The 144,179-nt window shown below is 40.5% G+C and overlaps 7 protein-coding genes across 9 annotated transcripts in view; 5 read left to right on the top strand and 2 right to left on the bottom strand.

Annotated features, from left to right (window-relative positions):
• The window catches only part of ntn1a (netrin 1a), a 56,759-nt gene extending 16,207 nt beyond the window's left edge, over positions 1-40,552 (bottom strand). Inside the window, exons 1-4 of the mRNA XM_058641285.1 lie at positions 40,344-40,552; positions 39,120-40,156; positions 9,996-10,184; positions 1,429-1,578 (exon numbers count right to left, since the gene is read on the bottom strand). Coding sequence (XP_058497268.1) covers positions 1,429-1,578; positions 9,996-10,184; positions 39,120-40,143 — 1,363 coding nt within the window. The 5' untranslated portion in view covers positions 40,144-40,156; positions 40,344-40,552. The remainder of the gene's footprint in view (positions 1-1,428; positions 1,579-9,995; positions 10,185-39,119; positions 40,157-40,343) is intronic.
• Positions 40,553-44,899: 4,347 nt separating this feature from the next.
• On the top strand, positions 44,900-65,406 carry pik3r5 (phosphoinositide-3-kinase, regulatory subunit 5). Its single transcript, XM_058639640.1, has 18 exons — positions 44,900-45,119; positions 54,635-54,750; positions 56,635-56,750; positions 56,842-56,910; positions 57,519-57,657; positions 58,700-58,769; positions 59,703-59,877; positions 60,816-60,984; positions 61,130-61,198; positions 61,325-62,217; positions 62,406-62,522; positions 62,648-62,779; positions 62,881-62,974; positions 63,301-63,377; positions 63,735-63,828; positions 64,062-64,144; positions 64,929-65,044; positions 65,142-65,406. The coding sequence occupies exons 2-18, from the start codon at positions 54,651-54,653 to the stop codon at positions 65,290-65,292; spliced, it is 2,664 nt and encodes an 887-aa protein (XP_058495623.1). The 5' UTR covers positions 44,900-45,119; positions 54,635-54,650; the 3' UTR covers positions 65,293-65,406.
• A 1,911-nt stretch (positions 65,407-67,317) lies between these two features.
• LOC131467388 (phosphoinositide 3-kinase regulatory subunit 6) lies at positions 67,318-85,637 on the top strand. Its single transcript, XM_058641255.1, has 21 exons — positions 67,318-67,418; positions 75,751-75,832; positions 76,003-76,107; positions 76,377-76,468; positions 76,588-76,656; positions 76,994-77,126; positions 77,350-77,419; positions 77,644-77,836; positions 78,545-78,692; positions 79,405-79,491; positions 80,467-80,710; positions 81,152-81,433; positions 81,906-82,005; positions 82,460-82,594; positions 83,620-83,727; positions 83,826-83,928; positions 84,147-84,208; positions 84,372-84,462; positions 84,589-84,641; positions 84,786-84,892; positions 85,267-85,637. Exons 2-21 carry the CDS (start codon positions 75,781-75,783, stop codon positions 85,421-85,423), a joined length of 2,391 nt encoding a protein of 796 aa, XP_058497238.1. The 5' UTR covers positions 67,318-67,418; positions 75,751-75,780; the 3' UTR covers positions 85,424-85,637.
• LOC131467389 (bMERB domain-containing protein 1-like) lies at positions 85,633-99,603 on the top strand. 2 transcript variants are annotated; one of them, XM_058641257.1, is made up of 7 exons: positions 85,633-85,781; positions 88,007-88,141; positions 91,706-91,826; positions 93,318-93,391; positions 94,518-94,632; positions 95,879-95,949; positions 96,525-99,603. In XM_058641257.1, the coding sequence occupies exons 2-7, from the start codon at positions 88,063-88,065 to the stop codon at positions 96,635-96,637; spliced, it is 573 nt and encodes a 190-aa protein (XP_058497240.1). In that variant the 5' UTR covers positions 85,633-85,781; positions 88,007-88,062; the 3' UTR covers positions 96,638-99,603. The 2 variants fall into 2 exon arrangements, with proteins under 2 accessions (XP_058497240.1, XP_058497239.1); XM_058641256.1 differs by lacking the exon at positions 85,633-85,781 and having other exon boundaries at positions 86,725-88,141.
• A 1,783-nt stretch (positions 99,604-101,386) lies between these two features.
• Positions 101,387-106,049, top strand: si:dkey-45d16.4 (trichohyalin). Its single transcript, XM_058641052.1, has 7 exons — positions 101,387-101,513; positions 102,289-102,411; positions 102,968-103,109; positions 103,211-103,319; positions 104,218-104,308; positions 104,463-104,648; positions 104,898-106,049. The coding sequence occupies exons 1-7, from the start codon at positions 101,477-101,479 to the stop codon at positions 105,023-105,025; spliced, it is 816 nt and encodes a 271-aa protein (XP_058497035.1). The 5' UTR covers positions 101,387-101,476; the 3' UTR covers positions 105,026-106,049.
• A 1,324-nt stretch (positions 106,050-107,373) lies between these two features.
• Positions 107,374-115,991, top strand: LOC131467484 (phosphoribosyl pyrophosphate synthase-associated protein 1-like). 2 transcript variants are annotated; one of them, XM_058641433.1, is made up of 11 exons: positions 107,374-107,978; positions 109,185-109,237; positions 109,562-109,628; positions 110,816-110,988; positions 111,599-111,714; positions 111,894-111,949; positions 112,134-112,279; positions 112,449-112,493; positions 114,003-114,073; positions 114,618-114,764; positions 115,533-115,991. In XM_058641433.1, the coding sequence occupies exons 1-11, from the start codon at positions 107,821-107,823 to the stop codon at positions 115,689-115,691; spliced, it is 1,191 nt and encodes a 396-aa protein (XP_058497416.1). In that variant the 5' UTR covers positions 107,374-107,820; the 3' UTR covers positions 115,692-115,991. The 2 variants fall into 2 exon arrangements, with proteins under 2 accessions (XP_058497416.1, XP_058497417.1); XM_058641434.1 differs by lacking the exon at positions 112,449-112,493 and having other exon boundaries at positions 107,376-107,978.
• A 2,521-nt stretch (positions 115,992-118,512) lies between these two features.
• LOC131467162 (GTP-binding protein Rhes-like) lies at positions 118,513-120,113 on the bottom strand. The gene has a single exon (XM_058640905.1). The coding sequence runs from the start codon at positions 119,881-119,883 to the stop codon at positions 119,257-119,259; it is 627 nt and encodes a 208-aa protein (XP_058496888.1). The 5' UTR covers positions 119,884-120,113; the 3' UTR covers positions 118,513-119,256.
• Positions 120,114-144,179: the final 24,066 nt, after the last annotated feature.

Raw genomic sequence — 144,179 nt, 5'->3', positions numbered from 1 at the left:
GCCATGACGAATTGGTCTATTTAATGATAAGAAAATCGAACCGCTGCCAAAACAATGGTGCCTGAGGCCCAGAGATCCCCTGCTGATACCACTGTTCATCAGCGATCTTCCATCTGTGTTCAGTCACCACACGTGCCAGTTTAAATAATGAGTCTGGTTCCCGTAAGCGACTCCTTTAGATTTATGTCGGAGAGCTCTGGAGGGTCTACATGCAGCCGCAGACGTAATATGACTGTCTACTGAAATCAAACTAGGCGCACGCAGTCGATGAATCTAACAGGAGACAGTCGCAGATTAAACTACAGGAATCGCCGCATGTTTGACATTCCCAGGGATTAAGAATATCTCGTAGGTTGATTTACTCTCCGTGTATATGTTTGATTAAAGTAAACATTAAATTCCTTTTAACTCGTCAAAATAGTCCCAATTCAAACACTGATGCCCACGAATGGCTGCTACTTTAGGGCAATGCTATGGATACATTTGAAATATCTGGGGTCAACAATCCAAAGCTATGGACAGTGCACGAGAGAGGTGAAGAAGAGAGTACATGCAGGGTGGAGACGAGTGCCGCAAGACCGTCTACAAGACGGTAGAGAGACCTGCTATGGTGTATGGTGTATGGTTTGCGGTGGTGACAGTGGTGCTGTTTAAAACACAGGAGGCAGAGCTGAAGATGCTGAGATGTGACCAGGATGGACAGGTTTAGAAATGAGCACATTTCAACAGAAGGAACAGCTCAGGTTCAGATGGTTTGGAAATAAAGTGAGAGAGGTTGAGATGGTTTGGTCACGTGCAGAGCAGGGGTAGTGATTATATCGGACAAAGGATGTTGAAGAGGAAGGTTCATGGATGTTGTGAAGGAGGACATGAGCTGGTGTTAACAGAAGAGGTCACAAGAGATGAGGGGAAAGGTGGAGGCAGATGATCCGCCGTGGCGACACTTAAAGGGAGAAGCTGAAAGAAGAAGAAGAAGAAGAAGTCTACGTGTATATTTTGGTTTACAGATAACAACACTGACTTCACGAGTCCACTCCAATCTTTCACTTTGGTCTCAGACACTGCAGAGCTTCAAGAGTTAACGGCCCAAAGGTTTTCCCCAAATTTATGGAGACAGTGGTTCTCTGCTGCCGTAACCCTGAGGTCCAGTTTAATGGTGTGTTTATTTAAGAAAGCAGATTTACTGGTCAGAAAACCAAAAGTCGGACACTAAGCACTTGTCTGAAGAAAAGGATTCAAGCATTGTGGGGTTTCTTTGTTGTGCGTTCATTTATCTGTGTGTGTGATTTGAATATGCACGTGTGTTTATCATTACAGGTTATTGTAGCATCAGGTGTGACCTTTCCTTTGAGGTGTGTGCAACAGACCTGAGGCCAGGCTATGTCATCCTACAGAGAGGCAGATATAGTAAAAGCTGGTTCCACGTACTTATGCAGGGGGCAATGGGCGAGCGGCTCTGCTGGTAGCCTTTAGCGCAGCGGTTGCACGTGATACCAGTCACGCCGTCTTTACAGGGACATTGTCCTGTGGTTTGGTTACAGGTTTTGCCAGCAGCACCCACGGGATGGCAATCACATGCTGTGAGGAGACAGAGGAAGGAAGAGAGAGGCACAGTGAGTGGTCTCACACATGTACACACACATGCAAACACGTGGGGAGACACAAACATACGCTATCTGTCGAGAGTGCAGGTGGGTTCACGGCAACAGTGGTGGCAACAATAACAGGGTGGTGAGAGACGAGTGCAGGCGAGCACAGACAGACAAAACCAACGCTGAACGCCGCGTCCCTCGTTCTGTGGCGTCACGGCTGAAAGAGCGACACATCGTCCTCGTCGTCTTCAATCATTTCAGTCTTTTTTTTTTAGTGCTTGTTTAGATGATTTGCTAATTAACCATCACATGTAGCGCCATTAAAAGCAGCGAGGCTAAATTACACAGACGAGTCTCCACATGCTGCTGTGCGTCTCTGCACATGAGTGTGAGCCGTTTTGGTCTCGTGTGCCAGTCTTTGCACAGTGTGGGGCTGCAGCTGTATGCGAGGGAATGAGAATGGGTTGCGCATGTTTACCAAATGATAAAATAATGGCGGATAATCCTAATTGCCTGTTTCCGATTAATGCCGAGCTTTGAACGTGAGCCTAAGACGTATGTCACCCTTCCTCCCAAACTGGGGGGTCTATCGAACACATATGCTTCAGGAATGTAATCATTTTCCAATTGCTCGCCCCAGCCCTTAACTCATTTCACAGCCAAACCCCTGTCGGGTTTGAAATCGTTGCTGAAAAATAGTTGTCTGAGAGTTGTTTCTTTTCATCTGTTTTGAGGTATAAATAGTGGCGTCGCTTTGCAAAGAGAGGTGGTTGGATTAATGACCTTCCACAGAGTCCTTACAGTAAATCCTTGCAAAAGTCTAATCCGAACCAGAGTGGTCTCGATACTCTTTCAGCAGTCCCGCGTCTTTCGCTTTACAAACCTACAAAGCCAACAACACTGTTTGTCACCAAACTTTCACCACTTTATTCCTCATGGTGTAAGTGTTACATTTTCTGTTTATTTCCCACTAAACCAGCGGTGCTGACTTTAAGCCACAGGGTTGGGTTGGCCGTGTTCATCCCGCTTGCCCCTCCCTGCAGATTTTTTCTCTCCCTGTGTTGTGTCACTTGTCACTCTGAAAGCCTTCAAAGGCAACGTTGAATTATGTACTCTGAGGTTTGTGGGGGTATTTAGTGGCTTGGCCTGTTTTGTTTTTAACCACACAGACTGTTCAGCCCACAGCACGGCATTATAGCTTCAAAACACTTTGGTCATTTCACCCCGTTGCAGCCAAATTAGTCATTAATTTGTGTAAATAAAGGATAATTATTTTAATTGAATTAGTGTTCTGGTGAGTCATTACTCAGTTATCAACTTCATATTTACTCCACCCAATGTTGCACACGGGGCACCGTGTTTGTTTATGTAGGTTCTATGGTCTCTTATGTATAAACTGTTGTTGTTTTACCCCACATAATTACATTCTGTTACAGATGATGGTTTGTTTTGGTGTGTAGCTGTGCCATATGACCATTTGTCATTTTGTTTTACAAACTTTCCCTTGTGATATGCTCACAGGAGAATGACAGTTTTGAAGCCCCTATAGGGCAATTCTTTGTCATACTCTTATTATATTGAATATTTTAATTTCTTTTCTTTACTCCTGGAGAGGATGTGATGTGACTGTGTCGTGGTCTTTAGCTTTACTCTGACCCAGAGTGTTGCTTCAGTTGTTATTCAGTCAGCCCTGTGTGAAAGACAATCTCTCTGGGAGAGACATATTACCGCAGGTCGCGGGCAAAACAGCGCTTCAAGAGGTAATGCAATACTACGTGGTTGTTGTTGTGTGAGGTGTTTTGACAAGTTTGATAAGACAAGTCTTTCCTGAGTTAAGGCCACAATTTGTGCATTTTCAGCTTGGCCACGACTTCCAGCCTCCTTATCATACAGCGTCTCACCTTTATCACTAGTAGCTGTTTCCTGTGATTCAGCTTCTGTTGCCTCGCTTATCTCTGTGTGTGTGTGTGTGTGTGTGTGTGTGTGTGTGTGTCAGAGAGAAGTGAGATGTTGTGCCGCATCTCGTTCCTCCTTATCAGACCAAGAAAGCCTCCTTTAAACTGCGTGTACCCATTATCACCTTTATCAGACCACTCTGTCACCGCTTTCATTGCAATGCTCTGTCTAAGTGAAGAACGGTGCACGTCTGCCCTCACACACTCACACACACACACACATATGCAGCCCAATAAACAGCATGGAGGCCAGTCCGGCACGTCTGCAGGCCTGTAAATTTAGGAGTGTGTCAGGGGAGTTGGAGGCTCCGGAGGGCAAAGTGCATTTGTGGTTGGAGCTTCAGAAAGCTCAGGTTATATTTTTAAGAGCATCTGCCTGTAACCGCTGCTCAGAGCCTCAAGCCTGCCAAACGTAAATCAACATGCTTAGCACATGGTCTACAGGTGGGAAGCCCTCCCTCTCCTCCCCCTCGTCCATTTGCAGGCTGGTGGACTGACTCACTGTCCGGTTCAGTGACAAATTGGTTGACTCGCTGGCTGGATGACCCACCTGCTGGCTAAAGCGCTGGTTTACTGAGGGGAGTGAGAGTTGCTGGTTTAAGTGTGTGTCCACTTAGTGGTTAAGTGGCTGTGTGCTGTGCTTCATGGCTACTCCAGATGGCTCTGGAAGATACGGGGACAAGAGTGCAAGAGGCCCTTTTTGTTTCAACATGTCCAGCAAGGAAACCTGACGGACGTTTTTTAATAATAAGTGGAGATGTGTGTGTCTGTAAGGGGGGTGTTATCCTCTCCAAAACAACACAATTCTCGATGACTTCTCTATGGCTTCTTTCATTGTTTTTACCTAGAATCTGTGTGACCAGATATCTTAGTCCTTGTAATACCTGAGTGTCTTCCCTGTATATATATATATATATATATATATATATATATATATATATATACATATATAATGGTATTTGTGGGGCAAGCTTTATGTTCTTGGGGGTGTGGTAAGTTGGGGGTTTTCTTATTCTGGGAAATTTACAAAAATCAATAAAGATATATTTGAATTTGAAGATTTTATAGCTCACTGAGTGAATTTGGGCTGTATAAATGAAATCAGTGAATTAATTAATTGGAAAAAAAAACCATCTGTCCTGTATAACCCTATGGGCTGCATCTCATTGTGCCATAAAGAGAATGAAAACTTAAAAGGTAAAAAGAATAAGAGTAAGGACCTTTTTCAAAGTCAGGCTTGAGTCTGAGATTGCACAATATAAAGATTTTGAACTCATTTACCATAAAGCTGTTGTTTGAAGTCTACAATCTGCCCCCCCCCCTTTTTGGTTTTTGTCATGCAGTAAGACGTTGGTCCTGGAGTAAAGCCAAGCCAGCTCCACTCAGCTCTCTGTTCGACTATAATTAGTTTTCTGCTCCTCAACAAGTACATTTGGACAGAAGAAGAAAGAGCCACACATAAACAGCTTTCCAAATCTTGTGTTTGTTGTGTTATTTAGTGCTTCATTGATCAGAATAATAAGCTGTCATGGCCTGAACACTTGTACTTTTGGCCACTGAGAGCGCCCTAAACAGTGCACATGAACTCATTTTGTGACTGATGTTTGATGACAACATTGAATTGTGTGTGTGTGTGTTCTAACTGACATTATGCTGAAATCAGCACACCCTCTAATAATCCTAAGCTATAAGTGAAGTCATGAAAAACAGTATTTTTGGAATCCCAAGCATTATATATATGTGGTAAAAAAAAAAAAGAAACAAAAGAAACAAAAGCAGACAGATGGAAGACATATGATGAGGAGGGGAGAGGAAGGTTTTTAGCATGTTACTCTGATTGAAACAGACCGTCCCTCAATCAAAGCCTAATTTCCCTCTGTATGCAAAATATGTTCCTCATCATCCCACTGACCGATGTAATTACATGATGGTTGAAGTTCAGATTCTAAATGTGAAGGCCTGAACTTGATCCATCAGTCACAGAACCAAATGCCAACCTGCTCAAGCTTGATTTTATTACGTTTGTCGACGGTCCTCCAAGGAGGACTAATCAGGAGCAGGAGTCATTATTTGGCAAAGACCTTTTGTGTAGTTATTGCTGTCACTCAAAACAGAGTAGACACCGACATCAACACGGGCTCTTAGGGAAGTCACTAATGGTTAACCTTTGAGGGAGTCAAATTCAACACCAGGGTGACAAACGGGGGTGACACTCAGCTGGTTACACGCGGTGATCACAGATTAGGCAGACGTATTCTGTGTTTACACTTTGACGCAGTGCGGGGTGAAGTGATAGTGAAGTGAGGGATTGCAGCATGTAAATGTATCCACGGGGATTGGTCTTTCTCTGTGCTGCACTCTTGTTCTCGTCGGGCCAACTATGAAAATGAGCTGCTTTCTTGGAGGATTATGTTACACATGTCAAAGCGAACGCTTGTGCTCCTCAGCGTGCCCACCCTCCAACAGGTTTCTCGCTCTCTTTGAATAAAAAAAACAAGCTTTTTAAGGGCTGTCCCTTCAGTGCAACACTCAAACCTCTGCAGTTTGAATTTTAGCGGTAAAGGAAGAAGCCAAAATAAGAAGAAGAGGAGTATGTCGTGGTCAACCCGAGATCCTCTGACGGCACATAAAGGTGTTTGGTCGTATGTGTGGTGAGTTCAGTGACAGAGAGTGTGTGTAGGACAGTGTGTAAAACAATCACACACATCCTCTAAGTCTTCATTTGTAACTTTCCAAATACAGTGTGCAAAAATGTCTTAACTGGCAAGAGAAGCGGTCCATGCTCTGTATCATTTGTCAGCTTGGGGGTAATTACCACAAGCCTTTATTGTCGGCGTCTTTTTTTCTTTTCTTTTTTTTGTCATTGAAAGCCTCAGTGGAACTTGGAGGGTGTTTTGCAGACCTGACGTGAAGGAGATGGAAGGCGCATAAACTCTGGCTAATTTCATAGATTAAACCCGAAAAACACAACGGCTCTGGGTGAGGTGGCCATTTTATAAATGATGATGAAATGTGTTCATCCGTTTGTTGAGAGGCAGCAGAGAAACCGGGGAGAATGTGAAGGGGTCGCTCTGTAGTTTAGAGACTGATGTAGTGGGTGCAATGACATGCTGCGAGCCTATGGGGTTATTATTATTATTATTAGATCAGAAATAAAGTATATTCAGGGTGTCTGGTAAGTGACGAGAATGATTATCATGATTTTCCATTCTGATGTCAATGATCTGAATGTGTTAAAATACTGAACGTGTGGATCAGGCAGAGTTAGAAGAGATGTGTACGAGCCCGCGTGGAGACAGAATCCATGTATATACAGATGAAAACCAAGGCGAGAGCCAGCCCCAAGTGTTCACATGAACATGTCTGCCACACCATCTGTTTACTCCAGATGCCAAAGGTCCACACCAGGTGCCTTTTTCACTGCTTTTGACTCACTGTTTGCATTTTTACTTCATGACTCATTTATTCAAAGTTTCCTATCATTAAAATTAGTCATCGCCATCTCATACGAGGGAAAGCACAGATTTCCATATCACTGGATTTTTCTTACCGCAGACAGGCTGTTATAAGCGCTCTCATTTTATTTTAGAGTTTAGAACTTTGAGAAGTGATTTAAAAAAAATAAAGTGGAATAATTAGAAACATAGTGTACTAATTGTTTGTATGCTGGTTGGAAATGGAATGATGTTTTACACTCTGCATTATTCATTTAAATCTCTTAATTGAGTAGAGAAATCAACAGCAGGGCCTGAAAGGCGTCTAACTTGATTTTTTTGTTACAAGGAACAAACCCCCATCCAAGTGACTTATGGGATGCTGAAAGAATCAAGACTTGGACACATGAGAAGGGATCTTAAAACAACAACAAAAAAGGGGGTTAAAGCGCCGCGATCGGCTTGCCTGGTAGACACAGCAGAGGATAAGGGTTAACGATACACAACGTTGCGACGTGATGAATGTTTGTTTGCATTCCTGCTCGACAGGAGAATGGGCCCAAAGCCACGGAAGGTGTTAATGTCAGTTTAGGAATATCACTCATGAGCGGCTGGAGGGGCGAATATAAATGGACGCATTTGTCAGACAGCTTTGTTGTGAGTTTGTGTGCATGCATGAGAAGGAAACATGTTGGAAATGGTCGCTGGGTGTCAGGAATTTAATGAGACCCAATGCAACACGTGTGACGTTTCCTTTATGTGCGCTCGCTTTGACGCATGTTTTCATTGCAGTGGCACCGGGTATGGATGGCATCATGGAAAAAAATGTGAACGGGGGGGAGGGGGGGGAAGACAGATTATTTTCTCATCTCAACCTTCATCACTCTTTTTTTTTCCTTTTGCAGGGGTTTTACTCCTCAGACGTGCCTTCGGTCAAATTGACTGATTGGTTGAGTTTATTTATTTACTCCCCGATGAATGATATGAAAAAAACTCAGGCTTAAACTGTCAGCAGGAAGCTAATATGTTCTCCTGCACTGCCTTTGGAGGTGGGCACTCCTGAACGCTCAATCAGGTACGCGTGTGTGTGTGTGTGTGTGTGCGTGCGAGCTGTATCCATGTATGAAGCGACATTCTGGGGTGTCTCCGGGCTTGTTCGCACAGGGATTCGGCTCCTGTTATCTTTCAGTGCAGCAGTAGAAGAGGTGAGAAAACATACCCTCTCTCTTTTCTGTCAAGAACCCCCTCCCCCCCCTTCCTCCATCTACCTCCACCAACTCCTCCTCCACCTCTCTTTCTTTGACCCTTATTAGCTATGGTGAGGGCTGATGGCAGGCGATTCATCGCAGCACTCAGCACACCTGCGTGGGGGTGTGTTCCTCTTGTCCGCCGCGTTTCCTACTCTTCCTCTTACAAATCATAGCTCTCTCCTCCCATGTTTCACTCCACTGCTGCCCCTCTGAATGAAGACCCAGGGTTTGCCATGTTCTCCCCATGTTTGGTGGGGGGTTTAAATTGACTGTCGGTGTGAATGGTTGTTTGTCTCTGTATGTTGGCCCTTCGCCCTGTGTCAGTTGGGATTGGCTCCAGAGGGCCCGTGACCCTCATGTGGAGGATAAAGCGGTAGAAGATGGACGGATAGATAAATAAAACCTGAATCTGAGTAAGCCACAGGCAAAATTCAAGTCATATCATATCAGAATGTGTTGCTTTTTGTTATTGTCTACTTTTGTTCCTAGGACCAACCAACACCTATGTGTCTTTTTAGCTGTGTAGGAGATCTCCTTTTTCTCCTTCCACACATACACAAACTTTTTCTCCGCCTTTTCTTCCACCAATTTTCCAGGGTCCTCGCTCGTCTCCTGACTTGCAGTGGGGATCACTTCACACCTCGGCTGTGTTTGTTTTGCTTGTCCTGTCATTCCTTAACCCACCCAAACGAAGCCAAATAACTCAGTGTCGATGAGGGAGCACCCAGCCCGACACGCCCATACCACCACAACCTCCACAATCCCAACAGACCAACTCATCTCTGCTGACAGAGGGAGATGAGGGTGAGACAGACTCAGGAATGTAGAAACCGACGACTTCCCCTCATTTCCTATAATCCATCCGAGCCGCTTTCGTTTCAAACCTAACCAATTTCAGCAAAGCAGTAAATGTTTAATCCCACATTCACAGGATAAGTTTCGGCGCTGGCATAGCACAACATTATTTTACAACTGCAGTGCAAATGTTCATTAGATTCAAATCTTGGTCAAATGTGTCACAGTCCACAGTTTTGTTTGTTTTCCTGATTATTTTTCCGCCTCATCACAAACCTGCAGTGCAATCGGCTCATTGGCCTCACCTGTTGCTCACCACGCCCCTTCTCCTCCTCACCTGCAGCTCGTTAGTTCCCCTGTATATAAACCAGCTCACCTTCACCTCTGCCAGGTTCTCTTGTGTTTATTTCCTACAGTGCAGCTCTATAGTCTACCTGGCGCCTGGAATCTAGCCTGTTGTTAATGTGTGTGTGTGTGTGTGTGTGTGTGTGTTGCCTTATTGGACTGATCCTCTGGTGTTTTTGTGACCAATTAAACTGAACGCTCATTTAAACTGCTTCTGCCAGTGCACTTCTCTCTGTGTTTCTCAGTATCATGGTGTTTAGATCTCGTGTCCCCCGGCGACACCCGCCCCCCCTCCCCTTCCGCTCCGCACAGGAAGTGATTTGTTTCATATAAAGACAGATGAGTATGAAGGCGGTTTGACAGGATTAATGCTTCTCGTCTGAGGCCCCCGTGCTGCCCAAATGCTTTCTCAGTCCTTTAAACAGAGCCTGTTTTCCGATGAAGGACGCAGCATAGAAATAATGTTACACAAAGACAAAACAGAAGGCAGAATGATAACATCAGCATCAACAAAGCTTGCATGTATTTTAAAACCTCATTTCTGTGTCTTGTTTATCTCTCGTTACAATAAATAACACAACATAACAGGCAAATGTGGTGTCCGGCCATAAATGAGCATTGTACCTTTGCAGGCTTTCCTGTGTGAGATGGGTTTGGACAGATCTCTGTAGTAGCCCTCCTTGCAGTAGTGGCAGTGGCGGCCCGCCGTGTTGTGGCGACAGTTGAGGCAGACTCCTCCACTCTTCCTCCCTGACAGCTTGTATAGCTCCATGTTGAATCGGCACCGGCGGGCATGGAGGTTGCAGTTGCAGGCTGTGGAGGAGTCAACACAGGAGTGCAATATGTTATAAATGTGTTTGAAATGAAAGCAACGCTTACAGCAGACTTTTGTTCCAGTCATCAAAAACAATCTTCAACTGGAGAATTTAGCAGCTTCCACTTTTTTATAGCAGTTCAAATTTTCCAGTGGTGGAAAGTTACCAAATACATTTCACCAAGTACTGCAGTTCAGCACCTGTTTATACTTTACTTGAGCATTTCCATTTCTATTTAGATTATGATGCATTTTTATCATGGGTTAAAATACAATTTTACTCACTTCATGTTATACACATATATATGTATATATATGTATATGTGTGTATTGTGTATTTGTATTCCAAAATGACTACTTTTATTGAAGTAAAAAAACAGTCTTGATGGTGCAGTCAGTACTGTGGGGGAACTTTTTCCTGATAATAAGGTACAAGTGCAACCTTTTTAACGTCTTCTTTTCTTTAGCGTTCTTCACCTGCCCTTTTTATCTCTTCGTCAAATGTTTCTCCGCTCCTTGCTTCCCTTTACTTTCCCCTCAAGGTCCTCTCTGGCTCTCCAGAGTCCATGCTGAACTAAACAGAAAGTGAAGGCCTGGTAATACCATTCCTCCCCTCCATGCAAATCCCTCTGAGCAAGTGCAAGAACCCCTCGCCGCTGCTTGTTTACCGAAGAGTACAGTTGCTGCCGGAGCCGGAGTTTAATTAGCCGTCTGATGTTTATTCATGACTTTTTTTCGCAGCAGAGTGAAGCAGACACTCTCAACTTCATTAAAGCTCGCCGTCCTAGACAGTGGTCCTCCTCCTCCTCCTCCTCCACCACCACAGACACATTCTTGCATTATTAACATCACTTCTAATATGTGTACATATGGAAATGGGAGGTTATTTTACGTCCAGTTGGACACACAAATATCGGCGCCTCATCATTGTCAACATTGTCTTGACGTTCCCAGCTGTCCGTCTTTCCTACAGAAAAGCCGCGGTTTAATTAGCGATATGTCTCTCTGCTCTCTCAGCATGTCTGTAATGATGCATATATATATTTATTTATTTTTAAATAACCAAAAAAAAGGATGATGTTAACTTGATATTTCCATTGAAAATAAGTCACCCCCCTATGACTCAGCCTGACTTGGATTGAATGTTTTCCTTGTTCTCATACAGATTTACACCTATTGCATGACTCATGTTTTGTAGCCTTTCACACTCTTGTAGCGCACTCTCCGATAACGCAGGGAGACGTTACGGAGATAAAAGTGAACAAATGTGTCTTTCATAAACACTTCGCGATGAAAATGCCTTTTTATTTTGACCCTCAGAGATCATAAATTAACAGCGGTGGATTAAACTTGTTTAGACGTACTCTCAAATGATCTGTGTCAGGAAAGACTCAAGCTGGCTGCGAGTCCAGCTCTGTCAGTCCAGCTCTGGACCACAGCTGGTGAAAGCTATCTGTAAGCTTGCCTGCAGGTAACAAGGATCATTATATCGAGGATTAAAGCTGATGGTGGATCAGTGCATGGCCCCCAGACCTGCCGTCATGTCTCTGTTACACCACAGAGATTGTCTCACAGCCACCTAAAAGGAAGACGGGAGAATTCTAGCACACCGGACTTGCAGTTAACCTGGAAGGCATGTTGGTAATTGTGGACACAATATACAACCTGGGTGTGAAGGTGTTTGAAGAGAGGAGGATATGATCTCAGATAATCAAGATGAGCTTTGTCTAAAGTAGGATAGTGAGCTTGTTCACCCCAATCCAGAAACCAGAAAAGTGTGTTATTGTTGGCCCAAAGTGCACAGTTCACCGTTTAAAAAGATTAAATCATCGCCACCTCGTTCCAAATCTTTATTTAAAACAATAGTAGATTTGTAAGGTGATGTGTGATTCGTCTGCCATGAGCTTATCAGGTTTCTGGCAGTGCTATAAAACACCTGCTTGTCATTTAGACACATTTAGAGTGTTGTTCACTGCCTCCACCACAGAGGTGATGCCAGCCTTTGTCTGTCTGCCTCTGTGTGAGCAGCGTAACTCAATAAGTCGAGGACATATTTGGATGAAACTTCTGGGGATGTAAATTATGGCCCAAGGAAGAAATGATGGGAAAACGGAGAGGCTTTGGCAGAGGTTTGTGCTCTCGCAGTGCTTTCTCCACTTTCTTTACTTTCTTGATCAAGCAAATAATCAACATGTTGTAATGATGTTCAAAAGAAGCACTCATTTATATTTAATATATTTGTTTTTCAGATTGAAATTTACAATTTAACTTTCACTGTTGGGAAAGTTCAAAAAGAAACAAGAGTAAGAACAAGTTGTTTTTTTTTTCTTTCAGTTTCGAAATGAACAACACCAAGTGTTCAGGGAAACAGAGCCACATTGCGGCAGTTTCCTCCGTTTTATTTTCCTCCATAAAAGTGAGAGGCATGTTCAGAACGAGAACCTGAGAAAACACTGCACTGTTACCCGCCATCTGTTTTTAGGAGAGCCGTTATGATAACGGAGCCAAATAACACACACACACACACCAGCTGAGCAGTTAAAAAAAGAAGTGCGAAATTATACCTTTTAAAACAAGAGTAATTGAATTAGCAGGGCAAAGCCGAGTGTACCCGAAAGCTTTTCAACACCTCGTGTAACGTGAACCGCAACTATCCTGAGTTTCATCTGCGTCTCGCAGCTGTCACAAAACGTGAACCTCTAACTGGAGAATTTAGCAGGAAACTGATTTGTTTATCCGCCGTTGCTGTTTCCCCGCACATCCTAGGAAACGCGGGGGCCTCTGCGACTCGTCTGGGTGTGTTTTGGAAAGTCGGCTAATTAGTTTCGTCGAGCGGTTCCCAACTCTTATCAACTGACCTCCGTCCCGTAGCAGCAGAGAGGCAGCCTTCGCTCGCGCTAATTAGGGGAAAAAATCCCACCACGGAGCAGGAGGTTGACGTTAAGCCCGACATACTTACGATAAGCCGGGTAATTGAGCAACAACGGTCGCAGCCTCGATTTGCTCTAGAAGAGACATTTAAGCAACTGATCTCTGCCACTTTGACTCCACATGTTGGACTCTTAATTTCCCTGATCACAAATAAGGGGGGAAAAAATGAACAAACTTCTCCGAGTAACCACCGGTGACAATGACTGTCACCATCACCGACAAATTCATCAGACAAAAAATGTCTTTTTGAGGTCAGCGGAGGTCACACACTCTGACAGAGAGACCGCGTTACTTTCCCTCAAAGCTCTCGGGACATTTCATCCTCCCCTGCTGCGTCACCTCCAGCGCTCACCCAAACAGGATGGAATATACCAAAACCCAACACCACCGCCTGTGAGCCGGAGACCAGCAGGAGTTTGGCTTTTCTGTCTCCCACTTTTTAAACAAACACCAAGGGGAGTCAACATACTGAGAGAGTTTACTTTGAATCGTATGGCTCCAGCGAAACATCCCCCGGCTTTAGGGGTTGTAGAGAGTTTAAGAGAAAGACAGTTTGAAGAGGAATATTTTCGGAACTATGACGTAAATGTTTTCATGCAAAATGTGTGTGGAATGATGGCGACACTCTCCGGAACATAACGCCGCATGTGCTCCTTTTGTACACGTGTCTGTTGTTTCTTCTGCTGAAATAAAAATGACATTTTTCTTCTTATATCACAAACCCAAACGTTGTGCGGCTTAATGCACGGTGTCTGAGTGAGCGGTCCTCTACTCTTCTTATCTGCTTTCTCTGTGTGTGTGTGTGTGTGTGTGTGTGTGGAGATGTGGCTGACAGGAAGAACTAACATAGGTGCCAGAAAAATGCAAGTTTTGCTCCTCTTCATGACCGAACACTGGATCAGATATGTGTCAAACCCAAAACAGCACTCCGATTCAGTTCAGCGATCCGCTGTATAAACATCTGATGCGCGATTGGACGATACAAGCAAGAGCGAGACGTAAATGGCATGAGGGAAAATGGAAATTCCATTATTTGTTCCTTTTGTTTATTCATTTACTACAGATACTGCTATTTTATTACTTATCACCTGTTTGTCTGTGTTTGTCTGCCAACGTGGAAATAACATTTCCATCAGATATGGAATCAAACCAGGGCAGGATTCCTTTAATATTTGTTTTGCAATTTTTTAAAGATGAGACCATGTAAATATTCATGAAGTAAATAATCTCTTTCCATTATTATGATAATTGATATATAAACAGGTCAGCGAAATAGATTTTTAATATAAAGTTGAGTAATGAAAAGAGGAATCCCTCGCTTTATGTTTGTATAACTAAATTTTCTCAACAACAGACGTCTTATTAGATAACATTTTAAACATCTCGTTTGTACATGATGTGAAGAAAAAGGTGGAACTACACCAAGAAGAAGGCAGTGCAGCATGTCAACAAACAAATAAATACATATATATATATATATATATGTATATATATATATCTATATATATATATAAAAATATGTTGTTTTTACATTTGAGTGTGCCAAATTGGCCAGATTATTTGAGAGCAGCTCTTACAGGGATCGGAGTGGAGGGAGAAGCACTTTTAAAACACTGATTATTCACGTGAGACAGACTCAGCAACACGTTATTACTCAGCGTGATGCTCGATGACAGCAACAGCTGCCAAAGTCACACAGTTGTCTACAAGACTGTCGAGCAGGGGAGACGCACAAGAGGAGGATTTACTGTCACTCTGCCATAATATCTGGACTCTGTGGTCGCACTGATCCCTGAGTTTGTTTAGTCTGTCAATAAACAAGTAATACTTTGTATATTTTCTCATGATTTTACCCTTCTCCTGTACAAGTGTGTGTTCTTGTTATGCACGAGTGCACAGAAAATTGGAAAACTGGAGTGCTTGTTTCTTCACGACATACTCAGGTATCTCATCTCACGCTAAAACAGATACAGGGATAAAGAAAAAAACATGTTCATTGTGGGTTTTGCATTAACATTTTCATTTTCCGCCATATTTTTTATTATACACTTACTACATTTTGTTGTTCGTGACAACAACTCCCAACAAAGAATTCCTGGTTGTAAATTCTGATTTATAGATAGAGATATGTTCTTATCTGACTCAGGAAATCCTGAATACTACATGTTTTTTGAAACTTTTAATGAGACCTTTTAAAACGAATATCTTTCAAGGCCTCATTTAAAACCAGTAAAAAAAGAAAAAGAAACACAGCAAAACAGTCAGGACTGAAATCAAAGCGAGCGTAATATGCGGTCGATCACTCCGTCACAGTGGTTACACATAAGTGCAGTGTTTGAGTGAATGTGCTTAGTTACATTCCACCGCTGTTGTCGGCAGGTAGAGTGTGACTAATGCGGCATGGGTTTTAAATAAAAATCACAATGAATGACAATAAAATTGCATTGTTTTGTTTCTTTTTCTTTTTTTTTTAAAGCTGTACAAGCCTGGACGGTGTAACTTTATGTAACTGCACTGACGCCGCCTGAAACATGTTCAGTAAAAGGACGCCTCTTCTTTTCCTTTCAAGTTCTGGCACTTCTCATTGAGTGCAGACATCACAAACACTCAGTTTGAGGACAGATTAATTCCCTGTTGATATTGTCTCGGCGAGGCGTCGTCTAAAAACACTACCCTGGTGACAGGTACCTCGAGTTGCGCCTCACTTCGTGTGGACCACAAGAATGAGGAGGATTGGTGTGATTCACCGGCGGCGGTGAAATGACGGCTGATAATGACTGTTTCTACCAAAACAGGCCGAGAAGAATTGCACTTTTCTTTAAAGCCTTTCGGGAAAAAGAAGCTGAATCAAAACATTGCATAATGTGACATTACCGACATATTTATGTCGCCTCTGTTGCTTTAATGCGCCTGAATATTTTTGCCCCCGTTCTGCAAATCAACTTGTGAAATATGTCTCATAACAACAATTAATTTAATTGCCTCCTCTCCAACTGTTTATTTAACCTCTTATAAATCAAAAACAAACAACTGGTTGTGTCTTGTGTCGGTTGATCCAGACACACACAGGAATTTGCAAATAGTTTACAATTTTTTAAAACAGATAAATCAAGACATTTACAGTAATGTAAGGGATTGAAATGAAAGATGGGGCCTTATATTACTTACATGGATTTTCCTTCACATAGTGTTTCATAAAAAATGTCATGGTGCAAGTAGGAACCCATCACTCCTTGTTCTGAAAATCTGCTGTGTCATGTTTTCTGTACACTTTTCTTATTTTGACTCGCAGTAGTAGAATTTTTTTTTAAAAAAAGCCCTAAGAAAAGATGTTTTGATGACACTTTATTAAACTGTCATCACACATCAGAAACTGAAAACTGAAAAATAGGAATGAACTCTATCCCTATCAGGTTACTTTCTTCCCCCTCACGTCTGATTGTCACCGCCACCATGTTGCTGCAGAGATTCCACAAACAAAGAGCGTCTAACGAGGAAGAGCACAAAAGAAGGGCACGCACACGAGGACGCTCGGTGCTCCTTAGGTCGGCGGTAAAACGGGAATGTGGACCCTGCTCTGTGTGTCGCGGGGTGCAGCCTGGGAACCATAAAACTCTGGGGTGATGAAGCGAGGGTTGTAAACGAGTGGGAAGAGAAAGGGCAAAGCAGGATGAAGCGCCCACTGCAGAAATTATGTCAGGATGATTTAATTCCTTTATTGCAGCCAATTAGCTGCAGCACTTTAGCCCCCCGAGCCCTCTAACCCCTTCACTCCACGGCCCCAGCTGAACTCTGGGTGTCAGCCGGCCCTAAAAGATGACCGTGTTTCACATCTGCTTATTATTTAATGTGAAGTTTGTGTCGCAGACACTGCACAGACGATGGCAAACAGTGAGAAGGAATGAGGTAAATAAACAGAGAGAGGAAAATATTAGAGGAAAAAAAACAAAATGGACCGAGGGAGGGACAGAGATCCCTATGCTGCTTGCTTAATCCCAAGGCTGACTCGATGAGACTAATTGCTATCAAGTTCTACAGCATATTTATCAGACTTGCTGGCTTATCAAAGGCAGATTAAACATGCAGCGAAGGCTGACTTTTGCAGCGACGCTGCCTTCGCTCTCTTGTCTGCCCCCGTTTTTTTCCAGATCACTCGGGCTGTTTATTTATCTCTTCCTCTCTTTCTTTCATAATTTAACACTCTGATGTTTTCTCGTGTTTCGGGCAATTCGTGCAACTCCCAGCGCATGTAGGCAGAGCCCGGAGGGCGCAGTCTGTCAGTGGGTGATAAAATGTAGTCTGATTATCCAACTGATGCAATTAAAGAGCTGTGAGAACTACTGTAGGGCATTTCCTCATGAAGGTTAATGTTAAGCACAGGATTTACAGTAGAAAGCAAAGTCAATAGCCGCACAGTGCGACTTCATTTCATTCAACAATGTGTGCTGTATTTATAAAAACCCATTCACCTTCTGCTTACGTTCCATTTCAGTAAATGCACTTGGTTGATTTCAGTGAATTACTTGATACTTTCTTCTCTTTTTTAAACCATTTGTAAATCTACTTTATTTTCTGTTTATTTGTTAAGTGATGTTTCTATCACTTCAGTTGCTGTCAGACATTCTCTAAGAAAACACTAACACAAAAGAGAGATTCTCCTGTTAGCGCTCGACGATCTCCAATTAATGAGTGAGCTCTTGTGAGAAAGTCCAGGGATCCTCCTCTCTCTACCTGTCTCACTCATGCCCGATCCACACGGAAATGTATATTATCTTTTTCTTTGTCTCGTTCAAAAAAGTTTTCCGTAAACATGGCATCGCTCCAGGAAATATCTTATATTCACACACACACAAAAAAGAAATGACTCTAAACACTGTAGTACACATGCCAGGCCTGTATGTGGTCGTGCAGCAGAAATACACCGATAATAAGAATAAACCATATAGATAGAGACGAAGGTGCTGAGTATGCACATGTGACATGTGCCCTGTGTAAAGTAAAGTAAAGCTTTATTCAAGTCAGGGGGGGAACTACAGGGAAAAAAAAATATCACTAAACACAAGAAGAGGAAGATGGCAACGACAAAGATAAGCGACAAAGAAGCATATTGGTTGTTTACATGAAAACGCAAGGGTGTTTTAGGGCTCCCAAAATTCTGTTTCCATTTGGATAAAAACACTGATACGATAAAAGAAACATTTGTCCCATGTGGAGAGCAAACTCAAGAGAATGTCCAGATCCAAATCTCCAACTATTAAACATTTTATGCACAAAAAACGTACATATGGTAAACCTCATTTTTGTTATATATATATATATATATATATGTATGTATATAAAGAATGAAATAATACGTTGTTTACTTTTGTAAAGAGAATAATTTGATCATATACACTGAATTATATATATTTTGAGTGATTTTACCTTCACTTGCATTTTAAAAAGTCCGCAATTTGTGAGCTTCTAAATGTATGGTAGTTTTTCCACTCGACAGGAGTGTCGTACACGAGTGTCTTGCTTTGCTTTTGTGGCCATTAGAGAGGATAAATCCTTTAAAACATCTTTGAGTCTCGCCATGACCTGCGATCTTTTCAAATCGAGGAACACAAACGCGACCGGGGAGCCCTTTAGAGACGTTCGCGCCATTGTAAATTCATCAACTGTAAATTTGTGTACACACCACCTTACAACCTCCAGCAGGCCCCAGCAGCAGGCTACCCTGCTGCACACTGAGTTAAATGGCCCATATATTCACTCTCTGTCCCCATGTGGGGGCTAATAAGGCCTTTCCTTTTTCAAGAGTCTAACTAGCCACACAGAGGCAAAACAACAAAGAAAGGCCTAATGGCCTCCAATTTCCCGCATTAGTGCCCATTTAATGGCTGACCTGCCCTCTCGTTAGGCCGCGCAGCATGGGAGCACTTCTTAGCTTCTCACACACACACACACACACACACACACACACACGCACGCACACACACACACACAGGCGCACTGCCTAGGGCCCCTGCAACACTTCCACCCCACGCCGAGAGTACATAATAGGCCAGTTTGTAAAAGGGCTGGTCTGTGATCAGTGGTGCATCCATTTGCTGAGTAATCAAGGGTTCTTTGTACGAGTGGTGTGCATGGTGTAGTGTGTGTGTGTGTGTGTGTGTGAGAGAGAGATGGGTAAAACATTCTCTCGACCCTTCTGTCTTTATTTGTGCGCTCATCGCTCTCAGTGTGTGTATGTACATGGGAGTGTTTGCATGTGAAGGATCTCGAGATAAAGTGGTGCTGCCTAGAAAAGATCTTCTCTAATTCAAATCAATGGGTGGGGGGGTGGGTTGGTGTGTGGGTGTGGGGGGGGCCTGCTGACATTAAGTGCAGAGATAAAGGGAGCCACGGAGCAGCTGACGAGAGCGCGTCATGTGTATGTCAGCTATGCCATAAAAATGCCATGGGTGGACGGTGACACTGGCAGGTCCCTTTCAGAGCTCTCGCCGTGAAAGAGTCTTTAGGGTGAATGAAGATTCTTTAGGCCTGTCAGGTTCCCCATAGCTCCCCGCGGAACAATGCCCACTGAGAGCAGCTGTCTTAATAGCATGAGGGACTGACAGCTTTAGGAGCGATGCGAGCAGCATCTGCACAGACGTTCCAGACAATGCACCGCTGTGTGTGATAACATAATACAAGTCCAGCCTTTACATTTCTATTACACGTGCGCGTGATGAACCTGACAGTGTTGGCAGAGACGTATCACCTCAGTATTAAGTCATGTCATGTGTGAACCGATGTAATAAGAAGAAAATGCTGATCGGGACTATTTGGATTTATAGACTTCTGATTTTCACGTAGGACAGTGGAGCAGTGGAGTTTGCACTGAAGCGCTCGGTGTGGAAATGCTAATGGTGTTTGACTCATGGAGAGACGTTTCCAGAGTAAGGGCGGATTACTGAAACAAATGGTTGACGTTTCTTCCTGCCATCATTGTCTGATCTGATCATCACAGCATGATCTATTTCAGATTTTGCTCCTCCTCCTCCTCCTCCTCCTCCTCCTCCTCCTCGAGCATTAGCTGTAAATCAATTGAGCAATGTCTCTCAACCGCAGAGCAGCGCGATGCCATCAAAGTGGCTGTCAAAGCCAGCTATAATAACCTTTTCCTCCGCCGCCTTTGCTTTCCATTGTTTTGCATCCAGCCATTACCTAACCCTGTCTCCTCTGCCTAGAGCCGCACAACCATCCACAAACACCGCACTGAGGGCTTTCACTGAGAAGATGCACATCGGAAACACTCGAGACAAACCCCCCAGATCCACCCAAAACAACGGCTCTCCTTTCTCATGTCAAACATCACCTGCAGTCTATTTACCCCCGCGAGTTTGGTTTCCATGTGACGAGCAGATCCATCGTGTTTTGGGTTCACATGACTCCTGGCAGGTCGTCGTGTGCGTTGCCGGCCCCCGGGGGCTGGCTGGGTTGGGCCGGTGCTGACGGTGCGAGACAATGAGACGGAGGCTAATTCACGCTCCTCCGTAGCTGCGATTCATCTTAATCCCGCAGCCTCTGCAATTAAGGCAATCACTCCGCTCCAACAACATAAAGTAAAGATTTTAAACCCGGCAAATTTGAACAGAATGCAGTTGGCCAACACTGATTGGCAGCAGTGAGCTGAGAAAATAAACAGTGTTTGAAGATTAGATGATGGGAAGATTAGATGAGTTAATTCATCCCTTTAGGCAGGAAAAAGCAGAGAGTGTTTCCTCTGTTGTGACTCAGAGAGAGAGACAAAGGAAAGACATCTTCATCAGCCATCATAATGGCTCATCGTTGTCTCTCTGGCTTGCTTGTTGCCCTTCCCCAACACATTTTTTTCTACCTACAGTGTGTGAATAAGAGCCCTGTGGGAGATGGCACTCCCTACCTTGCTCTGGCAAGTGTTTCCATATTGAACTGACTTAGCCTTGAGGGTGAGCACATGAGTCGGATTAGGGATGAGACAGAAACGCTCAGCTGAATTCTTTTTCTCTGCTCAGTAAACATTTATGATATCCACTCCCTAATACAATAAAACACACTTTGCATAAATCTGGTTACATTTTTCCTGGAGGTGTCCCCTGAAGGAAATTGTTGATAGTTTTCTGGAAACGACAACGTGTTACTGAAACTGAAAGTTCATTCTTGACAAAGGTATTACTCAGTAGCCATTTCATATAATTACTATAATCTTCAGAAAATGAGGCTGTCTGTTTGTCCAGGAAATCTTCATATTTAAAAGTACATGTTTGTACGAAGGAAAACCATCCTAAAACCAAAGAGAAAATATAAATTCCAATAACTTAAGACCTGCTTCCAAACAGAATTATACATAAAAATGCATCTACGGAAGAATTTAGTCCTCACTGGACTAAAATATAAGCCCCGCTCTGCACTCCACACCAGCTCTACTGCTGTGCTAAACAGGTGGGAAACCTTTGACCTTCACACACAACCCATATGCATTCTTTTTTCACGTCTCTATTACAGAGTTACCACTCCTCCAAAATGGACCGTGACTCTCTTCTTCTTCCTCCTTCTCCTCCTCCTCCTCTATTCCTTTTTCCCTCAGGAAAATCTGGGCTTTCACTCCTGCAAATGTCATTAGTGAATGTGGTACGCTGAGCATTGATACAATTCTCTGAAGCCATGACAACATAGATAGGAGAGGAAAGGAGGAACACACGTTGATCTAGTGGCAAAGGGAAAAGAGGTGTTGGAGTCGTGTTGCTGTGAAAAGCTTGACAGTCTCAGGTCTTACTGCTGCCTCTGTCTCTCCTGGTAGGACTAACAATGCATTCCAGTTCCACAATGTGACCCCGTGAAGCTCATGGTAACAGCTTCAAATCATGTCCGCATTCATTTTTCATGATTTCTGTAACTAACTTCTGTGAGAAATACTGTTACGAGTATGAGAGGTGCATAAGTTTACACGTGTTTGCTGAAACAAATGAAACGACTTGATGAAAGAATAATAAGAAAACTGTTGAGTACTCTCCTCTAAACACTCTGTATGAGGCCCCATGCGTTGTAAAGCGACTGTAAAAGACGTAAAAACTGTCCACAGATTGGTTTGGGGTTTGTGATTATCCATCTAAGGCAGAATGTAAACAAACCTGGGGTCACATATTTGTTCCCCGACTGAATCTGGCTTTAAAGGCAGCATGTGGCTGTGTAGCTGAACAAGTCAGTGTGTGTGTGTGTGTTGTCTAAGTCAAGCACAGTCTCTTATCCAGAGGAGGGAGTGAACAGGAAGCTGCTGGAGGCCATAAATCTGAAAGCCCACAGCACAGCTCCTTCACGTCTGTGACACATTTATTGTCCTCTTTTGATTTTCCCCCCCTCTCCTTATACTTTCCTCAGCTCTCATCCATTTCTTAAAGCGTGCAGTCTTAAACTTTAACCTGAATTCCCTCCATGCCCCGTGCTCTAGTTTCTGAAACCATTTAGTATATACCTTGGAAGGGGAGGTAGAAATCGGCTCGTTTTCTACACTCGTGATCTGGACTTAAAAAAGTTCTCAGTGGTTGCTCTGGGTCACAAACGACCGTGCGCACACTGCAGCGAGCATTGCTGCTGATACAGCTCAGACGTTTTTCTTGGAAGAGGCAGCAGAGAGGGGAGCTGCACGCAGAGAGATGAGCTCACGAAAACCAGATTGTGCCAGGCTGTGGCAGCAAAAAAAACCAAGGTGAAGTCAAAATATACAGGATGAAGCACCAATCAGACAAGAGGACTTGGAGCCAGAGCAACAACTGTGATGGAGCGGGAACGCCAGTGACTGACAGGATGGACTCGGCGATTACCTACACGCTACAGGATATGATTAATGGTGAATCGAGAAGGGACCATCTGCATTTTCGGCAATTGATCGTAATCTCTTGCGATCTCTCTCCGACTCACTTGTAAAGCACAGGCTTTAGTTTTGGGCTCAACATAAACATGGCTGCCTCGTGAAACTATGTGGGAAAGTGAGCGCACACTCAGTTACAGACGGAGCTGAGGAGCTAAGAGGCCAAATAATAAAACATGTTTCCAAGAGAAGGAGAGGATCAAAGGGATCAAAATGTGGCAGGGGTTTGTGAATGCATATGCATCACTTTTATGGAACATGTTGTCATTGGGCTCCCAAAAGAAGTTAGTTCTGCTACTTCAGACTCGGCGATCGTGACACACAGGAATATGATGCTGGAAATGCAAATTAAGAACAGTGCTGTTCTCCGGGGCAGCTTGGTCACTCAGGTATCAGGTCAAGGTAACGCTGACCAGTGCTGTTGCCTTTTAAATGACAAATTCATCTTCACGTATTCAAGCACTTCATGGCATGAGGCCAACCGTCAGAGCACATTATGATCCCATAGTGGAGCCATCAATATTAAACAGCTGATTATTATTGTTGGAATAAAATGTTTATTTCACATGATCATGAAGAAATTTTCTTCCTGTTTAAGCAGTTACACCTACACATTTTTAGATTATCTATACCACGGAATTATATGGCAACTGCTCTGTTTTCTTATTGTTATAATTCATTAATTCATCCATCTTCTACCTCCACACGAGGGTCGCAGGGGGCGCTGGTGCCGTTGTTGAAAAGTGATTGTAACAACAGATTCACTCATTCAAAATGAGTTTAAAAAAAAACCACAATGAAGAATTCTAAATCATTTCATCAATAATCTATGAGAACAGAAATCTGTGGTGACAACAGCTTCTTCCATCTTGACTTTAATGACAACAGCACAACATAAGCAGCTTCCTCATGAGTCAAAGACTCTGTCAAGCGCTGCCACCCTGACCTGCAGCAGCTTCAGTGGTCCATGCAGATTGTTTCTGACACTGATGGAGCGGAGATGTTTTTACTGTACTGACTCCAGAACCACTCATCTGCTGGGGCCCATACAGTGCGTACTGCTCTGCAAGTGTTGCTGTGCAAGTGTACACACACACACTGCTGCGTACATGCGGCACATATACAGTAGCTCTTCAATGTTGTTGTTTTGTTTTTTTTAACTCTTCTAGAGGAAACTGTTTTCTAGCAAAGAAAAATAAGAAAAAAACACAGCAATTCATATCTACTGTAATCAAATTTGACACTTCTGACTCAGGCAGGAAGGATACAGTTGGGAAAGTGGAGATGGAGGAAAAGAGACCCCTCTGATCCCGAAATCCAAAACCTCATTGTAATTTAGTCATCGGTGGAAGGCAATTAGTGAGGGAAGAACTGGTCTTTGCCAGAGCAAGCAAACGGCTGACACACACTGAGGATAAACTCTGGGCTCTTTAATGAAAGCACAATTTTGCAGCACTAATAATATGAAAAGAGACTATGGCTGTTATTTTTCACATAATTGCAAGAAGTGCACGTGGAAACTCTCAGGAAGAACAAGAAGGGAGAGATTTATCTTTATGGAACGGAAAGTAAATAGAAGTTCAACAGCACTTTTTGGAGTAAAAAAAAGGCTGCAATGCTTGCCTTACCGGGAGGGAATGGGGGATAGGATTTATAGATGCACCTTTCACGTAGAAGATGAACTAAAGGAGGAGGAGCACCTCTTTATTTGTCTCTTGCCTCATTTCAAACGAGGATTTATTCAGACAAGGCGGAGGCAAAAGTTCAAACTTTTTTTTTCTGGAGCGCCGCAGTGGAGATAAAACACACACACGCCTGGATCATAAAAACGCAGCGTGGTGCCGTGTGCTGCGGACGATCACTCGGTGAACTGTGCAGATAACTGAGTAAAGGCTGAGGAAATTCAGATCCTTTTGTTCCAATGCAGACAAAATGTCCTGGTCCTTAATTCCAATATGAAATATCAAAACAATGTTCTCATTTTGAGTTTGATTATTGAACCAGTAATTATTAGTTGCATTACATAATGGTCAGAGACACTGCTGGACAGGAGGAGGACACTTCAACTTCTTACCACATCAGTGTGAGGGTGTTGCACATAAAGGAACTATTCTTCACAAGCTGAAAAACACACGTTTTATTGGATTGAAAGTGGTTGCGTAATTTATGTCAAGAATAATATTACCCCCAATGTGTTATTGATTCTGTTTATACTGCTTTATATTTGCTCTGGCGGGATACGGACTCCCAGTTACAGGATGATTGCTGTGCTCTGTGCGCCAGGGAAAATGGACTGTAATTATCAAATAGCCCACTTAAACTTAATCTAATGAAAATGACTTCAGAAAATACTTTTGACCCCTTTGGCGCGTTTTTTTCTTCTTCTTCTTGTCTTAACACCGTGCAGCTGATTTATGAAGTTGTGAAACCCGGCAGAGGGCAGATCCACCACGTTTGATGTGGATCAACTTGACGATGGTGTCAATGGATTTTTATTAATTTTTTTTTTTTTTTTTTTTTAATTGTTGAAATATTTATTTTTCTCATCTTGTGCACACAATCTCCTGTCAATACTTAGACAACTTGCCCATTGTGCTGTAGCCTAAAATGTGAAATCCTGTGCAGGCAGGAGAGGTGTCATTTCCGATGAGGTCACTGGCAGAGGCAGCAACCCAAACACTAGCGACTGTTATTCTTTTCCTTAGATCCCAGTCTTGTGTTTCTCTTTTTTCCCCCCGCTCTATCTCTGTTTGCAATCGCCTCATTCTTTATTTTCTCACTGACCTTGTTTGTTTTTAAGGCTCGGAGTTAATTTCATTTCCCGCCCACCGCCCCTCATAGAAACCCAACACTGTCTTTCTATCTAGAGAAAGAGGTAAAAAAAAAAAAAAAAAAAAAAGCGGTGTTGCTCAATGTCCCTGGATAATGAAACGGTGGCTGTCACAGGAGACGGGACCAAAGTGTTTGGGCTTTAAAGACTAACTGCTCAAAGTGGCTGTCTGACAATGCCAGTGCCAGTCATTCTGACAAGGCAATGAAGAGTGTGAACCTAACGGTGCTAATGCAGTATTACAAACTAATGACTCGGTTGCTCTGCACGTTTTGATGTTGTCTCTGTATGGTTTTGCACAGACATCTGTGATGGTGAGTCAAATGATGTCCAGTCCGCAAAACCTTCTCCTCTTTTTCTCAACCTTCGCATTCCTCTATTACACTCCATCACCACTGCATCCTCTTTGTCTCTGGATCCTTAAAGGAAATTGAATAACTGAAGAAAACAGCCGAGACACGTAATCAGATTACAAGGTAAACCTGCACAGAGAGCACCACTCCCCAATACATTAAGGTTTAGCAGCTGTCAACAACTAAGGTGAAACTGATTTAAATTTCCATTAGCGTAAACTGAGAGTAAAGGTTGTGTGTGTGTGTGTGTGTGTGTGTGTGAGACAGTGAGCACAGACCTGGAACACACAAACACAGCATCCTCACTCACTGGTGCACAGAGATAATGGGTTTTTGAATGGGGTTCAGCAGGATTTGTCCCGGTGTGTTAGATGGCACAAATATACTGATGTTAACATTGTAAACAAATGTATCAGCAGCAGCAGCCACTCTGTGAGAGAAACCGATTGCCTTTGACCTAATGCAGGGGTCTGCAACCTGTGGCTCTTGGGCAGCAACCCGATAAATAAAAGTGTTCTAACGTGTCCTGTCCATCTTATGAACCACATCAAATCCAAATATTGTCTTATTTATTTCAAATAAGAGCATCAAAATGTCAACAGTTTTCTTTTTTGTCGATCTTAAATTTCATAAATGCAACAATCTGTATAAAACAATGTAATACATTTTATCTTTATCATAGGTTTTGCGGCTCCAGATTAAATTTATTTGGGTGGAGAGGCAACAAAAATGTCTCTTTTCATACTAAAGGTTGCAGATCTCCTTTAAAGACAATCTAATCTGGAGACAAATGAAATACTGTTACATTTAATTATATTCAACATAAAAAATAAGCATTACAGTGAACTTAAAAAGAAGCAGAAATGACTGAGTCTGAAGGATAAGGCAAAAGGAGCAAACTGCCTCCTCACATCTACCTCTGGCTGGACTCCATTGCTCATTCCATCAAACTCTTTCTTCACCCTAAACTTTCTGTCTTCCTTAGAGACTTTGAAAGACAGGAGGATCATCTCCCATCGGTTATCCATCATGCTTTACCTCAACTTTCATCTCTGGCCAATGACCTGTCCTTGCTGCACAGGAGAAAATACAAAGAAGAAAAATACAACCAAAACAAGGGGGGGACGTGGGGATGTATTCTCCAGGTTTTTTTATCATCACACAGACATCTGGATATCTACAGAGACCGGGTACATAATCATTTCAATATCTGCAAATGTCTCTTGAGGTTAGAGAGTAAGAGATAGACAGAAAGGACCAGAAACTGAGGCCAGGTTTTTCCTCCGTTTGTCATTAAGGTCCACGTCTTTCCCTCGGAGAAAATAGAGAGGGGGCCCCTTTTGGAAATTCATTTTCACCACAAATTATCATCCCTTACCACAAACATTACCATTAATGACTCAATTCTCCTTATAATGTCCTTATTGAGCCCCCCTGTAATTAGGATCATTTGTTTGCTTTGTCATCCTCTAGTGATATGAGCCTTTTGTTATTAAAAGCAGAGCAGGCACTCGTGTGGGAACCTGAGGAGTTCTTCACGCACACACACACACACAGCTTAAGAACAGCGTGGCAGCAACAGCAGCAGTTGCTTACCGTCCTTCACACTCACCACTACATCTCTGTATCTTTCTATCAGATCACGTCGTCTCACTTTCCCTTCCCTCTCTCTCTGTGTGTAATTGACCTTCAACAGAGGAGCTGAATCAGCTCAGCACAGGATTTTCTGAGCTTCTCTCTCTGCTCTCGGTTGGACGTTGAGCCCAACTAATTGGCCGGTTGGTCCCAGAGGCAGCAGAGGAAAGGGTTAATAAAGGAGGCCGTTGTTGGCTCTCCTCCATCAGATGCTCTCTGTTTCTTGTGAGAATGTTTTGTGTTCTTGGGTCGGGTGATGAGAAAGAGAGAGAAAGTGTGAACTAGCAGCCCTTCACCCCACTTATGGGTCTTATCTGAGAGAGCTAATGAGTGATGGATTAACCTGGGATCACCCCCTGGCAAATTGAGATGACCCCACAAACCTTCCCCCAAGTGCCCTCTCATAAGTCTGCATTCCACTTCACACACACACACACACACACACACACAGGCTTGAACAGCTATCCTTGTTAGGACACTACGTTCATTCATTTCAAATAACTCATCAGCCTTATCCCTAACCTTAACCATAACGAGTTAATGTCTAACTCGAACCTTAACCTAATCCTAATTCACATCTTAATCCTAACCAGAAACCTTAGGTCCCAGTGAGGACAGATGGTCCTGACTTGGATGCACTCTCATGTTACATTAAAACTAAAATATTTCTGTGCATTGTTTTGAGTGACAATTTTCCAGGAAAGTTTTTTTTTTTTTTTTTTTTAGTTGGGGAATGTCAAAAACATGTGTGTGCATCAAATACAGATTTACATTTGTTTAACTGTTCATTTGGGACTGTCGTGGAAATCAAATCCATACAAACATTATGCTCAGTCTGATTCCCAGCAACATAAATAAATAACAAAAAAAGTACACAGATAGGATAGAAGAGGATTCACTGCTTTTTTTTTTTTCTTGATAAATGTGTCCACTTTGTGCTGACCTCTGCTGACCGAGATCACTCTGTGCAACCATGTCGACCTGCCGCTCGCTCAAATACAGCTCTATTTACAGGCTGCTGCGTCTGTGAGAAGACCAAAGATAAAGAACTGACGTATGACTGTGTGCTGCCTGTATTACTGCTGCTTATATAAACAACCACAAGCCCACACACACACACATACAAATGGGACTTAATGGCATCCATGGCGACCACGTGCTACAAACTCCTGGTGACCTGCTGGGTTGCCACACACACACACACACACACACACACAGTCTGTGCCATGACTTATATGGGAAAGACAAAGACATTGGTGATAAATCAACGTCACACACTTTTTAACTATGTGTGCACACACACACACACACAGACTTTTTTTTTTGGCACTGTGTGAGCATATTTGACGCGCAATGAAAATTGTTTGACTCTACTTGATCTGTCACAGGTGCTTTGTCTGACTCTGTGTGTGTGTGTGTGTGTGTGAGAGAGCAGGACATGGACAGTGTGTGTGTGTGTAAGTCAGGCAGAACACAACAGAGGTAAAGAAGCACATGAGAATTCAACGCTAACCGTCCCGCATCACTTACGATCAACTGTGGGTCTGTTCGCTTTATTTGCATCTAGAGTCTAATCATTAATTAGACACTTAACTCCTCAGAGGCAGGTTGCAGCTGGTTGCAGTTCCCTCAGATGACGACAGTGTGCTACAGAAACAGCAGGGGCGCTCTGATCTACGCAGCAGGCCGCTATGAAGGCTTGTAACTTCATCCCGCTATTAATCGTCAACATAGCTGTGAGTGTTAAGGACCCCTGCTTTGGGCCCGATGTGCTCACGCTCATGCTTGGTGGTCCTGTCTGCGAGCGGCGTGACTGTAAGCAGGGAGCTTTCGCCAGGACTTTCACCTTGAATCAAACACGTAGCTGCCAGCAGAATACAAAAGTGTCTCTCGCGCGCAACCGCATACGTGGAGTCTGTTTTGTTTTTTTTATTGTTGTTTTTGATGGAGTTACAGCTCTATCTGCTCCAGTGAGAGTTTAGGGGAGTTGTCACAAGCCCCGCCAAGACGTTTCATTCTTTAGTGTGATTGTAGCATAATGTAGCAGCACATGCATGCTGCACCGGCTTCATTGTTGTTGGGACGTCTTCGGTCTGTCTGAGGGTACGAGAAGGCTACAGTTGTGGCTTGACTGGTTCATTAAATGGACCACTGCCCTGATCCCAGTATACATATAAGCATTAGCTGATTTATTGACTGACGTGTGTTCGTAAGCATGTCAAGTGCTGACAGAGCACAAAGTCAGTCTCCTCTTCAGTCCAAACAAATGTGCCAGCCTGGATTTGGTAACGCTTTTGTTGCTGTCATCTCAGTCTTCTGTGTACTGGCTTCTTCTGTTTTATTCTGGGTGGGAACTGTGGCACATGTGTTGGTCCGACTAAAGGTATGATTAGTTTTCATTATCTCATTATCTGGGTGTGTGAATCCGACTTTGGGAAATGAAACAACATGTTTACCTGTATTCCAGTCCGGTTTTGGGGTTTTAGTCAGACTAACACAATCCTTTGTTTTTCCTCTCACGTTATATGAATGCACTGACAGCACCATGCAGCCCAGGGCACAGCACAGGAGAGCGAGAGAGCTCTCCTCTTAAAATCACTTACTCTGTTCCTCACTTCTTCTTTTCTTGTTCTTTCTGTCATTGCCTCCACATTATATATTTGCTTTGGCCGCAAACGCTTCGCCCTCGTCTTGGTAACCTGCTGCCAGCCATGCTGAGGTGCTGAGGTCATCAGCCCTGATCCACTACAGCAATGCTGGCCCCAGCCTCAGGATCAGATCTCACATATACATACACACTCACTGGTTCTTAATGCTAAAAAGCTGCCAATACCTTTGAATACATCATCCCGAACACATGCACAGATCCTGCTCTCCCTCGCTCTCTCTCACACACACACACACACACACACACTCACACACTCATAGTGTTTTCCCACCCTGTTTACTGGTCCCTTTATGGTTCTCTGTTAAGAACCGAGAACAGTCTGTTCCGTTTATGACAGTAATGACTCAGTATCATGCACAACAGTGTGTTTCAGATCTAGTCGCTTGCACGAATGAGTGATACTATAGCCTGTGCATAAACTAAAGCAGTTTTACATATCAAAGTCTGCTGATAGGTCTTTTACTGTAAGACGTACTACTGTTGCAGATGTGAAGGAAGTTGTATAAAGCCTTTTGTGGCTCTAGAGGGAGCTGTGTGACGTCTGATAAACTGCCTCGAGTCATGTCACTCGAGACAGCCGTCGTTGGCTCTGGTTACCATACGTTAATATTAAAAATTAGTGTGGGGAGTAAAAGAGAAGTGAGCTTAGACCGGCAGGAACAGCGGGTTTTTTTCAGAGGTGTGGCTAAGAAAGCATATCGGTGCCAAAGCTGAAACAACTGATTGCAAAAATGTCCTTTGTGCCTTCCATGTAAGACAATATTTGGAATTTTCCAAATGAACAGTCTGTAATTCTCTCCTGTGTGCAGTAAAAACGAGTGTTCTGAAGTATTCGCACAGTTATAGCAACAGTGATTAAATCTCTGCATGTGTTTTATGCATAGAGTGAGTCCAGCCATTGTAACTTTTTGTCACATGTTCCCAGGAAATCCAAACCAATAACTACAAAAAGTCGAAGTCTAGAGTGTCGGGGGCGACTCCACCGGTGGCAAAAAGAACTGTCCATTGGAAAACGATTATATTCTCACATGATTTATAAAGTCAATAAAGGTTTTCCTGAGGGGCTTTGTGGCCTTAATCCCGAGTTTCCCTCTTCTTCAATAGAAAATGATGGATTTCACATATGAGTGGATACCAGTGTCATTCAGTAGGTGCTGCTGCAGGTGACGTCTGCAAAGTGATCGATTGCACGGGACAGATTTGAATCTCAACGCTTTACAACAGGAATTTGTTATACAACCAGAAGACCACGTCCATGTATATATATATGAGAATGACAGGAACTGAACAAGTTCTTAACGACACAACAACAACACCGTCAAACTCTGCGTCTCTCACCCCATGTGGGTTTACTTTATAGTAAAAATACGGCTGTTGATATAAATGCAGGATATGCGGCATGCAGCGCAGTTTACAATTCATCGACCTGATGAGTGAAGTTTCTCGTGACTAATGTGTGAACATATGCCAACGTTGTCTGCCATGGGTTTTAATGATCGCCTAATCGCCTCTACCCGCTGAAACCAAACCTTTCCATGACACACAAAACACCTCTCTCTTTCTTTGCCGCCCGCAACACCACCCCCCAAACCCCCCCTCCCCCCTCCAGACTCATCCTGTGGTTCATTCCAAACCCGCAGCACACAGTGATCCTCCCTCGGCTAAGACAAGCTTTCACTGCGGCATCAAGTCACTAATTAATTTGTTAACAGATGTCTCCCCGGGCAATGAATAGTTGCTCACATCTTGGACAGAAACGTTGTTTGCATGAACACCCACTTGTAGACAATGCAGGTTTAGAAACACACTCACACACACACACTATGGTGGAAAGAAATGCAGTATAGTTGTCAAAGCCTACCACCAGAGAAGAAAGAGCCACATGCCTCATGTAAACAGGAATGTGGCAGTGAGATGTACTATCCACACAGACTGTAAAGAACCAATTCCTCAAATTAAACAAAATTGAACGCAAGGTGCCAGGCAATATACATTTATATATACATATACATATATATATATATATATATATGTATATACACATATATGTATGAATATATATATATATATATGTCCTAGAAAGTCAATCCCCCGCACTTTTGCATTCGGTTGGGAGCCATCCTAGTCATGTGTGAACACTATTTTGGTGAATTTGTAATGCATTTAACTTTTTGCACCTAAGGCGACAGCTGAGATCAAGCTCTCTCTCTCTGCGCTCCTCCAAAGAAAATAATGAAACAGCTGTCATCGCCGCACAGAAAAACCTACTTCATGTCGGTGGTTTGAAACAGATTAATCAGATTGCTGAACATCAGGAAAAGTGGACGGGTGCAGTTCGCCCAGATCTCTCTCTCTCTCTCTCTCTCTCTCTCAGATTGTACCTGACAGTGTAAAAACACGGCACCGAGGTGCGCGTATATATGTGTGAGCCACTTCTGCACTCAGTGAGAGGTGAGCTGAGTTTCAAGGAGAGATAGAGGAGGAAAGGGCCTGCAGTTATCGCCAGCTGCGGAAAGAAAGTGCTTCTGATGGGATGGACCCGTGTTTTCAGTGCTAGATTAGCACACATGGAGCAAGTTTTCACCCGCAGGTATTTAGCAGCAGTGATTGTGATTATAAGAAACAGGAGGAGGATGATAACAACGGCGATGATCTGGGTTTCTGGCTCGGTGGCGTTGACACTGTGACAACTTTCTGATGTTGTAATAAGGCAGCAGCCTCAGTCAGTGGTGAGTTCAAGCACAAGTGAGGGTGGCAAGAGGAAGTGAGCACAGGCCAGAGGCCAACGGAGTAACGCAATACAGTATGTCTTTCCTTCCAAAGCAATATGGCCTCCTACCAAACCGTTTCTCAAAAATCAAGGCTGAGGTTCCATTCCTGCTACAAGCACAGAGACCTGTGTGCACACACACACACACACACACACGCACTGGGACACTGGCTCAAAATGAAGACTTGCCCTATGAACAGAATCTGTATTGCATTATATGTTGTAGCCAAAGCAATGAAACAAAACCGTGGCTGCAAGAAAGGTTCACTTTGCCCAAAGGACGTGAACTGAACAACACGGAGTTTCAACAGATTTTTAGTCTTTTCTGACAACAACAAACACTCCTCATTTCATCACCCCAACACGATCGACCTTTGGTTAAATGCAGATAAATGCATTGAAATGAAAACAAGGCTCCACCCTTTCATTACAGCAAGATGTTACTGTCCAATCTGTATGTCGTCCACGGACATTTTTATGATATATAAACCCATTTATACTCTTCAAAGGCCTGTCAGGATCTATTATCCATACAAAACCAGAATTCCATGGAAATTGAATTGCCTCTTGAACAGCCCTCATGACAAGCAACAACTAGCTCCAAAATTCCAACATCGAGCGGGGGCTGCTGCCAAACACCAACATTAATAGCTTTAAGATCTCCCATGATTCATCACAGTCTGCATTATTTGTCACATATATTGCTTCAATTTGAGCCTAAAGTGAGTGTGATTGTGGGTGATCTCACCGATGTAATGATATGTGGTGGCAGAACTGTTCAAAGTAGCCGTTTTACAAAAGTCCTTTGATCGTAATGGTTTTATTGTCCAGTGACCCAGGGCTATGCAGTGTGTTTTGGTCCTGTGGGACAATTCAGGGGCCGTGTAATCTGTGCCTACAATACAGAAAGTAGACAGCACATGTGTCCATTATCGAGACAAAAGCATGTTTTCATTTTGGTTTTTTTGTAAATACTGTCTGAGTTCCAGCGCGATGGTGGCAGCATTGAGCATTCCTAATTGTTTGAAGGCTAAGAAGTTCAAACTTGCAGCTCCTTAAATTTTTAAATGATTATACAAGTGAAATACCTGCGATGACATCCAAGTAATAATGAGACTGCAGCGCCCTGCAATGATCCCAAAACATGCATCAGAAGAGTTGTCACGATAGTCTATACACACAGCACACTCACATGTATGCGTGTGTATGCTTTCTGGCATTTTAGTGTTTGATTACAGCTTCTTTTTTTTTTAAGCCTTGCTTACAGTACACTTGATGGTCAGTGTTTCTGTTTGGGACATATAACAGGTCTCGGAAGGCTGAGCCGGCCGCCTGGACCACATGCGACTCATTTTTGGCAACCGTTTACAAAACGAGCCATAAACAGTGATAAGAGCTCAGGAAAAGAGGTTCTGGAAATCAGAGAAAAGTAACTGCTCTCTGTTTGAACATGCGACTGAAGAAGCTAAGAAATTGTGTGTGTGTCTGTGTGTGTGTGTGTGTGTGTGTGTGCGCACGTCAACAGAAAGAGGTGAGTCCTCGCTCCAGAAGTGAAGGTGAGGAATACTGAGACAGTGCAAAGTGCAAAGCTCCTCAGTCAGTTTATTCCCACTCTTGTTTGCCGTGACCGGGAGTAACAACGCATCCCCGGCGGTGCTTTTGAAGTTGAAAGGTGCACATTGAGCTGCTCAAACATTAACCAGACTTCAGTCATGCCTGAAAGGTACCAAACAAACATGACAGCAAAGAGACACCTGACGAAAAGGCCTGTGGAACATCTCGGCTTTTCCAACGAAAAAAAACAACAACATTTGAAGTAAATGTGCAGTAAATTCGGCCTCACTGTATGTGCACGAGGACGCCTGTAAACACTTCTGAGCACAACAACTGTGTGAAAGGGAAAAATCCACCTCCACTGTCAGACATCAGCAGTGTTTACGTGCTTTGATTTTGTTCTTGTTGATAGTTTTACGATGTACTAAAACGTTTTTGTTTTTTTTCCCAACGTGAATTGTTCAAATTTCATTCACAATTACAGAAACATGACGACCCGCCCAGTTTTTGTTGAGAGATAACGTAACTTGACAGCGGTGAATCTGCTGCAGACCTCAGGGAAACCTCTGAATCTTATTTTCCTACAGTGTATATATGTTCAATCTACATTCAATTTTTGGTGATCCACTTAGTGAGACCATAAAAATAAAGAAATTAACTGTTGCTGTCATCAAAACCCCGCTTAGGTTGTTCTGGTATTATCTGCAACCTCATTAAGATTTGGGCAGTAATCCACGAAAATAAGAAAAATACTCAACCAAACCTCAGCATGGGCACATCTGCTTTTTAAGTGTTTACATATGTTAGCGGGAACACTTCGTTTGAGTTCATATTCAAAGTTGAGTTCATCTTATCAAAGCAGGAGGCCTATAGTCAAGAGTTTTACCCCTGAATGTAGGAGTTGGAAACACGGCCACGACGAGTCAAGAAAACTACTTCAGATATTTTTTTTTCCTTCTATACAAGTGCTTGTGGCTTTAAAAGTCAATTATTTTAATGGCTATCAAATGAACCATGTCAAACTTCCTCTGCACCACACGTTTACTCCTGTCAGTCAGAGTCCTCTGAACAGCACCTGGGAGCATTTGAGCAGATTCAGAGCTCGCTGTAGTGTAGATTGTGATATAATGAGGCAAAAACATCCTAATCATCCAGACTTTGTGTGTAAAAACAGATATATATATATATATATCTATGGAGAAACAGCAGCAGGGTTGGGGAGAGTTTCACAACAACCTGGCCTCCACTGCATTTCCAAAGTGGGAGGAAGAAAGAGAACGTCTCTTCCTTTCTGTATCCCTTTATTTACTTATTCATCTCATTCACACGTTTTCTCACTTATGTCCGTCTTTTGCATTTTCACTATTGTTGTTGCGTTCCATCTCCGGCTCCTCCCTCCCTCCCTCCGTCTCCGCTTCTCTCAGCAGCGTCGTGCAGGTCCTCTCATTCAACATGCCTTCAAGCTATTCATTTTTTTTCTTTTTTCTTTTTTTTTTTAATCTTCCTGAATTATTCAAGACACTTTGACCCATCACATTCCATTAACAGGTCTGGAAATGGATACGTTTTATGGTTTAAATTGCAATAAAAGACTTCTCAACATAGAGTAGAATATTATGTGGAAACGACTGCGGCATCTCAGTTAGTGTGCTATGATGCTAAAAAACAAATAAAGCGTTTACTTTGGGGGGGGAAGCTGGACACTTGTCACCCCCAGTGGTTTCCATCTTGGCTGTGCAGAAGAATAGGACCCACTGATGTACTTTCACACAGCCGAGGAAGGAGGACACATCATTAGCACCAATGATGGTGTAATATCAAATGAAAGTAAAACATTCATTACTGAGTCAAGAGGGCATAATGTAACAGACCAATTACACAATGTGCACAATTTTGAGACAATGAAGTACCCAGCTGAGCTGAATACATGTATTATTTTTATTTAGTTGCAGCAGCATTTTTGACAGACTCTTGTTCAGAGTTTGACTCCTGTGCCTTTCTTGTTACCTTTGCTGCAAACTGATTAACGCATAGGAACTGAGAATGAAGCAGGTCTGTGCCTGTGGTGCCAACTTTATAACTCACTGTATGGGAAGCTTTTCTGTTGCTGCAGGGAGTCAATAACCTGTAAAACGGACTGAGGTGCACACTCAGGACCATGAGAAATGTTGCACATCCAGATGGGAGTAATTGGGAAAAATGCACTTCAAAACAAAAACAGAGACAGATCTGAGGGTGTGGGGGGTTTTCTTGCTGTTTTTCAGTGAAGAGTGAGAATAAAGGAATATTGGAGGGGCCTGTAGCTCACGTCAGTTCCGACCTTTATAGTGCCAAACCTTTTACTACACACTGAAACACTTCTGCGATAACTACATCCTTATGAGAGTTCAGTGACATCGAAAGCACTGTCATTAACGTCGGGCATGTGACAACGCACACTCACATTTCAGTCTGATTACTAAACATGTACTGATGTTTGTGCTCCTCCATTTCACACATCTCATTCCATCACACACACACATTTAACTACATGATGTCATTAAACCTCCCCTCAATATTGATGAATCAGTCTTTTCATGTGGAGATTTTTAAATGTAAAGAAAACATGGAGGGAGCCAAATGTTTGCACTCAAGAATTTAGATATTTAAAATGCGTAAAATGAAGGGATAACACGTGTAAGAGAGAAGCAAGAAACCTCAATCCTTGGTTTCATATCTTTCCTGCTAACAACGTGGTTCTGTCCGGAGTCACAGAGCTGATTCTTCTGATTTCACAACACGTTCGTTCACATCTACCATTAAGAAAGTCTCAGAGCTTGAGAATCAGGCGACACCGAGCAAACAAAAACCTTTTGGACAGCTGCTACGTGTCAAAGTGGGTGACATGTGCTGTGACTGCCAAACAATATAGAGCCTCTCTCCCTGCAAACCTGCAGCAACACGGAAGAATAAAGGCTTGAAGTGGTTTCTGTAAGGTGTCTGTGTTTCACGTTCCACCATGAACATCTTTCTACCATCTCTTCTGTTTCCTCCTTTCACATTGTGGACAACACACTACTGCAGCTGTGCAATGAGGGATGACACTTAAAGGTTCTTCTAATCAGATTAAATAAAAAAACAATAATTACAGAGTGCAAAGCTGTGACTCTGGAGGACAACCAGCTCAAAGAACAGGTGAACACAGAGAGGAAAAGTGTGCGGCATATTCCACTTTCAGTGCAGCAAACACAGGTTTGGTTTTGTTAATCTTTTATAGCTTCTCCTCAAATACTGAGCTTAAATAGACTTGTGATTTTATAGAGTCTAATCATATGGTGCCAGGTTGTAATATACATCAAACAAGTGACACTAGTGTAACTTTGATCACTGTGATTATTACTGGGGCAGATGATGAAACGCGTAAAGAGCAGCAGCACAGATGCGATCAGGCATTTACTGCATTTTTATTTTTATGTTTTTGCACGTTTTTATTCTCAGTTTTTGGACTGAAAATACTGTATTTTATCAGGATGTCTGAGCGACCATCAGGTTCGGATTCATCACAATTGAAATTATAGAAAATTAAAATTAAATTAAAAGAATAAAAAATATATGACATTAGACAATTTTTTTTTTTAAATCATCGACCTTTTTGCTTAATAAATGTATGTTAATATTATCATCATTATCATTATTATTATTATTATTATTGTTGTTGTTAATTTGCAACCTGAAACAAATTAGTAAAATAAAAATAATTTCTTCACACCGATAATAATTCTAAATCGCAGCGCGTGACATTTTTGTCACCGTTTTATGTGGGAAATGTGCACACGTGACGTGACAATAAAAAAATAGCAATTAAAGAATTAAAAGGCAGTGGTGAAGTGGAGCTGTGTGACGCGTTCCTGTGGATTACCGAGCTCATGTGGTTCCGTGTGAAGTGGTTTAAAAGCTCATTATGGGGCCTCCGCCAAGATTTATTATTGACTTTTTAAAATTATATTTTCATTTTCATACTGCGTCGCAGTTGCAGCAAAAAAAACCGGTGGCTTTGCTGTGGTTTTATTTCATGTGGAAGATCATCATTAAAATTAGCCGCAAATACAGTGTAAATTATATTATATTAGTATACTGGTATATCTGTGCATTTACATTTATCATTATATCCATTTTTCATCAAAAATGATATCATCCTTTACATTTGTTCCTCATCTTTCTCTTTTCTTTAATTATAAAATGTTTCATTGCAGCTGACAAATCCTACTAAACCACCCAGGACTAATTAAATTGATCCAACACACGACGGAGCACAGATGAGAGACTGAGTCTGGACTTACCCACGCACTCGTTGGCCTCCCTGGCTGTGGCTCTCTGCCACGGTCTGTCGTAGTGAAAAGGTTTGCACCTGTCGCACTCGGGCCCGGCGGTGTTGTGCTTGCACTCGCACACCAGACTCCCGTCCCTGTCCTTTACGCACCGGGACGCGTGCCCGTTGCATTTGCATCTGCCTCCGACCTGCAGGTCCGACACGGCGTAGAAATACGAGTCCCGCGCCAGCTCCGAGTCGTCCTCGTTCTCGTCGCCGAACGTGTGCAGGCGGCTGAAGGTGACTTTGATGTCAGTGGCAGTTACCCAGTCCTGAAGCACCGGGGAGTTGTCGAAGTCGTGCGCCGACGGTCGGCCGTCCAGCGTGCTGAAGGCGATGAGGCCGCCGGTCAGTGGGTACATGTCGGTGTGGGAGTCCGTGCACACGGCCTCCTGCTCGTTCTGCTTCGTGATGACGGCCCTGTTGGGCTTGTTGTACATCTTCCTACACTGAGTGGAGTAAAACTGAAACGGTACCCAAGTTTTACCGTAGTCCATGGACTTGAAAATAGCCATGGATTCAGGTCGGGGCGAGCAGAACTGCAGGCTCACATAAGTGACCTCAAACTTCTTGCCAAGGGACAGAGTCAGGGTGACGTTTTGCGGGAACTGGATGAAGTTCTCGGACTGCCAGCAGGTGAGGTTGTGAGGGTTGTTGAGGTCCGTCAGGTACGCGGGAGGATGGTACTTCTTGGGGTCCGAGGCGTCGCAGGTGTGACAGTTCCTGCTCCTCTCGTCTCCTTTCTCCGCCGATGTCACCACGCAGTAGCGGCTGGGCGTCTTCCCGCAGGTGCTGGACACTTTCACCTCCTTCCCGAAGGCGGAGTTGACGAAGTCCGGGATGCAGCGGCGCGGGTTGCCGTGCTCGTCGTAGCAGGGATCCGGCGGCGAAGTCTGCGCCGCGAACAGGCTCATCCCGTAACCGCCGAGGACGCACCCGGACGACAGCGCCAGGATGAGCAGCGCAGACAGCACAACATCCGCAGCCTTAATCATGGTTGTTCTCCCTCTGTGTCCAAAAGACCGGGGAGACAGAGGACATGTGAGAGGACAGAAGGAAGTTTGGTTATACAGTTTGCAAACATTTCCCAAACACAACGATTTATTTGTAGAAAGCCTGTTTTGTCACAGCTGAATTTAAGGACAATGTTATTATTTTGTTAAAAAAATATATGTTTCCATAAAGGCTTCACTACCTGGGAAGAATTCAAAAATGCCAGCGATGAAAAGCTCCTCTTCTTTATCAGGCGCAAATCACAGATCCTCCTGTTTATAGTTGTTTGTTTCTCCTAATCTCCTGCGTAAAAAAAGAGAAGAGGAGCGGCGGGATTTAAGAGTTGCGAGTGTCCTAATAACAAGTCTCACTCCTCCTACCGGTCTTTTTGGTCTTCTCTCTCTCTCTCTCTCTCCGTCTCTCTCTCTCTCTCTCTCTCTCGCTCTCCTTCTTCTCTGTGTGTGTGTGTGTGTGTGTGAACATCAGACCTCGCTGGAGTTGGCACAGCTTCAGGTCAGCTCATCCAGACTTGGGGGGGGGGGGGGGGGGGGGGGTGACAACACCATGCAGGCGGAACAACGACATCCACTGGTGGCGAGAGAGGAGATATGAGATGAGACTCAAATGAGAGGGAGGGGGGAATCAACCAGTGATCTGAAGTGCACCTGATGTGGTTGCATTCTGTGGGGGGGGGGTCATGGTGACACCTAAAACCTCAAATCTGAGTGAGTTCCTGTCAGAAGACTAATTGTGAGCATGGGAGAACAGAAAACAACTCAAGGAATAGTCAAGTTGCATGTCTTCAAGTGACCTGAACGAACCCAATGTCCACAGAAATGAAGTATTTTAGACAATAAAATATCAATTGTGTAGCCCCAGGGTTCTCAAACTGCTGTACGTGTACCACCAGTGGTACGCAGGCTTCCTCTGATTGTAAATGGTGGAAAATCACAAATACTGCACATGCCATGGTATGTGATCGGAGATTTGAAATAGAATATGAAACAAATGACAAAATTATAATAATTAATGTCACCTTATCTCTTGCTGCATCTAAACCTAATGTCACTATACCAGTGTGTGAAGCACATGTGAGGATGATGAGAAAGCAAATTATCTTATTGAGAAAAGTCTCCAGCTGACTGTATTTCAAAGTTGTGATACTTGGTATAAAATGTTCAAGAACCACTGGTGTCGCCTGTTTATCATGGAGCATCTGAAGGTGAACGAGCCAATCTGAAACCTAAAAAGAAAGCAAAGGCTCGGCACTTACATGCAAACAAAACACGAGGTCCTGAAAATGAAACATCTGCAGATCATCTGCAGAGCACATCCCTCCTCCTGTGCAGAGTCTGTGAGGTTCATCCTGGCTCTGCTGTCAGACCTGTTGCATGTTGGCAGCAGAGGCACCAGCGCCATCTTGTGTCCATAGAAGGAAAACACCATCTAACACGAGAGTGTGGACTGCTCCCAGGCGGTGGAGGCATTATACTGTGTATTTGACGAGGATGATGGGACACTTGTTCTCTGCAGGGCCGTTTAAACTCCACAGAGAGGTGTGAAGATGTCTCTTGTTTTTTTGAATTTGTCTGTATTTTAGCTAGAATTTAGAATTGAGCTGTTCTTTGCTGGATGTGATGCATATGGACTTTTTAAATATTTGTGAAATACAAACATGAACTCATAGGTCTACACGATGCCAATAATAAACTTCGAAAACATGTTTACATCTGTCTAATAATCTTTGGAGGCAAAGCAGAGTCAAATTTGGTTTCACCCTCACAGGCAACACGTGGCGTGTCATGTTTTTCATCAGTGTTTCATGTTCAGCTGCTCCTCCGTCCACGTTCACGTGTGATGGAGTATTATCAGTCCTGCAGCTGCTGTTCTGGCTTCACTTCTCTGTTTCTGTGTTATCAGCTAGTCTGCTTTATATCTGCTCTTACATGGAAAGATGAACAAAAAGCATTTTTTTTTTTTTTATCTAATCTCTGCCGGAGCAGATTTGCTGTGTGGAGACACTCAGACAGCAGCTGCTAACAAGAGAGGGGGAAAAAAAACCTTGAGGTTTGACAGCTGTTGGTCTCTTTGGGGGAAATGAACTGGGATGAGTGGGACACAATCGTCCAAGATGCGATATGATACGATAGTGCTTTTGTTTGCAAAAACATACAGGACAGAAAAAAACTACAGACATTACACATTACAGTTGCCCAGGAACCACAGACACAAACACACATATTACAAGATGAGCTGAAGACGGCATTTTGAATCAAGATTGACTGAGTTTTTCAGTTTTCCTTATTAAACTGGAAGGTAAAAGTCTGTTTACATGGTTCAGGTCAGAGGCAATGTTTTCATCATGTTATAGCGGCAGGATGGTTTATAAAGAGCTGTGACTAATCTGTACTTTAGTGGAATACCTTCTCTTATCATCTACCAGGACACCTATAACAGTGAAACATGCAACATAAGCATAAAGAAATTGTGTTGACATCATAGGTTATTTGCAAATGAAGAAAGAACCACAAGGATTTACCTCTCACTATTCTCCTGTGGTTTTTGGTGCCATTAGGTAATAATAACAACAAACAATCAGCACAACAGAAATACATTTACAATTTTTGAATGTATATTGTATAAGGGGCCCAAGTGTGGAGTAGTGGCCAGAATTGCCTTACAGCATGAAGACCCACGTTTGCATGTACAGGCTCTCCCCCACCCCCCATGTCCAGCAACTCTGTGGCCCTCATGTGGAGGATAAAGTGTTTAAAGTTTATTTATACAGCACATTTCATCAACAAGGCATTTCAAAGGACTTTCCAATAAAGAGAAATACAGCAGCAGCAGCATTAAAGATTTAAAAGGCACAATAAAACACAATAACAACATTTAAAAAGAGAGGTAAAATATAGAGAGGGGAAAAGAAACAAAAAGTTGCACTTGATGATGATTATTTTATTTTTATTAAACGCAATGGTAAACAGGTAGGTTTTCAGGCTAGATTTAAAAGAATGAATTGATTTAGTAGATTTAGTTTGTTTCAGATATTCACCAATGTTTAGTCCTGGTTCTGGGGACACAGACCAAACCTGACCCAGATCACCTTAGTGGTCTGGATGGTTCATATGAGTCCACTCCAACCCCATCCCTGCCTCTACTCCTTTACCCCACAAGCTCCTGGTCATGACCAAGTCTTAATGTCTTATTTTAACATTTCAATTAAATCGGAGCAATCTCATTCTCATGAAGGTATTTTTGCTTCAAATTCTCAAGTTCTGAGATGAGATGAGATGAGATGAGATTCAACCTTATTGTCATTACTCAAAAACAAGTTTCGGGTAACGAAATGAGGTTTGCATCTCACCAGAAGTGCAACAAGCAGAAAGTGCAGAATGTGAATATATATGTACAGAAGTAGATTTGTTCTATGGATAAGTATAAATATAAATAACAAATATGAATATAAATGAGCACTATAAATACAATTATATTGTGCAGATTATTATATACAGATAAGGTGCAGTGAATACGCTATATTAAGAGATATATATATTCTGTATTCTGTTTAAAAACAAACAAACAAACAAACACTGTGCAAATGAGTGGCATGAGCTGAAATGCTCCTAATGTTTACTGTCACTGCTTTGTATGACTTGTCACCACATCGCTCCTCCTCCTTTGTGAGAAGAAGGGGAATTCACTACAGTCACTAGTATGTGAAATGTAAATGACAGGCAAAGCAGGAGGGGGAAGTAAGGTCAGCATTTCCCTGACAGAAGGGGATGCAGAGAGAGACGGTGAGAAATAGAAATACAAGTTGCATAATGTACAGGTGGCGACTTCATTCTTATTGTTTGGAAAATGTGACGTGAACATTATATAGTTACTGGCGTCACAGTCAATTTCTTTCAATTCATTTTTGCACAACTGATAGACTGGTCAAAACAAAAGTTGTATGTTGTTAAAAACAAAAAAACAACAACAATAGAATGTATTGTCCCTCTGAACAGGGCCGGCTCTTGGCATAGGCGATATAGGCGGTCGCCTAGAGCGCCATCTGCTGGAGGGGCGCCCCTCCAGCAAAAAAAAAAAAAAAAAAAAAAAAAAAAAATTTTTTTTTTCAATGAAAACAAATTTTCATTGTTTTAAATTTTTTAAACAATGAAAATAAAAATGATTTTCTATTCCCAGTCGCCCTCATTTGTGTGTTCTCTCTTGAAAATAATAAATATTAACAAATGAATAAACAATGTTCCTAAAATGTGGTGCTGCTGAATCACATGACGGGTGACCTCAGGGTCAGAGCAGGGATCAGAGGTCAGGTCACAGACAGGTGAAGCTTTTGTTATTAACGACATGAAAAGGCCGTCCAAGCCCTCGGGAGCGCCCCAACACACACACGGGGGGGGGGCACCGGAGAGCAATCTCGCCTAGGGCACCAAATTAGGTAGAGCCGGCCCTGCCTCTGAATACAATAGTAAACAATAAAGCAACAGCATCTAAACAAAGATGCTTTATTTCCACACATGAAAACAAACAGATGACTTCCTGTTCGGGATCCACAACATGCTGCCTTTCAAACACACACACACACACACACATATACAGAAACAACACCGACAAGCACACAGTTGACACTTCCACCTCCACGCGCACGCAGCCGCCTCCCTCTGTGCTCACACGCACTTCTCTCACACACTTCCTGTTTGTGTGTGTGTGTGTGTGTGTGTGGAGCTCAGAAAGCATTGGGCGCAGCAGAGAGCTTCAGTCCCATACCTGCCTCACACTCATGTCACTGCTGTGCTACTGCACCGCGCTCTCTACCACGTCCAGGATGTGGGTTCGTGTGTCGAGTCGGTGATGTGCGCGCTGGTGAATGAATGGCAGAGGGAGGCACCGAGCTGGAGACCGTGGACGCTTTCATGGGCTTGTGAGACGCGCACAGAGAGCATGGATGCTGGGCAATAAACCGCAGGTAAGGTGCATTTTATTTTGGATGAAAGGGAAAGCTAGACACATTTAAGGGTTCCCCCCCCCCCCCCCCCCCCCTCGCTATTTAATACATTATGAATTAGTCTAGAAACTGGTGAGGAACATCTTTAGTTAGACATTGTTTTATCTACAATAGAATTGCCTGTTTGGTGAAGAAGATGGGGGTAAAACAAATATAATGTGATATAATGAATTGTTTTGATGTGATAGGGGAGAGCAGAGGGAACAAGGTGCTTACTGTTTAATTTTGGAATGGTAAAAAAAAAACCCCTGTGTTTACCCTACAAGTTCATGTCCATAAACATCAGCTGTGAATAAGATCTGTTGCACCACGTTTATTCAAGACTTGACGCTGACAGTCTGCTGACCAATCCCAAAGCCAGTGATCACAGAATATGACACACTTAAAAAACAATAAAGTGGTGCCCTAAGACTTTTGCACTTTATTGAGTGTGTACATAATTGTATTTGTCCCTAAAACCTTCTTTATTGTCCCTGTACATCAAAACAAGGTGTAAATTTTATCCCGGCTTTTCCCATATTAGGTGCCTCTTACACCTCTACTTACATGTATATGTATATGTACAGTATATATATATATGACAGAATAATAATTTGTGTCAATGTTATTCAGCTTCACGGTGACATATATGTTCATATTGGGAAGTTTGCTGGTCTTGACAGAGAGAGTCAACTGTGTCATCTTGTTTTTAGTCATGTAAATGTGCGTTACCGGGCATATTTTCTGTCATGTGCAAGCTTTAGGAGTCTTGTTATGTGTCAGAGCAGCAGATGTCAGCATCACTGTGATGGGAAAAGCAGGGCTGTCTTGTTGACAGCCCCCATGTGTGAGCTCAGAGACCCCCGCTGTGATGCCACTTTGGGAACTTCTGCTTTTTCAGCATCTCTGTATGATTCATACTTTTAGTAAAAAAAAAAAAAAAAAAAAAAGAGAGAGAGGAAGTAGAGGAGGGAGAAGCACGTGTCAGGCGCTTGAATGTTTTCTTGCATTTAAAGTGCGCGTCAATAGATATTTTAAGGCAGTGTAATGTTTTAGAGTTCACTTCCTCGGCTTATTTTCTATGTCTATGTGGATTGTTTTAGATTGCTTTAGTGAGGGTGTGAAGTGACATTTATGGAAATGTAGGCAGGTTATATTGAAAGGTCATGTAATGACAAATGCCATTAAGGGTGTATTTAGTTTTTCATTTATTTGGATAGATGTAAAGACTGTGTTTTGAAAGGTGACAGGGAACGATAACTGAAACCAGCAATATCCAGAAACCATTCAGACTTTCAACAGTCTTCGAGGACTCCACCCAGTAGAAACACTGTTGAGCCAACGCCTGTACTCAACATCCTTTTTTACTACATAATCACTGCAATCATTAATGGCTTTGCTAATAAAGCTGGCATATTATTTACAGTATGAATCTAATAAATCTAATGTCCAATGATCCTGATAAAGCAAACTTGTGCTGTGATAAAATCTCATTAATATTAAAATGTCCCTGTCCAAGTTGTAAGTGTTATCTAAAATCAGAAGCCATGTGTCTCAAAATCTACAGTCGTATTCATTCTGTGATTGTTATTTCAAAATAAAACTGTCTGGTTCTTGCATTTGCTGGGATTCATGTCACAATAAGCAGCAGGGAAAATATCATTTCACAAAATTACAATCACATACTGTGTATATTTTATAATTATCTTTATCGGTGATTGTATTGTAATTGTAATTAGGCTGTGACATCATTTTCTCTGAAAAGAAAAAAAAAAAAAAGCTACTGTACGTGGTTTACCTGCCTGTGTGGCGAGGACAAATACTACATTAGACAAGGCAAGTTTATTTGTACAGCACTATTCACACACAGGGCAACTTTACAAAGGCACAGAAATACATTAAAAGAATGAAAATGAAAACTTATTGCCAAAGCATCCAGTTTAGGTCGGAGGTCAGTACTTGGAGTGACATCAACTCACCTGTTAGCAGCACCAGCCCATAATAAGACCTGACAGTATTGTGCATGATATGCCTGCATATAGAACTTGAACAGTAGTATGTGTAGGAGTGATTTACTACAGTGAAACAATTCACTAAAGTAGTTTGTATGAGTTACAGCCATCTTGGAATCCTGTGTTGGGGTTTTTGAGGCCACTGCGACTTTCCAAGTTGGAAGTCCGACTCAGACCCCCGACAATTACTGGAACACAGGATTTGTTATTGAAATTGTTCACTTACTCAATCAGTCATCAAGTACAACCATCTTTTCCTGTTTGGGGGGTGGAAAAAAGACTGGCCACGTGTCAGGCAAAAATAAAATAAAATCACAGATTCATGACCGATTGGAGATATTATGGCACAGATGCTGGATATGAAGCATTAATTCTGTTACAGTGACTTTCTTTTTTTTTCTTTTTACATCTCGCACTGCTTTGAATAAACACTGTGTTATTCGCAGTATTGCTTCCTGTTTGTGTCTTTATGGCTGCGATATCAGTAAAATCTACATTTTCACCTTTACAACACAGAGTTTGCGGTCTACACCCCCGTGTGTTGTGTGTGTGTGTGTGTGTGTGTGTGTGTGCACATTCACAACACACCTGTTGTTACAACAAGTTTTTCCCCATATAGTAGTAGAGTGCATGGATATCTGCATTCTTAAAATGTATAAAAAGACAAAGTTTGAGTAGCGGAGTCATCACTGCCTAATATTTTGGAGTTAAGTCCGATAACCTGATATTACATTCTTTTTTCTTATCACTCTTTCTTGAGGAAGTGACCAAAGGCTTTGGAGAGTGACGGAACAAGCTCTGTGTTTAAGCTCTGCATGCTAAACGAATTCTTACAAATTAGTGTATTTTTAAAGCTGATACTTCCTGTTAGATTTTCTTCCATGCAGTTGCACACAGTGTAGTTATTCAGCGTGATATAAAACAGTCAGTTTAGGGTTAGGTACAGAATTGTTGACCAAAAACTTAGGCATCAGGAATCAGAGTGGGATCATGACGGAGGTGATTATTTTTGCCGTGTTTGGTCCCCCCGTGCATTTGCACTTTTTTATGGGAGAAATTCTGCAACATGATGCACAGCAAGCGGCAAAGAGCAGTCTTGATCCATTAGTGACAGATACACACAATAAAATGAAGAAAATTACTGACGAGTACTGTTGAATATTTCCTTTCCTCTCTTTGACGTCTCATCTGCGGTTTGTCCTGAAAGTCATAGCATCGTTTAAGGTTCAACAAATGGCGTCATTAAAAGCGACCAAAAGGAATCTGTTACTTTGAATAGAACAAATCAGCAATGTTTTATCTTATGTCTCAACTTAACATGAACAATATATCCATTAAAGTGCTCTTGAAGTGAAAGGACAGTATTGTGAACTGGGTTAGGGTTGAAGTTAGGGGTAGGGTTAAGGTCAGCTCAGTGGTAGCATTTGTGCGGAAGGGAAACACTTCGTTTCAGCAGCGCTTTGGAGTTGGACCAGTGTTGTTTCCTAAAGTCATAAGAGGCCAGTTCACATCCACTCGCTCTGTGAAGAGAACAGGGGGATAACAGTCGTGTGGGCCAGTGGAGGAAGACTGGATGTGAATATCAGACTCAATCATAAACACACACACACAGAGACACACACAATTTGTCCTGCTTGGTCTGTGGGAGTGTATCTCAGAGTCTGATCACACCACAACAATAGGGAGGCACCTGCTTCCTTGCTTCCTCAGCTGAGCAGGGGAGCTATCTTCCTGTTAGGAAGCAGTTGGTAATGGGATCGGTGGGGGAGATGCAGCCTGTGACGGTGGAAGGTGAGGAAGATTAGGATGGTATGAGAAAGAGGAAGAAAGACACAGGTGGAGGTGGAGCATTGGAACAGCTTGGTTTTCCCTGGGAAACATTGAAATAATGAGGAGGATTTGAGGGCATGAAGCTGATTAAACAACAAAACAGAGAGACGGCAAAGGACGCAAAGAAAGCTTTTGTGCTTTGTACTTGTAGTGCATACAAAGCAACATAGTGATGTAGAGAAATGTCTACTTGCGATTTTTCTGACATATATTGTGGTTGTGATTTTGATTTGTGATACAAAGAAGTCAAAAAGTCCCCACCTGCATGTCAACATGGTGAAAGGGTGAACAGTTAAGTAGGGGATTGTCTGCTAAGGCTCCTGCCATCAGTGGAGATGGTACTCGAGGTGGAGAAGCTTAGCAGGAACCCTGAAAATACTGGCCAATGCAGGAGGCAGGTGTACGAGATCATCATACATCCACCTTATCCAGCCAGGAGAGGATTGGTCACCACCTGACACACAGACCTCTGAAATCTCCAAATGTCGAGTCAGTAGGACCTGGATCCAGACGTTTGGTGACCTCACTGTCAGCAAAGAGCTGATGGAGGAGAAAAGAAGAATAAGAGACAAAAGAAGTCAAGCTTATAGTGACAGAAAGTGGAAAATTACCAGAAAATGCCATCACAATTTAAACCTTTATACTGTAGTACAAGGGTGGAGCATGTTGGAGATCCTCAGATAGTGTTCAAAACAGCCATCCACCCCATTAAACCCATTCTGCCACATACTGAAAGTTTGTGTTGCTGCGTTTGTTTTATTTCGATCATTGGAGCCACTGGTCAGTCAAAAGTAACATGAAGACAGAAGAGACACAGCGGTGATGCTGGTGGGTGAGGTGTTGATGTTAATTATTCTTAACTGACCATGTGGGCTTTCCTCCCACAGTCCAAAAACATGCAATATCTACAGGTGACCCTGTGATGAATTTATGAACTGTCCAGGGTGTACCCTATCCTATGTCAGCTGAGATTGGTGTCAGATTCCCCCTGCGACCCTCGTGTGGAGGATAAAGCGGTAGAAAATGAGTGTGTTGCTGTCTGGAGCCAGTGGTTTCTCAATTTCTTACTGAACACCATAGCGGCTGACACATTTTTGCATGTCTCCATACATGTTATGGAAGAATTCACTATAAATCCCCCCCCCTTTGTGGAGATTCGTATTGTTCCACACCTCACACACTCCGCTTGTTAGTGTACGACTGTTGCAAGTTGCAAGCCGTGAAAAAGTGGAAGTGACCTTGTTGACTCTTAGGGACGTGCTACATACATCCTCTTATGAAACACCACAGTCTCGTGGATCTGCAACATGACTCGCAACTGTACATAAACAACTGTGACATACTGCAGTTGTTGTTTTTTTTGTTAAAATCAGAGTCAGAGCAAACTGCAGTATCACCCAGTGCTGAGGGAGCGTAATCTATTTTACCACTAATGGCGGACATGCACATACGCATCACTTTAAAGCGATTGATGCTTTGCGGCTAAAGTGACGTAAATATGGGATGCAAAAAAAAAAAACATCTGCAACTGGGGAACAACCGCGTCCAAGAGACAAGAGGCAGTTCTTTAGCCAAACGTATTTGAATGCAACTTCATTGGCTCACGCCTTTTGTTGGATTATTTTTGATAACGTGTTGTGATTGGCTGATGCTTGTGCTGCTGCTGCTGCTTGGAAAGTTGAACATTACTCAACTCCTGCTGCACGCAACATGAGCAAAATGAAGCAACAGACCCTAAATTCGTGTTAATCAGCCCTAATAAAACTGACTAGTTATATGACATATATTGTAATATAATAGTCAGTATATTGTTTCTACTGACTATTGACAACTAAAATATTTAAAAAGCATGAAAAGCTGGATTTTGGCTGAAAACATAACCTGTTATCTTCACCAGAAATGTTATTGTTGGCAGTAACACACTTTCACTGCATTGTGGCGCCTCATATTAGGTCATCATATCATTATTACTTTTACATGTCTCCATTGAAACTCCATCCTGGTTGAACGAGTCATCATAGCTTTGACTTATTAGTTCCTTCCACCTCCACTGGGCTCTAATCCAGCTCTGTCCAACTTTGACAAAGACCGGAGCCGTCAGCAGTGTCCAATATGCGCCCCCTCAGTGCCACTTCGGGACACCTCTTTAGACACAATACCTCTCTGGGGAGGAGGGGCAGCTGAGAAAAGGGACTACATACAGTCGATGTTTTGTTTACTTAGTGTATGTTCCTGGTGGTATTGTTGTTATTGTTGTTGCGAGGTAAAAAACTGAAGTGGTGGTGTGTACTTCAGTTTCATTCCTCTGACCTCATGAACCTGAAGTTTCCTGTCTCACTTCTCCATTGATGTTAATGATAAGGTGTGCGGGTCAGATGCATGCACAGTGTGTGTGTGTGTGTGTGTTGTATATCTCGTAAGGTAAAGTAAATGAGTAGAAAGTTGTTTGTGTAACACATGTAGAATACACTTACTGAGCACTTTATTTGGTACACAGGACACCTAAGTGACAGGAGTGGCACCTGGTGTGGTCCTCTGCTACTTTAGCTCAGCTGCTTCAAGGTTGGATGTGTTGTATGTTCAGAGATAGTCTTCTGCAAACCTTGATAGACTGTATACAAGAAATTAACCTAGCCACCAGGGTTGTTGTTGTATATTATCTCAATAGAACCACAGCATCCTGCCCTAATCGTGCCATATTCGACGTCACTCAAGTCACCTTTCTTCCTCATTCTGACACCCAGTTTGAACTTCAGCAGGTCGTCTTGAACATACATTGACTTGCTGCCATGTGATTTGATATTTAGGTGTTAGATATTTATGTTAACAAGCGATTGAACTGGTGCACCCAGTAAAGTGACCTTTTGAGTGTATATGTTTCCTTGGGCTTGTGTGCCTTGTGTACAGTTTCTGTTTATATTTGCATGCATTTAGTTTTCATACATTTAAAAGAATAGTTTGAACTGGAACAGTACCTGCACCTTTGAGGTTCCCCCATCAAATGACGGCCCTTGAGCCACATGCGGCCCAGAACCGACTTCTTAATGTCCCAGCCTGGAGAAGAGGATGTCTTTTCCACCAGAAACACTGAGAAATAACATTCCTACATAAATTCCTACAGTAGCACTGACCATGAACGCCCGATAGGTTTGATAGTATTAATAATATTGATAGATATTTTGTGTTTTTAGATGTTTTTGGGTCATATATGACATATGTTCATATTATTAAGAGAAAAAAAGGCTGTTGTTAATATTGTGCACCTTTTTGATTTTATGCACCTGAGTCAGATATCACAAATGCTTTTAGGTGTGCGAAGGACAGGTTTGACCTAAATATTTGTATTACTAGTCCTTTTATTATTTTTTAAATGCCCTTTTTGATGTGCCACACATACATTCAAATTATGCAATTACATATATTTGTCATCGCCTGCTGCTTACTGGCGGTGGAAAATGTCTGGCCCAGAAAAATGTTTGTGTTTGAAAATGCGGCCCGACTGAGGGAGAACCTATGCCTTTTGGTTTGTTTGTTAGCTGTGAAAGCATCACACTGGTGTCATTTTTGACTTGTGTGCGGGGTCTATTGTCTTATCTGGACTTTTTTTTGTTCTATGTTTATGAGTCATTCATGATTATTTATGTCTTGCATGTATTTATATCTGGCTTTCATTTGAATTGGGGAATTTGTCGCACTCGGGAAATTTTGAGAACATGTAATCAGAGAGAAACACTTAATGTTGTCATCGCTCATTTCTGTCTTTGCTTTGACATCACTCTGTAACCATAGTCTTTCTTGGAGAACATCACAGCAACAGTGATGTTTAAGTGACTACAAAATAGCATGCTTGTGCTATGTATTCGTAAAAGAAAGCCGTTACATTGTCAGTTGTATAAGATAAGATAAGATAAGATAGCTTTATTTATCTCACAGTGGAGAGAAAATGGCGTTACAGCAGCTCAACAATAGATAATAAACAAACAAACAATATACAAGTAGGTAATACAAGTAGGAAGGAAATTATTTACATATATATATATAAATATAAATATACATATGTAATAAGGTGCAGTTTCTCTCGGTGGTAAAAATCCACCGAGTATCCACTGTATCCACTGTATCCACTGTGTGTACTTTTGATTCATGTGACTACATGTTACAATACATTACATTACATTACATGTCATTTAGCAGACACTTTTATCCAAAGCAACTTCGACCATGATGTCTTTTGCACACAGGGTAGCGGTCTTAACCACTGAGCCACCCTAAAAAGAACTAATCTGCTTAATATCTAAATTAGGAAATCTTTAAAAAGTTTTTCTTCTTCTCTTTAGGGAAGTATTTCTGCTTCTCAGTGTTTCCCAGTATTTGCACATATTTACTGTATCACTGTGGAATAAATCCGAGATGAGGTTAGAGAAGCTAAAAATATGTCAAGTAGCAGCAAAACATCAGCTTTGCTTCAAACCACATTTCAGTGTTGATCCAGTTCAGATATGGTATGGTTTATCTTAGTTTTCTATTGCCTTGTCAATCCCGAACAATCTTAGTATGTGAAAAAACAAGTTTAATCTATTCCAGTCAATCTGAAACGTCAACTTATTTCTTGAAACAATCAGGTCAAAACACAGCACTTGTTACAGCCGTAAAATATAAAGGGAAATACCCAAAGTTCTTTTGCTGCCTTGCATGTCATTAACGCCATTACTTTATAAATCAGTTACTCCCCTCTTTTAGTTTTATACGCGTAAACTCTGATGCGATGTGTTCATAAAGGAACTGAAACAACTTGCCACACCTGGGTTGTCCTCAGTTACTGCATGAAAGGAAGAAAAAAAACAGTCAAATGCATTGATGAACTCAAAGTTAAAGGTCAGTGCATCCTACATGGTGTAGATATCATGTACTGACAAGGTTGTGGTAACACTGGAATGACAAGTCGGACTGATTTGATTATCTGATTTTCAAATATGAAATCTGTTGTTTTTTTTCTCTCTTTTTAACCTTTAAGACCATAAAATAATGGTGTCACAGCCTTTTGAGTAAATCCAATACTATCCTCATTCCTTTTAAAATGTGCTGCCTGTCAGCAAGAGTTGTGTTATTTCTAAAATAGGTTTTAGCTGATGTCAATAAGAAGGTTCATGTTTGTTCTGGACGTCTTCCACGTTATATTGTTTGCTGTAGCATCTGAACATAGCCGATACTGAATGAAGGACATTTTGATATCCAGCAAAATTATTTACAGCTTGTGGCCAGGCTCCTTACAGCAAACTCAAACAACAACAAGCAGACGTCCAACTTTCCGTGTTGTCTTGCTTGTGATATTTCAGGAACTATGGTAACAAAACAAAAACGCAAGCTCCTGTGTTTTCCCTCCTCTACAAAACTGTCCCTTCATGGGTTGTTTATCTTCTTTGACCAATTTTCATACTTACCAGGTGATCTGCCTTTATGCAAAGCAGATGTGATAACACTCGCTGTTCATGAAAACAGAGAAGTGTGAGTGTCAGTGTGTGTGTGTGTGTGTATAAACAGTATGCCTTCACACAAAAAGAATTTGAATTGTGTTTTTCCATATTGGAATGGAGACTGGAATTGTGTCTCGCATTTGGACATTTAATGTCAGGACTCTCTCCGCTTCCTCCACAGAACCTGAGTGGTGAAGATGCAGCACACCTCGTGTACAGAGGACAGGATCCAGCATGCTCTGGACAGATGTCTGGACGGGCTGAGACAGAGCCCCACAGCAGCGCACCACTGGAACGGTAAGACTCCGGGACTGCGGCAGTGGCGGCAGTGGCGACATTGGCTCATATAGGAGTGGAGATATTAGACAGAGGAGTCAGCAGTGACTCATGTAAGTCATGTAAACGCCTAATAAGTTTAGGTGTGATAAATGATTACGTTTCTGCATTCTGATGCATTTGTCCTGTACGTTTTAGAGATGAGAATGGTTAGAGAACATTTTCTATTTCTTATGGAAGAGCCTGTGGTTACACTTAGAGTGTAAATTTTATTATATTTATTTTAATGATTACAATTTTACTTTGCTTCTTCATGCATGTTATACGTGTTATTACAATATATACACAGTGAGTGTTAGTGTTCAACTAACTTGTGTGATATTTCCCCTCTACATTAAACCATATTAGTCGAGTTACAGAGAGGGTTTTTTTTTTTTATGATTGCGGCTAATGCTGTACAACAGGTGGTTGGCAGGTTAGATGAACGATCCTTTTTCTCAGGAAACACGTTTTACTGTAGATCCTTAACAACAATTACAATATAAAAGTATAAAGATATATATATAAAGGAGATAAAAATACAGTAAAAGCACTGGTGTCTATAATTATATTATTAATGCTGGCTGAAGTCCCTGTGTTGTGTGCTGCTGCCTCACTGGAAGGCTGTCCCTCAAACACCTACAGTGATGGAACTCTCATAAATGTGGTTTCTTCACATGTGACTCTGGTTTGGTAGGGTTCAGTCCCGGCTCCTGCATCAGCCAAATTAATATGTACTTTTTAAATAACAGTCATCAGCCTTGCTCGAGGCTTCTGATTCTCAAAAGTCAAATGCAGCGCATTTTTCTCAGAAAATAATTTCATGTGTGTGTGTGTGTGTGTGTGTGTGACACTCCTCCAGCTCACTGGGCATACGAGTTTGTCTGAGGTTGTTGTTGACGACACCGTTGCTGTCAGCTCATCAGGGAAATGTGTTATTGGGTGCTAGAGGAAGTTGTGTGAATAGACAGCTGGGAGGAAGTGGTGCCACAGACCGCACTGTGTGAGTGAGTGAGTGAGGGAGGCAGCATGAGGCATGGAGTTACTGTGGCGCTGGGTGAAAACAGGGCAGATCAAATCAACATCAGACTCCAGTGACACTTACTCACACAAGCTCAACAGACATTTGAATCACAATGTCATGCAGGCAAATCGCTACATTGTTCAGCCCTACTTTTGACCTTTAAATAAAGTCAACACACGTTGTTTTTGTTTTTTTTACAGATTCCTAGAGATTATTAGGTAACAAATTATACAACTGACAGGATATTGGGAAACATTTCTGTGTAACGTGAACACAGCTGTGATTTTTTTTTTTTTTTTTGGCTTTTACAACTGCTTCATGTCCAGTTCTAGTTTGCTGTAATTAATATAAGTTTGTGTCATTTTCTGAATTGTTTTCAATAACCTGGCAAAACCATCCCCAGCCTCAGTCGAGTGTGATGGTGGCGAGGGTGATGACAAAGAACAATGATCATCAGTAAAATGTCTCCAGTCTACGTTCTAGTCGATCACAAATACGAGTAGTTTACAACTACCTGTCACATACTGCCTTTGTGTGACAGGTTTGCATTGCTGGGTTTTTAGTGAGAAAGTGCAATAAGTGAAATAGTATTTTCTTTGCGCTGCATTTGTCTTTTTCCAGATCGTTCTTTCTTTCTTTATTATTTCTTTCATGTCATATGTGTAAAATTGGTCATTAATTTTAGTCCTTTAATCTCCACCACTGTATCTGTCATCACTATAAGATGTTGAGTGCCACAGGATTGCTCAAATTTAAAATAAATAAATAAATAATAATAATAATCTACGTGGCTTCTTTATCTCAATTGTATTTACGTGAAAACTGCATGTGCTGTGTTCCAGTTCTGATGTGCTCTGCTGGTCAGTCAATGAATCGCTGGAGCCTGGAAGAGTTGGTGAAGAGAGACCCAGACAATTTCCTCATCCTCTTACAGCAGATCCTTATAAAGACCAAAGAGGTGAGCCAACACAGAGCAAAGCTCATGGTCAAAGTGAGAGACAATACTGTCCACTGTAAAAACTATACTGTCTCTTTTTTTCTGAGTCCAGGTTCAGGAGCAGTGTCAGTATGAGCTGGTGGCTCCACTCGCCATCATGTTCTCCTCCACACTGCTTCAGGTATGTCTTCATCTTAGTTTGAAGGTATCAATGTTTAAGAATAAGTGTTTTTACATGTTAACAAATTATTCACAACACTTCCATAAAAAGTGTAATTTATAGCGTCATAATGCTGTTTTCCTTTGGTTTCATCTGAACTAACATTAACATTATTACATTGTGTTTTTGAGGTAAACAAATCATTCCCACATCATGTCCCACAGTTAAATTCTGAAATGAAAAAAAAGCATGGAGGGTATTTTACTATGACTGAGGTTTTTTATAACAATAATTATATTACATCAGGTTATTACACTAAACTGAATTATCAGACAGGCTGTTTATAGTGTGTGTGTATATACATATAATATAATAATGATACAGAGCTGTAATCAAAGACAAGATCAGATATATTAATTATTGTCTCTTTTTAACCTGTGGTGTATTCTTTATAAAGCCAGTTAATGCACCACATGTGTGTAACTAATCACTTTAACATGTTTTATTATGCATTTCTTTTAAAATATATATGTATATATATATATATATATATATGTATATATATGTATATATGCTGTGAAACATGAGAAAACTGAATGATTTGGAATGATTTGTGCTTTGTTTTGCAGACCCCATACTGTCCTCCAGACAAAGAGCTGCTTGAAGAAGCTATCAAGGTGTTCCGCAGCTTTCTCACCTGGCCCGAGCCTTACTGCAGTGTGTGTAAAAACCTCCTGTCCACACTCCAGGTGGAGCTCAAGGCTCCAGGTAAAGTGCTCATTCATTTTAAAAGCCTTTACTCTTTGTCCACAGTGCTTAACAAATGTGTTCGACCACCACCCAATGTAAGGTTTATGCCACAGCTGCCCTAAATAAAATCCTTTTTTATGTTTCTGTAATGGTTAATTCACCAGTATGTAGACGCTCTTTAACCCAAGTTAATGCTAAAATATAATAATAATAATTATTATTATTATATAATTTTCAAATGTACTGTTTTATAAAAAGAAATTACATTATTTAATATGTGAATTAGTTATTTACTTGCATTACCGCACAGAAAAAAAAACAAAAAACGTTTTAGTGGTTGAAACTCGAATGCTTGATTAACTTCTGACTTCTCAGAGAAGCCCAGTGAGCCGGCTCAGATTTGGGTATAAAAGGGTGAATTAATTTGGTTATTTGTTATTTAAATAATTATACTATTATTAGTTTTAAACAAGGTTTTGAAAGATTTTGCAAAATATACAGTATGTTTCTTCGCTTTTATGACAGGTGGTCTGATAAATCTCTTAAGCACTGTCTATATTTGAAGGAGTCCACTGTCTCTGACTCTGACACACAAATAAATCAACGTCAAAATCCATTTGTCCAACTCTTGCAGTCTTCTGCCATCTAGTGGCAAATCAAAGGACTGCATTAGGATGTCACCTGTACAACGCTCTTCTACGTGTGATACAAACATCATTCACAACACAACCAACGAGAGGAAGATGACAGTGTTTCACACTGAACTGCCCACTTCTTCATAACTAATATAATGTTGTTGTGTAAAAAGTGGATGTAACTTTAGGCTTAATCAAGAAAAAAAAAAAAAAGCAGAAGCAAGATGTGAACGCCCACTCTGAAATTTACAGGAAGGGTCAAAGGACGTACAAGAAACACGACAAAAGACTGAATGAATAAACAAATCTGAATCAATGTGTTCAATTCTCATTGATAAATAATGATACTGTGATTCCTTACGATCCCATGGATTTTGTTTTATGTACACTAAAAACTAAATCAAATCTTTCTGCTTTTCTCACAGGGATCTCCTTTCAGAGACTCGTGAGAGAGGAGCAAGGCCTTACTGACTCCAGCCAGCGCTCCAAGACTGTGTAAGTCCACACTGTGTTACTGAAACTTGTCAGTGCTTGTCTTATCATATTCTATGTGGAGTACTCTGTACCCAGAAAAAAACAGCTGTATTTGGTATGAGTTTATATATTTCTTTCCCCATATTTTACTCGCATACATATTTTTTAGGCCTCAGGAAGAAAGCGTCATAGTGAACACAGTGTAAAGAGTGCATACACAATTCACAACGTTTATATGGTTTGAAACACTTCAGACAAATGCAACTGAGTAATATATAAAAAGAGCATGTTTGTGTTTGGTGACAGTTTATTTTTCCCTAACTTAGCATTATGTAAAACAACCCACATCCATTGATGGTAAAAAGGCAGATAGACCCAATTCCAATTCAGCAAGATAACTTGTCAAGGTGGGAGAGTAGTTACAACAACAGTCTGTTTTTTTTTTTAAATTGTTATCAATTAGGTATATTTCTGGAATTAAGACTGTATCGAAGAGTGAAGAACCTCTTCTTACACTTTCTGGCAGTTTAGCTTGTGACTTTATGATTATCACACTGTGTTGTTTTTCATAAATCTGTATATGTAAGGGATCTGTCACGTGTGTACTGCGAGTACCACAACGTTATCTCTGTATCTTCTGCTTTCTGGTGAAAACAAACAGTTTTTCCTCTCATGCATGCCTGTGGTCCTGTAAATGTATCTGATCTCAGTTAAAAAAAGGGAAACTGATCAAAAAGAAAAACATTCAGCACTCAGCGCCTCGAGGGTTAGTCACTTACTGAATGAAACCCTTGATGTGGCTGTCACATAAAGTCCTTTTCTCTAAATCTCCATCTCCACACATTAAACCCTCGCCGACACCACAAAGCATTATCTTTGTGTCCTTTCCCATGTGAATCTTTATATTGACAATGTGTCTACCACAGTGTGACATTACATGTGTGCTGCCTGCAGGACTGTGCTGCTGATGAACCCGGGTGAGGTGCCTGTGGACTTTCTGTCAGTGGCCGAGCAGCTCTGTCACATAAGACATTCTCAGAAGGAGACCTACATCATCCTGATCAAACACGCCTTCCAGTCCACACTAGGCACCAAGTATCCACTGCACAGTATCCACAGAGTGCTTCAGGTACGTGTTCACATCTGAAGCATCCATAGAGGGTTGTATCCTGGGTGTAAATGTGTCTTTAAAACTTGTCCAGAGTCAATAGATCAATTAAAAGTACAATTTTCTGTTTGAATTGCATTTCAAACGAATAATGGCAGATGATAATATTTCTTGCATCAAGCAAATTCTTTTTTTTTTTGTCACAGAAGATTGTACATAGATACATTTTAGGTGAAATTAAAAAACTTTTTAATTTAAATAAAGATAGAAATAAAGGTAAATACAATAAAAAAGTGAAGTAGATTATTTGACATATAGATATAAAGAAACCTTTACTGAAGAATCAATAAGAATAAAACTGTATACAAGAATATAAACTTGTATAACACGTATAACATGTAACAACACTAATGTAAGGCTGGGTGATTTGGCTAAAAGCATTATCACAATAAAAAGTTTCAGATCAGTTGATATCATCAATAACTGTGATAAAATGTCAGAATAGCTATCGCCCCCCTCTGCTAATATGTAAACAATATAATGTGTCACATACTGTTGACTGTGCATTAAATATATACAGAAATAATTAAATTATAGCAATATGTGAGATTCATTTTTACTTTCAACTGATGTAAAAAGTTATTTTCAATAGATTTTTTTTACAATTTTACAAGCTCTAAAATCTGCGGATCTGATTAAGTTTAAAATAGCGCAAATAATATTCAAAGAAAGGGTAAAAAAATACACATTTTAAATAAATATAAGGATGATGGGATAAAGTTGTGTATAAATTGAGTTGTATGTAATAGGAATGGGCTTCTGCCTACTCCTTTTCAAACATGTGACGAGATGTAACTGTAAATGTGTTGTCATTCAATTGTCTATTAGACCTCTCTATCTTAATAGATGAATGTAACGAGTTAAGATTTACTGTAGCGCACTATAACTGTTCTTTGCAGGCGAAAACTGTGAATGAACTGGGTGAGATTTTCTCGGGAGTGAGTGACATCTTGGAGACGGCGGCTGCCATCAGTGACCCTGTGAAAGGGCGCAGTCATGTGATCCAGGGACTCGAGGAACTGAGGGAGAGAATGAGAATCCCAGCGTCCAATGGAAGGAAGTCTGATGGTAAGAAGGCAGACTTAATGAATAAGGGACATATGAGGGATATAGAGTTTATTAAAAAAACAAAACACATATCATATTTCAGATTCTAGTAAATAGCTCTGATGTCGTGTTCTTTTGCTTTTTTCCCCCTGTTTCTGCTTCCCAGGAATGCTACAGACGCTACCGCTGCCTACAGCCAAGTGTTACATGTTTCACTGGGAAAAAGATAACTTTGGTAATATATTCAGTGTGTGGCATTTCAACTCATTTTCAAAACATGTTTGTTCTTTTTGTTTTTGCTCCTTTCACCCTGAATTTGCTGAATAGCACCTTCTTGATAATAGATGTTTCATTTCTGCAGATGTACTGAACACCCTTTTGGAGGATGACACTGATGATTTCACCGCTAATGGTCACGCTGAGGATGAAAAGGAGTTTGACCTGGACGATGATGATGATGATGAAGAACGGAATTTGACAGATGGAGACGATGAGGAGGAAGGAGACCGAGAAGAGGAGCATTTGCCGTCAATGACTTTCATCCCTAATGGATACAGTGACAACCACCGTGCCTCCACCTTCTCCACCATCTCCTCCCTTTCCACTGCCTCCAAAGACTCAATGTTCTCCACCTTGTCTGTGGCCTCAGAGTCTTATGCCCAATCACTGTTTTCTGTCACTTCCGGTGTCGATAGTGACTATTGTGAGGAATATGAGGACTACACGGGCTCCTCTCCCATCTCAGAAAAATATTCTCCAAAGTCTACCAAAGCTACGGCCCGGCTTAGCCAGCACTTGCACAAGTTCTTCTCCAAGAGCCCTGGGTCTCTCTGCAGGGCGAAAAGCTTAGGGAACACAGAATCCAAAGACCTTTTCGTGGTGCGAGAGAAGCGCTCCAACTCTCTACCACAGCAAGTCAGGTTGCTAAATTCTGAGCCCCTACTCCAGCCACAAAGCCAAACTCTCAGACACGTCTGCTTCAGAAGGAGGCCCATTCTTAGCAGTGATGAGGACAGCAAAAATACAACTTTGAGGGTTGTTGTGTTTGGAGCTGATCATGTGGCAGGGAAGGTGGCCCGGGCCTATAACAGCCTGAGGAGGAAGGAGAGCGCATGTCCACGTCTCAGTAGGGTCTTCAAGCTTCAGTTCTACTTTGTGCCGGTGAGGAGGGACTCAGCAGATGGACCAGGGAGTGTGAAGTGTTCTAGTCCTTTGGTTCCAGCTGGAACTCCAAAACGAGCAAGTCTGCCTAATGTAAGAAGAAGAATGTGTTTATATTTTCTTTAAAGCAACATCTTCATTGATCATCATCATCCTCTCAGAGCTTGAGTCTATTATTTCGTGTAGTAATGAAACCCAGATTAGTGAATAATCTGAATACCCTGCACCAATATAAGCAGTCTTCAGTTGGGTTTAAATGATTTTTATTTTGTTCAAATCAGGTTCTGGGCACAGGGGACAGTACTAATGACATTGCCCATCTGCTTGGTATGTTGGACCCTTGGTACGAAAGAAACACACTCAGCCTGCTGAACCTCCCTGCCAGCATCGTCTGCCAGGTACAGGAGTTTGATATCTTTAGTGATTAACCAAATGAAAACAACATTAGAGCTTTGGCTTGATATCTTGATATCATGCTATTTATTTCTATGAATGTATTTATTTTTGCCTCGCTTGCCTGCAGCAAACCTCAAAGACAGAGTCAGAGTCCTATGATGGTTCATATGAGCAGCGCCTGCCCATCCTGGCTGACTTGGTCCTGTACTACTGTCGCTACGCTGCCCGGCCAGCTCTGATCCAGCTCTATCAGGCTGAGGTTAGACACACTCTTACACACAGAGAAACAGGACCTCGGTCACGTCAATGGAATACACAGTTTCAGATTCAGTGAGTAATAGAGGATCTTTGACTTCACAGTTGACGTTAGCGAGTGGGCAGAAGAGGACTGAGGTGTTCGTCCACTCCCTAGAGCTTGGCCACACCGCAGGGACGCGAGCCATCAAAGCCATGGGTGGGTGTGCGCGCACATACACACACACACACACACACACACACACACACACACACAGTCAGTGCGGTGAAATGAAGCTGTTATTTCTATATCATGATTCAGTCCACTTCTACTTTTCTGGTTTCATTCATCGCCACTTGCACTTCTGATTTTCCATTTCCTTTATAAAAAGTTTAAAAAAAAATAGGGAAAGGTGGTTATGCCTCATGTTTCGTGTTAGTCACTGGGGAACCAACTGTGTTTAATCCATGACTCACAAAATGATCAGTTTTTTTTTCCTGTACTGTGAGCTGCTTGTAACTTATAACTTTTCTTTTTGAATATAGGTGCTGCCAGTAAACGCTTTGGTATTGATGGCGACCGAGAAGCGGTGCCTCTAATGTTGGAGTTGGTGTACAACAGGGTGAGATGGAGTGAATGCACTCACTATTATTCACTGTCACAGAACTGCACACATCCGAGGGAGACAGGGCAGGTTTTGCCTTTTTTAAACTTTAATTCAGCTGCTGCATTCATCTACAGTCACTTCTTCCACAGGAAATGACACATTCAGTTTCTTCTCATTAGCATGTGTGTTCTGTCCTGAAAATGTAAGAGTTTTTTTTGTCTCTCTGGTCACTGCTGTACGTATATATACATGTCATTATATACCAGGCAGATTGGTAAACATGGTGTTGCAGTTTTTCATTTGTCCATTATCTCAGATTGTGTTTGTGTTTTTCCAAAGCAAAGCACAATAACCTCTCTTGTTTCTCGTCAGGTGGTTATTAGTGGGAGAAGCCAATGGAAAAGAGAAGCAAAAGTCTGCACGTCAGTCAATTTGACCAAAGCATGCAAAAACCCAGAGGAACTAGGTATGTTGCTGTCACTTATTTAAGTCAGGGAATGCTTTCCTGTAGTTGTCGTCTACTTTTACGGCTTCATCATCACATTGCATTTATTAAAGTCGTAAATTAAGTTCAATAAGTCATCAAATATTTGTTTTTCAATTCATTGAAATGTACCCATTGCAATGTGCACTTGATAACAACGAAGCATTTACTCTCAGATGTGTAACTCGTCATTTAACTCAAACCATTCCCATCAGACTCGAAGATGGAGTGCTTGCAGCTCGTCATGACTGAGGTTCTGAAGAGACAGAGTGGCAAAAGTAAGAAGGGCTTTAACCAGGTGAGCCTCTTGTTTTTTGTACTCAACAACTCTGAAACACACTCGCTATTTCAGGACAGAGACCTCAGTACACCCTGCGTAACATCTCAAAATCATATCATATAAATCTGTCATCTAATGCATGTTGACAATTGAGTTGTGACAAAACAAAAAGCTACACATTGTAGCCTAAAATCTTAACCGCATTTAGAAATGAAAGCTCTAAACCAGTAGTCTCGAACAAGTAGCTCCTGAGCTACCAGTAGCTCCCAGTCCCTTTCCAAGTAGCTCACCAAAGGTTTCAACAATGACACATACCCCGCTTACATTTTTTTCCAATCAAACTCAGAGGTGTCGCGCCCCTTCTAATAATACATTATTATTTACCAATTAGTTGTCAAACAGTTGCGCTGCTGTCAGCTTGATGAGTGTGTGTGTGTCAAATCAAAGTTCAGACTGTCAGATGGACATTTAAAGGACACTTCAGTGGACACCTCTAATCAGGCAAAACAAGCTTTTTCAGTTTGTTTGGGTAGAAATAAGCGATGAGGATAAATAATAATAATTTTTTTTTTTTTTTAAACACACACAAGTAGCTCTCGTGCTTTTTCATTTCGTCAAAGTAGCTTTTAGTTGAAAAAAGATTGGAGACCCCTGCTCTAAACTTTAAGTTTAAGTTGAAGCAAAAACGTTGATGATTGTCAAATACAATCAATAATGTTATATAAAATAATATGCAGGGATCTCTGCATATTCATGAGGTCCAGAGCATTTAATAATAATGCTCTGCACTTGCCTTTTGTAGCAGTTGAATGTGACAGAGGTGAAGGTGGACAAGGTGCAGGTGTGTGGTGCTGCAAACACAACCTTTGCTGTGTGTCTGGACCAGGATGAGAAGAAGATACTTCAGTCTGTCACCAGGTGTGGAGTCAATCTAATCTAAACCCACACACACACTTTCCACACTTGAGAGTGATATTGTCTGTCTAACTCCTGTGTCTCCCTCCGTCCTGTAAAGGTGTGAAATATCAGTGTGCTATAAACCGGACAGCTCTGCGGACTGGAGACTAAGAAAATCCCAGACCTCTGCGCAAATCCAGCCACTCCACCCCACCTTCTGCTCCCTCCTCTGCCTGCCCATTGTCACTTTCAGTGGGGCTCTTCCATGACACTTCTGGAGCGCCGGTTCATCTGGTTATCCACATGTCTGAATAACAGACAGTGACTGCAAAGAAGTGCACACAATGTACACACTGTACGTCTTCAGACTGCTACGTTGACTCTGCTGTCATCCATGTCATCCATAACAGGATGTGAGATGACAGGGAAGCCAGGGAACTGCTGACATGGCTGAACTCTTCAAACAAACACATACCAAGAGATACAAAGAATGTCTACTGATACAACAGTTTCAGTTACTGTATATTAATCCATTTTTTTAATGTTCCAAGCAGTCATTGACTATTGTTGACAAAGCTGTTCAAGTTTCCTTCTCTAGGTTTCAGTTCATCTTTTCCCAGATCAGAATGTACTGGGGTCAAACAGGGTGAACCTGCTCAGTTTCAGATGGGACGGCACCTGAAGACAAATGTCTATGTGTACTACTGATATCACCTTAGAGTCCAGATGTGTGGGAGTTTTACTGTAGAAGATAAACCTTTTATGAGCATTTTTAATCCTCCTGACAAGAGTGTATTATGAAACTATCAGACAGTGTGAGTATATCTGAGAATGGACACTATGAATCTAAAACAATATGTAAATACGGTATTTGTAAAATATTGAACAGTGATGTTTTTTGTACATGGGCTTTTACTTATAACATTTTCTCCTAAGGAGTTTTACTGATGTCTCTGTCATAACTGTAGTTATGAAAATGTCCAGTAGGGGGCTCTGTTGATATTCCCTTTGATTTCAAATGGTATACAGATCAATCCTGAGTAGTTAACTCTTTTTTGAATAAAGTCTAAGTTTGTACTGGTTTTAATGTAGCTGCAACATATTGTAAAGATTGTAAAGCATTCATTTCAGGGCAGAGATTTATACTGTTGATTTTAATGTTTTATAAATACATCCAAATGCACATTTTATTCTTTGTAAAAAAAACAAAAAAAACTTTGTCTTTCCACTGTAAACTATGACATTTTTAAGTTTTTTGTTGCTGTAATGAGACAAACACCCTGATATCTGACATGAAAAAGTGCCCAGACATTTTTTTTTAATGGAATCAAAGCACTTGAACTTTAAATAATTAAGGTACTTCTTTTTTTTTGCTCAGGTATATCTGACACCACTGTCCTCTTTTTACGATTGCACTGTGTCTCAGCCATGAAATGGAGACATTGTAACTCATTGATTATTAAAAATATATATACGTCTTCTCTCGCAGATTAAGTTTCATCCTGAATTTTATCTTAATTTGAGTTTGTGCTTGTGAGCTTGTGCTTGTGATGGAATGTTGCCGATAACATTAATTCAAGTATTGAGGTGCTATTTTTACATACTTCGGTCTTGCTTGTGTGTTTTCTGTTCGTACTATAACACATATTGTATTTTCATTTTTATCCCTCATATAACATCAACCTGCCAAGGGACTGCAGGTGGAAATTAGCATATTAACTTTTAAAAATGTTTATTAATATGCATTGTCCCTTTCCTTAAATAAATAATAAATAAAATAATAATAGTAATAATAATAAAAAAAATGACCTTCTAGAGAAAGCAGCTTAGTGTCCCACAGTGTCAGTACACTTAAAAGCATAGTTCTCATCAACATGGGTGATTGGTAAAGGAGTTCCTTGGGCCATAACCTACATTGCCATAAATCTTCATTTGAATCCATGTTTAAATGTTTCAGTTATGCAGCTATGCTCCACACAATCAACCTGACCAATATCACCAAAAATATAACTCCTTGTCAGCGGTTGCATGTTACTACCAAATTTTTTTTCAAATGAAAAATAATTAATAATCAATAAAACAATAAACCAGGAGCCAGATATTAATCATTCAGATCTATCTATCTATCTATCTATCTATCTATCTATCTAATATATCTATCTATCTATCTATCTATCTATGTATCTGTGCGCTGATTGGCTCCTAATGCAAGCTCTACGTGACACCTCATTGGTCGGTTGCGGGAGTGGGCGTGGTCAAACAGTCTACTCACTGTCACAGTCACACTTGTTTCCAGCAGAGTAAAAGAGCAAGTGTCACCGACACAGAGCAGAGGGAGTCGACAAAAAATACCACGAGTCAGGCTAATGGAGGCGTGTGTACGTCTGAACCACAGGTAAGTTTGGCTCCAAAGACATGAAATGTGACATTTTACTAATTGGTGACATTTAAACATCTTAACTTTATGGTTGTTGTTTGTTTTTTTATTATTGTCGCGAGGGGTCGACGACGACAGACAGCGAACTGCTGAGATAGTAGATGATGATGACAGTTGTGTCTGTCTGCTGTGAGTCAGTCGTTTAATTTACAATTTCACATTCGACAAATGCCAGTGTTTCAAAAACGAGAGTACTCGGGCTCAAAAAAGGCGGGTACAATTACATTTGAATTTACATATAAACATATAAACAGCACCTGTCCATTTTGTGAGTTTGAGCAAGGTTCAGAATCATTAAATTCCACCCAAAGCTTTTTGTTGTTGTTGTTTTGTTGTAACTGCACCAGGAGGGTATGTCAATGTGAGTTAAATTATTGTTGTTGTACATTATGAATCATGCCAGTATCTCCTCACTCACTGCCTCTTCTGAATGGGGCTCTTTTACATTCAGCAGATGGTACATGGAAAAGAAAAATCTTAATGCCCTATGACACAGGAAGAGGGACAGTGGTTTATTTTTTCCCCTCCTGAGATAATAGCAGGGGATTGATAACAGTGCCTGATGTGATTGAAGCCTCAGCTCTCTGTTGTGTCTGCACAGAGTCTGAAAGCACAGCTGTATTTCCTCCAGCTTCCTTGTTTTACATCTCAGCTTCCTGGTGGTACCAAGTTAGGTTGGGGGGGGGGATGCACAGTGCAGATAGCTTGCTGCTTGTCTGTATTGTATTTTATGTCGTTGGCAATAAAACGTGCTTTGAGTCTTTATAGGCCATGTAATGTCCAAGAATGACCAAGTTAAGATGTTGACACTCTTCACAGCTGCATAAAATGTCCATGTATAATCTTAGTCTAACCATGATTAGATAATTGGGCTGGTGATGTCATCCTTTGGTGAGGTCTTAAAAAACAGTGACAGAGTGGTTTAGAAATGTTTCGGGTGGAGCTTGATTTTAGTGAAAATAAGAGACAACAGTTAAATATTTCAGTCCTCAAAGTGCAGATGTGGACTGAATCGATAATTTAGGCCCAGAATTCAACCTCAATCTGTTACTGTTAATTTTGTAGGTAATTTGTTGATTTAATGAATATCAGCCACACTGCTTATCTCATATGAAAGTTCTAATTATGTATGAAAAATGTTCAATATTTACAAGCGAAAGTTGAGGCTACATGTAAGTAATCACCCTCTTCTTGTTTTTCCTGTTCAGAACAAGAGTAAGCTAAATAATTTGACTGCTTCCTGGTTACAACTCTACTCTTTTAGGAAAACACATCATGTACAATGATGTAAGTTATTATTATAATGATGGCCAGGATCCAAAGGCAAACTCAAAGTAGAGAGACTCAGTTAGTGACACCATAGTGGACACACACTTATGTGGAGTTGATCCAAGTACTTGTCAAGTACATGTGAGGATTTGCCAATGATCAAAGTGATCCGTCAACTCATTGCTGCTTGTTATATAAACGTTTGATCAAGTTGACTCTTCCCAGCAGGTAACCCTCAGTCCACACGAGCTCACTAAATTATTCAGACACAGTCCTGCGAAGATGAACAAAGAGATATTAATGGTAATTCGGTAGCATTTAGCATTCCTTGTGGGTTTGACAGAATGTGTTTCAATTTCAGGGTTGTCCAAAGTTGTCTAAAATGTGATAAACTGATCTGTTTTTGATTTTATCCAAACCTTTTACCGTGAAGACATTTGAGATGATCTGTCTAATCTCTCAAGCAAAAGATAAGGTTTTTTTGGATGAATGAATGGATGGACTGGGTCTGAGCGACAGTGCCATTCCAACCCACAAGGGTCAGCGTCACGTGTCATAACTTTGACATTTCTCCACAAAGACCTCTCAGTTACGCACTTAAAAAGGAACATTTAGACCAATTTTCCCCTAAGGCATCGTAACACTAAAATAATCTTTGCTCCATTGTTAATGAGCAGATTGAAAAAAATGATGTTGGGGGAAGTTGGGCTCACATGATCAACACTTGAGTGCTGCTTGCAAGAGTTTGGGCTCTGTTGGGAATGCTGTCAGAGAAGATGTTTGGCTCACATGAGCAGATCATTCGGGGTGGGGTGATTGCTATTACTGGTTACTATTCAAGAACTAGTTTTGCTTCTTAGCAACACAGAAACTGGAGCAACATTTGATTGTTTTTTAATGATCTACAAAAAAACCTATGTTTGTCATGCTATTTAACCTCACACAGTGTTTAGTATGTTCTTGTACCATTCTTCATATCTCTCATCCAAGAGGCCTCTTCAGTTCTGTCTGACTGGTTGGAAATTCCAGGTATTTAAACTGGTATTTAGGCATGTACTTGTAATGTACACAGAGATTAAACACGTGGAACCTTCCAGAGAGTGTCTGCCTGAAATTATACACAAATTATAGAGTAATTAAAGAAATGTTATTGCTCATTAAGAGAGATTTATTTTGAAAAAACCTGTAGACACCATTGCCCTGCAGTGCTGTGTGCATGTCTGCCAACTCTTTTTCCAAGAAAACCAACATTTTAAATAATAACCTTTCCTCCAAATTTTTACAAAACGCCCTTCAGTCCTCACGCTGCAGCTCCCAAAAAGCAGACAGGCGTTAGACTCTCTTCAGTGTGAGCCGCCTCCCGTTTGTTTGTCCTAAGGGGAAAAGGAAAACAAATGACAGCACTTCTAAGTATAGTGCTGTGTCTTCTTGTATGAGCTCCTTGGAAAGCAGTTTCCACCATGGCTCACGCTACATCATGCCAAGTGTGTGTTTGTGTTTGTGTTTGGCTATATTTGTGCTACTGGTCATGTTTATGTGACGCATGTGGTGCATCCGGTAGTTGAAGCAGATCACTTAGACTCTGTGACCTCTTGTGAAAGTTTATCACCAAGTTAGTGGGTTGCCTCATCCTACCCACAGTCGCTGTGGGGATGACAATCTCAGTCTGACTGTCTACATACATTTTACTTTTCATCTTTTCTGGAAACAATGTGTGTTTATTTTCCACACGTGTCATTTGTAGAATATTCTAAATATTTTGTTACTGACATGCATTGCAATTGATTGAACAGATACGCAGAGAAACCCTAAACACAGTTATTTCAAACAATGTAATTTGCCTTAAGCCACGAGTAATGTCATATACTGTATCGACACACAAAATTCTGCAGATATATGGCAAAACAAGTTAACACAGAACAGTTTATACTGTCATGGACACGGTACAGTCGGTACAGCATAGTTTCTCAATATTTTGCATGGCAACATTCTCTCAATTCACGGACACCAATGTTTTCTTACATTCATTCAGCAGTGGCACCATACAGCTCAGATGAGTAGACACTGCTCTGTGGTGGACAGCTATTACTTCCAATAGGTGCTTGGTTTCAAAATAGAAGTTTGTGTTTCATCTGCAAGTCTACGTTCATTTTTATACAAATCCTGCCTCTTGTTCACCCTCTCTTTGTTTGTTATAAGCCTGTGTTAGTCTGTGATTGAATGAAGTATTTAAAAATACTATTTTATAATCTGTAGGCCTCTTTTCATATCGCAAAACTGACCAACTTGATTAACAATGAAGCAAGTTATGAACACTGATGCACTGACTTTAACAGCGAACGTGTTGTGTGTATGCATTTGCTCTTGTGATCCTCGTTCAAAACATGCACAGAGGGATGCATTTTGCTTTAACGCAACATCCTCAACTGACTCCAAACAATTGACCCAATTGTTACTGTCATAGACCACAAAAGTGACCGTACCGCGCACACAAACACACCTTCCCGGGAAATCCCTTTATATCTCTTCCTATCTGTTTTCCTCTTGCCTGATGGATTTAGCACACCACACCGAGAGGCGTAAATCTTCACTGTGTCTCTTCAGACCTGTGATTGTTTGTTATTGTTATAGCTATACCAGTTCACCCAAATCAAAATCATAATTTTCTTTTTTTATATATTGTCACATATCCATTCACATGTTTACTTCACACACGCACACGCATGTATGCACACACCACACACACGCACACAGTGACTGGTTCAAGAGGACTTCCTCATATTGTCCAGGTTGTTGATGCAGGATATACTTTGATTGATGTCCCCCGCCACTTTAAATGTTTTTTTTTGCTGTGATGTGTGTCTTTCTGCATGTAGTGAGTCCACATTTAGCTCAAATAAAGATCTTAACTCCTCTTCTCCTTGCAGAGAGGACCGTAGGGGAATTTCATGACGCGCTCACATTGGATACAGCTTTCCCCCCGCATTCATTTAATAATTAAATATTTCCTGCCAGGAAATTCAAGTGTCATTAACGGCACTTGTTTTTCAGGTAATGCTTGCTGCCCACACAGGATACACCTCTCTGCAGGTACTTTCCACCCTCTTCCAGTTTGACCAGGCTTTAATGTAAGAATGGCGAGGCTGTGCGATCATGCTATCATACTATAGGTTGGGGATTTCCACTCATAAAAAAACAAAATCAAGCACACTCTCACTTCAGCACCTAATGACCGGCTCTCCATGAACACACACACACACACACACTTCCACACATCTCTATCGGGTCTGTTTTATGAGATTCCTGTAGCATGCCTGTATTAAAATTACAGCTGCTATCAACTTTACTTTTAATTTATTCGGGGCTTCAGTTAGACCGCTATGATGCACCGAAACCGCTGCCCCTATTTGTTGTATTATCACCAAAACCCAGATCAGGAAGTGATTCGCATTAACTGTAAATGGTCAAACAGTCATAGAGGAAGTTTTTAGAAAGGTATGTGTCCTTGTCACCTGTAATGGCACTGAGGCTTGTGCTTTCGTTGTTCAAACTTTCTATGTCGTCTGACCTGGTTCTGCTGACAATTATAGCAACAAAAATAGAGGACACAAATGGAGGAGTGTCTTGCACATAATGAGCTATAATGAGTTAGATGAAACGTGTGTCCAAAAAGGGAGGTCAAATACTTTTGTTGAATAATGTTCATGGTTTGTGTCAAAAATAATTTAGTGGTTATTCTGTTGTTGACACCAGTCTCTGGTAGAGGTCGACTATGGGGTTTTTCTATAGCCGATGCCAAATCTCAGCGTTAGCCGATGGCCGATATGTTGTCGTTTTTTTTCCACAGATTTTTTGTTTTTCCCTCCGTTTGCATAATAAAATGTCATACTAATGCACATTACACCAATTAGACTCTTTATTGGGGGGGAGAAAAACTTTTATGACTAAGTGCATGATGGTATAATAGTAATAGTGTACAACTAAAACCACTTACAGAAATGTTTTTGGTTTTTTAGTTAACAGACATATCGCTTACAGACCAACAAACACACAATCTATTGATGACAAATAAATGCGTAAAATCACTTTGTTGTGTTACACAGCCCTGTATGCAAGGACAATGCAAACCATCAGTGACAGATAGACAGGTTTAATGAGGAAGCTAACTGTGCAAACAAAGTCTTGCAGGACCTCTGACAAATTATTTGAATCTCCGTACTCAAATGCAAACAAGTTGCATAGAGGAACCATTGTCAGCGTCAAATAAACCATGCTTACGAACAAACTTTACAATTATACACTGATCTGAGCAGCTCTCTGTCTCAGAGCAAGGTGCTGTCTGTGAGCAGGACAGAGTAATATAGCCACTCATTCACACTGCAGTGTATCTGTGAGCTCCACCCCACACAGAGTCAAACTCTCCGACTGCGACAAGTGTGGTTTATGTATCAAGATAGGACATATGTATACATGTAGTTTAGCAGTGACTAATGCAGACGCACAGCACTCACAGTGCCTGGTACAGAGCAGCAGTACCTCTACATGTACTGTTATAATCAAACACTGGCTCTGGCTCAGGAACTGATTTTTCAATGATTATAAGATACAACTTTTGAATAGTGTTTTTGCACGGAATGCCCATCCCTAAATTTAGGCCTTAGTTTTCTCCCAGGATTGTTGAAGGCTTTTCCACCCGATGTAGATAGATTCAAAAAATGCTAAATATCAACCTGATATAGCGGCCGACTTCTAGTCTCTGGTAGAATTAGCAATGAATGGTTTTTCTGGTCTTGTCTGACTTTTCAAACCCACAACCACAAGACATGTTTTGTCCTTTTGAGTACCTTGTTTTTTCTCATGGTCTAAATCCTTCTACTGTTTGTGCTGCATTGATGCATAAACTGTGATAGAGAATAATAAATACACACATGATATATATGTAGCATATTGCACAACAATGCAAAGTGAGTATTGTTGAAAGTAGTCCTTTTATATAACTTGTCTTCATCTCTGTAACATGAAATGTTATAAACAATAATATTCACATATACTGTACATTTTCCTACAAACAATCTCAGTTTGTACTAAAACACCTGAGAACAGCTGAACTCCATTAGGCTATGCTTTTATCACCTCATAAATTCCTGGTGGTTTCCAATGTGAATCTTATTGTTTGATGTAGTGTTCTGGTTCAACCATGACAATTGCGTTTCATTTAAAATAAGTTTCAGACGTAATTAGAAAGCTGTAATTTTGTTTTAAGTGACTCGTCTTTTTGCAACAAACATTTTCCAGACTGCGGTTTTCCAAGTTTTTATTTGGAAAGGTTAAGAGTCACGTTGGAAATCAAATTTAAACTTTTCGTAAAACTGTGGCTCCATCTGTTTCTGTCTGCTTCTCTCTCTCTCTCTCGTCTGTGTGTGTGTGTGTGTGTGTGTCTAAATATAGTGTAATCTGCCCACTCATTCATTCAGAGAGGAAGTGGTGTGTGTATGTGTATGTGTATGTGCAAGCTCCAACACTGCATTATAGTTTATACAAGAAAAAGGTTAAGAACTCAGTGAAGCTCTACATTTGTTTGGGCGCGAGTCACAACAATGTGTTATGTATGCATGTGTTTGTGTGTGTGTGTACACATACTTGGACAATTACTGTCTGGTGTGCTTTTGTGTCTTTGGTTGTTTGTATCAAAGAGAAACACAATGAAAGAAAAAAGTAGAGACTCTTAGAGAGTCAGAGAGAATATGCCATAGACAACTGGAAACCTGTGGAGAAAAAAAAACAGTGTTATCTGCTGAGACAGCACTGTAACTTGTTGTGTTTGAAAGTGCTGCTTTTCTCAGAGGGATCAAGACTAAATCCATCACACTAAAGCCTTTCATTGTACACTCGCAGCCTGTGGAATGACTGCCACTGTGTGTGTGTGTGTGTGTGAGAGAGAGCGAGAGAGAGTGAGAAGAAAGAAGAATGAGAGTAAAGTTGTAAAAAGTGAGGAAAACTGAGATTAAAAACTGACACAAGTTCAAATACATTATGACTCTCATGACAGTGCTGCTCCCCGACTCTGACAGACTCGTACCAACCCACAAGAGGAAATACACTCGGCAATGAACCGCTGTCCTCACTTGCCTCTTTCTCGTTTTCACTTGCTTTCAGTCTCTCACACTCGCACACACATGTTAGTTTCAGCATAGAGACCATTACATTTGTGTGAGTGCAAGTATCAGAACAGAACAGACAGTGAAACTGTTTGGTTCCTGCCTCTATGGGTAAGTTTATATTCTATTATCTCTCTTTTACACCTGTCACACTTTGGCTGGTAATAGTTAACAGTGGGACATTGCTGAGGGTGGTTTTGGTTGTTTTTGAGAAAGTTTTGCATTTACAAGAAGCGGCCTGCTTTTATGTAATTGCTGCAGGAAATTGTAAACCTGAGATTATTGTTTGTTGTGGTTTTGTTGCTCTTGCAGTTTTATCTATGCCGGCTGTATTACTTTAAATTCTCACTCAAGCAACTGAAATCAGTCTAATAAGTAAATTTTTTCCACTAATTTTGACTCTAAAATGAGTATGGTGCGAGGTGTAAGAGGTGACTTGGTCAAAGGAAGTTGAAGTTATTTATATAACACTGCTTATGGAGGTGAGTGGTGATGCACACTGCATATATTTATCTATAAATCGATATATTTACAACAATGAACATGTCATTTAATCTCACAGCAGTAACTTAATTAGAAATTAAATTAATGTGAATGGTCAATACAAAAAACTGAAAACTGGGCAGTGCAAAAAAGAAAAACAAGGCGTTGTCAATATGTCCCTAAATGTAGAAGTAAGTTTTAAAAAGCTACATCCAACTTATCTGTGTGATTTTACCCACCAACATCAAGCAGGCAATAAAAAAAACAACCATTTTTCTTATCTATACCCCCTGTCAGTCCCTATAATCAACTATAAACCCACTCGGCACGTCAGAAAACAGAAGTGACACTTACACTCTGTGTCTTTCTCCAAAATACAGTTGACGATAGACCTGCGATGCATGTGAGACATGGCCAACAAGGCCCCCTGGGATAACTCGATGCCCAGCATGGAGCCAACAGGTAACAGCCACAATCACATCAAGAGTTATTTTTCCTTTCTCTTTCTTCAAACAAGTAGAATGTGTGATACAATAGTTTTCAGGGCTGGTCTGTGTTCATGTGTGTTTAACTTTGAGCAAAAACTTTCTTATGTCCAGACTCAACACCCAACCTCTCAATTTTATTTTTAGCTGGCTGCTCACCCACAGTTCCAGAGCCAGAGTTGTACCGCAGTATCCAGGCTCTGCTGCCCAGGGAGACAGACAACCAGCAGCCCATGGACTGTTACAACAAAGGTTCAACATAATTTACTGCGCCACTCTGAAACAAAGTGAAAGAACAGGCAGTGAAAACAGCAGAAACACCAGCTTTATGATGTTTATGTACAACCAGCCTGCTCATGTTTAAAATATTTATGTGTCGGCAGACTGAGGGCTGTTCAGTTGTGAGTCATTAGACTTATTTTGGATTAACGGTGTAATGGAGAAAAATGTGACACATTTCACAAGATTGCGGTGGGAAACTTGCAGCTGTGAATGTCTTGTCTGCTTTTCTGTGTTTACAGGAATGCTGAGATGGACGCTTCATAAGAAGGTTAAAAACAATCCTGCCAACAGCTTATCTCTGGTGTGGGTGCTAATAAAGGACCTGGAGAAGGTATTCTGCAGTGCAACTGTTGGCACTGTGAAACTACACATTTCAGTGTATTGGAATCATTGATGATTGGTTAATTTGAATTTAATTTACTGACGAGGAGTGTCATCCATTCCCTGCAGGCCGAGAGATGGGATTCTCGCAAACGCATCATCCCTCTGCTCCACACTCTCATGTATGCTATCATTCAGGTACGGTGTTCCTGCCACATCCTTCATGCTTTTAGCACTATTGTTTAAATATTTACATGAAGGGATTTTTCCAGAACGATATTGAACTGATTACCAAACCAAGGGCATAAAGACAGAGGACGCTCTTTCCATACACTCTGAAAAAGTAAACAATGATGATGAATACAAGAAAGGCCCTTGTTCCAACCGGGGCTCGAACCCGGGTCTTCTCGCTGCAAGGCGAGAGTGCTAACCACCAGACCACCGTGTGGCCCGCAGAGTAGCATTGTCTATGTTAATTATTTTTCCTTTTTTCGCAGTAATAGTTGCAAATTTTCTGTGTTTGTTGATATTCCAGACAGCCTACATTCCAGATGAGCTGTACAAGCGGATCTACGACTTTTGCAAGCGACTCCTGACCTACCCTCAACCCTACTGCACAGTAGGACTCAGCTACACAAGGCAAATTAAAACGGAACGTTCCATTCCAGGTACAGACATCTATAAACTTAAGCTACTGAAATATCAAATAGCTAGACAAAATAAAGCAGCAGATGGTTAGAATGGATGAGCACATTTCACACTCACTACAGGGGCCACCAGGAGACAACATGTAACATACTGCCATCGGTTGTTTTAATGTTAAATTCCCAATTAATCTGTATGATGATATGAAAACCACATGATGTAAGTAAATGCTACTTTTGCCCACAGGTCTGATGTACCAGAGGATGTTCACAGCAGAGCAGGGACTTAAAAATGAGCACTATCACTTTCAGGAGCGGTGAGTCCAAAATACATAATCTATTGCTTCATAGTACATTCAGAAAAAAACTAAACTAAAACTAAAAAAGCATGTAGACAAACTGGCTTACTTGTTTGTCATGTAATTATTAAGGCATGACGAGTCAACATGTTATTGTTATTAGCGTTATCATTATCATCCATCACATTTTATACTTAATACTTCACTTAATACTTTGTCTGCAACTTTTATATTCTTCACAGAGTTTTTGTTTTGGCTGACCCAGAAGTTTTTGCTGGTTCCCTTGAACAAGTGCTGTTGGGCGATATTGCAGCTTCAGCATCAGGTGGCTTTCTCAGTCCCGTAGATCGTATGAGCAATGTGGTCCAACACTTTATCCAGGCTGCTTTGGGTCCAGAGCAATGCAGTGGGCCGAAACTGGCTCAGGCTCTGAAGGTCAGTGATACTATACGCACAAATACTATTGGGTTGAACTTGGTCACTGCAGTGCATGTCCCTCTTTAGCTGTGGTTGTCACCATTAGCCTGTTCTGTATCAGTTGACTGCAGGTTTGCTTGGCCTGTTCTGTAAGAAGCTTTCAAGAGTTTGTGAACTGTGAAGATAAGTGTCACCGTGATGGGGGGGGGGAACCTGAATATCTCCACATGACCCTCAGAGGTCCGTTAAATATGAAGCTCTACACTCAGGAAGTACAAGGTCTGAAGACACAAAGTTTAGGTTACCGTTTCTGTTTAAAGCAGGATGCATCTGCAGAGCTGACTCTTGCACTTCAGGGTGGAAGCGAATGACCTCTGTGTGCAGAGAAGTGATGCATGGTCACAGCATGCACAGCCTATTTGGAGATTTTACTTGCAGTGTTTGTCAGTAGAGTTTGTCAGCATGTCTCACATGTACATGTCATGTGAAACTTCCTGAATTGTGGCTGTTGTCCGTTGGTCCGCATGGTGGACTTGAGTCTTGGCACTCGTCCTAAAGTAACACCTCAGCAGCACACAGACAAAGGCTGACACACGAACACAAAACTGGCCCCTCACCTCTTTGCTATTAATACACAGTCTGTATGTATTGATCTTCCTTTGTGTGGCTGTGTAATTGTGTGTTCACCCACTCGTGTTTGTGTGCTTATTTGTTTTTTTTGGACAGGACATGGGTCAAGACGTCGAAAAGTACTTCCAGGAAGTGTTGGCGACTCGAGAGCAGAGTGTGGAGGAGGGAGGCAGAGCAGAAGGCGGCGCGCTGAGAAGCTGTCTTCAGCGGCTGTACAATGAGATTGTCACTGATACAGACTCGGGTAGGAATACGCTTCGAACCTCTTCAGAAAAAGAATGCAATCAAAGTTTCTTTTTGGGCACAGCAGCTCTATCAGAGGCATAAATTGTCTTCATGGCTAAAACATAAAAAAAAAATGGGGGCGGGGGGTAAACCGCAAGACACAGCCACATGTGTTTATCTAACAAAGTGGGGTCAAGTAGGAGTGGAGAAGCAACAGGACACATTTGTGAGGCTCACTGGACTCCTACTTGTCCATGCAGTTGTCAGGGTGAAAGTTTTGATTTGTGAATTGAGTCAAACCTAGTAGATGGAAAATATCATATTTTGCAAGTTGCATTTTGAGTCAACATAAATACTCATACTTTACATCTTACTGAGCTCCTACTCAAATGAGTCTACCAGAGCTGTAAAAGAGACTCTTACACAGGTTTCTGTGTGTACATGACATGTCTGGGCTTTGGTTTTATCTACTGATTTCCTCCTTGGTCTCATTCAGTCAAGTCCCATGTCTGTATTTTTAAAACTTTCCGGATATTCCGGATATATTATCATGTCAGTAACTCTTCTGATAAACCTGCTCTCTGCTCATCCGAGCTGGGCGCGCGAGGGATGGACAGAAGTGTTGACACTGAGGAAGTTGTTGGAACAGGGATAGGGTGCTTTGTTTTGAGTGTCATTGTGACAGTTTTGGTCTCTTCCTCTCTTTCTTCCTCTGTGTGTGTGTATTGCAGAGCCATTGTCCAGTGGAGCGCTGAATGACTGCCCTCTTCCTAACCCAGAGATCAGCTTCCACCTGTGGAAAGAGGATCTGGATATCTGTGAGTGGCTCACGACACTGTGTGGCGCCTGGGGGAAATTATTACTACAAATCACACAGAACTAATCTGACAGTGTAATAACTTAGCTCATTATATGTGCACGCACTTACTGAACAGAAGCTGATATGCATTCAGTGTATTTACAGTTCTTTTCTCCCAGAATAGGATGCTTAGTAAAACTATAAATCATCATAGACACCATTCAAACTTGGGATATATTCCATTTTGAGTGAGTGGATCACAAGTGTGTAGGCCCAATTCATCCTGAACGTGTCTTTACGCCTGACCACAAAACCACATTCGGGGGTGGGTTTGGGGACGTGTGTGTGTTCACATTCCTGAGCGCGCATAAACACAATCTGTCTCACAGTCTTTTATTGTACAACTTTGTTCTAAGACACAAAACACAAAGTAAGTTACTGGTCACAGGAGAAGCATCCAGGACCCATGCTAATGTCGCGAGTGAAGAGTTGTACTTAATCAGATCTTTCAGGACGAATGTTAATACCAGGTGTGTTCATGAGGTTCTACTTTATTCAGTGTAAAAGCTCTTGGGTTTCATGTGATCATTGAATACACAGCATATATGCTCCATTATAAAATAATTATTGACCAAGATGTTTAATGATGTGAATAGATTCTTCCGATTGCAGTGGTAAAGAAGTCTAACTTCCTGTCATTGAACTTTACCCTGAGACCACGTAGCATGAGGCTGAGTTACATCACATTTGCATGTAGCAGGAAACAATGTTTGTGGTCTGGTTTATGATGTATAGGCTCTGATGACAGCTGGCAGTGACTAACACACAAAGACATACACACACGCGTCTTTTTGAGTTTGCACTGTATGCTTTGTGCCGAGCCAGGTCGATTAACGTCATGACCGAATGTACAGATTTACTGACTGATGCTGCAAGGGTGAAGTATTGTTCTGTGCCGTCTGTAAATTATAAATATACATCAAAATGTTGACAGGGCGAGAGTTGGCCAAGTGGCTTCGATCCAGCTCCATGTCGGACCAGTTCTCCCTCAGCCAGGAACAGGAGGACTTTGATCTGGGAGAGTCGCCCAGTGACCCAGTGCCATCTGACAAGACTCGTTTCTCCGTCATGTCCAATGACAGTGGCATTGAAAGAGACCTCCCTCCCAGTGCTGATCCCTCCCTGTCATCATCTTTGGACACTGCCAGCTTAAGCACGTCATGGGAACAATGCAGAAGGTACACCGTTTTTGGTTTTCCATTACATTTTTTATTTAAAAAAATATATTATGTAAAATTTCTACATTTATATATCTAAAAACTATGTTATATTTTGTTGAGCGCCTATGAAACGAGTGAGTAGTGAAATATATGGTGCTACTACTTTTTAATTTTATTGTGTTTTTATTTCACTAATGAAACACGACTACTCATTGCCATTTGCTGCACTAATGCACGGGGGAAATGTAGGACTTTATTGTTTTTGTAGATAACTTAATATGTTGTTGTTATCGTAGACTAGTTATACTTGATATTTATAGATTTCCATATTACACTGAAGACTGATAATCACTTAGGTCACTTAATTTTTGCACAGGGAAACTCTTTTACTTGAATTGGAAATGTCAGTGATGCTCATTCTATATTGGAGTATAAAAGTTAATGTTCTCCTTCTCTTAGTGATCCAGACCCAGGAAGGCTGTCACGGCGTAAAGGAATCAAGATGAAACCAACTTGGAAGGAAAATGTGGTGCTGATGCAGAATACCCTGGAGGATCAAGCAAGTCTTGGAGGAGGAAGTGGAGGGAGAGGAAGAAAGGGGGAACCTCGACAGAGGCGGGCAGGAAGCACAGTAATACACAACCCCTTAACCAAGCACCAGAGGTACTTTACTGCCAGAATAGTCACCATGGGGGATGACAGGGTCCTGGGCCGCCTGGCTAAGGCCTTCTACTCCTTCAGGTGAGAGATTCATTCTTTTTTGAAAGTGGCTGGAGGGCATGGCTTTGCTTTGTACAGCATGTGTCTGAGCTGTAAAAATCTAAAGCTTCCAGTAGTTGTTTGTGTCTGCAAGCGTTATGATCTGTGGTTCTCACTCATTCATGAATAGTTGACGGAAAGTATGAGTTCTGCATTTGTCTTTGTCAGTGACACAATTACTCAGCATTGATGGAAACTTTATTCCACAGCACACAGCATGTTCCCCTGGCAATCCCTTTTTTGGAAAACTGTAATCTTGCATCTCTATATATAGATTATGTGCCTCAAGGTTAAGCATGTAAATGTATGGTGTTAATGTTTTCTGAGTTAGGAAGCTGAACACTACTTATTATGCTGCAAAGGCCATATGTTGCAATCCTAAACATTTTTGTTGGGATAGTTAAACGGCTCCATCAAACCTGTCGTTCCTCTCACACAAACCTCTGGTTTGCAGGAAAAGGGAAGCGCGGCGGCTTTTTCTGACGATGAAAGTCAACCTTCAGTTTTACTACATCCCCGTGTGCAAAGCTCCAACTCATGTCTCCTCCATAAAAGTAAGACAGCTTTTTCTTGTCAACACACCACTCACTTGTGAAAGTCAACACACCTCTAGAGGGGACAGGGCAACTGCTCTCTGTTAAAATGGTGATATTGGTCTATAATAATGAATAGATACAATGGTATGACACACACACACACGGAAAAACAAATCATGATATTGATATGGTTTCGTAAAACAATTACATTCTCTGTCAGTTGTAGCAATTGCTCCTTTCTTTGTGTGACACCACTGAGCTTTTCTTGTTAAATAAATGCAAATTTAGTTACGCATCATCTTTTTTCACCATTTATGTGATCCTCCCTTAAAATACACATGTAATTTTTAATAGTATAACTAAAGTCAGTGGCTAATAAAAGTAGAAAAACCTTCCAACTTGTCCTAACTGCTGTAGTTTCTTTCATATTTGATGTATTTTAATTTCTGCTTTCTTATTCCCTTTTTTGTAGGTAAGCCATGCTGTCAGTCAGTCCAAGGGGAATCCTGCAATCTGCACTCTTGGTTCGTACTTGAGCATGGTGGACCCATGGTACAACTGTAACATCAAGAGTTTAGGCTCCATGATCCCCAAACTGGCCAATATGGTATGTTACTAGTCAGAAGTAATGTAACTGTTTGTTTAAATTACTTAGAGTTTTTATATACTGAAGCTAGGTAGGTGTAAAACACTTTCAGTGGTCATCAAGAGTAGGGAAGTGACATATAGATACAGACCATTTACTATAGGTGTTTCCCTTCAGATACTTTCATTTTAAAAACCTCTTTCACTGTCAGTGTCTTGTAGTTGTCAGTGTCTTACAGGCACATGACACATTATCATGAGGGCATTTAATATCCTCATGATACTGCATACCGTTCAGTGGAAACTGTTGTTTGTATGAGAAGAAACGCAGAATGTTTTTTTACTCTCTGGAAAGTCCATAGTATAAATATCCTCCTAATTCCAAGAGGCTTTGGGACCAAATGACAGAATTCCTGCCATTAGAAAGACTGACTCAGGAGAAATATTATCAGGTATATATTGTTTTGTAAGAGTTATGGCACTGATTGTTTTCTCATTCGAAGCTTTAAGAATGATTAGAAGGAGAATTATGATTCTATGTATTTGTTTTAGCTTATATAATATTCAGATTTGCTGTGGGAAAATAAACAGGTTGTGACTGAGTCTATTGCCCTTGTGAGCGAAAGCTTTTGAGTTGAGTTCTCTTCACAAGAATTCATGAAGGAGAATTTCATTTCAACAGTCATGCCTTTGATTCCTTTATTAAATCTCCTCTCCACACTTAACTTGATTAAATGTGATTTACAGTATAATGTTAACCTTGATGATATCGTTTTGGGCGAGTCTATTCATATGACCCCAGCCTGAAGGCAAACCTCACAAGCCATTGACCATGTAGTGACTCATTATATTCAGTTGCTATGACCAGCCACTGGGTCCTTAAGCCCAGATAAGTGTTGCACCAGGAAGGTAAAAATCTTTTGACAAATCTGTGAATCACTGAGAAGGCGATCCGAAAGAGAGACTCCAAAAAAGAAGAAGAAGAATATTCCGTTGCTCTGACACAAGTGTGACCAAAATGTTTTACGTATTTTTTGTCATCCATAGCAACCGACAAACCCAGGCAGACCAAACGAGCCCATCATCTCTGATGTCATTTCCTACTACATCCGCATGGGCCAGCAGCCCATCTACTTCACAATCTATTTTGTGAAGGTAAAATTATCCTGTGTGTTGATTTTTGTTTCTCAAATATAGGAGAATCACATTTTCAAAAGTTAAGTTTCAAATATGTGATATTTGTTTTCCTTTAGATCACATTCAACAGTCTGATGAAGGATCCGGTGGAAGATGTCTTCCTCACTCATCTGCAGATGGAGTCTCCGGAATTCAGACAGGTCTCAGCATCCATTCGAGGTGAAGTGATTACATGTTTACAGAGTTTTTTTCAGCCTTTACAATTCAGTGCAAAGTCAAAATCAGGCATTGAACAGAGTTATATACATGCAGAAGAGGGTGTTTTAGTTACACTTTTTCCAATGTTCCAATGTTTCTTTTTATATTTGTTTTTCAAGTGCTTTGCATATGTAATAGCATTCTTCTCCCCTTTGTCTGTACATGTGTCCGTCCAACAGATAAAGCCAGGAGGAGTGCAGGGGAAGTATCTGGAGCTATGGTCTCAGTGAAGTACAAAAAGGTTATTTGCTTTTTTACATTAAATGATTATTTTCCCTTCCTTTTATAGACTAAATGTAATTATGGAAATAGCCTCTGACACTGGTTTGCCTTGGTATTTCACTCTGTGTGTGTGTGTGTGTGTGTGTGTGTGTGTGTGTGTGTGTGTGCGCGCGCGCATCTAGGTCATTTTAAGCGGCAGAGACGTTGACAAAGGAGTCTCAGTAAGAATAGCAGGTGCTCAGATCAGTGCCATTCCCTCCAGCGAAGCAGATGGTACAGTATGATCTCTAATACAGTCAAATGTCCCAAGAGAAATATTTGTTATTTTCAATATTCTGTACACTTATCCAGTTTCTTTTTCTATGCCTCTCTCTCTGTCTCTCTCTCACACACACACAGATCTGAACTGTTTAACACTGACGTTCACTGAATCTCAACATCGCAACATTGTGGTAGGTTTAGGCAATATTTCTCAAATTGCTGATTGCATTACTATTTTTTTTAGTGATTTATCCTGGCAAAGACTCATATCATATTAAAATGTAAGTGGTTTGTGTAATAAAAAGGAATTTTACCCTTTTATCTTTACATTCTAGGAGTCAAAGATTCGGACGAGCAGCATCAAGATTCGCTCTTTGGAGGGTCGACCTTTCACCGTCACACTGGACAGAGACTCGCACAGGACCTTTACCGACGTGCACAGGTGAAAGACACTCTGCCTTCTGCTGTGCTTAATTTGTGACTTGTGACTAAAGAACTGGTCATTAGTTGTCATAGTTGCCATCAAATCACCAGCAGTTTAAAAAGCGCCCCTACTAATGAAGGGCACCAGCTGTATTGACTTTTAAAGTGGAACCCTACAGTTTGTTTTAAAGTATTCTCTTGTTGTCTAGAATATTCCACAGCTTGATTTGCACCACTTCTTTAATTGCTTTTTTCTTCATAGAGAAGTTCAGCTTCGATCCAGTAGCCACTACTGTTATCCAAATTTTGTTGTGCAAATAGAAACATTTTAAATGTCATTCCATGCAACCTCCAAAACTGATTGTTTTGTTTTTAAACATGCTTGTGTTATAGCATTGAGATCGCCCCGTGTCTCGATCCCGGATACTGCATCCAGAAGACCATTCAATCTAGATTCAGTCTGGGAGACGACAAAAACACCGGACTGAGCAAATACATGACCAAAGGACTTTCCCTGCCAATCAACACATTTGCTGGAATCATCAACTGATGTTGCACAAAGACTCGAGACTATCCACACTGTGCTTTGATCACATGAATGGTGATGACAGAATTCTAGGCTGACAACATGAATCACCTGTGAGTCATACTGAGCTGCTCCCAAAACAGCATTAGTTCTGTGAGTCAGGACTGACAGCCACGTGTGAACAAAGACTGCATCTCGAGCACCTTAAGGCTGGGTACAAACACACTACTGTACTGGTGTCAGTTCCGCTGTGATTACAGTGACATAAAGGGAGATTTGTCAACTCTTAACAGGGTTTTGCTCCTAATGGGTGAGCTGCTGTGTGTACTTTAAGACAGCCGGACAACAAGAGCAATATCACAAGAGACTGAGAGAAAATCAAGTAAGTACGGACACAGTAAGTACCTGTTTATAGTGACACTGTCAAAACTACTAGTATTTGGATCAGCAGTCATTGGACCTTATCATTATAGCTGCTGGCGTTCCACAGGATGTAAATACTGGACGATGACATCATTGACACACTACCTTTTTTTTGCCTCCTTGACACACACAAACCTGTTTTATATTTTAGTGAGGACACATCATTGACATAATGCATTCCCTACCCCCTTACTCAAACTTAAACCATCACAACCTAGTGCCTAATCATAACTCTAAAACCAGGTCTTAACTCTTTAAAAAGCCAAAATGTTGTGCGGTCCAGACAAAATGCCCTTACAAAGATAGGTTTGTATGTGTAAGTACACACACATGCACTCGTGTTTTCTCAGCTGTTCTTCTGAGTTCCAAACATTTGGACAACATATAGGGATAACAAATTGTTATCCCTAACATTAAATTATAACCAGTTAAAGACTAACCCTTACCTTAACCTAAATCTTGGCTCTAAACTTAAAAAGTTCCTCAGAAATTAGGTTTTGCCTCAAATACAAACAGCATACACACACATATATTAAAAACAAAATAATGCAGAGATAGAGACACCTATCGTCAGCTGTTAATGCATGCATGATTGTTGAATGACTGTACGATGACAGCAGACATTTCACTGAATCATTTGTCTTCAAATTCAAATTTGACCTGTTTCTTGTTGGGTTAAGTGTTGTGAAATCATTGACATTATTCTGGGGTTTAGTGTTTGTTAAATATGCACTATATGTTTTTATATATATATATATATATATATACATATATATATGTGTGTATGTATATATATATGAATGTATATGTGTGTGTGTTATATATATATATATATATATATATATATATATGGATGGATGTATATGTGTATATATATATACAGTATATACATATATATATATATGTATATGTATATATGTTTATTTGCAATGTCAGAAATTACTACAGAGAAAGAAGAGACATTCGTGTTGATAGTATCAGTAGAAAACTGTGGATAAATGGGGTGGAGTGGCTCAGTGGTTAAGACCGGTACCATGTATGCAAAAGACATCATGGTCGCAAGTTCGACTCCACCCCTGGCTGATTGTACTCAATTCCATTGTAATTCGCTTTGGATAAAAGCGTCTGCTAAATGACATGTAATGTAATGTAATGGATACAGAATAAGACAGTAGCTGATCATATTTGCAATCACTGTGCTCCATGTTGAACAAGACGTAGAGCTTATTTTGGCGATGTTTTTGAAAGTGAAACTTTGTCAGAAAATGTCTCAAATGTACCCAGACCCACCTTCACTCAGCGTGGTGCATTCCACGTAGGTGTGTTAATCTCCATCTATTTGCACTGAAAGTGCAGGGCTGTTGTTTTTGGATTCCTCAAGGAGGGTAAACGCCAAAAGAACTGCTGTAAATATGTAATATATGACTTTTGTGTAATTATGTCCTGATGGGTAAACTCCCATAATGTACAGTTGTGTTATACTGTCCCAATATTTGACATAATATGGTCAAATAGCTGGTTTTAAGTCAGAGTCAAATACTCTGTTTTGCAATCACATGTTAATATCACAAAAATGGCTCAGGAGCTTCAGTGTTGTGCATCCTTTAGAAAAAGCACATAGTCTTAGTAACTAGCAGTGATGTGTAATTATAGATGTATGACTTAAAATGGTGTGAGCCTGTGTGTCTGTGTCTCTAAAATTCTGGGAAGAGTAGAATCATGAGCTGGGAATTCCTGAACAATTTTGCACATTATTTTCATATTATGTCGTGAAGAGAATGATATTATAAATGTAAAATATGACGATGTGAATAAATGTTTGTTTTTGGGGAAACAGTGCTGTGTTTGCTTGTATGTCGTGAGTCAACTACGTGAGTTGACTGAGATAGGGAAGTGGTTTTGCTCTGATGCACCGCAAACTGAGCTCTGCTGCACAGTTACTGCGTCCAGTGGCCATCAGAGGGCACTAGTTTGCTTCTATCCGCCTACAACTAGCAGTGGTGTTGACACATTGACACCTGCCTGAGCTGGGGTAGGAGGGTTGTGGTGGTGGTGGTGGTGGTGGGGCAACAGGAACTCTCACTCTACCTCTGCAGGCTGGTGACTGCCTGCTGATGACTCATTGAAAGACAACAACACACAGAGTCTGTGAGACCCTCCCCTGAGGTTCTTCCTGTTTCTCAGCATCTGCAGCTGGAGGAGCGATAAGAGGAGTAAGAGCTGCCTCTGCTGCCGAACCGATGGAGAGAAAGCAAGGATCTTCTCATCAGTACGGTTCATTGGAGCGCACTGAATGGAGCAGTGACACCAGCAAACCAGGTTAACCAAACAACACTGCAGTGTTATTATTTGTCAGTCTGTTAGTATGCACCGTAGGCTATGTTGTATTTGCCACAGTAAAATGATGTTTCTCTTTGCTTTAGGTTCATCATCATCATCATCTTCATCTTCAGTATAGAGAGACATTGTCTTTGTGATAGTGAAGTGAATTTTGAGGGATCTTCACATGTGTCTGTGTGGTGTATATAGCCTGTTTATAATCTATGGCATTGTCACATTATTCCGTATGGGGTTTGTTTTAACAGATTTGCAGTTCTAGACTTGAAGATTTAATATAACAGATCAGTGTGACAGACAATGAAAAAAAAATGTCAAGAATCCACAGGTGTCTGTCTTTTGTGCTTGTGTGTGTGTGTGCATGTCTTACGTAGGCTGTGTGGACCAACTGTCATGCAAACCTATCTCTGTCAGGACATTTTGGCTGCTCCTCACAACTTTAACAGGCTTTTTGAGGATTAAGACCTGGTTTTGGGGTTAGAATTAGGTTTAGGTTAGGGTTTGGCATTTAGTTGTGCTGGTTATGGTTGGGGTAAGGGGCTAAGGAATACATTATGTCTATGATTGCCCATGCAAAGAATGCAAAATCAGTGGGTATATGTGTGTTTTCTTGGCTGTGAGGGTGACACACGTTGGAATTTATAAAGGTTCAATAAACGTGTCTGCTCCTCACAGTCACTTTTCATTTAAAAACCTACAATTAACAATTGTTTTTTTTCTTGACTTACCATTTTGTCTAATATTTAGAGCCCAGTAAATATTTAAAACCAGAGAAAAGCACTTTCACATTACAGGAGCTATAGTTGAAGAAATTGTTTAAACAACCGATTGTTTTCTTTCTTTCTTTTTTATCTTCCCTGCTCTTGCTCAATAACAAGTGAATTCATGTGATCAGTCAGCTGAAAGTTTGCAAAGCTTTTTTCATCATACTGGAAGATGTCACACCTTTATTTATCTCATGCCTCCCACCTGTCCAATCATTCTCATCATCCCACTCTTCTCCTTCTTTTTTTTTTGCTCTGTGTCATTTTGGGGCAAAGCCTGTAAATTGAGCTCTTGATGTAATTCACATCTTTAAGGTGCTTGGGTAAAAAAAAAAAAGAGAGGGAGGCGTAGCAGAGATGTAGGGTGAAATGAGGAGAGGCAAAAGGAGATGAATGGAAAGGGAGGAAGTGTAAAGGAATGAACGGTCGTTCTTGTGAAAACGGTGCTGTGTTCAGAGATGAGTCATAACTGCTCAGTGGCAGAATAACCTGTCCTTGAGAGGCTCTGCAGAGGAACATGATGTCTCCAACAATATAAGAAGACAGCAAACCATGCCAGTGCTGTCATATTGAACATTTTCTAAAAAGAATAACACATCAGTCAACTATAACAACCCGCAGTCATTGCAAGTGAAGCTTGTTTGGAGGTCTCTGCAGGAATGCAAGTGTTGATTGAACTGCAGTGAGTATATGACACATTCAGCAGAATTTGAATATTCTGTAAAAGTGTGGTCGTGAATTTGCAGCTCATCAGTCTCCAACTCTCTGCCTCATCACTTTTGAATGATGTCCAGTCATTCAGCTCAGCTGTCTTTGGCCCCTATGCCTCCCAGAACCCTCATTTCTTTAATAAATCATTTCACTTTATCACAGGAATGTCACCAGGCGACAGGTCTGACCTAATATCACTACACCGAGAAACAAAGAGAGGATTGTGTGAAGCTGATTGCGTGAATACTGAACTGACAAACTGGCCGGGAGTAAAAATGGGCAGGGGATCAAAGAGCGACAGGTAAAACAAAGTGAACATAGGTGCACATCACCTTGATAATTCCGTCCAAATCTGTCTTTTAGTTACCCAACTTGAAGTGAGACCTGTGGTTCAGCTGTTTCTGATTCAATGTCCCTTCTTATCACAGATGTCTGGCCCTTGACACAGTTTCATCGCAGACGTGTTACATGGCAGACATTGTACAGTTTCATATACATTTATATTCTGTTGGATATTAAAGACGGAAATGTCAAAGGTCATAATGAAATGCTTGCTGTATTCAATGTGGTTCAAAGTGTGGCACAGTGTCATGGTTAAGGCAGCGGTTACCATGTTACCACTGAGGAACCCTCTGTGCAGAATATGCTTATTTATTTGCATGAAATCAGAGCTGCTGCTGCTGCTGCTGCTGCTGTGTGTGAAAGAGAATTTTCCTATTGAGATTCAGACTGCAATCTCATTAGTCCATGTTATCGTCAGAATCCATTCTACTGTGTGCTAAAACTCTTTGATGGCAAGTGTGTAAATGATCTTAAGTTGCTGTCTTGAGTGAGATTCTTGAGTTTTACATTCCAACAGCTCTGTCTGATCTGAGAGTTTGATCAGTGGCATTGGTCTCACAGTCTCAGGGCTCTGACGGTAAATCTACAAGAAACTTTGAGGGTGCCATTTGTATCCAATCAGGATCCGAGAACCCCACAAAGAACTGGAGTGAACTCTGCAGTGAATTAACGCTGTCAAGTATAGTATCAAAACCTGTGCATTTGGTGTCACTGAACGACTGAACAGCGATCATAAAAGGAGATTTAAATTGTGGTTAGATTAAGGTTAGAGTTAGACATTAACTAATTGTGGTTAAGGTTAGAGTTAGTGTTGGGCATAAACTAGTTATGGTTACAGTTAAGGATATATTTTGGTTAGACTGTTCTTTGGTAAGTTAGTGCAGGGTCCGAACAAGAGTAGTTGCGTGTGTGTGTGTGTGTGTGTGTGCGTGTGTGTGTGCGTGTGTGTGTGAGAGATGTGCCAAAGCATGACACATTGCAATTTTGCTGTGATGCTCCACTTCGCACCTAATCAAGCAGCAGTTTTAAACCACATCTGCTGCAGCTGTTTATACACGTTTGAAATGTAGATGAGTACAGTATGTAGCTATAGTTTGTCTGTCTCTGTGTGATATTGTAAACTCCATCCATTCATCCATCTTCTGCCACTTTATCCTCCACATAAGGGTCAAACACACACACACGGGAGATCATGCAAACTCCATGCAGAAATTCCATCTCCGTTGCAATTTGTCAACTACTTTCATTTAAAACAAAACAAAAAAAGCACAGCAATGTTTCTTGTGTCAGTCATCTTGTATGTGTTTAACACCATGGTTCTCAAACTGTGGTCCGTGTGCCACCAGTGGTACACGTAGGAGAAGTGCTGTTCTACTCTTCTATTTAGCGGGGAATGTGATCGTGGAGTGGAGCTTAGAAATGTTTGCATGAAACAAATAATATAATAATAATACATTAGAGTCACCTTATCTCTCTCTCCATCTTTATCTGATTTCACTATACCAGTGTGTGAAGTATGTGTGAGGAAGAGGAGGACGATGACAAAGTAGATAATCTCATCGGGAATAAATCTGCCTCCTGTGAAAAGTCTCTAGCTGACTTTGCTCGGCCTATTTACACCACTGTATTTTAATGTTGGTGGTACAAAGACTTTGAGAATAACTGATTTAACACATTTTCTTTTACAACAGTCTGGAAACTCAAAAGCCGTTCTCTCTCTCTCCCTCAGATGATGATGTGGTGTCCATGGCCGACTCTACCATCACTGTGGACGACATCGAGGGCGAGCTCTTGAAGATCGAGAGAATCAGAGATGTCCTGGTCAGGAGGGAGTCGGAGCTCAGATACATGTGAGTGCCATTAGTGCATGAGGTAATAAGAAAGACGGCATATAGAGTCAATGCTGGTGTGTTTCTGTTTTTCTGAGTATAAGTTTAGAGATCCCATATTTTGGTCATATGGCGTGAACTGCTCATCGCACATCAAAAAGAATGAATAATGCATCAGTGACAAAGAGAGACGCAGCTCTTCCTCCAGGGAAGATTAAAAATGAAAGTCACTGTGGAATCCTTTTGTGGCTTGAGCGTACCCCTATCTAATAAATGCCAGACCAATATTAAACCTTATTATTTGTTTTATCTCTCTCTCCATATCTGAAGCCTCTTTAGCCTAAGAGCAATCTCTCCTTGGAAGTAAATCTAGAGAGTCCCCTTCAACTGAAAGCTTTAAACCATTTTCTGCCCCGACCAAGAAGCTCTTCTCTTTGTCTTTATGCTGTACATCATATCAAATCATAGCATATTGCTGTACGCCATTTACAGAACGATTTGAACTTGGGAGCTTTAAAAAAAACAAAAAAACATTGAAAGCTTGTTTACTGAAGATGGTAAACAACTAAAGGGGTTGGGGTTTCCTGCAGTAAATGTAAAGCTACTAAAATCAGAGGCTCAAGATCAACACCCAGAGAAGGAGTGTGACATCTATTCATTTTGTGATTATGAATCAAAAAGCATGTAGACTAAGAATATACGTACCAACATTACCAACAACGTGTTGGAACAACAGAGACCAGACCACATTGTGATCTGAAACACGTTGCCCTCTAGTCCCTCCACTCATCACGCCCCAACCTGACCCCCTGTAAACTTCCATCGTCTTTCCCTTTGCTTCAGCTATGCAGGCTACTTATTCTTCTTCTCCTCTGAAAGAAAAGGCACTCACACTGCTTTGCTTGGACACGGTGAGGAGTGGCGTGTGTGTGTGTGTGTGTGTGTGTGTGGAGCAGCAAGCAGATTAAGTAGGAGAATCAAAGAGAAGTGAAGAAGGTGGAAGTGAGGAGGCTGGAGATGGGAGAGTTGTTTTCTTCATTTCATTTGTATTCCAGACCTTATGGCCATTTCTCCAGCGAACAACAACAATGACGAGTGTGTGTAGTAATGTGTAATTTATCAGTTTGACCCTGATAATAACAGATTATCAGGGTCCTGATACTAACAGATTCAGATGCTTTGATGCTGGGACACACGAGGGACCATTTTTCATCCCAGCCCAGTGTCAGTAATGATCCTCTGTTTAGAATAGTCACTGAAAGAGAAAGAAAGTGAGAAACACACTCACCGAGTGAAAGCGATCTGATTCTGAGTGTGCCACTGGGATTGTTGTTGAGAAGAGATTGTGTCTTTTCCTGTGGGAAATACAGCATCAGCACTATCAAGATCTCTCTCTTTACATTTTTATTTTCCCGTTCGCTCGAGTCAAGATTTCTCAATTTCCTTTGTATAATTTGCCATAAGTGTACTTCCATAACTGTTGCTGTGTGTTTTTGTTTTGTACCATCACAGGATGGATGACATTCAGCTGTGCAAGGAAATCACTCGTCTAAAGATGGAGCTGCACAAATTAGTATCCATACCAGGTAGCACTCAACACCTTTCCTCTCTGAGTATTATTGGCTGTGGATAGTGGAAGAGGAGGAAGCAAATTCAATTTGTTGTCGAGAATTAGATGAAAACATCCAGGCTTTTCATCCTGCCACTAGATTCAAACTTGTTGATCTTTTCATTTCGCTCTCAACAAGTCTAGCATGAACCTCTTTTTTCTAAAAAGAAAAAAAAAATCAAATTAAGTTCAGCAGCAGGGCCATGCCTCAACCATCACTCTAATAACCAGCCAACAAACTCCATTTGTTTCAGATCGCTCTACCTTGACTCCTTCATCCTTCTCGACCATAACTCCTTCACATCCAATCTGTACATCTTTGAGCCCGTTCCTGTTGTGCTTGCATAATAGTGTGAATTGTTGGGTTTCACCTCTCCCCCATCATATTGCATACTGAGGACAGGTCCCCCCCCCCATGTCTGAGGCAATCAGGGTCTTGCACCTGGAGGATTGGTGCTAAGATAAATCTTTTTAAAATCTAAGGATCTGGAATGCCTCCTCGTGGTAGGGGGACCACTTGGGCATCTTGGAACCAGTGAGAACTGTGAGGTGAGCGACCACGAAGCTGAAGTTGTGGATGAAGCGATGGTAGAAGTTGGCAGGAAACTAGGAAACTTTGCAGTTGTTTGCAGAAGCTAGGAACTGGCCAGCATCTGGAGACACCCTTCAGTCATGACGTTCCCCTGGAAAGAGACGGATGAGGCATGAGGCGCAGTTCCGTGGTGAATGACATGAAGGAGGGGTGCAGGCAAGGGACTGTCTTTCCCACTCAGTTTGTCTGGTGTAGTTTAAGCAGTTGAATGGATTGATGGCGAGACGTTACACCCATACTGAGTCTTTCACTACCGACAAACTCCAACCATCATTCATCTGTCTCCATCCAGCTAATTCATCCTCATTAATGTTTACAATAAACTCTCCTAACTGCACAATTTTGTGGCATGGTCCTTGCTAGTCAACAACAAATTATGAACAACAGATTTCCATATACAGTCACTTATTTCCATGCAGTTTTTTAGTTCCCCATCATATTTGTTCTCATGCAGGTAATCTGGGAAAAACAATGGATATCTGCTGAGTTTCCTTCTTCTTTTGTGCTGTAGATAATGACAAGTCCAACGAGGACCGGCAGAAGGAAGACGAACTACTGCAGCAGATCCACAAACTGGTTGAGACAAGAGATTACCTTGTAGATGATGTGGAGTTTGAGCGACTAAGGTTAGTCGCTACAGCTCTGTCACAAATCTTTCAAATTCTTTCTTACTGAAGTAGAAAATCCTCCGTTAGAATTCGTGTATTGGCTGATCACAGTCACTGCTAGTAAAACTAATGCTGGTAAAGCTGGGTCTCAGTTAATTATCACTCATGTTCATAGTTCCTCAAAGCCAACCTGCTGTTCCTCATTAAATCCCTGGAATGTTTCCTGAGGCACAGAGCTGTGGAGAGTGACATACAGTGTGCACAGCACAGAGCCATATTCCAATTAAAGATATATTAGCCTGCGTCAGTGGATAAGGTGGTGCCATTGGTTGAGATAAGATTGTTTGCATCTATTTTGTGCTCTCGCTGACAGATCCATTCTGACACTCCTGCACCGCCATGTTACACAAACATTACAGACCGTAGGAAAACGTTGTAGGAACCAGTCAAAGCTCATGAATGAATATTTTTGTTTTTGTTATACACAAGGACCACACGGTTAGTGTAGTGGTTAGCTCTCTTGCCTTTGCAGCAAGAAGAACGTGGGCCTTTCCCGTTTTCTCCGGGTTCTCCGCTTTCCTCCCACTGTCCAAATGCAGATATGCAGATTGGGGGGATTAGGTATATTAGGATTAGGTTAAATTGTGAGAGTGGCCCTGCGATGGACTGGTGAACTGTCCAGGGTGTAACCCCGCCTATTGCCCTATGTTAGCTGACCCTCATGTGGAGGATAAAGCAGTAGAAGATGGATGGATGGACAAGGAAACTGTGAAGCAGTGTTTATATCCTCACAGGTTCTTGAAGTCTTCATTTGTAATCTAATGTGACCTGATAGTGGACAGTTACTGTACCTGTGGCATAATCTTCTCTACTCTCCAAGTCTGAGGGTATCAAACATTGTTTGGCTGTGAGAAAAGCTGGCAGCTTAGAGCATGCTGTGAGAGCTGAAGGGCTTCTGGGGGGGGGGGGGGAAGGTGAGAGGAAGGAAACCTGTGAATAGCATTGTGCTAATGGATCAGTGGGAGAAGAGGATGTGACAGCGCTCAAGGCCGCGTTGACCATGTTAGAATATAGAGATGTTTCTCTCGTCATATATACCGTATCTTCTGTAAAAATCATCTTTCTTGCAGTCAGAGAGACAAAGGAAATTAAAAGTACCTCCCTCACTTTTTAAAAGGTTCGGACAGGTTCTTGTTTTGCAGGCAAAAGAAGACATATTGCATATAATCATGAATTTTCATGCATGTATGTCTTTCTTCTACAGGGAGAAAGAAGAAGATAAAGAAATGGCAGATTTCCTCAAGTCCAAATTTCCCAAAAACATAATGAAGACAGGTAACAAAGCATAAAGCTGTATCTCTGTTCACCATCGAAGTATTGATAAGTGACGGCAAGATTAAGAAGCAGAGGAGGAAGTATTCGGTGACAAAACAATTTCCGTGTTCTAAATGTTTTTTTTAGATTTCACACGGTGCATTTTCACCACAGGAACCAGGAACTAAATGCAACTACCTGGCAGATCACTTAAAAAATAAATGTGCTGGGTGAAAACACTTTCAGATAGTTCAGAAACCATCAGGTAGAGCTTGCTGTGCTACATTTTTGTCTGGTCGGAGCAATGGTTACCTATTTATTTCACTTTTCAAAATGTTAAAGCGGCAAACCGTATAATTAATGTTTGCAGTGCTGAAAATACCTGGCTGTGCTCTCAGGGAATTAATCCCCATCACAGCGCTTAATAACTCCTCACATTAAAAGTCCCAACAGCTCCTTGGAAAACATTTCTGCAAATACAGGTCACTGACTGAAACGTGTAGTGGATAACAAGCTCTTACCACACCTGCAATTTGTCTTCTGCCACATACTTAACACAAAGCACCACGCAATTGTGTGATTTCTTTGTGTTGCAGGTGTACCAACCAGACGAGTGCCGTCCAGGGCTCAGCAGACCTCTTCTCCCTTCACCAAGACGGGCCTCACCCTGCTGAAGGAGTGCTGTGGCTTCACATGCTCTATCATGTAGACTGGATCCAAAGTGGAGAGCTCCAAAACTGACCACTGCACAACAACAATAATAATAATCATAATAACAATAATAACAATAATGATAATAACTTTGATTTCTAAAGCGCCTTTCACAAAACACAAGGTCGCTGAACCAGGAACAGTAAGTAGAAAACAGAACAAAAACACACAGGAACAAGTGACAGTATTTCCAGTTTCAGCTTTTTAGTCCAAGAAAGACTAAGAAACATGGACGGAGCAGTTTCCCAAAGGATGTGCTGATGTGTTCATCTTTCACTTTCACAGTTTTATTTTGTACCACTACTGTCAATTTCTCTCTTTCCATACATGCTTCCATTCTTTATTCGTGTTCTTCGTCACATGCCCTCCTCGTGTAATATTTATTTCAAGTCAGAAGCTAGAAACCACTTGAATTCCCGACACACCCACAATTTTGTTTTGCACTGAAAGACTTAATTGGTGCGTTAGTAACAGTCGTCTCTCATTAAAAATGAACTGTTCTGCGGGAGCCTGCAGGTCAGTGCAGACACACAGCTGGGACTTCATAATTAGCACTTCAGAGATAACACTAATGAATGTGACATTAATCTGAGGCTCTGTCAGGATGAAGTTACCTGTGAAAATGGCTATGACCTTTTGGAAAGTGGTGGGTTGTTGGTTTTTTTATTCTTTTGCCAATTCTTACTTAGACCAACTTCTCCTGCTTCAGTATTTTACTTGATATTTATTATTATTAATAGGGACTGAAATACTGCCAGCAGAAAGAAGACAGTGAGTACATACAGTGTGAATATGTACGTGCAGTATCACATCGATCCAAAGCAAACATGAGCAGACCAAGGTGTGTGTGTATATAGATTATTTCAGTATGAATAATTAATTCTGGTCCATTACTTTCATTTTTTTTGTTTTTTACCATCCATACATATTTACATTGATGTTGTGGATCAAAGTTGAGTTCAGTACTGTATATATTATTCCATTCATTCAAAAAATCAGGAAATGTGCATCAGGATCTAATCCAGAGGTCAACAAAGTGCTGTGCACAAAACATAAAATACTACGCATAGTGGAATATTCTACAATTATTTCGAAAACAGTTTGGAGTAAGAAATATGTGTTTCATACACTATATAATTATATACTATTTCTACGAGCCAGGGTTGAAACCCCTTACCTCTACTACTATATTTTTTCATTAACCAAATTAGATCCGTTCCACAGACTGTATCTGTGGACGGTATCTATCAGCCAGTGGTTTACACAACCAGAGGGATGTGGCGGCCAATCAAACAGTGGGGCTGGTCTCTGTGTTGCCAAGAGGAATAATCACTATAGCAACCATATATACCTCTCATATTGACAATGAGGGAAAATGAGGTTGGGTGGGTGTGATAGAGATGAGAATCCAAAGGTGTGACAAAAACACTCGAGTTGCATCATCGAGAGAAAACACAGTGTTCTTTCTCTCTTGTTATAATTTGTACAAGTCCGTGACTTGGATTAGATAAACACAACTCTCTGTTACATGCTTGCTGCATGGGTCACATGTCACTCAGCAACCACGCCTGATGCTGTCATGGAGATTTAAATATGTATCCGCGAGCAAAGTTGAGATAAGAACTTTTGTTGAATTTTGCTCAAACTAAATTATTATTATTAACACTCGCAGCTCGCTCACACCAGGTGGAGGGTGTGTTACACTCTCTCTCACAAGACTTTTCAGTGGAGAGACACATGTATAGTGCTGCAGCAGAGGGAGCTGAGAATAGCAAACATTAAGAGGAATGAAGTGGCTAAAAGCGGGGGGAGATGAAGATAAATACAGAAAGGGAGTGCGGGCACAGAGTCAGGCAGGGGGTCTAATATTCAGTGTGAGTCATCCTCAGTGGAAACCACAGAGTTTCCACAAGGGCAGGACTTTATGAACCCCTCATGAAAAAACACTATAATCCTGTACAGCTCTCTCAGTATAGGGGGGAGAAATATGTTAAAAAAACAAACGTGAAAGTGTGTGAGCATACGTGTGCATACCTGTGCTTGTTAACGCACTGTGAAACGGGGTAATAATGAGAGGAACCGTAGCTGTCACCGCTTTGTTACTATGGTTACACTGGCTTGATGGTTACTCTTGTTCGTGTTTCATTTGGTTGTGCAATGTAAAAAAAGAAAAATAATAATAATAATCAACTGCAAGGCTGCATGTACAGTAAAATAGGGTAGGACGGTAAGGATCTATTTTTATAATGATCAGGGTTCTTAAATGTGCTCAGCTTGAGTCAATAAAATCAATGAAATGAACTCAATCTTACCTCCGTCTGATTGCAGTGACTGTGTTGACCAGTCAAATGCTCATTTGTATGTGCCACAACATGTCACTGTGTTTTTTGATGGGGAATTAAAACTGGTGCAAATAACAAAATCCTGTGTGCCTCACTCTGGCTGCCCTTATTTTGTCAATTTCTTAATATGCACAAGTGTGTGTCCATTATCTGAAGAAGTGCTGGTCAGAGGACGTATTGTGTTTATCTTGCTTTTAAAGGTTTTATAAAAAGAAAAATATGCTTCTTTTATTTTGTTTTATTGAGGAAGATAAAAGGAAAAGCACAATTGGAAAATGATATTAAGCTGGCATGGAAGCAACGAGTATACTACCTTTAAGATATACTGAAATGAATTATTTCCCTTTCTTTTGAAATGTACTTCTTTTTCACATGTGCTCTTAGCTTAAAGTGAAATTATGGATATTATGAAAGCAATTAGCTATCAGAGTAGATGACTTCAAAAGAAAATCGGAAGGCTCAGTGGGCATCAGTGATCGGAGGATCTTTTTATTTGACGTGGAATTGAACCTACAATTATGTGCAATTATGCTTAATGTCGCTAATTTGCAGCATATATATATATATGTATATATATGTATGTGTGTGTTAAAATATTTATTTTATGAGGGTGTTGTATAAATGAAGGAAGTCCATTTGAAATGACTATATTGTATTATCCAAAAGTGTCCACTGTCATTTTTGAATTATTATATTACAATAACATCATTTACAATATGTGAAGACTTAGTATGTCAGTATAGTGTGTTTCTAATGTCTATTTCCACTATGTATTACTACTGTTGTTCTACAAATCAATTTCAATGTATAATGCATTTCGTCTTGCAGTCCTCATCTTATATACCCTCAATTAAAAGTGCAGGATTTCCCAAAGACATTCTGTACACTCTCCTTTGCTTTTGCTAGTTGTCTGCGTACAGTATGTGCTTAAAATACATACGTGCAACTTAGCCCAGTGAATATGATGTGATTATCTGAAATGTATCCAAAGGCAGGAGTGTGCTTTTCAGAAGACATCCAAAAAGAAAAGAGTGTAGGGGTGTCCGTGCACTCTTTATGCTCATGTTCTAGTGAAGGGCAGTCTGCTCTGATGCACTCACTGGAACAGTCCTTTGATCCTAAAAGGATGAGGTGCTGTGTGTCCTGGACTATTAACAATCCACTGACAGGTTAACAGAGAGGATGGCAGCCTCTGCTGTGCAGGCACCTGACGTCTGCTGCCTTTCTTGTTATTCTTTCATGTGCATGACCGTGGAGATGATTTGCACTCTATAGTCACAGGTCTCATAGTGTGATGACATTAATGGTTTTTCTATTATGCTGCAGCTGTTAGTCTCTGCCCCCATTTTTATCCCCCATTACAGACACGTGTATCATAGTTTATCACTTATCAGTGACAGAAACACTGGAGACCAGAGTCACTGGAGGCGAGAGCAGGGACTGTAGCTGTAATTTATTTACTTACTCAAGGTCCAAGGATTGTGTGTGTGTGTGTGTGTGTGTTATTATATGGGTATCTTTGTGAGGACCAAAAAAACATATACTGTATAGCCTCCCGAAGAATGTGAGAACATAATTGCAGGTCTTCACATTCTGACACCCCTAAAAATGGCTTTTTCAGGCTTAAAACCCACATTTTCCTTTCACCCCAACCTGCCGAGGCAGATGGCTGCACATGTTTGAGTCTGGTTCTGTCAGAGATTTGAGAACTGAATGTAAAAAACAAAGAAATCTGCTTCATAATTGGTCTTGTTACACCACGTTTAAACTCAAGGTGAGAAACATTTAACCCTTTAAAAGCGAGCGCATTGCAAACGACACGTTTGCCCAAGCGCACTCTGCATCACTCCTCTTAAGCGACGGTTTGTGGCATCTGAAAAAAAAATGCAATGGTTTCTGAAAAGCTGAGAAGCTGCAAGTGAAAACCAATGTGTGGTCATTGCGGTAATTTCACTCCGGCAAATCTTTGTCGCCAGGGAGGAGCGTGTTAGAATGAACAGAATGAATGAAACAAATGCAATTGTAAATATGTTTTATACTGTTCAAATGTCAAATTTAACATGCAAATGCTGTCTCGGTTTTTTTTTTTTTTTAAATGAAACTTACTGGTTTCCTTCATTTGAAATTGTTAATACACTACTTTAACATGCAGTGAATTGTAAACACGTGTCAGATGTTGAAAGTCATTCTGGAAAAAGTTATTCCCTTTTCCACATTTTGAAGCTTGTAAGGCTACTGGAGATGTTTTGTGTATTAACCGCAACATGAGCTTCTTGCTCTAACAACTGTTAGTAAGTTAGTTAAAAGCTGGCCTATGGCTCCATCTGGTGGTGGAGTTGAGTAAGTGCAGCTGAGAAAGAGGAGTCGTTCCACCGTTTGGCCAGATGATCGCGATTCTCCCCCCAAGTTGAGCTACACGTCAGCGGTGAACCTGTACTGGTGAGCGGACGTGTACGGCGCGCGTCAGGCAGTTCCCGGATGCACCAAACAGAAACATGGAACGAGTAGTGGTGGAGGTGCCGATCAAAAACGGTGAGATACACTGTCACCGCCACGCCGAGCGCGCAGTCCACACACACACTTACACGAACATCTCCCGTCCTCACACACATTTGGTGCCTCTCTCGGAGTCGGCTCGTGCACAGGACGCCTCCTCTTCCTGTGACGCATACGCTTCGGTTGGTTACGGGTGCTGCTGTAGCCTGTGTGTGGCTATCAGAGGCTCACACTTTACACTCGTGCCATTCGCCTCGTTTCTCTTGTAAACGGTCCACGCGTGTAGCTGCAGAAGGGCTCCGTGTGGCTCCGTGTGGCACAGACAGGGCTGAGAGAACTGCTGCTGACATCTGTCAAACATCAGCTGTGTGTGTGTGTGTGTGTGTGTGTGTGTGAGTGTGAGAGTGCAGCTGGCAGACTGGTGTCCACATGCACTTTACCTCTCTGCAGCAAAGACACAGGCCAAACGTGTGCCCCTACATTAGAGACGCATTAATAACATGTATGGTAGTGAAATAACACACTGTAATCCCATTCATGTGTTGTGTTTTGCTTTTTATTTTCATTACATTCATCATGGATCAGTGTATTTAAGGATTTATTGTAATAACTGTTTGGTTTTTACCTCACAATCGAATAATAATAAAGATCATTATTATTATTATTATTGGCACAGCACTCTTTTTATTGTAAGTACAAATAGGCTCAGGGCAAATGTGATCCTGGACCGGTGTGGTTTTATTATAGCACTCAGACAGTCTGCATCTATGGTATTGTACTAAAATCTTTTCTGTTATTTAATCAATATTAGGGTTTTCCCTCGCTGGTCCTTCTACAACTCCACGAAAGCGCCAGGTGCGTTTTTCGGCACGGCACGACATCATCCTGCTGCGAGAGGTCATTGCCCAGAACCCGTTTGCCTCCAAAGAGCCAGGTCAGTCCTTTAGTGAGACGTGTGGCTGATTTTAATCTGAATCCAACTCACAACTGTAACTGAAAGTTTACTTATTTGAGGTATCTCTAATGTAGTATAAGGTGGTTAAGCTACAGGGATCCAAGGAAGGCAAATAGTCTACCTTTCTTTCTAACAAAAAACCCAACTAGTTACAACTGGTTAACCTCCTGTCAAATCCTCCTTCTCCCTCCCCTGCCTTTTCTTTTTTGATACCATGTCTTCAAAGACATAACAAATGTACAGTTCACACAAGCACATAACATGACTTAATCATTCACTCTATTTATTATTTCAAATCCTACATAGACTGTACCATTCGAGGCTTAAACAAACTACATATCTAGATTCGATTATAGTTATAGTAAAGTAATTGCATTGTAATATATGATATTATATTAACTAATATCCTGTCTACTCTGAAACCTAACTTATTTTCATCTCTGATAAATAACGATATTATTATTGCACCCAGTCTGTTTATCCATTAGCTTTTTGAATACAAATTATAATCTCTACTGTACAAACATTTTCTTAGGAAGGATTTGGGCCCGTGTGGGTGAAATTATCACAGCAGCCCTCCAAGATGAAAACTTTGAGGTGGACGCCAGGAGGTGCAGGGAGAGGACCATGCTGCTGCTGGACTACTACAAGAAGCAAGACTTCCCCAGCCTGCGAAGGTTGGTACCAACAACATAGTATGGATGTGTTGTGCCTTAACAAAGCCAAAGTTTAAGACATTTGTACTGTGTGTGTGTGTGTGTGCATTTGCTGGACTCAGGTTTGGAACCGAGAGGTTATATGCCCAAAAGGAGGATCTTCTTCATGAGGTTTTGGAGCTGGAGGCCGAGAAGGGGCTCTTGGTCAGTAGTGAAGGCACAAAGTACCAGGTCAGTGTCAGTGATTCATCCATCCACTCTCTCACTCACACCTACGGTCCATCTAGAGTGTCCAATTTACCTAATTCCCGTATTGCATGTTTTTGGACTGTGGGAGGAAGCCGGAGAACCTGGAGAAAACCCAAGCACACACACGGGGAGAACATGCAAACTCCATGCAGAAAGGCCCTTGTTCCAACTGGGGCTCAAACCAGGGTAGCAACTAAACATATGTAATAGTGATAATAATTATAGTATAATAAAGAAAGATGTGTCTTTAATCAGACGTTGTTTGAGCTGAGGGACAGGCCAACAGTAACAGTCACACAGCTTCCATGCTGCGATTTCTTAATATTATCAACAGTTCATCAAGGACATCAGTAGTCATTTGCAGTTTAAGTTATTGTTTTTGGCCAAACATGGTCATCATGGTTTCAAAGACATAAATATTAAGAAACACTGTTAGTTTGGAGTCGTTTTGGCTTGGTCTGTCTATCCAAATCTTTCCTCTGTTATCTAAGTAAACAATGCATAACAATTTATTCATACACTCTACACTGTTTTTACTGTTTGATCTCGAAACCTTCCACAAACTCTCCCTGCAGCACCTATTGTCACATTAGACAGACTATTCGTATTGTAGACAATAGATGTGTTATAATAATAATTCAGTGGAACTAAGTCTTATCAGAGAAATGGGAACAAAACAACTTCACTTCCCCTTTTCTTCCTCGTGGTGATGTGCAGTCACAAGTTAACTTAGATGTCAACTACTGCTTATACAATGTACCAATTCCACTACTAAAGATGCTACAACATATTAGTATTATTATTATTACTACACTAACTAACACTGCTTTTTATGGTACTTATGGTGTTTTTCAGTGCTCTTGTCCATCTCTTTTTCCAGGATGATGAGCTAAGAAAGCGAGCCATTGAAGAATTAACTCTACCAGAGCAGGACAAACCCAACATCACCATCACACACACACATAGTGCAGGTATGAACCGCATGGACATCATTTGCTCCACACTGTCACTGTCACTCCTTCTCAATCACAACCTCTCACAGGCAAATCTCAGTGGCGTTTGTTTAATTATTGTTATAAGACTTTATTGTCTTTACTTTTAAATGAGTAAGCACTGTCCCAACAGAACAAGAAGAGGATCGTGAGGATATACCTGAGCTGTCAGCCGCACCCATGGCCAAGCGACCCTGTCAGTGCTGCTGCCAGACATACTCTGAAATCCTCAGCTTCCTGGAGAAACGCTCGGAGGCGGAGCAGCGCCTGCGGGAGGAGGAGCTTGCCCTTCGTCGCGAAGAACTCGAGATTCAGAGGAGTATGTTGATTCATTAGGCTATGGCTATGACTATGGCTTTAAATACAATGGGTATAGCCACAATTAATTGTTACTAAAATAAGCAATGCGTACAATGTCAGTTTAATCCATTTTCATTTCATTTTGTAAGATTGAAACCATTACACTACAGGATTAAACACATCACGTGCAGGGAATATGAAATTATCTTAGGATGAAAGAGACAATAACCATAGGCTTGTTGTAATTTGCCTTTCTTTGAATTCTCAGGTAAGATTGCGTTGGAGAGGGAACGTCTGGGAGCAGAGAGAAAAGAGAGGGAACAAAGATTTGAGCTGGAAAGCCAGGAGAGGCAGGTCATCTTGGACTTGTTAAAAGAGAAGGTGTTGAAGGGCTGAAAGAAAAAAAAACAAACGACCAACAACTGTATTTTCTTGCATTCAGTGCAATCTTTAAATGATATACAGGAAATTATATTCCTGACGTCCGCGAAGGGAAAGGCAACAACGAAGTAGAAAGACAGAGCGGTTGAGATTTTTTAATTTCTGGGTGTGCTGTAGCATCTGTCAGTCTTAACAGCACTGCAGTAATATGAGTGAGTCGGTTTTAGCACACACACACACACACACACACACACACACAGAGTGTGTACGATGCTCAAATGACCATATAAGACAGCATTTGCTGACAATAAGAGGGTCATTGTTTGCCTCAACCAGCTATGGGGAAGTTGATCTATATACACTAGATCATACTCGAAACTCCCTGTGCTGCATGGCACAGTCTTGGTGAAGAATTATCCCCAGAGAAGTGGAATGCAGAAAGGGTGTGGTGTATCTTCACTGCGGTGATCCACTCAGAACGGAAATGGAAGACAGGCTGTCTCCACATGCTGGTTCAAAGTGGATGAATGGCTTCTCCCGTGTGATCAACAGCAATATGTTTCCAGTGACACTGTGCAGTCTTTCGTGGTGTCGTGGAGGACACACACACATTAACGGAAGAATAACTTGGATAGTTGTACATTTAACCAGTTAACACCATAGGTGTAGTGTTGCATTGAACAATTGTACATAACGCTTTGTTGAGTCCCCACTTTTTCATTTGATTAAAGTAGAAGTAAAACTTGAATACACTGCACACTTAATAAGCACTTTTATAGTACCACGGTTTGTACCCATACTGTATAGATGATACAGAAACTGTTTCAAATGTTTTAACTGAATAGAGGAAGTGATTATGTGCATGTTTATTTTGCTACAGTAGTTTATGCAATCAACCATTGTCTGATTAACTGGCCCTGGTGAAAAGTTATATAAACGTGTAATTAATGAAGAGAGCTTTTGATTATATGTCCCACTGATCTACTTACCATTTTGTTTTATGCTTAAGAGTTATTAAAACGACGTGGCTTTTATTACACAGCAGTTGTTACTGTGGCCTTCTTTATATTGCTTTGAAATAAAATGCTGCTTGTGCAACATAAGCAATGTTGGAAACTATTATATGAGCTGCTAGATTCTGCAAATTAAACCATTTATGTGCTACTGCAGAAGAAAGACATTTGGTTATTTACTATCGTATATCGATTGCTCTATAATAAAGTGACTATTTAAACGAGTAATATTGTAGAACTTCTAACAAAGAAACAGACCTAAAATGGCAGTAAACTCAAGAAAATGTCATCTTTACCGAGTGATGGATGTTTATTATGATATATACTACTCTCTCTCTATATATATATAGATAGATGTAGATATATATCTATATTTATTCACTTTTCAGATTATACTGAACATACAAAAACTATGCAAAGTTAAGCACTTGTTTAAACTATGTGAAGCTTATATAAAATGGTAGGAATTGTTTGCACTTAAATACTTTACCTGTGTGACTTCTGTTTTATCCACCCCTTCCCGTTTCTTAGCAGGTCAGGAAACTATGGTGGCCTCTGCTTACCACAAAGGATGACATATGGCAATAACATTTACTCGACAGACAGGATATCTACTACCGATATCTGCAATGTCATTCATCCTTACTAGTCAAAACTACAGTTTCAGATATCTGCAACACAGTTCTACTAGTCAGAATGACGTCGCTTTTTTCATTCCTGTGTATGAGGTTTGTCATTATAGATTTCTTTTCCAGTGTCAGACATCTACAACATCATTATGATTTGATATTGAAATGATTAATTTTACTCAATTGAAGATATCTACATTGTTAGACCTTTTTAGTTATCTTGTTGTAGATATCTGAAACTGTAGTTCTGACTAGTAATAACGAATGGCGTTGCAGATATCGCTAGTGAACATCCTGTATATCGATTAAATGTTTTAAGGTAAGAAAAATGTAACATTTTTTAAACATTATTCAAACATGCAAACATACTTACTGAGAGTATGTTAAATATCTTCAAATAACCCATCTTAAATCTTACACACTGTAACTTGATGTTAAGGTTTACATTTTATGCGTTTTTTGTGCGTAAATGACAATTAAACTTGCTTGGAAATAAATGATACTAATTCAGAGTGAACACTTGAGGAAGCACTGTCGTCCTCTGTCACAGCAGCAGTAACTCGGGGCCAATGAATCCTAGGTCAGTGCGCTTTAAATGTACGTCATGAAAATACCACGCATTGATTGGTCAGAAATGTATTTTACCCGCCTACTTTTTTGTTGAAGTGGCCTCTGATTGGCTGTCTTAATGGCCACTCACTCTTCTTCATTGAACGCGTGCCCGTGACGTGTTTTGTCCCTGCTACCTGGAGTGGAGTGGACCGCTTTGTTAGGAAGTTTACAGTGTGTACACATTTGGCTGTTAACTTTTTCTGTAAAGGCAAACACGCGCACACTTAGGAGGTGGTAAAGACTCGGTGACCCGCATGTAAACAAGGCTGGAGCAAAGTGGGGGCTGTTTTCGACGAGTTAGGTTGTTTGTGGTTAGCTAACGTCATCCGCACGAGAGCTACACTTACGTTACAGGCGCAGCGTGTGCTTTTCTTGTATTTTTTAGTTGTTTTTGCGACGATGTGATAAACACTGTCGGTGTCATTGCAAGTCCAACCGCTGGAATTTGTGTGTTAAAACGGTTCCTCGGATAAAATAACAGGCGTTGTTTGTTTGTTTCTCTTTCTGGCGACTTCGTGGGGTCGAAACTAAACACCACATTGACTTCCAAAGCACTATGCCCATTAGGCGTTTTGGGGGTCACAGGTCTCTGGTCTCTCAAAACCCCAAACTGTCGTATGGTTTCACCAAAATGAATGTTTCCAGAAGTGGCTACCGTGTTTTTTCCTCCAACTCCACCGCCGCTTGCACCGAGCTGGCAAAGAAGATCACAGAGTAAGTGGTTTTATTTTAAAATGGATGACTGTCTTTCTTTAACTGCCACGTCCCTGACACAACATCACGACCACGAGTGATCGTAGTGGCGATGTAGTTCAGTTATGGTTTTGACTACACCTCCATTCATATATAATGGAAATAAATGGTAACTTCAGTCATGACACTAACACCACAGCTCATCCATGTGACGTCATCTAACACTTAGAACAAGTGCTGCACCTCTTTGATCAACTTTGAATGTGCTAATGTTAGAATGAAATATAGTATTTAAAGGTCCAGTATATAACATTTTGGGAGGGATTATGGTTAGGTTTTTTTTTTGTAACCTCAAAATAAGCCGTTGATATGTATTTTAGGCAAGGGTCAAGGTACCCAATCCCCATTGATTGGTTTAATTGGACACTCTAGATTGATCCCAGCCACAGGGAAAGAAAATTGAGATTAAGTGTTGTAAGGCTACAGTGCCAGCTAACCCTGTCTCACAGATTACTGCTGACTGCACTCACATAGTTAGGATAAGTACACACTCGTCTGTGGTGCATTTTAAAGAGCCACCAAGTTCAATCTGTATAGCTCGTGCTGTTATCCAGCAACTGTTCATTTTTCAAATAAACAACATAATTTTCTGCCTGAGGCTCAGTGGCATTCATAATGCCTGGGCTTGTTCTGAGGTTTGTTATGATGCGAAGCCCAAAATTAATCAACTTAGGTGTGTCTGTGCCAAGTACTTTTGTGGATTTGTTTTGCCTCTTTTTGAGCTGGTGTATTTCTTTCTGTAAATCTTACAATTGGACTCTGAACACATTCCATGTGTTGCTCCTATAAATAAGTTACCTTGTCGGTGCTTCATGCTCACTACTTTTTTTATGGTATGGCCAAAGATGTTGTCATGATAACAAAACTTGTTATTGATACTTATGTCAATGAAATATCAGATAATTAAAAAAAGTTTTGTCAAGTGAAAATTGGCCTTTTTTAGGGGGTGGGATTATTGAAACAATTTATTGAATGAATTCATACAGTAGCAGTCAATCACTATTTCTTGAATTAATTTATTATTTTGATCATCCTTCTAGTTTAATATTTTACCCAATCATGTTTTTTGGCTGAAAAAAAAACCTTTGTAGTTGACACTTCAAATATTTAATGACTTGTTAAATTTTCTTTCATCACTTAACCCTGCATTGTTGTGTTTTGCTCCAGGCGCCTGGGTGTTGAATTGGGCAAGTCAGTGGTTTATCAAGAGTCAAATTCAGGTAAGAGTTTTACAATTTTTTCAAGTATCCCATTCCCATATTGACTGTCTAAAGAGAACCCATTGAGACCTGGCCACATGCGACAGTGTTAAGCACAGATCTTCATCACATCCTGAATGCGTCATCAGATCAGATCACAAAAGCCACATTTGGAGGTGGATTGGGGATTCACGTTACCCCATTTCAGAGCCTACATTGACATATTCTGTTCTCAGGACACGTGGTGTGTACCGCTATGTGTATTTACATGTAGTGCACAGACGAGAGATCCGTGTGGTCAGTAATGGAGGCATTTATTTATGTATTTTTTATTCTTCTCTCCAGAAACCAGAGTTGATGTGAAAGAGTCCGTTCGTGGACAAGACATCTTTATCATTCAAACCATTCCCAGGTGAGACCCAAGGATGCTTGTGATGCCTTAATATTTTCTATGATCAAATAATTATTTCTGCAGGACATAAATTAAATATTTGGTTCAGTTTTAATAGCTGTTTTCAGCGAATAGCATAAATAAACCCATTATATATCTGTGGGGGTAGGAAATGGCTCGCGAACAAAGTTAATAACTAGATGACAAGGGCGGTTGGTTGGTTAAAAACCAGAGTAGCTAAAACACAACTACTAGATTAAAACTAGATAGAAACTAGATTACTGCTAATATGGATTTATAGAACTTTGAATATAGATAACTTCTTGTTCAAACGGCCATTAATTGTGTGCTACAAATTTGTATGCGTTTGCTTTTTTTTTACTGTGCTGTCTTATATATGCAAATATCATTCTCTAATAACTGACGCATACAAGTAATATCTATTAAAAATATGTCTCTCGCACTTCAAAAGCAATAGTGAATACATGACGGATGATCTATGATGCTTTGGCGTGACTGACAAAAAGGAGCGAGCACACTTTAGTTTCTCAGTAGCTGTGCCAATTCTCAATGTCATTATTCTGCCACTGACAGAAACAGGTTTAATCATTTCTGTTTTGTGCTCTGTTCCCCTGGTATTATGTGCTTTATTTTAATGAGAAGCAGGGAGCTTTGAGTTGAAATCAAGTTAACTTGCAAATGAAACTGCAAATAAAGCTCTTAATGGCTGTTGGCCTTGTTAATCAGTTATTAGCTTTGAGGAAAAAGCAGACTTTGTAAAATGGGCAGAGGTCACAGGAGAGGACATCACATTTTTGACTTTCTTATGAGTGTGGACAGATCCAGCAGGCCACTGACCTGCCTGTGTGGGATCTCTTGTTTCAAGGCTGAAATGGCTACAAACAGTATCCTCTTGCACTTACAACTGCTCTGCAGCATTTTAAAGTAGTGGAACTGGCCTATTCAACAAAATAACAACCATCGTGAAGTTTGATCAAAATCGAAAAGTGAAGTATTTTGTTTTAAAGCAAATGTATGGAGTGGAAATGTTTTCTTAAACATATTTAATATTTCTTCTTGTTACATTTTGTAGACTAATGGGGTTATTTCTTTTGTTGTAACTTGAGCAATCATATCTGCAGATATTAAGATTTATATTTCTTAGCTCGGCACATTCCCACACTAATTAAGAAATCGTGTTTTCCCAGAGATGTGAACACAGCCATCATGGAGTTGCTGGTCATGGCTTATGCCCTGAAGACCTCCTGTGCCAAGAACATCATCGGAGTCATTCCCTACTTTCCATACAGCAAGCAGTGCAAGATGAGGAAGAGAGGATCCATTGTCTGCAAGCTGCTCTCATCCATGTTGGCTAAAGCTGGTATGGACTACTTAAACACCTGCATTTGCCTATGTGATAAGAATTTTTATGAATTTAAAGAGGAGGAAGACATCCAACATGCGTCTGATGTTGAGTGCCTGGGATACAATTGCCTACAATTACAGTTTTTTTTTTTTTACTTTTATGATCGCACCTGGTGTGGCTGTGTTTATCTGGCAACAGAAACCCGCTTTACCTGTGTCCTCATTACTTGTTTTCACATGCTTCCCTGGAGACGGATTTGAAACGTGTGTGATGCTAAAATCTTTCAAAGAGGTTTTTGTGTCAAAAATGATTCCTTCTGTGACAGCTGTTGCTGCCTTGTTTTCTGGCTTCACATTCACTGATTGAAAGATAAACTGATAGTCAAAGGTTATTGTCACGATTCATTTTTTGAAATTAACAATTTATGTGCCACAGATAAATCTTTGCAGTTATTGCGTGTTCTGCATTGCAATAATTCAGTACATCATTTAAGTATTTGGCTGATTGCTCCATGTCTGTTAACATGGTAACACATTTAAGTTACCATACAACACCTACACGCTCACTCTTTGCTTCAAACACTGCTGAAAATTGTTCTGAGCCCATGTATGTGTATGTGTTGCAGGACTAACTCACATCATCACCATGGACCTCCACCAGAAGGAAATCCAGGGCTTCTTCACTTTCCCCGTTGACAACCTAAGAGCCTCACCTTTCCTCATCCAGTACATCCAGGAGGAGGTGAGGACACGTTAATCATACAGGCATAATGTCACAAAATTATAGCCATTTTTATTTCTTGGAGCGTTATATTTGTCTTGTATTAGTTTTATTCTAATCTTATACTAGTTATTTTAGTCTTAATGTAGTATATAGGTTTACATTAAATCCACCAATGAGAAGAATGTTTGTTTCCACAGATTCCAGATTACAGGAATGCCATAATTGTTGCAAAATCCCCTTCAGCTGCCAAGAGGTAAAAAGTTACCATTCACATCATGCACTTTTACCATTTTACAGCTTCATGCCTCTGTGGGTATGCTTGGGCATCTGTGCAAACATCTGTCTGCTTTCTCTTGCCCATCTATTTGTATACATGTCTTGTCTGTGTCAGTTTCTTTGACTCTGGTTTGGTCTGTCTGTGTGTTTGTATCTCATAGAGCTCAGTCCTACGCCGAGAGGCTGCGGCTTGGGCTTGCAGTAATCCACGGGGAGGCCCACCAATCAGAGTCGGACATGGCTGATGGTCGAAACTCTCCCCCTTTGTCTCGCACCACCACAGGACACACAGGGCTCGAGCTACCATGTAAGACAAATAACATAGAAACTGTAAAGGAAGGCTTGTTACTTTTTGAATACAGCTGCTTTGGTATATAGAATATCCTCTTCAGAACTTCACTGAGTTCCTTGTGATTGTGACTGTTGTATGTCTCATTGTACAATAATGCCATGTACCACCCTATCTTTTGCCACAGCAAGCCACAGACTTCATGCTCCATTCCCTGGGATAGAGCTCCCAAGTATGATCATGTGCCTTGATGCTACTTGTGTTTCTTGCGGATGCGGATTATTCCTGCCTGCATGGAATGAATGAATGAGTAACTGAGGGTTATAATATATTAATTATATATAATATTATAATAATAATAATAATGATGATGATGATGATGATGATGATAATAATAATAATATTATAATATATATAAGTTATAATATAAGGTAATAACTGAGGGCTTCCACTTCATTTTACAGCTGGACACACAACAATTAGAATGTCAGTGGTGTTGTGTCATTTCTGGAGGCCATCAGTCTCTCATCCTGTCAATTGGAAAACATTTTTTTTTACCAGAGTAAGAAGCAGAGAACAATATGATATATGCCATGGTGTGTAAATAAACAGTAGATGCATGAGAATTATAAGTCCTATACTAATTAATCATCTTTATAAGATGTAAGTTTGACCTCTAAATGCTCCCTGTTGTTGTTTGTAAAAAGGGTTTTTGGTATGGTCCAAGTGGGGGACCCAACAAGTTGGACGTGATGGGTTGGAGACATGGAAAGATTATTATTTGAAATCTCTGAAGAACCTTTAGTGTCGAAGTTTGGAAACTTCCTCCATTTTGTCGAAAAACCTTAAGATGAACATATGAAGAGATGTTCTTTTAATAATACTGTTTTATTATTTGATTAGATTACAAATAATAATCGATCCTGGTCTGTGGTATTGAAATGACCTCTGTTCTACACCCACTTGTTCATCTAACACTATAACAAATGTAGTTCTGCAACTGCACTGTTTAAACCCTTATTACAGGTCCAGTGTGTAACTTTATTGGCCCAAAATTGAACATACTAGATACAAGTATGTAATAGTTTATATAAGTGGATAATGGCTATAAGATAAAAAATTGTTTGGGATTTTCTTGCCTCAGAATAAGGCTTTTATGTGGACTTTAGGCAAGAGCCATGTATTTGCCATCTTGGGGTGCCATGTTTTTACGGAATAGACAAACCAGCCAAGAGTGTGTTTTATGTTTTCTCCCCACACGATCATAACCCATAAACCAATTTCCTCATCCATGGGAACCACATCAGCTGACGGACAACTCGGTGCACTTGGTGAAGACGACATCCTTTGTGGTATGTGAAGGCCACAAAAGGTCTTTTACACCGTTCCGGAAATGGATGGGTGAGCAGAGCGATCGTCTGTCTGTTGCACTCTGCAGCCCCACCGCCGACATCACCAATTCTTACACACTGGACCTTTACGTCTAGGTTCAAGCTCAGCAGATGCACAAACTCACTAGTCTTTTATGGTGTCGTTTACTCATTGGATTGGTGCTGTGGTATCTTGAGACTTGTTGGAGTGGAGCTGTCTTGCATGGTGTTTGTTTTGAAATAAAGGCTCTTCACTAAATCTCCCCTAATGTAACCTCCCATCAAGAACTCATTCCTGGTTGAGGGTTCCAGGCTCGTAGGATGGATCTCACTTCCTGTCCTGACATCACTGTAATTCATCTGTCTTTCAGTGATGATGGCGAAGGAGAAGCCGCCTATCACTGTTGTTGGAGATGTAGGAGGAAGGATTGCCATCATTATTGTAAGCTTTTATGTTACTTTCTATTACCTTTATTATGAATAGCTCCATGTAATACACATCCCAGTTCACAGCTCACACTGTTCCACTGGATTTATCATGCCAAATATCTAGCAGTGTACTGGTAATGCCTGAAAAAATAGATAAAGCTTGTTAAAATTAATATAAATAATTAATCATGAGAGTCAAATTTTAAGTGTTTTATAAGGCTGGAAGTTCAGTCATTTTATTATTTGAAAGACTTTTTGTTCTTGTATGAAAGTTTATGTAGCAACCTTTTTTCCATGTTGGCCATATTACGGTTATGTTTGTGGGGTTCAGTGTTTTTTTTTAATTTTTTATTGCCAATTTCTTACAAGGGTACAGAGAGGACTGTCACTAAGGCGTCATAGTTCTGGTGCTTTTGTGCTTAATCAGATTCATGTTGATATTCATTGGCCTACATTGTTCACATTATGATGTTTTAAGTCACATTTAGAATATATGCTGTTGTCATGCATTCATGCTTACCCCTGTGTGATTGCTAATCCAGTATTCACTTTGTCAGGATGACATTATAGATGATGTGGGGGACTTTGTTGCAGCAGCAGAAATCCTGAAGGAGAGGGGTGCCTACAAGATTTACATCATGGCTACACATGGCCTGCTGTCTGCAGAGGCACCAAGGCTAATCGAGGAGTCTGCAATTGATGAGGTAAAATAAATAACGTCATTTTGTCTCATCTTGCTGTGTACATTTCATTCATTCGCTCTTACAGACACACACACAGATACTAACACAGCTTTGCACAGTTATTCTTGTTAGGACACTGCATTCACTTCCATTAATTTTGTCACAGCTTTAACAAAGATCATTTCTAACCCTTACCTAACCAACATTTAAATAGCCCTAAACTCAACCAGTTCCTCAGCAATTAGGTTCTACCTTATTAGGAATAGGTTGTGGTTGGTCTGTGAGAACCAACTCGTCCTGACAAGGTCAGTGTTTCTGCCAGAAAAATAAAAGTACACACACAGTCGACAATACTAGTATATACACACACACACACACACACTTTCTGACTTAAAGAATAGAGACAGTCTTTTTGAGGTGGAGCTTCACATGTTTATTTATGTTCATTTTGTCTTTAATTGTTACCTTATTTGTTGGTTGTTTCAGAAAAGTTACTTAAAGAAACCTTTACTCGTAACAAAACCAGCAAGTGTTCTTGATGACTTTATCAGTGTAGTTGTTGTCAGTTGTTGCAAGGTTTATTACACTTTTCCCCTGAATTCAGCCTTTCATCATATGTTTTTCTAAGCTGGTGTTAGATATTTATGTTTAAAATTACAGAGTTATAAATGAAGAGGATCCATAGTTGGTCTTAAATTTGCAAATTTAAGCATGAGCACACACTGTAGGGCTGCCTCGGAGGTGGTTAGTTGTGAAACTAATGCTAAAACTGACACGTTGGAACTTCAGGTGGTGGTGACCAACACTGTTCCTCATGAGGTTCAGAAGCTGCAGTGTCCAAAAATCAAAACCGTGGACGTCAGTATGATCCTCGCTGAAGCCATCCGGCGCATCCACAACGGAGAGTCCATGGCCTATCTCTTCCGCAACATCGCTCTGGATGACTGAGGCAACGCACTCACACATTTACATTCCTGCACACACACACACACACACACACACACACACACACACAGACAGACAGAGGGCCAAGAATCCAGTCTCTATTTTAATCTAATCTGCTTGTTTTGCTGGCAAATCTCTTTGTTCCATTTGCTCGATGTTACACGAGAAACTAAAATGATGCTTTCTCTGATGTTTCACAGTTTAACTGTATACACAATGAACTGTTACTTTATGCTTCAAACAATCTGCAAACAAATGTAACATTATGTATCATGGCAAATAAAACTATTCTTGGATGAGTAAGATACTGTATTTTTTTTTTTTGACTTTTGTAGGTTTAAGGTTAATAGATAGTGGATGACAGTAGCACAGCTGTAAATGTGGAGACCTGACATGGTTTACATTTTGTAGAGGAAGTGCCAGAATTGTACAGTACAACAGCTTTACACTCAAACTAAACTTTCAGTAGAGGTTTCAGTCAGAGCCGAAGCTGCTTGCTACATGAAGCATGGCCAACTCAGAAATGCTTCATCGCATTTTCAGCTGCAGTTGGAGGAAAATCATTAAGCTGTTAGGGTTCTTGCCAAAGATCTCTGCAATGACTGAGATGTATTTTCACTTTGCGGTTGCAGCACAATATACAGTACAGCACTAATCATGAAATACTACACAGTGCAAGATAAAATTGGAATGACTGTAGGGTTCTGGAATTAGATTTAAAAAAAAAAAAAAATGGAAGTTTAATGCACATTAAATTCTGTGCTACAGCTCTGACGTTTTATAATGCTCTGGATACAAACTGTTTATTAGATTGTCAATGACATTTTACACCCATTTCCTGATGTACATTCAGTTGTAAAAGCATTGATTCACATTTTGTGGTCCGTTATTTGAATGAGTTCCACATTTACGAGTGTGTCTCACACGCTGGTGCATGACCGTGTAAAAGTCCAGTCAGAGTAAATATAGGCATGTGACACATTACAGTTATTTTAACTGTGCTAAACAGCATTGCAGTGACCTAATTTCAGTTTTATACAAGCAACACAATCTGCTAAAACATCACTCTGCATTTGTTTTAGTACTTCGTTGGGTTCTGTCTAGGACCCTGAACTTGTTCTAAACGCCTCAGAGTTTGCTTGAATCTGCTGAGGAGCTTTGACCAAGTCTAGGGTCAAGGACATCTGCGAAACTATAACAAAAAAGTTATAGGTGGAGTGTCTGTGTAGCTGAAATCTGGCCACTGAATGCTAATAATCGTAGCACTGAAAGTGAAGCTGTGTTAAAAAGCAGCTAAAAGTCCTCAGATAATCCCCTCTCCCCTAAATTAAAGTAGAGCTCAGTGTTTTCAGATCTTAAGTCCACACACCTGCATGACGGTGAAGCTGCTACGTCTCCCATCTCCTCGCAAATGAACGAGAACCAAGTGCAGAAGGATGTTTAAATGTGGACTGAAAGAGGAACTGCCTGCGAACGTTAACTCGGCCACTTCCTCAAATTAAAACAGGAAACTTAAGTCTAATCTGATGGAAGTGGAGGGGGGGGGCTCTACCTGAGCATTACAGCTGTGTGTGTTGCATTTAGGGGAACTATGCACAACTATTTCAGGAACTGCACGAGAACCCATTCTGAACTGGTTAGACAGGAGTGTTATCAGAACCTTTTGAGTTGTTCTATTCAAATTCAGTTTGGTTTTCCTCTGCTGTGGCAGTTGTGCTCTCAGGCCTAGAGCCAGTAAGGACCGTCCACACTGCGTCTGCAATTGATCGGTCACATTGGCGGTCATCCTTATTTGTAAATCATATTCCACAGTGATGAAATTGTCTCTTTCTTATTTTTCACTCAAAATGAGTGATGAGCAGTCATTTCAGAACACATTGTTCATACATTCAGAACCTAACAAATCTGGTTTAGATTGTAATTAAGAGCCTAATCCTCACAATCTAATTGAGGCATGTGTGCGTACATCAGGACATAAAATATACTTGATTTTACCTTCTTAAAAACTCAGATGTGCATGAGAATATGAGTGGAACTTTGAAACCTCAATGTATTTACGACATACAGGTAAACTAATAAATAAAATGGATAGTACGCACTGAGCTGTCCTTAGTTTTAGTGAATGCCTTGAGTGTGTTGCACCAACAGATGGCGCCAGAGGTCTTTAATTTATGTGTGGTGCAGACAGTTGAGAAAACCAGAGCTTTCCCTTCTCCTTTTCACTTCACTTTACACGGCAATTTAAGTCTGATCCAAATCAATGAATAACACCACAATGGAGAATGACACTTTCTGTTTTTGTTTCAGATGTTTGTGGACCCCACTCAAAAACATTTGTGCGTATGTGAAGTAGCATTATACTGTGGATGCTGTTGTGTACTCACTGTCACTTCTTATTTTATTAATATGAGATAATGTGATCATTTCTGGATACATCTGTTCCTACAAGCTTTATACAGAAAGTGACAGATTTCAGTGTTGCCCTTTCTGACCTTGTGAATCAGGCATCACTCAAATATAAAGTATTGTTAATATTTAAAGGTGTGTTTCAGCACAAACACATTTAAATGTATTAAATAATTGTACACTAATTGCATAAATAACAGAATTTCAACTAAAAAGTGGTATTTTATTATTATAAAATACAGTTATTTGTCCTTGAGACAATTATATTGGGGCATATTGAGATATTGGTGTATTTTGTGATTAATGATCCTTTTATTACAAAACCCTTTTAAGACTTACTTGCTCTACATATTTTTTTTCCATTAAGTTCACTTAAAAACCACATCTTAAAATCAGCAGTACCACACAACAGTTTTTTTATTTAGTCTTTTATTTCACATTTAGATCCACGTTCCACTTTTACACGTCAAATAAACAGCAGAGTAGTAACTTCTAAGTCGATGCGATGATACAAAACTGAAACAATAAAATAATCCCTAGAAATATCATTTAGAATGATCAGTCCAAAATGAAAAGTGCATTTAAAGTTCATGTTTGTCTCTTTCACCCCTTCTGTTTAAACATAAGAGTTGCATTGTGCTTTATGGTAAATTGGAATTGAATGCAAACAATTGTAAACATGACAATGTGCTACAGGTGAATTAGTACATTCTAAAAAATGTACATGACAAATACAAATTCTGCACAACTCACAACATATATTTACACGTTCCCCAGGTAAACCATACAAGTACCTTGATGTGAGTGAAGGTTTTTAATTACAAATTTTCCAGCCATGTATTGATCTAAACACAGCAGCATGTCACCAAAAATAAGCAGCAACAACATTACATTAAGTAAACAACTGTGTAACGAGTGTGTCTCTTTTCTCTTCGTTTAATGCAAGTGGCAGTGTGTTTCTGTTCACTCGAAACCTCGTTCTCCCCCTCAGTTTCTCTCTCGCTTGTGAATCCCAAATTGTATCTGTTGGTCCGGATTGCTTCTCACAATCGGGCGTCTCTTCACTTCACACCAACACTGACTGCAGTCCAGCGGCACTCTGGTTCACAGCACACCGCCCGTCGGCTCATCTCTTGTCCCATCCTTTAAGACATTTCTCCTCCTATGACAGAATACAACTGTTGGTCTTGTTCATTGGAGGCCGGAAGTCGGTGTCTTTGGGGAAGGTTTCCCTGCGTCTTCGCAACGCGGGGCTTAAGCGGCTGGGGAGGTTCGCCTGCTGCAGTAGCTCCTTGAATACTTCCACCACATTGGCGTTCTCCTTTGCCGAAGCTTCCAGGTAACTGTTGTTCCAGTCCATCTCTACGGTTGACAAGACGTCCTCACCGGACACCTGGCGCTCCTCCTCCCGGTCCACCTTGTTCCCCACCACCACAATGGGTGTGTACTTGTCCTCCTTGAGCTCCAGGATCTCATCTCGAAGACTCTTGACAGCCTCCAGCGATTCGGGGTCATCCACAGCATACACGAGTGCAAAGGCATCACTGTTTTGGATGGAGAGCTTGCGCATAGCAGGGAAGGAGTAGCTGCCGCTGGTGTCCAGGATCTCCACTGTGACCTTAACCCCACTGATGTCATACTCCTTACTGTGCAGCTCTTCCACCGTGCGCCTGTGTTTGGGCTCAAATGTGTCCTGAAGGAAGCGTTGGATCAAGGCCGTCTTGCCCACTCCTGCTGCTCCCAGAAACACTACACGCACATGGGTCTTCTCCTTCACCTCCAGGGACATGCTAGTCTTGTTTTTAGGCTAAGATGAGCAAAGAAAATGTATCTTCCTCTTGGTGGTTATCTGCTGTAGAAGTGACACCACAGAATTTGAACACTCTCTGTCACTGACTCCTAGTTGTCTCTTAAGTTTCTAAGTTTCTCTTATTGAGCTTCTTTGTTTGCTTTTTTTTCACCTTTCAGTTATTCTTTTTTTTCTTTTTTAAGCTGTCAAAGCTCTTCAGACCTGCTTATTAGGTGTCTTCTGTGTTTCTAATCCCGTATCTTGCCTTTTATTCCTGTTATGGTGAGACAGCGCCCATGCCCCCCTGCATTTACAGCCAATCCGCAGAGGGCAGCCTGTTGAAGTGCATCACGCAGGCAGCCAATGACAGCAGAGCATGCAAATCAGCATAAAGGGCCAATTCAGGAGAGAGGAGGCGATGTCTGAAAAAGAATAAACAGAAGGCAGTGTGGAAATTGCTGTTGAATCAGGAACCCCATTTGTCTGTTCTTCTTATGCTGCGGTCGTTGCAGTATAAGGAAGCATGTAATGTAAGTGACAGAGAATGTCTTTACATAGCAAAAAAAAAAAAAAAAGCATACCTTAAAATGCACAAACCACAGTCAAACGACAGGATGTGTCATGAATTCTAATGTTTCGTGCCCCCTGACACTTCTTCATATGAATACAATTATGTGGTCTTGAGTTGACCCAGTAATTAGACTGCAGCAAAGAATCTGTCACGAATGCAAAGTAGCATATTGGGTACATAATAAATCATTTATGTCCCGACTCTACCTCACCATTAATGAGTAGAGTCAACTATGAAAGGATAAATTGAAATCAAATTTGAGAACGTTATTCTGAATGTGCATTTCCTCTTTTGAAACACTAGATTTGTTATATATATATATCATAACTAGTGCATTATTTCAGTCAGGTAAGGAATATATTGTCTGTCCATTCACTGTTTGATAAACCAATAGTAGTAGCTTAACATACATTCTGTGTGTGTTCTAATTTACTTGCATGGTTCACCTTTGGAGGTCTGAAACCTAAAGTGGTTAGTCCTGTGATTGTGTTTGACTTCCTGCCATCTGTTCTTGGTATAGATCTACAGAAGGTCTAGAAAATCACTTTAACCGTAACACCAGTGTCTCTGTATCTGCTGTTTCATTACCCCAGTACTGAAAGTAGTGAAAAGACACAACATAAAAAAGCCTGATGCCTTCAACTGTGCGATTAGCATCTAGTGCAAAAATGATGAAATGTTGCTCATACTTGGAGAAAGCAGCTTATAGATCACGTGTGTCACACATGCCAATGTATGTCTGTGTGAATCACCTTCAGCTGTCCTTCGTGTCCTATGAGACACGGTGCGTTCTCCGACTGTGAGGACGAGTCCTGCCAGCCACCAGTTAGTCAGAGTTAGTCGTGGAGGAGTGAACTGCCTGAATTTCCCCTGAGACCGGCATCGTCTTGGAGACGGTGCCTCTCCCTGCCTTGTTAGGTTCGCAAACAGTGTGGAACTGCGGTAAGCCCTGGGGAACACCGTAACCCCTCCTGCTGTCTGACCAACACACTTAATATTCACTCATAACACTGTCTCCCCGGGAGGCTGATGTGCCTGATGGGCGATGAAGCAGAGATTATTAGCGGGGGACCCTAGTCCTGCCACACTGTGTGACAAACCTTGATGTCTGCAATTCTTGCTGTGGAATTGAAATCTTGGTTTGTGGTAGAATCTGCCATTGGTGAATTTACATGTTCACCTCTGTGTGCTCATGGTTTGTGTTGTTATAGAGAACATTTACCCAAAGTACTGGCTTTATCAAGTCTATCATTTGAATTGGACATTTCAAACGTCCGGAAAGCTTTAAGCTTTCTTCATAACGTCTTGCTTTCCCACATACACACAAGTCTTTAACTCAGTTTAGAGCACAGCTCACTATACTTTGCTAGGTTACAAGGTTACCATGACAACAGCCTTTTAGTCTCAAATGCTGCACATAGAGCTTTCTGCGCAGTGAAGGTCAAACACTCAAATTAAGTAACAATTAGCAAGATGTATTTTTAATTTGAACGTTGACCTTAAGCACGGCATATACCTAACGTGTGGTTATACTTTACATTAGAGTGGTGCAGTGCTTCTCGATTTTTATCAATTTACAAATCATAGAATGGGCGAACGGAAGAAAGTGTGGCCCTCTTTTGCCTTCAAACTAGCATCAGTTATCAGTTCTTATACAGTATATGTACACTTGCATAAAGGAACTTTGAGAACTAACCACAGGAGGCTGGTTTAAATCCTTTTTCCTCTTCATGTAATCCCAGACAACTTCTGACCAGACCTCTCCGGACAGTAGATGGGTGTACCTGGGTCGGACATGTGTCTGCCAGTTCTGAGCTGATGACACTGCTGGTCAGCTTCCAATTTGAAGTAAGCCTGATGTGTCTTTCATCTGCCACACGATGTCCTTGACCAAACACTGTGTCCACAGTGTTTCTTTGTGCTCCTTCAAAAGTACCTTGTGTATTATCGCTGTACTCAGTCTCGCCATGGTGACCTGTGACCTGCCAGTGTCTTCCACAACCTCACCTTGGTAACAGAATCTGGCGATTCCGTAGTTCCTGTTTCAGTGAATGACTGCGTTTCAACCTAAGCACCTGTTTGGTGTAACAGGTGAATCATACAGTTGTTTATAATCCTATAAATATCCCAAATGTTGTGCATGTGTACTAATAAGAATTGATGCTGGTTTTAAGGTAAACACAGGCCACACTAAATATTAATTAGACTTTTCCACGATACTGTATATGTAAGAAAACAGTGGCTGAGAACGTGTGACAAAATTCTAACTGTGGATTAAGAACTGAAAAAGGCCTGATAAGAAAATAAGAAATGGGGAGGTTGTAAAATAATCCCATTGTCTACTGTGACACATTGTAATAACCCCCCCCACCAAATACTATAAAAAAAATAAAATTGACTTTGATCTTTCGAATATGTGCACAATTAATTTAAATGTTATTGACATCGCAATATCATTTTCAAACCGCAGGAGGCGCGATATTGATCTACACATCAAACCCTGTACGTCTTTTTCTACAGACTGAAGAGAACATCTTTGCTTCTCACAGATCTGCACAAATGTCACACAGTAATCCTCTTACATATGTTTTTCCAGTGCAAATGAGAATAATGACCACTAAAAAATCGCAATGACATATTTATTTGAAATGGTTCAGCCCTAATAAAAACACACACTCACCATTCGCTCCCGGGTTACTGCACCTGCTCCTACACGACTACCTTTGCTTTGTTAACTAGCTGCAACGTCTTTGTCCTGAAAATGTCTTCTAATTACATGGATGTAGGAACATCAGAAACGTTCTGCCACTTCATTTAAAATTCACTTCTCGTTATGTTAGTTGAACAGGTGGTTGGATACTGGAACCTTTATGTTTAAATTCTGGAGAAACCAGTTTTGATTAAAACCTTTTGTGAGGACATTTTTGTTTTGGCTCGTCAACTTTAAAGGGCTTTTTGCGGGTTGAGACTTGCTTTTCTTAAACCTTAAACCTGGTTTAAGGTTTAAGATGCCTCAGTTCGCCCTCTAAGGAACTGAGTCTTCATAAAAGACGGATCCAGATCTGGTCTTTTCAACAGATAAACCTGATTATTATTTATTTGATTTTCTGGTAGCTTCGTGACCCTTGTGTGCCCACGGAGGAGGAAGAACCACTTCTGTTGATGTACTCGTGTAGAAAAACATGTGCTGCACTCACTGTCACCCTGTCAAAATGATGGTGTTAAGATCTGACAGATGCCAAATATAAATGTTGCCCTCACGCATGAATTAACCTTCAGCAGTGCTGGAATATCCTCACACGTGCTGGGGTTGGGGAGGGACTGTAGATGTTTTATCGCAGTCATAAAAATGAGTATTGTAAAATAACCCTCGAAGCAATGAATCAAGTGGGTTCAAAACAATTTCTGGATACAGGGAGGAAAAAGTGTGTTTGATTTTTCCCCAGATTGATTCACATTTGGTGAAGGTTACAGGTTTTAGACAAGCAATGCTTTGTAAAAATTAGTAAAAAAAATCAATACTTGTGTTTTCTTGTGGTGATGCTGAAGTGTGATGGCAGCAGTTGCCAGGGTTATGGTTGCATGTCGACCACTTTTCAATAAAAGGCCCGATGATAACAGTAGGCTGCAGGACTTCTTTTCCCTCTATTGTGGCAGATGGCGTCTGTAATGATGCATTACTGCCTCAGGCACTCGACTGATGCTTCATACTTAACCTCCAAGTGAGTTCACACTTGTGTTACCTCAGCCGGCACAGTGTGCGCTATATTTAACAGTGAACACTGTCTCTTTGTGCACTCACTGCAATTCATAGGAGTGTTTTCTTTCAGCCTTTCCCATCTTGTATATGGAATAGTTGATTAACCTAATATCTGTTGGTATAGCAACTCCCCCACAGATGTGTGGTTTTAGTGCTTTCATGGGATCTCAGACCTCCTTATACCGGAACGTAGCTCCCAGACAGTGACCACCGTTTTTAGCTGGTGGTGTAGCTGAGGATACGTCCATGCGCGTCACATCGCAGACATAAATATGTTGAATGTCTGTATTGTGACTCCACTTCACATGTCCCTTCAGTGTGCAGGTGGTTTACAATGTCACCGCAATGGAAATGAGTCATACATGTACAGTAGGTGAGAAGTAAATATTAATAAGAGAATTGATACAGCTGATGATGAACTATGTCATCATTGACATCATCAGGCTTTTTTTTTTGCTCCTGCCATGAACCTCATGTCTTAAATGGACACACATGTTTTGTTGCCTCCCTTTTTACAGTTTTGCTTTAAATCAAGATTTGCTTAATTTGGACAGAAAAGCTCAAGCAGCTAAGAGAACACTTTTTGCTATTGTTGTTTGTGAGGTATGAAAGCTTCAAATGGAATCGCTGCTGTGCTCCTCTATTTGATGAACTGATGGGATGTCTGCCAGGATCATGTAAGTCAACAAGCGAGTCACCTGTGCGGCTGCGACCACTATCAGTGTCCTCATCTTCGTCAATGTACAGATGGACATGTGCAGATAATGGTCACCAGATACGACCAGAGAGAGCGGACACCTTGTCCTTTCGCTTTCAATTACATAAGAGCAGATTATGTGCTATTGTTGTTTTCCATAATATTCACTGTTGTACTCTGCTGGAAAAGAAGTGCTTTACTTACTTTAAAGATAACAGTCAGCTGTTTAAGGAGCTGACAAAATCTTGGACAAAAAAACTCTACATTACACTAGATCAGTGAGTCTCAAAGTGGGGTACTCGTCTCCCCAGGGGTACGCAAAGTGATGCAGGGCATATATAATGTCAATAGACATGCAGCCATTGCAGTAGATTTCTTTAAATCTAACAGACAGACACAGTTTCTTTTTTCAAGTGTGCGGGAGTATGAGGTACATGGCTAGAGGTCAAATGTCTGAAGGGGTACGGGAATATGAAAAGCTTGGGAACCACTGCACTAGATTTTGAGGATGTACATCTCAGTATTGTTCATGAGCATGAGTGTGTGTGTGTGTGTATTCTTGTAAACGGCCAAGGATAGGGTAGAAAATCATTAGTCACCATTTCACCTCGGTTCTAATGCCTCACGTGTAGCCTCTCTGTTTTTCCTCTTCACTGAAACATGGAGATATAATCCATAGATGGAGGAGATAAGATGTCTTCTTCTATTCTCCTTCGTCGTGTGTCCTGCAGGTCGCACTCATGCTATTTATAGGGCTCCATCTGTCCTGCTTCCAAACTGCATCACGGTGAAGCCCAATACAGTATCACCTTTGGAGTGATGTTCAATGCACTCTGACTATTACTCTTACCATGCCCTCCTCTATTTTAGCTGAAGTCGTTTTCTGTCCTATGTCATGTAATCTTCTTGTAATATGCTATGATTGTTTTTTTGTGTGTTTACCTCTGATGCACTGCCACAATTGTAATTAAAAAAAGATCATGGATAATACTGCTAAATCAATATCCTAAACCAAAACCCGTATTAATTTAATTTAATTTAATTTAAAACCGCATATAGGATTATTTCAGAAACCAAAGTGGTTTTGGGTCAAACGCTTCAATGCTTGCACAAGTCACGGAGAGATGCTCGTGGTGCTTCGTTGATAAGCGTCTCAGGAGATAAATAAACACCACCAGGGGACTTTTACTCGACAAACATCCCGCTGCACCGTCACCACATTAGCTATATCTCTTGGGTGTAATAACCAACTTCGAAAGCCATTACACACTAACTGCCTCCTTTCAGTCAAACAAATAAATAAATAATGTGTGTGCAGCACGTGTTGATCAATGCTGTTTGCCCCTGTGCCCGGGAAAAAAAAAAGATTCATAGCATTATGTTAATATGCTGCAATTCACAAGACACAACTTCAGAATACTGATCGAGTGAAACGTGCTCTGCCGATCACTGAATCTAAATCATGGAGAGAAGAAAAGAAAGAAAAGTATAATGTTACAAGGATAAAGTGGTTCAATTATTCACACCCTCTCTGCCCCACTCTTCACATATGGTGTTGGAATATTTCTGCTGACATTAGAATAAAGTCAGCGATTGGAAACTTGGTTTTGAAGGGAATTAAAAACAATTCATTAGGAAAATAACTGAGGGCCAATTAAGGAGGCACCGATGAGACGCACTCATTATAGAATGAGTGGTTTTAATACTTGGGAAGGCAAAGGCTTTCACTGAAGTTAAAATGGGTTGCGGGGATATTTCAGTATTTATTTGTTCACAAATGAACACCACACAAGGGTGAAATGGGATTTGCTTCGTGTAAATGTATGATGTCAATTTTAACCTTATTTAGCCAGAAAATTTGATTACGTTCTTTGGAGAAAATGGAATGATGTGCAGGTTTGCAAAACAATAAATAGCTCAAATGTTTGACTGTCACCAATCGGTGAAAAGTACATGATATTGCATAAATAGAGAGTCAACAGGAAGTGTATGTGAAATCAGCTCAAGCTGATGACTCATGGATTAATGTGTCCTGCATGGTCTATAATAAAACTGTCGCTATCACAGTGAGTCATTGCTCCTAAAAATGCTTCTGAAAATGAGACGGACACTCAGCATGTACATCCTCAGGATATACACCTGCTCTGTGTGTGTGTGTGTGTGTGTGTGTGTGAGGGAGATGGATAGAGACAGCAGGAGAGGAATATGACACTGTGCAGTTTCTCACTGTAACAACCAACGGTCTGTTCTAATCTGAAGATGATTTTATCTGACACCACGCACCAGAGGAGCAGATTATACGTGGACTTACATTTCTAGTTATTACAGATGATAATAATGATAATAGAGAAGCTGTGGAGACAAACTTTGAATCCGAGACACGCTTCAAATGATTAATATAAAGTTATATATTTATTTATATAAGATGAAGAACCAAATGTTTGCCATTTCAAAAACATTATTGCATTTAAATTAATTAAATGATGAACATGAAAGCATTCGTTATTTCTCATTTGTGAACGAAAGCGTCCTTTAAATCCCTTTTTACATGCCTCTGCTCAAAATTATACCTCGAAAATGAGCTGCTGATTTATTACCCTGGTGTGTTTGACATATAAATATTCAGCGTGTAATGATGTGATTAAGAATTATGTTAAAAAGATTACAGATTTCATTCCTGCCTAACAAAAGGTCCCACATTAGAGTGAATATCACCTATATAATCATGAAGCTTCAATCCATTAGTTTTATGTCATCTGAACATTACGCAAACACAACGCAAAGCAAAGCAAATTAATTTTTTTCTATAGTTTTACAGAGTTCATTATGTCCCAATGTGTAATATAATTGAACTGTGCTATTATGTGGGGCAGTATCTAAGCAGCCCAAAGAGCATCTCATTCAAACTGTCAATAGATTCAACAGAAAGCCTCTAAAGGTGTGAATAAAATGAATGAATGAATGACGCCTAATTTAATAGAATAATAGAATGTTATATTTTAAGAAAGAAGACAGATGAGAGAAGACCTGGGTATATTTTCAGGAGTTTCAGGTTCTGAGGATCAAAAACCTGTTAAGGAAACAAAAAAACTGTATTTTCTTTGATTTTATGAAACAGAAAGAATGAATTGGTAGATTATAATAATCTCTGATCCACACTCCGGAGCAGAAGGTGGTAGTGATGCACCCATCACGCTGGTTGCCAGCTGCCCTCGTTGTGAATTGAACAGGTTGGACTGATTTCACAGCTGAACTTTGACCTGGAAGTACAAAATGGTCAGAAATAGTCTAGACAAGTGTGGGACAGTAGGACCATACAGAACCTAAGAGTTTCATCGTGACAAAGAAGCAAAGGTAAGACATTTATGTACATCACTGTGTAAGATGTTTGTTTGTTTGTTTGCTCTTCGTTAGCTGCTGGTTCAGTGTTGTACTCATATGTGTAGCTTGTGTTGTTAGCATGAAGCTAAAGCAGTGGTATTCCTCTGGTTTTGACATGTGTACAGTGGGTTTGTTTAGTTTAGTTTAGTTTAGTTTAGTTTAGTTGCGTAGTGTTGAACTGTTTGATGAAGACATTTTTAATGGCTGTTTAGTGGAGCGTTGTTGTATTCAGATGAAGTTAAACTGAACATTACAGTAGTTCTTCACCAGCAACAGCCGGACTGATTTAGCTGCTCTGGTTCAGTGCTTTAGTTTCACCACTGAGTCCTCTGAAAGAGGAAAACATTTATTAACAGAAACCAAAACACAATAATCTACTGAAACTGAATTGTTTTGAAAATGTAGTTTTCGCCTTTGTGAATAGATTTCATACAAGCTTTTTGGGTTCATCATCATCATCATCATCTACCGCTTTATCCTCAACCAGAGGGTCGCGGGGGGTGCTGTGCCAATCTCAGCTACATCGGGCGATAGGCGGGGTACACCCTGGACAGTTCGCCAGTCCATCGCAGGGCCTTTTTGGGTTCATATGACGTGTATTTGTTTTGACCTTTTCATTCATCATACAATGTTTTCAATTTCCTTTTGTTTACAATGTGGGACATACGGCTGTGCAAGTTAAACCAAACATTATGTAGTGAATCAGACCTTCTCACATTCTCTACTGAGATGTGCCTGATACATTGACACTCTACATAGGCTACATTAAGCCCACACACCACAAACTTTTACACTTCAAAAGATGCAGTTATGCTGCTTTACATTAGTGTTTCTATCAAACAAAATACGGGTTGTGAAAATCAATATGATAATGAAAATGATCCTGCTGTCGATACAGAGGATGCACAGTGAATGGACGACCAGTTAAACGCGCCCATTTTCTGTTGGATAGTAATGAATGGCAGACATTGTCATTTGACTAATCTTTACTTTTTATCACATGTGTTTACACTGACTTGATTATCAAAAACAAGGAAATACGAAGCATGTCTCTGAACTTTCAAATACGGAACAGATCCTTATTTTATGGAACGGTTGGCAACCTGAGACTGCGGACCTAAAGTTTGAATATCAAAACAAGGGGGTGTGAACTCTGCTTCTTCACTACACGTATTGATCTCAGAGTGAAGTTCTGCTGTTGGTTGAGTTGCAGGACTGTTATTTCTAGTTCCGCTGCATCCATTTTGAGTAATATGAAACAGGAGTGGATCTAATTCTCGTAAATCCATCACTGCCTTTTGCATTCAGTCCACATACATTTCACGGTCGGAGAGTGTCTGCATGGTTCGCTGTAGGTTCTGTGTTACATCACTTTCTGTGTACATTTATTTCTGCGGGCACGTGTGAGTCATCATCAGTTGTCAGATGGGTTGTCACTTTGCATTGTGCTACAAAGTGTGACAGGTGGATGATCAGTCACGCCACATCCCGTTGGTTCATCGCGGCGGCATTTCCAGAGATCATGAAAATGAAAATGAAAATGTGGAAGGCAGACACATTTCGACAAACTTTGTTTTCAGTTCACCTCGCTGCTTAGATGTGTATAGATGTGTACACAGTGTGCATATTTGTAATTAAGATTTTTACATGTTTGTCTTCGGCTTTGGATTAGTTCAGGGTTTGCTGATGAGGAACGTGCTGCAACTTCTGTCTAAATGTCTGTGAATTTCATGCAGTCTCAGGCAGCCACAGTCCTGATAATTTGTGTTTCTGTTTGAGCCACCCATGGCACGTTATTAATAATGACCTCTTCTCAGAAAAAGAGAAGAGCGTAATTGCTCTAGCAGTGGCAAATACAAGAGTCCTCCACGTTAGTAAGGGTACTCTTGGAGGTGAAGGTTCATGTGGAGAGACACTGTAACGTGTTGTGTAACTTGCCTCAGATCGTCGCCCTACATTTTATTCCTCCCACACTTTGATGCCCATTACTTTGTGCTCTGTTTTCAAACTGCTTTCACACTAAAAACAAAGACAGTGGGAATCTTTCAAAGTATAGCCATCATAAGATTTCATAATTAGTGCCAAATGTGGCGCTCCTGTAGTTCTCCTCGGTGCTAGTTTGTATTCACGCTCACTGGCAAATGCCATGCATTTTTAATATCTGCATTAAAAATTAGTGTGTTCATTCAGTGTGGAAAGCCACTGACGCTCAGCTAATGAGCCACTAAGAGTAGAATATATATATATATATATATATATATATATATATATATATATATATATATATGTGTATGTATGTATGTATATATATATATATATATACTTCTGTTATGTTTTACTCTCCTTCTTTCTGCCAGCGTTTTTTGGTTTAATAGCATTCATTCCCTGTTGGTACAGTATGTAACCAGGATGTGGGCACTGTCACTGACACAGCTGCTGTGGCCACAGGCTCAGTTTTCTAATGGAAAAGGATATTTTAGTATGTGAACATGTGGTTTCACTGCGTCTTAATAATTGAGGCCCTTGTAAAGAAATGTATAAACCAATTAGGGCTGCAACAAATGATTATTTTCGTAATTGATTCGTCTTTCGATTATTTTCTCGATTAACTGTATAATCGTTTGGTCCATAAAATGTCAGAAAATGTTGATCAGTGTTTCTCCAACCTGGAATGTCTTGTTTTGTCCAAAAACTTCACTATAGTGAATATCTTGATGATTAGGTCATGGCCTAGAAACAAATATTTGATTTTGTTGGAAGATCCAGATCCAGATTCTGATTTAAATTTTTTTATTATTCATCTTGCAAGATAGGGGAGTGTATTGACACTGTAGGAAACTGAGATGTGTGGTCTTCCTAGTTCACTAAGACTACAGAGGGTGAAAAGCTTGTAGAAGTTTGGCCTCTTCCTTAACCCTTTAACACCAAAGCCTCAAAATGTCAGTCTGGTCTTTTTTGTTGTTGCTTATTTTAACCGTAAAAGGGCCAGAAAATGTCCCGTGAGTAAGTGCTTTTGCCCATCTTTCCAGAATAACTTTAAATATCTGGCAAATATTTACGATTTACTGCATGCTAAAATAGTGTATTAACAATTAAAAATGAAGGAGAAGTTTTATCTAGAAAAAAACACTGCAGTTATACACAAACTCCAAATTCTGCGTGTTAAATTTGAAATATAACACATATTTTAAATAACATTTGTTTGAGTTTTTGTCTCAATGTCCAAAAACAAATCATTCCAAGTTAACCATGTTAAAGACTTTCTAAAGCACTGTTAGACAAAGTTTTAAGCAGGGATTTTAAGCAGTGGATGCTGTTTTGGAGCCAATAGTGGCTGTGAAAATTCAGCTGTACAACACTTAAAACCAAATTGTGCACTTGACTTTGGCTGCTGCTCTGATGCCAGCTCAGATGCTTGAGTCTGTCGCTGATCCTCCTACACGTTGACCTGCAGCCTGTACGCTGAAGAATGTTGACGATAAGACAACTGTGGTGCTCGCCAGATTTTGTTTATGTCCTAGAGACTTTGGTACAGTGCCAGTAACAGTTATCCTGTTAGCCAGAGACCTGCACCCTGCAGACTGCAGAGATCATTGGTTAACTTGCACGTTTACCACATATCACTGTTATAGTTACAAAATGTGTTCTCTCTATACTCTTGTTGAGAGGTGCATAAGGCCATACACAGAAAACACACACACACAAACCACTTATAAGCACAACTATCCATATTTTCTGAGTCAGTCGCTGATTCATTTTACTGGTATGTTGTGAGAGAAGTGACCATGTCAGATGACAGTTATATCATACCCATGTTTATTTAGGCAGATACAAAATGACTCATCGTGGTGTCGCCTCATGCCAGTTATGATAATTTGTCTTATTTATGTGCATTTATTTTTTTTTCACCCCCGACGTTTGAATGTGTTATTTATGCTGTTTTAACGCTACAACAGGCTGTGACTTGTTGCCTTTTGGTTATTAATATCAGTTATCAGTATCACTTATACTGATAAGCTTTGTCAATCCGTGCTTTGTGACGATATATACCTTATTGTTTGGTATAGTTTACTTTGTATAACTATAATTTCAATAAAATAATGATTTTCAAGCTTAAAGTTGATCCACAGTTTAAATTTGGTTTTATTTCTGTGCAATGTAAAAAACGGTGAAACATAATGTTTGGTAGAATGAAATAAATAAATGAATAGAATAAAGTAAAATAGAAGAAATTAGTTATAATATGTTTTTTTTCCCACACATGAATTAGTGACAGTGAATTTGACCTCTGCATTTAAGCCACCCTTTTTTTACACAGCAGTATTGAACACACAGGCGCAGGAGCAATGGGCAGCACCTTTCTGTACCTGGGGAACAACGGGGGTTATGTGCCTTGCTCATGGGCAACCCAGCCTCTGGTTGCAAGCCCAATTCCTTCCTTCTTGGCGTTAGGCTGCCCGAAATAGGTTTAATGGTAAAGACTGTCACATATATACAGCGATGTTCTGTCAGCAGAGGAGGAAAGTAATGAATTAAGTTATTGAGTAGGTTTTCTTTATTTAAATATGTTTTTTTGGAAGTACTGTACTTAACTTATCACTCCTTTTTTTTTACTTTAACTTGAGTACATTTTCGAGTACTTTTACTTGTACTTGTACAGAATAGGAGTATTTCAATCTCATGTCACCCGGCGACATTCCCGTGCTGCAAACAGGAAGAGGTAAGCAGGCAAGAGCAACATTTCACTAATGAAGTGGCTGAAAACATTGAAATCTGACTATAAACACAAAGAAGTGCTGCAGGTGTGAATACTGCTGCTTGTTCAGAGGTTTGATAGACAGGTCTGACAGTTTTGCAAGACCCAACAGAGGCAGAATAAAAACAACAAACAAACAAAATATATACATGCACTGCAGCGTTAAGTAGAGCGTGGGCAGTTTGAAAATGAGTGCAGTCAAGAGAACGGGCAGGAAGTCCACACTGATTCATCTGCTCCTGTTGTTTCTTTTTTTTATGCTGCAGCTCAGGTTTGTTGTCAGTTTCACACTGTTGTTGTCCAATTAAACAGCAGGGACACACAACAGTGTTCAGTTTACTCATGTGCTCCTTTCCACAGTCAGTACAGAAAAGGAAAAAACAACAACAACAGACATTATGAGACCATTACATTCACAGTTGGACCTATAGTGCAACTGTACAAGCACCAAGACGGCCACACACTGCGTGGTATTTTGACTGTAAATAACCTTTTGTGTGCATTGTAGTGTAGACATATTCTGCAAGCAAATAGTACGTAATAGTAATTGTAAAATAATCACCCAGTTGCTTCTGAAATGCCTCCACAACCTGCCGTTTGACATTCATGTCCCCCAGAGAATGACGTCTAATGAATGTGGCGATGCCATAAATTCAGACAAATGATGGAAATAAAGGTGTAATGTGAGTGAGCTTTCTATTATATTCACAAACATATCCTGTGTAAGAGTTGTTTGTGTTGTTTTTGTTTTTGGAACCTCCTACCACTTATGCCACTTAGCAGGAGGATGTGCTCTCCATTAGGCAAAGGCGATGTACCTCAGGTTAATGGGAAGCGTTGGATGTTGCTCAATCGGGAGGAGGAGCGTACAGTTTTTTGACCGTGGAGAATGGTTTGTTTCATTATATTTCCACTGAATAATGGTTGTGAATTTGAGTTTAAATGGAATTGTTTAAGTTTACGGAATGGAAGGAATAAATACTTTAATTTTGGAAGTTTGAGAATCATTTTTTACATGCGTCAGAACCTGATTGTCCTTGATTGTCAAAAAAGCCGCTTCTTTTCTGAAAAAAGAAGCTGAAAAATTCCTTAAAAACGCACTTAGTAATGTATTAATAATCGATTAATTGAGTAACTGTTTCAGCCCTAAGGACAACACACTCATAAGGGATAAATAACTCATTGTTGAAACTACAGAATGTTCTGCTGCTTTACTGAGCACTTCTCTTGTTCATGTTTGTGTGAGCCGTCAGCTGTGCTCATGCAGCTCAGTGGAAGTTGGAACACTGCAAGTGACGACTACTACAATCCTCTCGTAGCACGTGGGCTTGTGTTTCACGCTCGCTGCTTGATTCAAAAGGTTTTTCTCTTCCTCTGTCTGTCTCACTGTCCCTCACTGTGCTTGTAAGCCAGACTCAGCTGGACTCTCACGTACACAGAGCTGCCGTCATGCTACTCTCGCTTTATAACCGAGCTTATCACAAATCGGATGTAATCTTTTTTTAATTAGTAATAGCTTTAAATGAGCACATTCAGAGCTGTTTTAAAAAAAAAAACAGACAGATGACAGATAAGTTATAACTCTGCGTGTGTCTGTGTCATTTTGCAGAAAAAGACCTGTCTGAACACAGATTTGAGGTATAATCTTCACTGAGTCAAGGCTGTAAACCACTGACCCCGGGAGCTCTAATGGTTGTGTGGAGCAGTGAAGTGGGAGAGGTAATCACTCACTGGGTACATAGTGTATTGATCTAAATGGCCACAGCACCATTTTATAGGCTCCTTTCTGGAAAACCTGTTTCCACAGATTGGAATTCCCCTTACCTTCAATTAGAAAATAATTAGCATGAGTGTGTGTGCGCTCTTGTATTTGTTACATCTTTAGGACTTTTCTGGCATGAACAGTGACCTTGTCAGGACCAATAGTCCTCATGAAGACCAAAACCTGGTCTGTATAAGGGCTTTGTTTAGTCTGTCCAGATGAATGAAAGTCAACGCAGTGTCTTAAGAGGAATAGTTGTGCAAACCTGTGCTCACATTAGGTTAGTGTTTCCCAATCCTGGTCCTCGGGGACCCCTGTCCTGCATGTTTAACCCTTTAACACCTAAGCTTTGAAATAAAAGTGCCAGAGAAATGTCAGAAATGAAAATAAGTGATTTTTTTCCAGAATAACTTTGAATATCTGGCAGTTATTTACAATGTACTGCATGTTTAAAATAGTGTATTAACAATTTAAAATGAAGAGCTTGTGATTTTCACAAAGCTCTAAAGTGTAAATTTAGAAAAGGAAGACTTAAAGAATCCTTTTTTTTACTTCCTTATATTTCTCCTTAATCACATTCATCAGCCTTCAACCGCCGTCATCACCACTGTCTAGACTTGTGGGGAATTAAGCTGCTCTGGGCAGCTGCCCTTGATTGCAGTATCTCCGAGCTGAGGGTTAAGCACCAAACACTTCATCATCCCATACCAGCCGTTCAATCTGTGGTCAATGATTATTTAAATGCACTTGTCTGATAATTATGGTTCCAGTTTGTAATTTATTCCTTTAAAAACTACACTGTAACAAAATTCCCTGTTAAATTACAGTAAACTACTGGCAGCTACAGTTGCCAGCTTGAAACTGTTATTCTACAGTGTACCTACTGTGATTTACAACAACAGTTTAGTACCGTAAAGATATTACAGTACTGTGCTGTATGTAAAATAAACATTACAGTATTATACTGTCAGCTCTTTGGTTGCAGTTATACTGTTATTTTACAGTTCCTACAGTAATCTCCATTAACAACTTATTACTGTAAAACTGTAGAATGTGATTTTCACAGTGATATAAACTAATGATTTAAAATTTTTACATTTAAAAAAATGAAAACCCCTGAAATAACAATAATAATAATAATAATAATAATAATAATAATAATAATAATAAATTAAAATAGCTATCACAGAAATGGCTCAGACAAGAGATGGCCTTACAACATTAGGCATTTATTAAAGCTGAACATTTTCAGTATCTACAAAATCCATAAAAACACCATTACTACTTTTTTTTTTCTGTGTGATGGCTAACATTACATTCATTAAACTTTGTATTTTCCTCCCCGGGTCAAAATTGACCAGGTCTGGTTTGACTGTTTGCAAAGCATAGAGTACAAATTATCAGCCAATTCAACATCATTTAACCATGCTAGTTTTGGTCATCCACCAATTTTTTTAGTAGAGTGGCCACATGGGGATTCACCGTTGTTGCCTTTTTGTGGACCAGCTTCCCTGTCTTCTTTGACACCACCTTCCCCTGGCTGGTCTTTCTTCCCCTCTCAGGATTAATCCCAATGAGGCGCCTAAAATGTAATAATAGAGAAAATATATAAAATAAAGATCATTTGCATTTAATATGGAACCCTATCACATTAATTGAATAAAAAAAAATAGGATGTATTTTTATGATAATGACCCCAGTGTCTCATAATTATCAGAGAATGATCTCATTTTGATAAACTATTTATGAGAAACAAAACATTCATGATTCATGATTACAACAGATCAGCTGTTGCCATTATTACAGTATCTATTAAACTTTGATTTGAGGGTGGCATTAGGAAACTTTGTCATCTTTGGGAAAGTTAATCTTTGGCAAAGTTCAACATATACATACTTTATGAAGACTGTATTTCAGGCTCCTCAACCATGGTGTCTATTGTCAACTTAAGAAGAGCATTTAGTGAAGGACACATTGCTCAATGAGAGTGACATGGCCAGTCTGAACAGCACCATTCCTTAATTAAGATATGTGCCAAAAGGAAGCAGGCTATGCTTTGATGTGTAGGCAATAGGGGCAACAACTTTAAAAGTTAATATACCAGTATGGCTTATAATAAATGACAATTCAATATTTCTGAACAGAGCTGGGAAGAGAGGTAATATACTCATTTACCTTTGAACAAACTCCAGTGTCCTTGCAGCTTCTTCTTGGTAGTGCAGGTTGAACACAGTACGTGGCGAAAACTGCAGCAAGCCCTGTGATGAAGGTTTTTTGGATGCCTCACAGATGACCTGGCTTTCGATGCTGATCATCCAATGTCCCAATGTGACTCCATCACCAGCAACAGATGCAGACAACAGTTAGGGAAAATAAATATGGGTATAAGGGCCTTATATGTGGATAAGACGTTCACAGAAAAAGCCACCCCTTTATTTTTTTTAACAGTAATGTTTTGTGCAACTTGATGTGTTTGTGTGGCATTAAAGCTATTTGTTGTTGTTTAACTGGTGTTTTAGGTCAATACACACACATTGAACTGTAGTGCTAAGAGGAAAGCTGGACAGAAATGTGTTCGATGTATTCATTGCAATGTCTGTATTTTGCAGAATAATACACTAAAGACAGAACATAAAAAGTTACACTGAGTCTCTGTTCAAGTGTGCAACACCTATCCACACATTTTCTACTGTATTTATATGAAGTATCATAAATTATCTTATTGCAAATCATTAGTTTCCACAACTTGAGATAGCAAAAAGAATGATGAGAAAACTAAATCAATGACAGACCACGATACAACTTAAGTTTAGGAGACAGATACAGAAAGAAAAATTGGACAGATGGAGACACAGAAAGACAGACTGACTTTGTTCTTTACTCCATGTCATGCTTTTATGACACTTACCCATTAGAATCAGTCGTGGACTGGTTGGGAGGGTCAGGGTGCGCTCAACACCGGCTGCTGTGGCAAACATCTGTAGAACATGGACAACAGTATCCAAATATTAAGAATGGAACTGCATGTTCAGTCGTTGTAGACACAAGAAATATTGCTAAACATTTCATCAACAAGAATTTGTATCATCTGGCGTTGTTTGTCAGGAGCAGGTCTCTTGCTGTTGGCAATGGCTGATTGCACTTCCTCTGGCATTTTATCCCATGGGACTTCAAAGGTTTCATACTACTTACTGTATATGTTGGCTGATTGTCTTAGGCTGTGCGATGTACATGGTTTTGATGGTTCTGAAGAGCTTGACAGGGATGAAATGCTGGACAGTGAAGATGAAGAGCAAGGTAATGGAGTAGAGAGCGAAGTCCGACTTGTATGTGTTGAGTCACCTGGCAAGATTTGTAGATCAAGTGTGACTGTAGTAGATTCTAGAACACATGGAAATAAAATATATTATTATTTCACAATATTTGCCACATATGCATGCAAACTCATATCATAAACACTCGAGATTGTGAATTTGTATGGCAATTCCATTTATTGTTTTGAATAGACAATAATAGAAATTGTATAATCTGTGGCCAGCCCACAAAACAATCTTTAAAATACTCTCTCAAGAAAAAAAATCATTACATCAACAACTAGTCAACTAACTTTTAGCTACTGTATATTACATTAGTGCATATTTGAAGCTACTTTTTAGCTTTTTGCATAAACCTGGATAACAAGCATCTCCCTATAAACTCCCATAAACCGTTTTACTTGAAAAAGTAAAACAACAAATGGCCAAATAGAACCTTGTAGCCCACCTTAATTAGATCTGAAACAAATCAAATGCCCAAGCCAACTTATGCTAATTTATGTAACATGCTTCAACAGAAAGCTAAACTTTTGTCCACATAGTTGTTAAATGCGAGTAATGTATGCTAGCATGCGGCACATACTTTTGACTCAATCTTTTTGGCAAAAAACTGTCAATAAAATGTTAATCCAACACAAAATCACATTAGCATTATGCTGACTTTTGCAAGATTATATTTACCTTCTTAAGAAAGCCACAGGGACAGGATGGATGAGGGTTCGCTGCGCAGTTCAGGAGAGAACGGTGAGGAAAGCAGCAGGTGATGTCCAGTTTGGTGCTTTCAGCAGTCTGGATGAAAACTAATTCTTCATCTTCTTGTTATTGTGTCCTCAATCAAATAAAAACACTAATGTGTAGGCCTACTTTTAATTTCACTTAATTTTTTATTTTGCTCAGATGAATGGACTAACAGACCGAAGATCAAGTCTGATTTAAAAAAAAAAACGAAAAAGAAAAAAATACTATATTATACTGTAAAATTACAGGTAGCTTGCTGTAAATTTTAAATAAATACTGCTTTTTACCGTAAGATTTTACAGGAGCTTGCCGTTAATATTTTGCTCCTCAAAGACATCAGACTTTACAGTATTAAACTGTATTAATGGAAAACGGTACACTACTGTGCAAAATATCCAGTATTTTTACAGCAATTTGTTACAGTGTAGAAAGAGGGAACTTCACTGTTTTATTTTTAGTGCCTTTTTATTTATTTATTTATTTATTAAAAAACACTGAAGACACTGAAGTATTTACAGAGTCCACATCAGAGGACAGATGGTTCTGTGGAAGACAGTAGCATACAGATATACATTTGTGACAAGGTGGATCTGTTTATTTTTCATAATTCATTTTGTTTGTGATTTCTGTGTTTCACCCGGGTCTTAGACGAGCTTAGCTTGGAAATGCAGCTGTCAACTATTTACAGGATAGTTGGGGAATTTTTATTTTGTGAGAGAATAAAATTCCCCAGTCCAAAGCCATAAACCGCTGATGGACTGGGCTCTAAAGGCTGTGTGGGGCAATGAGAGGAGAGGAGAGATCACTCACCATGGTACACAGTGTATTTCTTGACATGGGTACAATGCCAAATTGTAGTCTGCATTTCTGGAAAAAAGAGTCAGCGTCGCTTGGAAAATCCCTCATGTCTCGTTTGGAAAATCCAACTCCTTTTAAAATGCCTCTGTTAAAAGGCAATATCAGTCACATTGTAGTGTTCCCTGTTTGTTAATCTTGAACATATAAATGAAGCTGTAGTAGCTGTGCAAATACAGTCTCTCCATCTTTTTGTTTGACGACAGATATTTATTTATTTATATATAAAGCACTTGTGACGAAACAGCGCCAACGTCTATCTGCTCACTCGTATGCTTCTTTACAGGTTCATTGAGTTTTTAACAGGGTTTTGGTGTTTATATACTTATATACTTATACTTATATGTGTGTGTATATATATATATATATATATATATATATATATATATATATATATATATATATATATATATATGTATATGTGTGTGTGTGTATATATATATGTGTGTGTATATGAGTGTGTAATCTTAAAAACACTACGACTGATTGATTGATTGTCAAAATACTTGACGATTCATTTAGTAATTGATTAAAATCGATTCACTGAGTAATTGTTCACTATCACATTGTCAAAATCTGCCACTTCCATTCATTATTACAAAGAAATCCAGTGCACTTAACATTAAGAGATATTTAGAATAACATGTATAATTTTATTCCTTTGTTAATTTCGTGTATAATTTTTTGCACTCCAATAGAAATGGAGACACATCATCTATCTTCATGCACAGATGCCTGATCACAAATGTGTCCTCCTTGATCCCAAATCATTGACTTGACACTTCATTTACAAAGGCGCACGGGAATGACATTTAGTAAACACAGCGGTGAACGTTGACAAACGTAAAGCCTGGGGAAGTTATCCATTAAATGTTTCTACAGATGTTTTTGTTTTGGAGGAAGTCAGCCCGTAGGAATCAGATTGTTTCTCAGCCTCATGTTTACATTAGGGAAATCATAAGCTGCTTGTCACATAGCATGTACAAATGTGCCAGCCACAGAATGACTTCAGTCTTATCAGTTTATGCATGCATGAGCAGCTGCCGCTGCTGCTGCTGCTGCTGCTGCACAGAGGTTTGAGAGGATGCAAAGTGGACCAGCTGGGACCTTTAGGAAGTGCAGAGGCTAAGGAGTGCTCCTTGTCTAATCTTGGTGATGAATGCAAATGAGAGCTCAGTGCTGACATGCACGTTTGTGCTTAATACTCAGTCGATGTGTGCTTCCACAAATAACAGATCTTACCCTGTGACAGGTAAATATGTGCAGAAGTCAAGATAAATGCTCTTTTTTTTTTTTTATCTACTTGTTTTCCTATAATCCCAAAATTCATCTTCCTATTTTAAGTGTGTGGTCTTGTGTGAATGTGTATTATAAACGTTGTGTTCTCCACTGTCTGTACATGAACCTATTTCTCTTTCTCTCTGATTCTGTGTGGAACAAACAATTCAGGGCATTTGTCTACTAATTATTAAAGATTTATTATTTATATATATATTATTAATTTATTTCAGTTTAAATTCTGCATTTTCACCCTCAAACACTTTTATTTCCTCTGCTGACATTTGTTTTATCTACTGATATTTGATATTCCTCCATCTCTTCTTCTTGATTGTTCTGTGCACGAGTCTTTCGATGCAAAGGAAAATGACAATATGTCTTCAACAAAAAGGAAACATTTTTATTTTTCATCCCACAATACTCTAAACCCTAAAAGTGTTAAAACTTGTGTTTTCACTTCCAAAGAAAATGACCTTCCACTTAATGCACCTCGAGCAGTGAACATTGTGCTGAGCTGAAACAATTACTTGATGAATCAATTACTAAATTAACTGTCAACTATTTTGATAAATCGGCTTGAGGCTTTTTTCATTATTAAAACAAGATTTCTGAATATTTTCTCCATTGCTTTGCTCTGTATAACAAAGAAATCATAAAACAAGACATTTGAGAGCATCATCATTTCCAGGTTTGATGAACACCGATCAACGTTTTTTTAACGTTTTCTGACATTTTATGGAGCAAACGATTACTCAGGTTTTGAGCTGCAGAGAAAAGCTGTGGAGATCAAAGTGACAGCTTGCTGTTAAATACCATAATATGTGACTGCACAAGCACGATAAGATGGAGCAAAAACAACAAAAACGTCGCACACTGACTCACACCAGAGAGACACAACATATCAAAGTGTCTTACATGTTTTAAAAAAGCTTTTATCCATCATGTTTGATGGCAGAGCATGATGTTGTCCTTGACAACAAGCTGCCCCGCAGGTCTTCTTCACACTTCACTTGCTGAAAGATTACAGATACTCACTGATGCTCTGAGAACCATCGTAAGTAGGTTATTTTTTGCACAGGGAGGGGAATGAAACCCACTCCTCATCCTCCTCTTGCTCTAATTTCTCCTTTTGGTCGTCACTCTCATTCTCTCTATGTGCACAGTGAGGCTCCATCCATCCCATGTGTCACGATTCTCGGAGACGGGGAGGAAGGCAGCTGAGTTAACAGTTGACAGCTCTATCCTCTCCCCTGTGCTCCGTCTCTGAGTAAAGATTCTCACAGTCTGCTCCGCCAGGCTGTGGCAGCTCACACACAAACAAACCCGAGGTCCGTGCCAACACACAGATCTGAATCACACTCTGCATTCTTGGTTCACTCACCTGAACTCGGAGGGTGATGAAAATCTTCGCCGTGATACCTGCAAGCAATAGGGTAAAAGCAGCATATTACAAGTTTCTGAATTGGATCTAAAGGCAAAAAAAAAAAAGCAATCAGGTGACAATTCACAGGACATGGATGGCGCTCACTCTTATTAAGATGAACTGCTGCTCCGCTTACAGTGATGTTGGGTCTGAAATTGACTTTTTTGCGTGATGGAAATTGGGGTCTTTGTTGGAAATTGAGGTCATCCGTGAGCGAGTATCAGAACTAACTAAATCTGCTGCAGTATCTAAATGTACATCACTTCCCACGGGTCTGATCTGAAAATGAGAAAAATGTAATTTCAAGGGTAAATAATAGGCTTAATTAATTCAAGGCTGTCATATTACGGGAATATTAGAAATACCCTCGCCAATAAATTGTCGCATTATACTTTTAAAGCCCTGCTAGACTCCATATAGAACATTTTATTGATGGTGAAAGAGCAGTAATGTACTAATTCATTCCACACATAACTCTTTTTTTCAAAATGTAACACCTACATTACCCACAATGCAGTTTGTGTGTCCATCAATTACAGGCAGGGTGTATTATGCTGCCCGAGAACACTCCATACCTCAGTGACTGACCATGACGCTAGAAAAACGATGAACGTGAGGCCACACCTTATCAACGACAGCTCACCAGCAATCAACATCTATGTTCTGTACCTGCTTGTTTGGAAATGACTTTCTTTACCAGCAGGTGGCAGTAGCCTGTATTCAACATTGAAAAAGAGAAACCAGAATATCTATGCTTCAGTGGCAGTCATCAGTCATCACACTTCCACTCACTCCAGATGACTGTGATGATGTTTTATGTGCGTTCAAATGTCCAAATTTAATAGGTTTGTATGTGAGACAGTTTATGACGGTTTTTAAGACGGGCATTTGTTCTTCAACAGCTCCACAGAAAAATCTGTGGTTCTTATTTACCTTCCGAGAAATAATAATTTATTTAGCTTTTAGTTGATCATTTTGACTGATTTTGTCTTTGTTTATTGGTTTGTACTTGAGTTGAACTCGTGCAGCATGTGTATGTTATGCTTTAGCGTGTCTTGAATAAACCTGCATAATACACAACTTTTTCAACAGCAGATATTTAGTGTCAAATATTAGGAATTCCAGTCTAGGAGAGCCAGGGTTGTGCTATTGTTCAAATGTAAAGGTAGGTCACATTAAATAATGACATCACAACACTTTAACCTGTTTTCTTCTAGAAAAGTAGTTATTTTAAAACTGCATATATGTTTCCTGTAGTTTCATAAAGTGATTGAGAAATAATTATACTATATGGTCATTGTAGCATTGTTAAACAACAAATCTAACACACAGTACAGTGCTGTTTATTTAAACTAGCTTTTTAGGCAGTTGTGGTCAGCCTTAGCCTATGGTTCTTAGGTTCTTCATACTGGCTTCCTCACAGTCTATCAGCATGCGAGTTAAGTTAGGAAATTTTAAATTGCGCATTGGAGTGAATCGGAATGGTTGTTTGTCTTTGGATGGCAACATATCCAGGGGTCTACATTACCTTAGCTGGGATTGGCTGCGGCTCCTCCTCAACCCTCACTGGATAAGCCATAGATAATAGATGGTTGAGCTCTTTGGTGCTGGTGGTGAAAAGGGGATTGATAAAATCAATGAGACTGAAAAGTAGTGAGTGTGAGACCAAAGCAAAGAACTAAGAGAGGAAAAAACAACAACCTTGAATCAAGAGCAAAACATCTCTTAAGATTAACATGGAATTCAAAGTACTGTATTCAT

The sequence above is a fragment of the Solea solea genome, chromosome 10 (assembly GCF_958295425.1).
Source record: "Solea solea chromosome 10, fSolSol10.1, whole genome shotgun sequence".
Classification (NCBI taxonomy): Eukaryota; Metazoa; Chordata; class Actinopteri; order Pleuronectiformes; family Soleidae; genus Solea; species Solea solea.
This window is presented reverse-complemented; position numbering and strand designations above follow the sequence as displayed.

What these genes read in the sequence shown, in the direction of transcription:
- pik3r5 (XM_058639640.1), top strand. Translation starts at nt 54,651, where the DNA reads ATGCAGCACACCTCGTGTACAGAGGACAGGATCCAGCATGCTCTGGAC. An exon ending in TCTCCTCCACACTGCTTCAG is followed by an intron (nt 56,911 to 57,518) that starts GTATGTCTTCAT and finishes TTTGTTTTGCAG; the next exon opens with ACCCCATACTGTCCTCCAGA. An exon ending in CAAAAACCCAGAGGAACTAG is followed by an intron (nt 63,829 to 64,061) that starts GTATGTTGCTGT and finishes CATTCCCATCAG; the next exon opens with ACTCGAAGATGGAGTGCTTG.
- LOC131467388 (XM_058641255.1), top strand. Translation starts at nt 75,781, where the DNA reads ATGGCCAACAAGGCCCCCTGGGATAACTCGATGCCCAGCATGGAGCCA. An exon ending in CATGGACTGTTACAACAAAG is followed by an intron (nt 76,108 to 76,376) that starts GTTCAACATAAT and finishes CTGTGTTTACAG; the next exon opens with GAATGCTGAGATGGACGCTT. An exon ending in GGTCTCAGCATCCATTCGAG is followed by an intron (nt 83,929 to 84,146) that starts GTGAAGTGATTA and finishes TCCGTCCAACAG; the next exon opens with ATAAAGCCAGGAGGAGTGCA.
- LOC131467389 (XM_058641257.1), top strand. Translation starts at nt 88,063, where the DNA reads ATGGAGAGAAAGCAAGGATCTTCTCATCAGTACGGTTCATTGGAGCGC. An exon ending in GTGGAGTTTGAGCGACTAAG is followed by an intron (nt 94,633 to 95,878) that starts GTTAGTCGCTAC and finishes TTTCTTCTACAG; the next exon opens with GGAGAAAGAAGAAGATAAAG. An exon ending in CAAAAACATAATGAAGACAG is followed by an intron (nt 95,950 to 96,524) that starts GTAACAAAGCAT and finishes TTTGTGTTGCAG; the next exon opens with GTGTACCAACCAGACGAGTG.
- si:dkey-45d16.4 (XM_058641052.1), top strand. Translation starts at nt 101,477, where the DNA reads ATGGAACGAGTAGTGGTGGAGGTGCCGATCAAAAACG. An exon ending in GTGAAGGCACAAAGTACCAG is followed by an intron (nt 103,320 to 104,217) that starts GTCAGTGTCAGT and finishes CTCTTTTTCCAG; the next exon opens with GATGATGAGCTAAGAAAGCG. An exon ending in AGAACTCGAGATTCAGAGGA is followed by an intron (nt 104,649 to 104,897) that starts GTATGTTGATTC and finishes TTGAATTCTCAG; the next exon opens with GTAAGATTGCGTTGGAGAGG.
- LOC131467484 (XM_058641433.1), top strand. Translation starts at nt 107,821, where the DNA reads ATGCCCATTAGGCGTTTTGGGGGTCACAGGTCTCTGGTCTCTCAAAAC. An exon ending in CTGGCAAAGAAGATCACAGA is followed by an intron (nt 107,979 to 109,184) that starts GTAAGTGGTTTT and finishes GTTTTGCTCCAG; the next exon opens with GCGCCTGGGTGTTGAATTGG. An exon ending in TCCCCTTCAGCTGCCAAGAG is followed by an intron (nt 111,950 to 112,133) that starts GTAAAAAGTTAC and finishes TGTATCTCATAG; the next exon opens with AGCTCAGTCCTACGCCGAGA.
- LOC131467162 (XM_058640905.1), bottom strand. Translation starts at nt 119,883, where the DNA reads ATGTCCCTGGAGGTGAAGGAGAAGACCCATGTGCGTGTAGTGTTTCTG.